This window comes from Salvelinus namaycush, chromosome 9 (genome assembly GCF_016432855.1).
Source record: "Salvelinus namaycush isolate Seneca chromosome 9, SaNama_1.0, whole genome shotgun sequence".
Classification (NCBI taxonomy): Eukaryota; Metazoa; Chordata; class Actinopteri; order Salmoniformes; family Salmonidae; genus Salvelinus; species Salvelinus namaycush.
This window is the reverse complement of record NC_052315.1, coordinates 18254863-18399041: the sequence shown is the minus strand read 5'-3', so window position 1 is coordinate 18399041 and position 144179 is coordinate 18254863. Positions and strand designations below refer to the sequence as shown.

General features: G+C 43.3%; 4 protein-coding genes and 1 pseudogene across 4 annotated transcripts in view; 4 read left to right on the top strand and 1 right to left on the bottom strand.

The window, feature by feature from the left end:
* Positions 1-14739, top strand: part of LOC120053785 (protein strawberry notch homolog 2-like) — a 35745-nt gene extending 21006 nt beyond the window's left edge. The window contains exons 17-27 of the mRNA XM_039001030.1: positions 112-243; positions 1062-1197; positions 4377-4489; positions 5300-5371; positions 5517-5625; positions 5712-5927; positions 6205-6299; positions 9569-9661; positions 10285-10416; positions 10791-11058; positions 11764-14739. Coding sequence (XP_038856958.1) covers positions 112-243; positions 1062-1197; positions 4377-4489; positions 5300-5371; positions 5517-5625; positions 5712-5927; positions 6205-6299; positions 9569-9661; positions 10285-10416; positions 10791-11058; positions 11764-13082 — 2685 coding nt within the window. The 3' untranslated portion in view covers positions 13083-14739. The remainder of the gene's footprint in view (positions 1-111; positions 244-1061; positions 1198-4376; positions 4490-5299; positions 5372-5516; positions 5626-5711; positions 5928-6204; positions 6300-9568; positions 9662-10284; positions 10417-10790; positions 11059-11763) is intronic.
* A 28193-nt stretch (positions 14740-42932) lies between these two features.
* On the top strand, positions 42933-58349 carry LOC120053179 (tight junction protein ZO-3-like). The gene is made up of 28 exons (XM_039000343.1): positions 42933-43172; positions 43477-43601; positions 44383-44485; positions 44664-44943; positions 45090-45193; positions 45393-45582; positions 45796-45877; positions 46644-46741; positions 46834-46915; positions 47003-47115; positions 47270-47467; positions 47577-47643; positions 48280-48365; positions 48565-48667; positions 50967-51055; positions 51700-51772; positions 52004-52071; positions 53623-53682; positions 54203-54360; positions 54623-54731; positions 54914-55133; positions 55360-55562; positions 55684-55859; positions 55992-56202; positions 56323-56423; positions 56565-57086; positions 57224-57273; positions 57471-58349. The coding sequence occupies exons 1-28, from the start codon at positions 43125-43127 to the stop codon at positions 57580-57582; spliced, it is 3831 nt and encodes a 1276-aa protein (XP_038856271.1). The 5' UTR covers positions 42933-43124; the 3' UTR covers positions 57583-58349.
* An 11733-nt stretch (positions 58350-70082) lies between these two features.
* LOC120053178 (rho GTPase-activating protein 45-like) lies at positions 70083-80028 on the top strand. Its single transcript, XM_039000342.1, is given in 20 exon segments — positions 70083-70134; positions 70565-70708; positions 70841-70925; positions 71890-71962; positions 72495-72622; positions 72624-72700; positions 72813-72874; positions 73001-73180; positions 73425-73589; positions 73807-73944; positions 74142-74338; positions 74831-74925; positions 75618-75698; positions 75772-75873; positions 75962-76125; positions 76300-76488; positions 76629-76778; positions 76867-77111; positions 78335-78456; positions 79099-80028. Coding segments are annotated over 20 exon segments (2559 nt in total). The 3' UTR covers positions 79209-80028.
* Positions 80029-80337: 309 nt separating this feature from the next.
* On the bottom strand, positions 80338-82587 carry polr2eb (RNA polymerase II, I and III subunit E, b). Its single transcript, XM_039001029.1, has 8 exons — positions 82294-82587; positions 81666-81840; positions 81416-81531; positions 81229-81309; positions 81061-81119; positions 80810-80888; positions 80645-80720; positions 80338-80494 (listed from the first exon to the last, which is right to left on the bottom strand). The coding sequence occupies exons 1-7, from the start codon at positions 82348-82350 to the stop codon at positions 80655-80657; spliced, it is 633 nt and encodes a 210-aa protein (XP_038856957.1). The 5' UTR covers positions 82351-82587; the 3' UTR covers positions 80338-80494; positions 80645-80654.
* A 96-nt stretch (positions 82588-82683) lies between these two features.
* On the top strand, positions 82684-88359 carry LOC120053782 (annotated as a pseudogene).
* Positions 88360-144179: the final 55820 nt, after the last annotated feature.

The window sequence follows — 144179 nt, the reverse complement described above, 5'->3', positions numbered from 1 at the left end:
AGGGCTCTATCAGACAAATTTGAGATGAGTACCGGTATGTTTCCTGTTTAGATATTTTTGATTGGTTGTTAAATTTTGCTCTGAGGCACTCATTGACGACCTATGTTGTAGATGACGGGTCGTAAGGGTCGCGTGGTGCGGCGTCCTGACGGAAGCGTGCGTTATGAGTCGCGTGCAGAGCAGAGCCATACCATAGACCACATCAACCTCAAGGAGAAGGACCGCTTCATGTGTGGAGAGAAGGTGAGACACTGGACACTAGAACCATTCTACATGTGAGTCGAAGGATCTCACTCAAACTGTGTTCGTTTGTTCTTGCTTAGAAAATCATGATCCTGTGACACTATGTTCTGACCGGATATGATGGCATTATTCTATGTTCTGACCGGATATGATGACATTATTCTATGTTCTGACCGGATATGATGACATTATTCTATGTTCTGACCGGATATGATGGCATTATTCTATGTTCTGACCGGATATGATGACATTATTCTATGTTCTGACCGGATATGATGACATTATTCTATGTTCTGACCGGATATGATGGCATTATTCTATGTTCTGACCGGATATGATGGCATTATTCTATGTTCTGACCGGATATGATGACATTATTCTATGTTCTGACCGGATATGATGACATTATTCTATGTTCTGACCGGATATGATGACATTATTCTATGTTCTGACCGGATATGATGACATTATTCTATGTTCTGGCCGGATATGATGACATTATTCTATGTTCTGACCGGATATGATGACATTATTCTATGTTCTGACCGGATATGATGGCATTATTCTATGTTCTGACCGGATATGATGGCATTATTCTATGTTCTGACCGGATATGATGACATTATTCTATGTTCTGACCGGATATGATGACATTATTCTATGTTATGACCAGATATGATGACATTATTCTATGTTCTGACCGGATATGATGACATTATTCTATGTTCTGACCGGATATGATGACATTATTCTATGTTCTGGTTTGCAGTGTTAGTGATTTGTTTTCTTCCTCTCCTCCATCCCTCTTGCCTTCCCAGATGGTGGCCATCATCTCTGAGGCGGCCAGCTCGGGCATCTCCCTGCAGGCAGACAAGCGGGTGAAGAACCAGCGTCGGAGGGTCCACATAACCCTAGAGCTGCCCTGGAGTGCAGACAGAGCCATCCAGCAGTTTGGTGAGTCTGGAGACTACCAGGGGTTAAAGGTCAGGGGTCTGTTAAGCTTAAGGTGTCTGCATGCTTCCCAGCCAAAACAGTTCGGAAGAGTTTGAGAATATATTATGACAACATTTAGTGATGTTTTGGACTTTTTTCAGCTGTTTGGGCACAAAACACATTTTCTCGAGGCAAGCCGAAGCCGGAAGCCCCTTCGTTGGTGATTGGTCAACAGTAGGGATTCTTCAATTAAGTATTTGTCATTCAATGAGAGACGACTCGTTTTCATGCACATTTTTTTATTGAGAAATACTGCACCAAACATCTTAGTTAGATACATTTTTTATTTAACCTTTATTTAACTAGGCAAGTCAGTTAAGAACAAATTCTTATTTACAATGACTGCCAAACCTGGACAATATTGGGCCAATTGTGCGCCGCCCTATGGGACTCCCAATCACAGCCGGATGTGATGCAACCTGGATGTAATATTGCGCCACTAAGATCTCCTCTGCAAAAACGTCATAATTAATTACAGATTTTTGGAGTTATCTTAGATGAATTATAACTATTTTGAGGAAGTGTATATTGGCAATGGCATCTCAAAATGGACAAACATTACTATTGCTTATTTTTTCTATTTTTTCAAGCGAAGGACTTAAGGGGGTATGCGAGCACACTCGTTCGGTTCGTGGAGTTCGACTAGGCAACAGCCGAACTGAAGCATGCTGACGCCTTTAGGGGTCAGGGTCAGAGTTGGACTCTCCTCAATGCAGGTTACACACCCTCTCACACAGACGTCTCTCTTCACACAATCCACCCTGCTAGAAGTGTTACACGCTAGCCTGATAAAATGTCATGACATTAGTATTGGCTGCCTCTTCAAATTGCCTTGCCTAAAGACCGATTTAATCATTTGATGTATATCAAATTAAAATATATTTTGTATTAGGATGTGATACATTTTAATCATTGGAATGAGTCACTTTTATAATGGTGTTGTGAAACTTTACTTGGAGGTGTTGCAGTTTTGTCTGGCTGCAAGGAGAGAGGTGTGTTGGACTAAATTAGAATAATATAATTATTCTTCATCTCCGCTGCCGTCTGCTAGATATAATTTTGCACCCAATAACAACAGTGGAAAAGCGGGCGTGTGCACGCACACATCGTGGGCCATGAATGAATTGTTTGCAATTAGCTAACTGCCTGTAATTCCTTCCCGTTAGCCGCGCTCCCTTGGGGAGCTGAACTCACTGCATGGGTTGGCATGTGTGGGCCTGATTGACAGACACTGTTTACACTCACAACAGCAAAACACGCGCACACACACACATTTAGGTGGCCTAGGATTTCCACTTTAAGATCCAAGTCAGAACTCGGAACTTGAATGACGGGTTTAGATATGGTACGATTGTTCCAGGAAAAATATGTGGTGAGTGGAAACTTGGACCCGTTCCGAAATTGATTTTTTTTTAAATACAGAGACCCGTTCCACATAGACTTGGTCAGATCCGATCCGGGTGAGGGAAGCAGCAGACCAGAGCTGGTGAAGTGCGAGAGGGAGAGAGGTACTGCTCTAGTAGACGGAGAGTGGCCGTACTGTGAGCGATTGACACAGGGAGGTGGGAGCGAGAGACTGCAACCAAGCCGACTCGCACTATAGTAGACTAATAGCTGCCATAGCTAGGTTATTTATCATTGAATATGATCACATACTACCTATCTTGACTGCATCAACCTGGGAGAAGCTAGTTAAGCTAGCTAACATTAGCTTGCTAGGCTAACTGAGGCTGCAGCTTTCTCATCCTACAGTTACAAATAACTCCATTCAGAATATTAAATAGCAGCCTACCTGTTTGGCTCTTGGTTGTTGTAGCCTATCCTTCTCCTTTAACTTTTAATTCCATCATTTTAATTCCATCTTCCATTGATTAGATATCTCCTCACTTTTGCCGCACATGGAGTGATGCTCTATGACTGTAACCTATTGCCGTTTTGATGACTCATGATTGGCCAACAGCAAGCTACACGCTCCACTCTCGTGAAAAGCAAGAGCAGCAGCATAAATTATGAAAGGTATCTCTCTCTCTCTCTACTGCAGCAGTCACTTTCAGATCTGTACGGGCCCAGCTGGACATGTCTGTTAAAATTACACATACCCGAGACCTGTGACAATATTATCAGATCTGACACAGTCCCGTGACATAATTTACAATTCTGCATCCGACCCGCTTGTGTCCCGGGTACAGGTGGATCCATGAAGACCTCTAGAGGAAACACAATTCAGAGACAGATTACCCAGGAAATCCACATTTGCTGACATCATCCTCTGTTCATTGAAATCAACCTACCCCACAAACCAATATCTTATTTTTCTAGCTTTTCCCTCTTGGACACTACTATACTGAACAAAAATATAAACGCAACATGCAATATTTTCAACGGTATTACTGAGTTACAGTTCATATATGGAAACAGTGAATTGAAATAATAATTAGGCCCTAATCTATGCATTTCACATTACTGGGTACAGCCATGGGTGGGCCAACCCACTGGGGAGCCAGGTCCAGCCAATCAGAATGAGTTTTTCCCCACAAAAGCAGATTATTACAGACATAAATACTCCTCAGTTTCATCAGCTATACGGGTGGCTGGTCACAGACCATCCCGCAAGTGAAGAAGCCGGATGTGGATGTCCTGGGCTGGCGTGATTACAAGTGGTCTGCAGTTGTGAGGCCGGTTGGACGCATGGCCAAATTCTCTGAAATAACTTTTGAGGCGGCTTTTGGTAGAGTAATGAACATTCAATTCTCTGGCAACAGCTCTGGTGGACATTCCTGCAGTCTGCATGCCCCTCAAAACTAGAGACATCTGTGGTGTGTTGTGTGACAAAACTGCGCATTTTAGAGTGGGCTTTTACTGTCCCCAGCACAAGATGCACCTGTGTAATGATCATGCTGTTTAGTCAGCATCTTGATATGCGACACTTGCCAGGTCGATGGGTTATCTTGGCAAAGGAGAAATGCTCACTAACAAGGATGTAAACATATTTGTGCGTATGGAATATTACTGGGATCTTTTATTTCAGCTCATGAAACTTTGGACCAACACTTTACATGTTGCGTTTATATTTGTTGAGTATAGTTCCTCAGTCTGCCTGTTCTGACTGATCTTCCTCCTCTGTGTGTGTGGTCCTCCAGGTCGTACACATCGCTCTAACCAGGTGACGGCTCCAGAGTATATCTTCCTCATCTCTGAGCTGGCCGGGGAAAGACGCTTCGCCTCCATTGTGGCCAAGAGACTGGAGAGCCTGGTACGTGCTGTTGCAGCCTCCTTTACTACAGGCTGATCTATCTACTATGGAATCCCAGAACTACATGTGTAATAAATCCTCATTTTATTTGAGTGAAGATTGAACTGCTGAGCTTATTACTTAGGGGCTGTCTTTCTCCCAGTAGTCCGTTTACTTCCCCACCACTGTCCCATTGACCAGACGCTTTCAAGGTCACAAACACCTTTCACACAACATTTCAAATACAGGAAATTCCTCAGATCCTCATTTGGTCTGAATAATAAGGTTATCAGACATTGGAACGCACCCATGTCTGGGTAGTTATGAGACTGCTATGAGACAGTTTTCCATATTTCATTGTAATCTCTTTACTCCAGTCGTTTATTTTCCTTGTCTCTCCGGAGGGAAGGGGGGGTTCCAGAAAGTGTGTGTTGTCTCTGCCAGGCCTGTGCGGTAATCCAGTCTCAGAATGGGATACGTCATGCCCAGGGCCCAGCTTCTCTTCTTTCCCTCCTTCCCAGCCTCTGACTACCTTTGTTTGGCTCCCTCCAGATCAGCAGTGATCTCATATCTGGCAGAAACATCCCTTTGTTTTTATCTCAGAATGTTCCTTAGTGTGGGCACCAGCTAAAGCAGCTGCTGGCTTCAAGTGGACCTTCAGTCACAATCTGTGCACAACACTCAATGTCTTGGCAGTCATGTCAATTCACTGCATCTATGCTTTACCTGTCTGCTGCAGTTGAGAAAGTTGTGCGTTTGTAGCTGGTGTGTTATCAGTCCGTGACATAAGGCTGTAAAGCTAACAGTGTTTGTTCCTGTTTCTGTGTCCAGGGTGCATTGACCCACGGTGACAGGAGAGCCACAGAGTCCAGAGACCTGAGCAAATACAACTTTGAAAACAAGGTCAGCGCTGGCTACAGCTATTTCATGCTTCCTCTTGTACAGAAGCCCAATTTGGCATTACTTGTGTTTGGTTGTGTTGGAGGTTCTGGGGGGAGGGAGCGCTGACCTGTTAGATGACCTGGTTTCCTGCCGTGTGTGTCTTCAGTACGGTACCAAGGCTCTGGATAAGATCACCAAAGCCATCCTGGGCCACATCGAGAGCAAGGTGTCCCCTCCCAAAGGTTACCCCGGGGGTGATGCTCTGTTCTTCAGAGGTATGTTGAGTGCATGTAGGAAATTGTCCAAAACATTATGCAAGTCCAAAGCTACATTGAAATAATTGTTGTATTACCTGTTTCAGACATGAAGCATGGCATGATGGACGTGGGTATCTTCTGCAAGGAGCCACGGTTTGGTCTCAGCACTGAGAAAGACTGCAGCATCACCAAGTTCCTCAACAGGATCCTGGGCCTGGAGGTCCACAAGCAGAACTCTCTGTTCCAGTACTTCACCGACAACTTTGACTACCTGATCGAGAAGGACAAAAAGGAGGGCAAATACGACATGGGAATCCTAGGTATGGAGTCCAACACTCATGCTTAAAACATGACTGAATAAAATGGTGCCCTTTCCCATAGGTTGTAAAGCTAAATAACTATCCACACTATTAGAACAAAAGGCAGTATATACTCCTCCATATATTAAAATGAATCTACCTGCCTACTGCATTTGGCCTTCCTAGAATGTGTTTCCATGAACAGCAACATGAGGCTGATGGTTTAGGATGGTACCGAGTCTCTGTATAGAGATGCTAGGTATGTCTCCTGACTATAACTAACTGTCCTGTCTGTCAGATCTGGCCCCAGGTAACGATGAAATCTACGAGGAGAAGCAAGAGACCTTCATGACAGTGGGAAACCCCCAGGACGGACAGGTCGTGCTCTACAAGGTACTCCCATGGTACACTGGTACATTATTGTACAATCGAATTATCTCGCTATATTTGACAGGCACCTCATATAGATTTGCATGTTGATCTTTGTTTTGTAACTAAATGAGTGCTGCTGTTTGGGCTGGTTCTCTGGTCTGAAAAATAGATGTAAAGTTTCAATAAGACTAAACCTAGTGATATATATTTTTTTAAACACTACCCACCATTGCCGTGAAAGAACAAGAAAGCAGTGTTTCCTGCATACGTAGCTAGAGAGGTGATATAATGTACTCGACAGATTTATCCTCCACTTTGTTATTCAGTACTCTGACTCCTGGATACAGTTATTAGTGCTGAGCGATTTAACCAACATTTCAGGGGGGTTTCAGTTATTAAACAACTAATTGACCAACGTCGGATCACTTGCGTGAATTACATTTAGTTATTTTTTTTGTGCCCAACGTGCCGTTTCTCTAGAGAGAAATCAAATCATTCACGGAAGAAATCAAGTACTACGTGGGACGCTGGGCTAAAGGGAGTTGTAGTTTTCATTAAGCAAATAACCTAGTTTAGCGCAGAAACATGGTAATGAACTACATTGACCATAATCCATTGCCCGGATCTTTCCTGCTCTGACAGGATTCATTTTTCATTACGTTAGGTTAGATACACACAGACCACATGAGAGAAGAATGTACACAATGACGAGAGAGTTACTTTGAAGAACTAGTCAAATTATTTTGTCAGACAGCTCTGCAGCATACTTGTGCAGGCTAGCCTAGCTAAAAAGGATGACTAAAGACAGTACAGCACAGGTGTCAAACTCATTGCACGGAGGGCCGAGTGTCTGCGGGTTTTTACTCCTTACTTATGCTTGATTGATGAATTAAGGTCACCAATTAGTATGGAACTCCCCATACCTGGTTGTCTAGGGCAACCAAAAACCTGCCCTCCATGGAATGAGTTTTACAGCCCTGCAGTGCCGTATGGGAAGCACAGAGATAACTTTAGATGGGCTGACTGCTACAGGCAGAGATGAGATGATCACTTTAAGGAATTCAAATAAAACTAAGTAAAGTATTTCCTAATGAATTAAAAATATATACAGTATATCGCAAAAGTGAGTACACCCCTCACATTTTTGTAAATATTTGAGTATATCTTTTCATGTGACAGCACTGAAGAAATGACACTTTGCTACAAAGTAGTGAGTGTACAGCTTGTATAACAGTGTAAATTTGCTGTCCCCTCAAAATAACTCAACACACAGCCATTAATGTCTAAACCGCTGGCAACAAAAGCGAGTACGTGAAAATGAAAGTGAGTGAAAATAAGTGAAAATGTCCAAATTGGGCCCAAAGTGTCAATATTTTGTGTGGCCACCATCATTTTCCAGCACCGTCTTAACCCTCTTGGGCATGGAGTTCACCAGAGCTTCACAGGTTGTCACTGGAGTCCTCTTCCACTCCTCCATGACGACATCACGGAGCTGGTGGATGTTAGAGACCTTGCACTCCTCCACCTTCCGTTTGAGGATGCCCCACAGATGCTCAATAGGGTTTAGGTCTGGAGACATGCTTGGCCAGTCCATCACCTTTACCCTCAGCTTCTTTAGCAAGGCAGTGGTCGTCTTGGAGGTGTGTTTAGGGTCATTATCATGTTGGAATACTGCCCTGCGGCCCAGTCGCCGAAGGGAGGGGATCATGCTCTGCTTCAGTATGTCACAGTACATGTTGGCATTCATGGTTCCCTCAATGAACTGTAGCTCCCCAGTGCCGGGCAGCACTCATGCAGCCCCAGACCATGACACTCCCACAACCGTGCTTGACTGTAGGCAAGACACACTTGTCTTTGTACTCCTCATCTGGTTGCCGCCACACACGCTTGACACCATCTGAACCAAATAAGTTTATCTTGGTCTCATCAGACCACAGGACATGGTTCCAGTAATCCATGTCCTTAGTCTGCTTGTCTTCAGCAAACTGTTTGCGGGCTTTCTTGTGCATCATCTTTAGAAGAGGCTTTCTTCTGGGACGACAGCCATGCAGACCAATTTGATGCAGTGTACGACGTATGGTCTGAGCACTGACAGGCTGACCCCCCACCCCTTCAACCTCTGCAGAAATGCTGGCAGCAATCATACGTCTATTTCCCAAAGACAACCTCTGGATATGACGCTGAGCACGTGCACTCAACTTCTTTGGTCGACCATGGCGAGGCCTGTTCTGAGTGGAACCTGTCCAGTTAAACCGCTGTATGGTCTTGGCCACCGTGCTGCAGCTCAGTTTCAGGGTCTTGGCAATCTTCTTATAGCCCAGGCCATCTTTATGTAGAGCAAAAATACTTTTTTTCAGATCCTCAGAGAGTTCTTTGCCATGAGGTGCCATGTTGAACTTCCAGTGACCAGTCAGTATGAGGGAGTGTGAGAGCGATGACACCAAATTTAACACACCTGCTCCCCATTCACACCTGAGACCTTGTAACACTAACGAGTCACATGACACCGGGGAGGGAAAATGGCTAATTGGGCCCAATTTGGACATTTTCACTTAGTGGTGTACTCACTTTTGTTGCCAGCGGTTTAGACATTAATGGCTGTGTGAGTTATTTTGAGGGGACAGCAAATTTACACTGTTATACAAGCTGTACACTCACTACTTTACATTGTAGCAAAGTGTCATTTCTTCAGTGGTGTCACATGAAAAGATATACTCAAATATTTACAAAAATGTGAGGGGTGTACTCACTTTAGTGATATACTGTATATATTGTTGAAATCGAAAACAGCAATTATTTTTTAAGAATTGAACCGACACCAAACCAACCTCAAAAAGCATGAATCGCTCTGCACAAGCAGATATACCGAGATTTAAAATGTTGACATTTCAGCTGCCTGTGGTTGGATGGTGAACATCATATTTAGCCAGATGGAGGGAGAGTAGCAGAACGCTGAAAAATTATCATTACTGGTGTCTCCGGCTCCCTGCCTTGCCTGGCCGTCACTGCAGGATAACCTAGAGTGTACATTTTTAACCAACACAGCCAGGACCGGTAAAGCACATGTAGACTCCCAACTCATGCCAACCCCCCTGGCTGGCCTCTGAGCCCCTGATACAAAGAGGATACAAAGAGCTGTGTATGTGTGTGTGCCTGCACAGATTTCCGTGTATGTGTTGGGAATGTTGAATCGTGCCCACAGTGGGTATTCGCTGCATAGTGTTCTCCCATAGGGCAGCTTTTCTGACCTCTAACCTTTAACCCTTGTCCTCTGCATGTCACCCCTATAGATCAGCGTGGACAGAGGTATGCCCTGGGAGGAGGCCTATGAGAAGGTCCAGAACCTCAACAGTCCTGACGAGGGCTTCTACCTATCCCACAAGGTGAGTCTAGCTGGCTACCGTAGAGCACAGAGAGACACTCTGCATGTCCCAGCACGCACACAGACGTACCAGGAAGCGTATGATACTGTGAGTACCTGTACCTCCCCAGGGCTCAAGCAGAGCTACAACAGCTTCCAGACTGGCTATTTCCCAGGGGTGAATGACAGTTCAGAAGGGTCCAGGTGCCTCTGTTCTGTTCTCTGGAGTGTGAATCTTTCATCGCACATCAAGGGAGTAGGATGAAAGTACACATGTTTTGAACCTAAAGAAGGAGCTTAACTAGGATTTTGTTCAGTATTAATTGTAGTGGCTAGAGTGAACAATATACACAGCCTCTTCCTTCCTGATGTGGAGTTTTCTTAATTATACTGTAGTTAAATTCACTTGGTTCATAATACAATTCAACAATGGAATGACAGTCTTCTATAGTCCCACCAAGCAAACACTTCGACATTGCCAGGTTCCCAGTTGAACTCACTATAAATCTTCCGCCTCTTTTTTGATCTGATTTATTTGTGGTTTAAAACAATTGTACAGATGGAGTTCAATCGTGGCCAGAGGAAAACACATGAAAGTATTTTACAGAACTTTAAAGACATTTCCATCCCCTATGTGTTCCTCAGTTGCGAGGGAACCACCCGTGTGTGCTGCTGGCGGAGCAGGGTCGAGGGAGGAACTTCATAGTGTACAAGCCCAACATCGGCAAGCAGGCCCACCCAGAGAGCCTGGACAATCTGCAGCTACGCTACCGCAAGGTATGACTCAGTCTGACACGTACAGACACACACACGGACACACACACGGACACACGCACGGACACACACACGGACACACACACACAGACACAGACACACACACGAACACGGACAGAAGTCTGTGTGGCGGAAGGAACAGCTATAGGGTCCACTGACATGCACACAATAGAAGGTTTCCACTCGCATGGCAACAAGATTTGTCTTTGTTGTTTGGCAGGAAATGTCTTATGGTTTTTGTGTGGTGTATGCTGCCCTCTGGTGGAATAAACAACAGTGAAACAGGAAGAACAGTCCTGCGTATTGTCTAAGGTCCAATATAAAAACCAGCACTCAACACTTTAACATAAGACTTGTGTGTTGTGTTCCCATCCTAGGTGACTCCAGACCAAGCCAAGGACAGCTGGGAGAGCCAGTTCAACTTCTCCTTTGGGAAATGTAGCCATGCTAACTGGAACGGGAAGTGTAAGAAGATCGAGGAGGGTCAGGAGTGTCTGCAGGGAATGCGTCTGCGCCAGTACCACATGCTGTGTGGTGCGCTACTGCGCGTCTGGAAGTATGTTGCCGACGTGGTCTCTGACATCACCTGCTCCAGCATCCTTCAGATCGTACGCCTCAAAACCAAAAATAGTAACAAGCAAGTCGGTGAGTACTAAACAACTCCATACAACACACACACACACACACACACACCATCACCAAAGTGTTGTTCTGTGAAAGGGAATCAGAGGGAATGTCTTGACAAATGAGTTTTTCGGTTGCCAAAATCAAACGCCACAACAGCATTATGCTCCAACCAACTGAGCCAATTATCGACTTGTATAAACAAATGTAAACATAATAATCTCGTGGCCTCCCGAGTGGTGCAGTGGTCTAAGGCACTGCATCGCAGTGCTAGTTCTGCCACTAGAGATTCTGGGTTTGAGTCCAGGCTCTGTCGCAGCCGGCCGAGACCGGGAGACCCATGGGGCGGCGCACAATTGGCCCAGCGTCGTCCAGGTTAGGGGAGGGTTTGGCCGGCAGGGATGTCCTTGTCCCATCGCGCACTAGCGACTCCTGTGGCGGGCCGGGGTGCAGTGCACGCTGACACGGTCGCCAGGTGTACAGTGTTTCCTCCGACACATTGGTGCGGCTGGCTTCCGGGTTAAGTGGACGTTGTGTCAAGAAGCAGTGCGGCTTGGTTGGGTTGTGTTTCGGAGGATGCACGGCTCCCGACCTTCGCCTCTCCCGAGTCCGTACGGGAGTTGCAGCGATGAGACAGAACTGTAACTACCAATTGGATACCACGAAATTGGGGAGAAAAAGGGGTTAAAAAAAACAACAACATAATACCCTCTCTTTCTCCCCTAGGTATCAAGATCCCAGAGAACTGTGTGGCCCGAGTGCGGCAGGAACTTCTCAAAATGGACGAGGAGGTGAAGAGAAGGCGCAAAGAGAAGGAGCAGCAGCGCGCCCAGGAGCAGCGGCTAGCCGAGGAGCGGCAGCTTCAGAACCAACACCTGCTGGCCAAGCTTTACAGCCAGAGACAGACCCTAAACCACAGCTTCAAGAACCAGAACTTGTCGCAGAGCCTCAGCCAGGGCCTCAAGACCCAGCACCTGAGCCTGGCCCAGGCCAATCCTCTACAGGTCAAGCCTCTACTCCAGCTCAAACCCCAGCTCGGTCCAGTCAACCAGCTCCCCAGCATGGCCAGCCCCACCTCCCACTTCTCCAATTTCCCCCACCCCTTCCCCTCCTCCAAGCCCCCTCGGACCGGGGAGGAGGTCTTAGACCTGACGGTGAGCCCCTCTCCCTCCCCAGACAGCAAAGAGAGAGGCCTGGTCCTCGACTGCCTGACCAGAGACGGCTTTGGCCTGGACTCTCTGATATTGCTGAGCGAGCTCGCCGCCCAGAACACTGCACACAAACTGCAGCAACCTCTACAGCCACTGCCACCACTGGCAAAGCCACAGCAGCTACAGTCGCCACAGCAGATACAGCTACAGTTGCCACAGCAGATACAACCGCAGCTACAGTCGCCACAACAGATACATCCACAGCTACAGTCCACACAGCAGATACAAACACAGCTACAGTCCACACAGCAGATACAAACACAGCTACAGTCACCACAGCAGATACAACCACAGCTACAGTCGCCACAGCAGATACATCCACAGCTACAGTCGCCACAGCAGATACAGCTACAGTCGCCACAGCAGATACAACCACAGCTACAGTCGCCACAGCCGATACAACCACAGCTACAGTCGCCACAGCAGATACAACTACAGTCACCACAGCAGATACAACCACAGCAACGGTTGGACAGTCCGACTCTAATCAACTGCGACCACCAGGACTACTATGACATCCTCAAACTGCTGGAAGATCCAGACCATCTGCCTTACTCTCTGTCTAGCCAGACAACTACTAACCCCTCCACTTCCTCCAACACAGTGGCTCAAGTCTCGTCCGGCCTCCTCTCTTCCCCCTCTACCCCCTCCTCCTCTCTCTTCTCTTCTTCGGCCCTGGCCCCCTCAGAACAGCAGCCGCTCCCTCTGGCCAACGGCCACTGCAGCACGGACGCCCTCATCAATGTGCGCGAAGTGCTGGACAACATGCTACGGACCAGCGCAGACCGGCAGTCGGTTATCCATTACCGGCTGCCTGAATGGGACTCTGTGTAACCACATCATCAGTGTGGCTGTCTGAATGGGACTCTGTGTAACCACATCATCAGTGTGGCTGTCTGAATGGGACTCTGTGGAACCACATCATCAGTGTGGCTGTCTGAATGGGACTCTGTGGAACCACATCATCAGTGTGGCTGTCTGAATGGGACTCTGTGGAACCACATCATCAGTGTGGCTGTCTGAATGGGACTCTGTGGAACCACATCATCAGTGTGGCTGTCTGAATGGGACTCTGTGGAACCACATCATCAGTGTGGCTGTCTGAATGGGACTCTGTGGAACCACATCATCAGTGTGGCTGTCTGAATGGGACTCTGTGGAACCACATCATCAGTGTGGCTGTCTGAATGGGACTCTGTGGAACCACATCATCAGTGTGGCTGTCTGAATGGGACTCTGTGGAACCACATCATCAGTGTGGCTGTCTGTGTCCTCTAGCTCCTGAGTGTGAACGCACACCTCATCCCCTCAGGGCCTCGTCACATCACTGCCTGTCCTGTGCTCTTCTCCTCCTTAACCCTCCCAGACACTGGATCCACAGGCCAGGGTCACTTTCACTGGACCAAATGTGTGGTCCCGTTCAGAGATGGTAAACATACGACCCAGGTGGAACTGGCCGGGTCCCTTCGCTGAGAGAGAGAGAGCAAATGGTTTCTATATGGCGTTTCTACACCAAGGCTTGACTCAATGAAGAAAAACAATTCCAACAGGGTTTGATTATGTTTCTATAACTATCAAAAGCTCATGTGCTTTAAAAAAAAATCCAACCTGGTTGCAATTGTTGTTTTTTTAAATTGAGGAAACCTGAATGTAGAAATATTTTTCTAGAACCACAGCTAGTCGCTACTGGTTTTCACTTGTAACATCGCTGGATTCAAACTGCCTCATGCACATCTGTATGCTTTTCTGCGTTGTCCTGTAATTTGCTTCATCGCCATTGCATCGACTTGGTTTGTTAAAACCAAGGGCTCTACTCAAAAACATAAAACTGGAAAAATCGACAATGTTTCAGTTTTGGCTCCTTCTTCTCCCTCGCTCTCTGCTGTTTCTACCATCACTCTCTCTAGTGTGGCCTGTGTGAAAAAAGAAAACAGTCAGCCGTTGTAACAGTGCCTTTGGAAACCTACTTAAATGCAGTCTTTGAAACCCATATAGGCCTAATGTATAGATTTGTACTGGAAGCATAGGTATGTTAATTTATTATATTTGTATTTAACTTAACCCTCCTCGGCCCTCTATTGGGTCTATGCTGGTGGCAGATGCCAGGGGTCGTCCCCACGGGCCCAGTATGTGTATGTCTGTCTGTGTGTGGACCTTATAGCTGTCCCTTCAGCAGGTCTGTTCTGTGTGGAACCCTGCTTTTCCAGGCCATGTTATAGACAGAGAGCAGGGGTTAGATGGGATGGACACTGCTGATGTGATGCAATTGGGTGGATAGTTTAAAATGGTGTCATATCCTACTTTTAGTCTACTTACCATTCATCCAACGGTGACTCCTGGGTTGCTTTTGATTTGAAGTTCTCAGGAATGTCTCGGGTGCATTTGTTATTTTGTTTAACTTTCAGACCAACATTGATATGAGTATTTGTTTTAGCTTTTATATATATATATATATATATATATATATATATATATGCTAAAACAAATAATAAATATATATAATACATACATACAGTGCCTTTGGAAAGTATACAGACCCCTTGACTTTTTCCACATTTTGTTACGTTACAGCCTTATTCTAAAATGTATTACATTTTTCCCTCATCAATCTACACACACTACCCCATAATGACAAAGCAAAAACAGATTTATAGAAATGTTTGCTAATTTTTTTATTATTTTTTATTAAAAAAAACATTTACGTATGTATTCAGACCCTTTACTCAGTACTTTGTTGAAGCATCTTTGGCAGCAATTACAGCCTCAATTATTCTTGGGTATGACGCTACAAGCTTGACGTACCTGTATTTGGAGAGTTTCTCCCATTCTTCTCTGCAGATCCTCTCAAGCTCTGTCAGGTTGGATGGGAAGTGTTGCTGCACAGCTGATTTCAAGTCTCCAGAGATGTTCAATCGGGTTCAAGTCCAGGCTCTGGCTGGGCCACTCAAGGACATTGAGACTTGTCCCAAAGCCACTCCCAAGGGTCATTGTCCTGTTGGAAGGTGAACCTTCGCCCCCAGTCGGAGCGCTCTGGAGCAGGGTTTCATCAAGGATCTCTCTGTACCTTGCTTAGTTCATCTTTCACTCGATCCTGACTAGTCTCTCAGTCCCTCCCGCTGAAAAACATCCCCACAGCATGATGCTGCAACCACTATGCTTCACCTTAGGGATGGTGCCAGGTTTCCTCCAGAAGTGACGCTTGGCATTCAGGCCAAAGAGTTCAACCTTGGTTTCATCAGACCAGAGAATCTTGTTTCTCATGGTATGAGAGTCTTTAGGTGTTGCAGAGATGGTTGTCCTTCTGAAAGGTTCTCCCATCTCCACAGAGGAACTAGAGCTCTGTCAGAGTGACCATCAGGTTCTTGGTCACCTCCCTGACCAAGGCCCTTCTCCCCCGATTGCTCAGGGTGGCCAGCAATAGGAAGAGTCTTGTGTTCTTGGGGACCTTCAATGCTGCAGACATTTTTTGGTACCCTTCCCCTGTGCCTCGACACAATCCTGTCTCGGGAGCTCTACGTAAAATTCCTTCGATCTCATGGCTTGGTTTTTGCTCTGACATATACTGTCAACTGTGGGACCTCATATAGACAGGTTTTTTCCCTTTACCAAATCATGTCCAATCAATTTAATTTATCACAGGTGAACTCCAATCAAGTTGTAGAAACATGTCAAGGTAGATCAATGGAAACAGGATGCACCTGAGCTCAATTTCGAGTTTCAGCAAAGGGTCTGAGTATTTCTGTAAATAAGTTAAAAAAAATAATAATAATAATTGTCTAAACCTGTTTTCGCTTTGTCATTATGGGTATTGTGTGTAGATATCTTGGGATTTGTTGTCATTTAATCCGTTTTAGAATAACGTAACGTAACAAAATGTGTAAAAAGTCAATGGGTCTGAATACTTAACGAAAGCACTATACATACATACATACATACACGTATATATATATATACATACATACATACATGACCAAAAGTATGTGGACACCTGCTCGTCAAACATCTCATTCCAAAATCATGGGATTTTATACACCGGTCAGCAACGGGTGTGGCCGAATCCACTTTTGTGTGTGTGTATATATATCGCTGTCTAAATCGTGTATGTATGTGTATATATACACTACCGTTCAAAAGTTTGGGGTCCCTTAGAAATGTTCTTGTCTTCCATGAAAACATACATGAAATTAGTTGCAAAATGAATAGGAAATATAGTCAAGACGTTGTCAAGATTATAAATAATGAGTTTTAATTGAAATAATAATTGTGTCCTTCAAACTTTGTTTTTGTCAAAGAATCCTCCATTTGCAGCAATTACAGCCTTGCAGACCTTTGGCATTCTAGTTGTCAATTTGTTGATGTGATCTGAAGAGATTTCACCCCATGATTCCTGAAGAACCTCCCACAAGTTGGATTGGCTTGATGGGCACTTCTTACATACTGTACCATACGGTCAAGCTGCTCCCACAACAGCTCAATAGGGTTGAGATCCAGTGACTGATGGCCACTCCATTATAGACAGAATACCAGCTGACTGCTTCTTCCCTAAATAGTTCTTGCAGTTTGGAGCTGTGTTTTTGGGTCATTTTCCTGTTGTAGGAGGAAATTGGCTCCAATTAAGCGCCGTCCAGGGTATGGCATGGTGTTGCAAAATGGAGTGATAGCCTTCCTTCTTCAGGATCACTTTTACCCTGTACAATTCTCCCACATTACCACCCAAAGCACCCCCAGACCATCACATTGCCTTCACCATGCTTGACAGATGGCACTCCTCCAGCATCTTAATTTTCTCTGCGTCTCACGCATGTTCTTCTTTGTGATCCGAACACCTCAAACTTAGATTTGTCTGTCCAACACTTTCTTCCAATCTTCCTCTGTCCAGTGTCTGTTCTTTTGCCCATCTTAATCTTTTATTTTTATTGGCCAGTCTGAGATATGGCTTTTTCTTTGCAACTCTGCCTTGAAGGCCAGCATCCCGGAGTCGCCTCTTCACTGTTGACGATGAGACAGATTTTTTGCGGGTACTATTTAATGAAGCTGCCAGTTGAGGACTTGGGAGGCGTCTGTTTCTCAAACACTAATGTACTTGTCCTCTTGCTCAGTTGTGCACCAGGACCTCCCACTCCTCTACTCCTCTTTCTATTCTGGTTAGAGCCAGTTTGCGCTGTTCTGCGAAGGGGGTAGTACACAGCGTTGTACGAGATCTTCAGTTTCTTGGCAATTTTTCGCATGGAATAGCCTTTATTTCTCAGAACAAGAATAGACTGACGATTTCAGGAGAACGTTTTTTGTTTCTGGCCATTTTGAGCTTGTAATCAAACCCACAAATGCGGATGCTCCATATACTCTACTTGTCTAAAGAAAGCTAGTTTTATTGCTTCTTTAATCAGCACAGCAGTTTTCAGCTGTGCTAACATAATTGCAAAAGGGTTTTCTAATGACCAATTAACCTTTTAAATTATAAACTTGGATAAGCTAACAACGTGCCATTGGAACACAGGAGTGATGGGTTGCTGATAATGGGCCTGTGCAGATATTCCATAAATAATCTGCTGTTTCCAGCTACAATAGTAATTTACAACATTAACAATGTCTACACTGTATTTCTGATCAATTTAATATTTTAATGGACAAAAAATGTGCTTTTCTTTCAAAAACAAGGACATTTCTAAGTGACCCAAACTTTTGAACAGTAATGTGTGTGTATATATTATGTTTCAGAACCTGTAAGATCTGGCTGTGGTTGTGAAATGAATGCACGGTAATTGGTTCATGAAAAGCCTGGGTAAGTTAAACTAATCAAAAGCAATAAACAAGACATTTTGAATAGCAGATGTTTTAGAAGTCTAAGTACTGTTTACGCCGAAGGTTATAGATTCACCTGTGCATGGTAAGAATTGGATTCCTCTTTATTTCTGTTCTACTTGTAGTCTGTAGTTAAAGACCGCTGAAATTCTTATGAACTTTGTATAAACATTGTGATGGGATGAAAGCAATGTGCTATTGATGTTTTTTGTCATCATTATTATGATGATTGTTGTTATTTATATTTTAGGGATATTTAGTTTTTAGATTGTTATCCTGATGATCCTTTAGTTAAAGTTTGGTCAGGGACATTTCTAGTTTTCAAGATTACTATAAAAACAAAAAATAAGTATATTATAACCTGCCACCAAATAATATTGCACTGTTCTGTACTGCTGTACAGGGGTGATCATTTGTTTCTTTTCAGTTCTTTGATCCGATTCTGCTTGTGACTCGAGTAGAATTGTTCCAACTTTTCCATCTTCTGCCAGGGCTTTAGTTTGCAGAGAGATACCAAAGTATTCCACACCCCGGAAGTTACTGGTTATATCTGACCTATTATATCAATCTCAGGAAGAAACCTTAAAGAGATGTATTGGTGGGGAGTTATGAGAAATGTTATTGTTTTCCCTTACAACAGTGGTGAACCTAACAAAAATGCACATTTAGTGCTATTTTATTTCTTCGTTTTGTGCTGCAACTCTTGCTGGGTTTTAAAAAAATGTTTTTTTAATCTTTGATTTTAAGTGTTTATGCCATCTTAGGGCAAAGATCAAACTCTGTTTCTTTTAAGGAACTTAATTGTTTATATGTCTGGACAGTTTTTTTTTGTCATTTAATACATTTTAATGCTGACAAAGATTTTGAGCAGATTTGCACCTGGATATACTGATATGTGCAATTACTGGTGCAGATCGTTCCCCTTTCCCGACTATCTGACAGATTCACGCTGTTCCCAGACATCCAATAGCTCAGGCCCATTTTCTCCTAAGAGATTCTACTTTATACCCATCTCATAGCCCTCTCTTTTCTGCTTCAGATTGTCCCAAACATATATTTCCTCATCAGGCACATTCCAATAAATCCAAACATTTTCACAATCAAACTGTTTGTCCCATGCTTCACCTATGGCCAATGGACTGTGTGGTATTACACTGACATAGAGGTAATATGCATTATAAACCTGTGGAAACAGACAAACACGATTTGAGAAAATGAATTACAATTTTTAAAGGAACTGTTTGACTTTGTCTTAGCTAGCTAGGTCTTTTTATTTTGTCTAAATTTGCACTAAGAATGGCATAATCAAGTTACTGTTGTCTGTTTGTTATGATTGAGAGTTGCAAGCTTGTTATGTTCCTGACCTTTTGATGGATAGAATTTTTGTATACTGTAACCATCCTCCTCGTTTCTCCACCTTTTGCATATAAAAGTATCACATTCAATAATTTATTGCCAACCAAAACTAAACAAAAAACATGCTACTGATTGTATGTATTTTTTTTAAAATATTATATTTTCTTTCTGTAAAAACTGTTCAGCACTTTTATTCTGGGTTGTGCTTTTGTTTTTCTATATATTTATAATTTAGATCGAAATGTATATATTGTAAAAAAAAATGTGCCTTTCGACTAATTCTTTAAAAGGTTTTCTACTCATAAAAGGAAGGAATATATCAAAATGCAATCTTAGCTTTGTAAACAAACAACAAATAAAAACTTGAAGATTGTGAAAAATGGTGTCTGTCTTTTTCATTGTGAATGAATGCCTTTTGCATTGGGCCTATACTGATGATGCATAATCCATTTGCTGAATTGCTATTGAAAACACACTTCTAAGACAGGTGCTGGTGTTCTCATTACTTCTGTATTACATTGATTGAGACCTTTACTGTGCATTTCAGTTAGTAATAGTTTTATGAAATATTTCAAATGGGCTGTGTGCATTTTAGTAACATTTTGGCATACTCAATGTTTTCCCATATGGAGGCAGAATAGTTTTTTGTACTTTTACCCCTTTTTCTCCCTAATTGTTACTGTAGTTAGTCTTGTCCCATCACTGCAAATCAAATTGTATTTGTCACATGCGCCGAATACAACGGGTTTTCACCTTACAGTGAAAAGCTTACGTACAATCCCTTAACCAACAATGCAGTTTTAAGAAAAATACCTACAAAAAATAAGAAATTAAAGTAACAAATAATTAAATAATAGCGAGGCTATATACAGGGGGTACCGGTACAGAGTCAATGTGCGGGGGCACCGGTTAGTCGAGGTAATTGAGGTAATATGTACAGTTGAAGTCGGAAGTTTACATACACCTTAGCTAAATACATTTAAACTCAGTTTTTCACAATTCCTGACATTTAATCCTAGTAAAAAATTCCCTGTCTTATGTCAGTTAGGATCACCACTTTATTTTAAGTGTGAAATGAATGTGAAATGTCAGAATAATAGTAGAGAGAATTATTTATTTCAGCTTTTATTTATCTCAATACATTTCCAGTGGGTCAGAAGTTTACATACACTCAATTAGTATTTGGTAGCATTGCCTTTAAATTGTTTAACTTGGTCAAAGTTTCGGGTAGCCTTCCACAAGCTTCCCACAATAAGTTAAGTACATTTTGGCCCATTCCTCCTGACAGAGCTGGTGTAACTGAGTCAGGTTTGTAGACCTCCTTGCTCGCACACACTTTTTCAGTTCTGCCCACAAATTTTCTATAGGATTGAGGTCAGGTCTTTGTGATGGCCACTCCAATACCTTGACTTTGTTGTCCTTAAGCCATTGTGCCACAACTTTGGTAGAATGCTTGGGGTCATTGTCCATTTGGAAAACCCATTTGCGACCAAGCTTTAACTTCCTGACTGATGTCGAGATGTTGCTTCAATATATCCACATAATTTTCCTTCCACATACTTTTCCTGCCTCATGATGCCATCCATCTATTTTGTGAAGTGCACCAGTCCCTCCTGCAGCAAAGCACCCCCGCAACATGATGCTGCCACCCCCGTGCTTCACTGTTGAGATGGTGTTCTTCGGCTTGCAAACCTCCCCCTTTTTCCTTCAAACATAACAATGGTCATTATGGCCAAACAGTTCTATTTTTGTTTCATCAGACCAGTGGATATTTCTCCAAAAAGTACGATATTTGTCCCCATGTGCAGTTGCAAACCGTAGTCTGGCTTTTTTATGACGGTTTTGGAGCAGTGGCTTCTTCTTTGCTGAGCGGCCTTTCAGGTTATGTCGATATAGGACTCGTTTAACTGTGGATATAGATACTTTTGTACCCGTTTCCTCCAGCATCTTTACAAGGTCCTTTGCTGTTGTTCTGGGATTGATTTGCACTTTTCGCACCAAAGTACGTTCATCTCTAGGACACAGAACGCATCTCCTTCCTGAGCGGTATGACGGCTGCGTGGTCCCATGATGTTTATACTTGCGTACTATTGTTTGTACAGGTGAACGTGGTACCTTCAGGTGTTTGGAAATTCCTCCCAAGGATGAACCAGACTTGTGGAGGTCTACAATTTGTTTTCTGAGGTCTTGGCTGATTTCTTTTGATTTTCCCATGATGTCAAGCAAAGAGGCACTGAGTTTGAAGGTAGGCCTTGAAATACATCCACAGGTACACCTCCAATTGACTCAAATTATGTCAATAAGCCTATCAGAAGCTTCTAAAGCCATGACATAATTTTCTGGAATTTTCCAAGCTGTTTAAAGGCACAGTCAACTTAGTGTATGTAAACTTCTGACCCAGTGGAATTGTGATACAGTGAATTATAAGTTAAATAATCTGTCTGTAAACAATTGTTGGAAAAATGACTTGTGTCATGCACAAAGGAGATGTCCTAACTAAACTTCCGACTTCAACTGTACAAGATAATAACAGAGTAGCAGCAGCAGTGTAAAAGAGGGAGGGGAGGGCAATGCAAATAGTCTGGGTAGCCATTTGATTAGATGTTCAGGAGTCTTATGGCTTGGGGATAGAAGCTGTTTAGAAGCCTCTTGGACCTAGACTTGGTGCTCCGGTACCGCTTGCCATGCAGTAGCAGAGAGAACAGTCTATGACGGGTGGCTGGAGTCTTTGACAATTTTTAGGGCCTTCCTCTGACACCGCCTGGTATAGAGATCCTGGATGGTCTTAGACTCCGGAGAAGCGAAGGTCGAGGGCCATGCGTCCTCCGAAACACAACCCTGCCAAGCCGCACTACTTCTTGACACACTGCTGGCTTAACCCGGAAGCCAGCCACACCAATGTGTTGGAGGAAACACCGTCCAGCTGGTGACCAAAGACAGCTTGCAGGCGCCCGACACGAGTCGCTAGAGCACGATGGGATATGGAAATCCCAGCTGGCCAAACCCTCCACCAACCCGGACGACGCTTGGCCAATTGTGCGCCGCCTCATTGGACTCCCGGTCACAAACGGCGTTAACACAGCCTGGGATCGAACCCGGGTCTGTAGTGACGCCTCAAGCACTGTGATGCAGTGCCTTAAACCACTGTGACACTCGGGAGGCCGGAGGCAGTATAGTTTTACCTTTCCTACTAGACTACCACTAGCCAAAGAGGTACTCTTAAGGAGCCCACCGTTTGTTACTTTCAGAGGTAAACTGGCTCTGCCAGCCAAAACAGCCAAATACTCAATCTAAACGTGAGTCGATTCTCAATTGCGATACGGTTCTAAAAGCATAAAGGTCCCTCTGTTTCCCATCTGTTTTCTGTAAATGAACGCAGTAACATAGAGATATGGCTGTGTGGAAACACTAACCCTATAAAGGTGTGTATCAATTTAGCCTTTTTTATTATTATTTCTCATTGATATGAAAGATAAGGTCCTTATGCTTCCAAAACCGTACTGTAAGCGATGTGTGTTAATGTTCAGACCAAGCATCAGTGCTCTTGAGTCTTATGTGTAATGGAATGGAACTGAGGGTCATAATCAAGGGCTAGCCTACCTGTCTATTTTGTGTTTGTTTTTTACCTTTATTTAAGTAGGCAAGTCAGTGAAGCTGGGCCAATTGTGTGCCGTCCTATTGGACTCCCAAACATGGCCGGTTGTGATACAGCCTGGAATCGAAGCAGGGTCTCTTATGATACTTCTTGCACTGAGATGCAGTGCCTTAGACTGTTGCGCCACTTAGGAGCCCATCTATGTACATTCTTGATTGTTTTTTATTAATACATCTGATATTTGATAGTACAATTATACTCCTTGTACTATTTGGGCTTTATAATAATGGTTGGATAAAGGTTCGATACGTTGACAATCCATAGATTGAGGAATACCAAGGAGTGTCTCTGGACAGTGTATTGTGAACAGGGCAGGGAAGAATGAAATTGAAAAAAGGACGGGTGTCCTCCTTCCTGTATGTGACGAGCAAGCGTGATGACGTTATGAAACTCACCTGAACGCTGTACCGCCAAATAGGGACATCCCTTCTCTGTGTTCTTCAGGTTGGTTTTTCAAGGATTTTATTTAGTTCATTCAGATCGGCTGATAGCGTCAAGTGTTTGGAGCCAAATTATTATTGTGAGTTGGACGCCTTTACGCGATTTGCTGGGACTTGTCTGAGACGTTTTACAGGTAGGATAGGAATTAACTACCACCTTTCGAACACAATTTCTCAAGCAGATGTTGGGGATCTACAAATTGTTATCTCTAGGCGTGAGTTGAAATCATTTGCTCGAATGTTGTGACACCTGTGTAGGCACATTGACACTGTTTTCATGAACATTGCAATCTCACAGAGGTCGCGAAGCTTACTTGGTTTACAGCTCTGGTTTTACTGTTTTCACTTTCTGTCATGTCATACAGTGCCTAAAGAAAGTGTTCACACTCCTTGACTTTTTACACAATTTGTTACAGCCTGGATTTAAAGTGGATTGAGGTGATTATTTTGTCATTGGCCTACTCGCAATACCCCATAATGTCGAAGTGATATTATATTTTTCAAAATTAATTAAAAACGAGCCTAAATAAATTAAGGAGTAAAAATGTGCTTAGGTGACAAGTTGCATGGACACACTGTGTACAATAAGTGTTTAACATGATTTTTGAATGACTACCTCAAATCTGTACCCCACACATTACATTATTGCTAAGGTCCCTCAGTCGAGTAGTGAATTTCAAACAGATTCAACCACAAAGACCAGGGAGGTTTTCCAATGCCTCGCGAAGAAGGGCACCTATTGGTAGATGGGTAAAAAATTAACAAATCTAACATTGAACATCCCTTTTAAGCATGAAGTTATTGAAGTGAAGTTATTAATTACACTTTGGCTGGTGTATCAAAACACCCAGTCACTACAAAGATACAGGTGTCCTTCCTAACTCAGTTGTCAGAGAGGAAGGAAACCGCTCAGGGATTTCACGAGGCTAAAGGTGACTTTAAAACAGTTACTGAGTTTAATCGCTGTGATAGGATGGATCAACAACATTAACCTAATTGACAGAGTAAAAAGAAGGAAGCCTGTACAGAATACAAATATTCCAAAACAAGCATCATGTTTGCAATAAGGCACTAAAGTAATCCTGCAAAAAATGTCCTGAATAGAAAGTGTTATGGTTTGGGCAAATTCAATACAAAATATTACTGAGTACTGAGGGTGGACCTGCCTCCTCACCCTACTGGTTCTGCCACACATGCAGGTTTTTGCCTGCCAAGGAGTTACGCCACTGCATTACCAAATGGCTGCATCTTCCCTTCCATTGTCTACTTGATGCTTGCTTGATAAATTAAATCTCTAATCCACTAGTTTCATTTAAATTCAAGGTTGCTTTTTTTAACTGACTTGCTCAAGGAAAAGTCTCATTCAAACTATCCAGTCATGGTCATCAGATCAGCGTGAATTCCGTGAAAGATGTTTAGTGATTGTAGTTTGTTGAAATGGTTTTCCACACTGTGTAACCGACACAAATGACACAGGATCCACACACATTAACCGCAATGAGCATAATATTGAGTCAACAATTGTATTGGTAGTGATTAAATTACCTGCTTTGTGTGTGTATATAAACAATCCAAAAAGTTGTCTGTAAGCGTCAGCAGCAGTTCAATGAAGGTTGAAGGCCCATGGTAATTAATCACATTCACTAAGATTACATGCCTCTTGTAGTTTTCAAACGTGTTGTGAAATGGTTGCACAATGTACATACTGTGCAATATTGTAAGTGGTAGGCCTAAGTAATCCCTCAGTTCAACTGAGAAAATTGGCCCGCTGTAATTACACTGTGGGTTCTGGCTCTGCAAACCACCATTTACATTATATACAGGATGTTTACTTTTTTTTCTTCTTCACTTATGAAAATTATCTTGTTAGTTTTGTGTTGCTGTGTTACTCAACTCTTGACCGAACCGCACATCAGATGTATTTTACACGGTAATAACAGTGAGTCTTTGTGGACCACAGGCAGGGCCCAATCAGTGTTTTCTTTTACATTCCAAAATACAGTAGATTAAGATTTCAGGCATGCTTCATTAGCGTTCTGTGAAGAATTCTCGCTATACATTGTGGTGGAACTAGGTTTAATATAGTAAAACATTTAGTCATAGCTCAGCAACACTCACATGCACTGAAAGCATAGTAAGCTTCCCAGTAGTCAAGTAACAGTAGTTACAATATGTAGGTCTGTTGTGTGCATTTTTGAGAAGCACAATATTTGTTCCAGTTAGGAACATGACATATATTTGCCCGTGTGCTAGTGAAGTTGGGGCCTACTGAGCAGTCTCTGAGTGAGTGATTGTTTACCTGCCGTAGGGGCACACCTGTTCTTAAGTGTTTGCTTTTGTTACAGCCTTCTCTATGACATGTACTCAAGTGTTGTTGTTTTTTAACTCTACCTCCTTCCCTCTGGTCTGTTAATAATTCAGGATTTGTGCCCAAGTCTGGTGTAGAGGCCTAAACAATTTTAAAAAACATATACTTAAGGCAATGAAAATAAAAAAGTGAAGAAAAGATTTGTGATTCAAAAAGGGTGTGTTGTGACTGTCCAAAGGCCAGGAGTTCCAGGAAGTGGAGTAAAAACAGTGAGGCTGTTCTGTTCTTACTTCCTTTTTACCACACCCAATTGTCACAATACTCAGACTGGAATGTAGCCTAGAAGGCAACCTTGGTCCTGCAATTGGCCTCTGAAGGCCCTTTAATGACTAATCTCTATTTTACCCCTCCCTCTCCAAGCAAACGGAAGATTAGAAGGAAGGTAGACCAGGTAGATGCAAAGGAGAAAAATCCAGCCAGAAAACACCTGTGCTCTAAGCCATGCATAAATGTTTTTTATGAAGAGATACAATCTAAACTCTCGTTCCTCTCCAATCGCAAAGCACAGTGACAGTGGCCTATATAGAGAGCCCTTTGCCAGGGCCTTTTGTGGAGTAAATACCCTGTCAGTTAACAGCCCAGTGTACTCCATTCCTTCTGGTAACCATAGTGCCAGGCATGACTAAGCCAGCCCCGTAACCTGGGCTTCCATGGGAAAGTAGTACCTAACTGCTCTCCAGTAAGTATGGGAATATCCTTCCTCTCAGTGCACAGGCCTATCTCAGCAACATTGGATATATGATTATGAAATGCCTTTTGTAAACAGGAAGGGGCTATGTGTCATTTGGAGAGTTTCTCTATAGCATCACACTGTTCCCTGTCACCTGGACTATGTGGGGACAGGTTATCAGTGGTGGTGGTGGTGGCTTGCTGAGATAAGGTGTAAAGCTCAGACCAGAGGTGACTCAGCCATATTCTGTCAGCAGGTTGTTGTTGGAACCAAACAGGACGTTGCTGTTTTGTCATGAATCTGACACAGGCGCTGAAACTCGTCACTTATTCAGTGACACCACCGGTAAGAGTACACTCAGTCTATCCCTTTTTTGTAGCTTCTCTTTGAGCTCAATGTTGGCTTGAGTAGGTCAAATCAAGTTTGCGTGAAATTGCAATAAGAGAGGATGAGTGACTTACCTGATAAAATATGTTGGACTGATTTTATTGTTGTGTAGAATTTGAATCGGTATCTATTTTGTGTTGGTTTCAATGATTTACTTTCCTACTGAATGTCACCATCAGTGTCGGGTTGGGAAGTGCTAAAAGGCTAACATGTACAGTTCTGATCAGACCATGTGAGTTTACTGGCTGTAACTCCCCCTTAGTGATATGATTTATCTGCTCTCAAAATATGTATTTTCAAGTTTCACATAACTATTCATCTAATGACTGGATTACAGTGACTCACATTCTGGAGTATCTGTCTTCATATTTTCCATCTAAACCTCCTTAAGGTGTTTTAAATGTGGGGCTATATGGGGTTTTACTGTGGCAAATGTGGTTCTGCCTTATATCCTTGGCAACAAAGGGCAATATAAAGTGCTGTATGAGTGGCAGAGGGGGTGGAGCCTCCCATTTGATCCAGGTGGGGTTTGTTTCTGTAGGGTGATTTTTCTGTGGTCAGTACTCATTAGCTATTGATAACCTGGCTCCCCTTTCAACCAGACGGCCGACTCAGGGTCATTTTGGTGAGGATTTTTTTATTTATTGGATTTGAAGCACTGTCTGGATCTTGAATTTCGTTTCCCCCAACATGGATTATGATATGGAAGAGAGAGCAAGTTGTTTTAGCGTAGAGGAGAGGAGTCCACAGGTGTGTTGCTAAGCTGATCTCCCAAAGGGGAATGGAAGTGAGATTCAGAGAAGTGGTGAGTACAAAGGACACCTCTTTAATGGTCTTTTATGAAAGGCAGAAAAGTACCTAAGGATTTTGTTGCTACATTGAGAAAGTGTGGTTTAAGATTATGTTAATATATATATATTTTTTTTCACCTTTATTTAACCAGGTAGGCCAGTTGAGAACAAGTTCTCATTTGCAACTGCGACCTGGCCAAGATAAAGCAAAGCAGTTCGACACATACAACAACAGAGTTACACATGGAATAAACAGACATACAGTCAATAATACAGTAGAAAAAGTCTATATACAGTATGTGCAAATGAGGTAGGATAAGGGAGGTAAGGCAATAAATAGGCCATAGTGGCGAAGTAATTACAATATAGCAAATAAACACTGTAATGGTAGATGTGCAGAATGTGTGTATATATATATATATCTCTGTGCAAGTAGAGCTACTGGGGTGCAAAGGAGCAAGATAAATAAATATAGTATGGGGATGAGAGAGCCCATCCAACTATGTGCAGTGATCTGTGAGCTGCTCTGACAGCTGGTGCTTAAAGCTAGTGAGGGAGATATGTGTCTCCAGCTTCAGTGATATTTGCAGTTCGTTCCAGTCGTTGGCAGCAGAGAACTGTAAGGAAAGGCGGCCAAAGGAGTAATTGGCTTTGGGGGTGACTAGTGAGATATACCTGCTGGAGCGCGTGCTACGGGTGGGTGCTGCTATGTTGACCAGTGAACTGAGATAAGGAGGGGCTTTACCTAGCAGAGACTTGTAGATGACCTGGAGCCAGTGGGTTTGGCGACGAGTATTAAGCAAGGGCCAGCCAACGAGAGCGTACAGGTCGCAGTGGTGGGTAGTATATGGGGCTTTGGTGACAAAACGGATGGCACTGTGATAGACTGCATCCAATTTGTTGAGTAGAGTGTTGGAGGCTATTTTGTAAATTACATCATCGAGGATCGGTAGGATGGTCAGTTTTACGAGGGTATGATTGACAGCATGAGTGAAGGATGCTTTGTTGCGAAATAGGAAGCCGATTCTAGATTTAATTTTGGATTGGAGATGCTTAATGTGAGTCTGGAAGGAGAGTTTACAGTCTAACCAGACACCTAGGTATTTGTAGTTGTCCACATATTTGTAGTTGTCCACATAAGTCCGAACCGTCCAGAGTAGTGATGCTGGACGGACCGGCAGGTGCGGGCAGCGATCGGTTGAAGAGCATTCATTTAGTTTTACTTGCATTTAAGAGCAGTTGGAGGCCACGGAAGGAGAGTTGTTTGGCATTGACGCTTGTCTAGAGGTTAGTTAACACAGTGTCCAAAGAAGGGCCAGAGGTATACAGAATGGTGTCGTATGCGTAGAGGTGGATGAGAGGATCACCAGCAGCAAGAGCGACATCATTGATGTATATAGAGAAAAGAGTCGGCCAGAGACTTTAACCCTGTGGCACCCCCATAGAGACTGCCAGAGGTCCGGACAACAGGCCCTCCGATTTGACACACTGAACTCTATCAGAGAAGTAGTTGGTGAACCAGGCGAGGCAATCGTTTGAGAAACCAAGGCTGTTGAGTCTGCCGATAAGAATGTGGTGATTGACAGAGTCGAAAGCCTTGGCCAGGTCGATGAATATGGCTGCACAGTAATCTCTCTTATCGATGGCGGTTATGATATCGTTTAGGACCTTGAGCGTGGCTGAGGTGCACCCATGACCAGCTCTGAAACCAGATTGCATAGCGGAGAAGGTACAGTGGGATTCGAAATGGTCGGTAATCTGTTTGTTGACTTGGCTTTCGAAGACCTGAGAAAGGCAGGGTAGGATAGATATAGGTCTGTAGCAGTTTGGGTCTAGAGTGTCTCCCCCTTTTGAAGAGGGGGATGACCACGGCAGCTTTCCAATCTTTGGGAATCTCAGACGATACGAAAGAGGTTGAACAGGCTAGTGATAGGGGTTGCAACAATTTCGGCAGATAATTTTAGAAAGAGAGGGTCCAGATTGTCTCGCCCGGCTGATTTGCAGGGGTCCAGATTTTACAGCTCTTTCAGAACATCAGCTATCTGGATTTGGGTGAAGGAGAAATGGGGAGGCTTGGGCGAGTTGCTGTGGGGAGTGGAGGGCATGGCCACCCATAGAAAAATGCCTCATTCTAAAAGGGATTAAATGTTTTTCCTTATCAATCTACACACAATACCCCATAGTGGCAAATAGAAGACCGATTTTAGTTTTTTTTGCGAATTTATTAAAAATGAACATACCTTATTTACATAAGTATTCAGACCCTTTGCTGTACGACTCAATTGAGCTAAGGTGCATCCTGTTTCCATTGATCCTCCTTGATGTTTCTACAACTTGATTGGAGTCCACCTGTGGTAAATTCAATTGATTGGATATGATTTGGAAAGGCACACACACTTGTCTATGTAAGGTCCCACAGTTGAGCAAAAACCAAGCCAAGAGGTCGAAGGAATTGTCCGTAGAGCTCCGAGACAGGATTGTGTCGAGGCACAGATCTGGGGAAGTGTACCAACAAAAAAAAATGTCTGCAGCATTGAAGGTCCCCAAGAACACAGTGGTCTCCATCATTCTTAAATGGAAGAAGTTTGGAGCCACCAAGACTTTACCTAGAGCTGAGCAATTGGGGGATAAGGGCCTTGGTCAGGGAGGTGACCAAGAACCCGATGGTCACTCTGACAGAGCTCCAGAGTTCCTCTGTTGAGATGGGAGAACCTTCCAGAAGGACAACCATTTCTGCAGCACTCCACCAATCAGGCCTTTATGGTAGAGTGGTCAGACGGAAGCCACTCCTCAGTAAACACATGACAGCCCGCTTGGAGTTTTCCAAAAGGCCGCTAAAGGACTCTGACCATGAGAAACAAAATTCTCTGTTTTGATGAAACCAAGATTGAACTCTTTGGCCTGAATGCCAAGCGTCATGTCTGAAGGAAACCTGGCACCATCCCTACGATGAGGCTTGGTGGTGGTGGTGGCATTGTGCTGTGGGGATGTTTTTCAGCGGCAGGGACTGGGAGACTAGTCAGGATCGAGAAAAAGATTAACGGAGCAAAGTACAGAGATCCTTGATGAAAACCAGCTCCAGAGCACTCAGGACATCAGTCTGGGTCTAAGATTCACCTTCCAACAGGACAATGACCCTAACCACACAGCCAAGACAACGCAGGAGTGGTTTTGGGCAAGTATCTGAATGTCCTTGAGTGGCCCAGCCAGAGCCCGGACTTGAACCTGATCGAACATCTCTAGAGAGACGCTCCCCCATCCAACCTGACAGAGCTTGAGAGGATCTGCAGAGAAGAATGGGGAAAAACTCCCCAAATACAGGTGTGCCAAGCTTGTAGCGTCATACCCAAGGAGAATCTAGGCTGTAATCGCTGCCAAAGGTGCTTCAACAAAGTACTGAGTAAAGGGTCTAAATACTTAACTGTTTTATGACCTTTGACACAAAAGTGCATAATGTTTTCATTACATAATGCTGCATTAGCCTCGTTAAGTGGTGCATATAACTTTGTTGATGGTGGGAATGGCATGTCTCATTATTGAACGTCAATTTTCTTCACGGTTTTAAAATTAAATTAGTTCATTATGATCAATTACACCTCATAGCACAAACTGCTTAATACTATTTTAGAAATATACTTTTCTTTCTTTAAACATACTTTTACACAATGTTGTATGCATCATAAATTGTGAATTCCCAACAATCCTCTAAAAAGAGCCATGTTCATAACTTGCAACACAAACACTTGATTAAAAAATTTACTTATCAAAATGTCTGACTGCTACTTTATTTAAGTGAAGGCATAAAACATAATATAATCAAGTAAGAAACTTGATTTAATAAATATTAGATTGACTTATTAAATAGTCAACTTGTAAAAACTCAACTTTGGATGAGCACAACACAAATACAGTAGTTATATTTACTGAATAACCTAGTTTGTTTAAAGTACTCAAACATTAAGTGATAAGAACATCTGAGTAAAGTACCACTTATGATTGAGTTCTACAAGCAGTTGAAGATGTTTTGAGTAACTACTACTCAATTGTTTTATTGACTTAGGCAATTTTTTTGTGTAGATTTCTTGACTGCATTTAACCTACTCATGTTATTTCTGACAAGTTTCACAAGCCAAGATTGTTGATTGGCAGAATCCTAAGCAAAATGTACATGCTCAATAATGCTTTTATATGTGCTTAGAAATCTCCACTTGTTCACTACCCTTTGACGATGTAGTCATATCCTTTTCATACACAGACCGAAATCCCACAAATGTACTATGGCCGCTTTTTTTTTTTTTTTATCTGAAAGTGATAGGGGTACTAATAAAGCCCACCTAAAGACCTAGTCATGATTCCTGCATTTGACAGTAGCTAGGTTTCCATCCAATTGGTGACAGTTTAATGTGAATAATCAGAAATAAAACAAATGTGCATTTTCTCATCAGAGATGTTCAATCCAATTGACTTGTTGCAGATAAATCTGTGTGTGACGTAGTACACATAAAAATGAGGTTAAATTCCCATGTACTGAAAAAAAAAAATACACATTAAATGGGTTTCCATCGCAAATGGTTTTGTCACTAAAAATGTGTTTATATAGCGAATGTTCCCACTCTGGTATTGGCATGTGTGCTTTAACCAACAGCTCGCAAATACAGTGCGTGTATAGCCTACATATTGAGTTTATTATGGAGAAAAGAGAGATTATTTTAATTGGGCTCTGTGGGTTCACGTTGGGCTTATTGAAGGACCTCAGTGGGCAAATGTGTTATACCCCACGTGGGCCCCAGGTTTTTAGCCCAGGTGGGTTAAAGGGTTAACACTTGGGCCCCCCCATGTTGTGTATCCACATTGGCCCCACATGTGGTTGCCATGTTGGGCTTTATGTGGGTTCATGTTGGGCTTCATAAGTTGTGAAGCCCAACATGGCAACTGCATAACATGGCAACTGCATGGGGCAACATGGATACTGAGGAGAACTTTGTGGGCCCCTTGTGGTTTTACAACATTGGGCCCAAGTGTTAACCCACCTGGGCTAAAACCTGGGGGCCATGTGTGTTATCGTACTTACCTGCATGGGTCCCAGGTTTTTACCCAAATGGGTGTGTAGTGACCTATATTGGCAGTAAGTAGGCAGTAAAATGTGGATTTCAATTGGGCTGCCCACCTGGGACCAAACTGGTTTTGTTCTCAGTCTCCATGCAGGCCCCAGATGTTCCCCGAGCAAAGCGTTCTTAAGAGATGACAAAAGCAGTTCATTATTATAATTATTTTATTATAGTATATGCTCAGATCAAATAAAATGCAGGAATTGTGTTTACAGGTATAGGTCAATTTAATTACAAATGTACACATTGGTTTCCTCACACTGTATACAGTCCCAAAAATGTGCATGTCAGCAGTGAAGTTCTCAAGATTTCTGTACTGAAAGTCCTGTGTTCCCCAATCTTGGTCCCAAAGGGGTGCACGTGTTTGTTTTTGCCATACTACTCACATACCTTATTTAATTCAGGCTTGATGATGTGTTGAATCATGTGCACTGCTCTCGGTCCCCAGGACAAGAACTGTGAAACACTGCAGTACAGAGCAAAAAATGTAATGATGCAAATTATATGCAATGACCATTTTGCTCATTTGCTCTGTACTGAAAGTGCTCGATCTTGAAAACTTGACTGTTAACATGCACCATTTTTGGTATTATATTTACAGTGGACTAATGAACAAAGTACTACAAGAAAGTTTTTTTTGTAAAACATCCCTGTCAGAGCACCTACCACTCTGTGTCGAGTAACTTTTGGTCCATCGCCTTCACATCCTGGACAGTATTCATAGTGTAATCAGCCCCCGCGGGTAGTGTTGCTGTTGCCATGTTACCACTGTCAGGTCCTGACTCTTCTTCATCCATGTCTGAGTCCGTCTGCAGATCAGAAGTCTCCTCTGCCTTTTTTAAGTTTGATCTGGGCCTGTTCATAGGTAGCTGTGAAAATAAAACGTCATTCAGTATTTAGGCTACTGATCTAGTGCAACATTTCAGAATTTATCCAAGGACTCTTAGCTGAAACCTGTTAACCTTTTGGGACAGACATGGACAAACCCATGTGGGCTACAAAATGGGTCTCTATGAGCGTGTTTACACAGGCAGCCCAATTCTGATGCTTTTTTCCCAATCAGATCAGCTTTGGGCTGCAAATGTAGATGTAGCCAAATGGTCACTTAACCATTTGAGGGCTGTAATTGACATACAGTAACCTTCTTATATTAAAAAAAAAAAAAAAATCATTTTGAAAGACTAATCTCAATATTTTTGACCAATCAATTCAAGATCATGTGCATTTGAACTGTTCTGACAAATGGCAGCGGTCATTCTGCTTCATTTTATTTGCCTCCCTCGGTAGCTAACGTTAGCTAAGTACATACTTGGACCAAGTAGGCCAACAGCCGATAAATACAGCGAGGGACGTATAATTAGCTACTGTTGTCTTGACTGGACATGTATCTACAACCAATGTTACCTGTACAATCTTTGGTTAAGCGCCTGAATTTAAAATTCCGTCACTTGCGCCTCAAAATATTGAATGCGCATTTCCCCCCAAAATGTGTGACAGCATGTACTAGCTGGCGACTTTTCAGGCAAAATGTTTTGAAATTTCACAAGCATAATGTTTTTGCAATTTTAAACCCACACAAAAATGAAAATGTTAACTTTATTTTAGCTTCCCCTCATTTCATTAGTTGGTGTTTTTACAGTGCATTAAAGTATTTATTGACCATTTTGGGAACCACACAATCCCTGACCATATTCACACCAGATAGCCCACTTACAACACACAAAGCATTTATTCAGGGCCCGTTTGGGACCCATGTTGTAGCTCACATGGGCTTGCCCATGTGTGATCCAGGTAGTAAGACCGACTGAGTCCCATAGACAGTCCCTGACCATATTCACACCAGGTAGCCCATTTACAACCCATAACAAATTGGCAAAGGGCCCAATTGGGACCCAATGGGTTTTCCCATGTGACCTACTCAGTTGCAGTAGCGGTGGCATCCGGTTTTGTGATAAAACCATCTCTGTCTGGAGAAGTCTACGACGCATACATGACCTACAGCATGGTTAAGCAAGTTGTTTCCCACATTATCGGACCACTAAACACCTATTTATTTAGAACCACTGAGTGACCGCAAGTCACAAAGAAAAACAGGTGCTGCCTCCACTATTCCAACTACAACATTTCAACGTCATCAAATCACCTCTGCTTAGTCTAATATAGTGACAACTAAAAGATGCCAAAAACGATTTAGTCCAATCAACATAAGCTAAATATGATGTGGGTGTGTGTTCGTGCAAGTAGAAAAAACATGTTGACTCACCCTACTTGTAGAGAAATGCCAATGCCATCATCCTGTCTTTCATGTTGAAATGGTCTATCACTTTGTCATACAGTACATGCTTATCTTTTTGGTTGTCCTCGGCTACCTGGCTAAAATGCTTGCTCGCTAGCCTAACTTCCATTCATGGGCAACTTCAGCTAGTTAACATTAGCCTTTTACATCTAGCTACTGTACATATTGAACTTCCATCCTCTCAGGTCGGGGGCACAACAATGTATGAATTTATGGTTGGATCCGAATCACTGTTATAATCATTGGCCAGTACGAAGAATTAAGTAAAACCACAAGTCCAAATCCCTATCGCCATCCATGGCTAATTTAGGAAAAGGACAGTGCTAGCTAGCTAGCCAGCCACCGGAGGATGACAACGAGATGCAACAATTCAAGTTGTTTCTGTCAATGACATATATGCTCAAAGCGATTTGATAGGAGAGACGACAAATCAAAGCTTGCTTCCCTTGTCACTTTTTAAAATTTTTGGCCAGGACCATTCATAGTTGAGCTCGCTTAGTTTAATGTTGATGATTGGCACTTTTTATTTTTTGTGTCAAGGGAGTCCAAACTAGACTGTCCCTGACTATTCACACCAGGGGCCTCCCGAGTGGTGTAGTGGTCGCTGTGCCACTAGAGATTCTGGGTTCGAGTCCAGGCTCTGTCGCAGCCGGCCGCGACCGGGAGACCCATGGGGCGCTCCACAATTGGCCCAGCATCGTCCGGGTTAGGGAGGGTTTGGCCAGCAGGGATGTTTCTGTCCCATTGTGCACGAGCGACTCCTGTGGCGGGCCGGGATCAATGCACGCTGACACGGTCGCCAGGTGTATGGGGTTTTCTCCGACACATTGGTGCGGCTGGCTTCCGGGTTAAGCGGGCGTGGTCAAGAAGCAGTGCGGCTTGGCTGGGTTGTGTTTCGGAGGATGCACGGCTCTCGACCTTTGCCTCTCCCAAGTCCGTACGGGAGTTGCAGCGATGGGACAGGACTGTAACTACCAATTGGATACCACGAAAAGGGGTATTAAAAAAAAGCCCACTTACAACCTATTTTAAAATTGATTCGGGGCCTATTTGATACCCATGCTGTAGCCCACATGAGTTTGCCTGTTTGTGACCCAAATGGTTAACCCGATTGGGTCCCAGTCGTTATTCCTGAACAAATAACACCAGTTTGCCCATAAAATGATTCAGGGACCATTTCCCCCCCCACACTAACTCACATGGGTTTGTCCATGTCTGCCCCAAAAGGTTAACCCATCTGGGTACCAGCTAAGATAACCATTTAGAGACCTTGCCCAGTTGAAACCCATTAAGTCCATATAAAACCCAGGTGGGGTCCACCTGGACATGTTGGCTGGGTATTATATAAATATTTGCACATGAAAGCGTTTCCACTGCCATTTCTCGCTTAATACATTTTACAGACACAAAAAGATCCCACCTTGTATAGCTTATTTTGTTTGATTGACATTTGGAAAGTTTACAGACAAACGTTCTGTTTCCATCAGGCCTGTTAATTTTGTTGTTCCTGACATTTACTTTACTCACATAAAATGGTTGAATGGAAACCTGATTCCTGTAACTAATGGATATTAGTGACTGACTGTTTTCAGGAATAGTGTCTCTGACTAGACGCCGCTAGAAAGATAACATAAATGCTATTTGCATATTGGCAGTCAGCCCCCTCAACCTTTCAAAGCAGATGAAAGGTGGCTGCCAGAGGATGCATGTCAACTATATCCTCTTTATTAATTTGTTTTTATTACAATAATTAACTTGACCGATGATCAAAACTATATTGTGTATTTTATAGATAAACCATACTGGAATTTCATTGATTAGGTCATTAATGACTATCTGAGCAGTCAGTCTCTTTGACCAGGATCTTCTTAAATTGAGTCTTTGTTAGCTGTGAGACTGCTGATATCCAGTCCTTCAGTCTGTTAATTAGACTGATGTTGTAAAAAATTATACCAGGTTAAACCTAACCAAGTCTCTGAGAAACAATGCACCTGGCTGGCAGCTATTCCACCTGCTACCATTGGTAAAGTGGGAGGGGCTATACGGGATCATTGTAATGGCCGAAATTGAGTAAATGGAACGGAGTCCAACGTGGTTTCCATGTGTTTGATAAATTCCATTCCAGCCATTACAATGAGCCTGTCCTCCTATAGCTCCACCCACCAGCCACCACTGGCTAGTGATTTATTGTGGATGCTTATCTACCTCTGTGGGTACCTGACCCTGTCTGTTTCACCCTGTTGGCCTTTCGTCGACCTGTGTGTTGGTCCTGACCCTGTAGGACAACACTAGGGGCTCACACTGACCTACATGCCACAACGCTATGTAGAATAGTAGGAAATTCACTCGTTTTTTTTCTTTCTAGTAAGCCTAGTTATATTATTAACGGAGCCGGACAGATGGTCACACATACACAGAATTGCTGAACTGATTGTAAAAGTCGTCTTCAGTTTACATTTCATATCGAAGTAAACTTGGAGTCACGCAATGATATGGTGTGTGTGTGGTCCTCCCACTACAACTTGGGAAACCATGCAGTTTATTAGGCTACAGATAAAATAAATTGATCAACTTCACAGGGTGGGTGGTGAAAGTGCACGGTGTTTAGTATGAGGTGCCTTTCCAATAAATATCGAGAGTCTTATTCTTGTGACATGATGATTGATGCTTGGCTGCCATTTGACAAATAGTCTCATGTAGACTAGCCAGCTGTTGGCTAGAGAGCACATGCCAAGACCAGAGTAGGAACATCTGCTATTTAAAGCAAAGTTTGACAAAACTATCCGTAGAGTTGAAAATGCGATAAACACATTGAACGTTAGGTTTTGATGTTCCAAATAAAAATCAAAGGGCAAAAGTACATTGTGTGCTTATTTTCTTTGCGGATTTTAGAATATTTGCATGAAAATCTGTCGCCAATTGGATGGAAACCTAGCTAGTGAAGCAAGTAGATGGACTCAAAAAACATCATCCCAGTTGGCATAGCTGGACAAGAAAGCAAAAAAGATGGTGACAGCCAAAGTAAGCCATCATGATGGTATGCATTGCTGTGGTGATTTCAGTAAACAAACAGTGCAAATCAACATCCGGTAGAAAACAACGCAACAGTAGAAATTGAAATATTTTAACTCTGGCGGCAAGTCCGTCTACCATTGCAGCTGACGGCATTTACCATTGTGCTCTCATTGAAAGCAATGACATCCGGTTGCCGTCTACCACGTACCATGTAAACGCAGTTTAGTTGAGTAAATACTGTAATGACCTGGATAGATCATAAAGGAACAACTGTCCAGACAGAATATTGAGTTTACGAATTCACGGTTTATTAACCTAACTCCACACAAGCTACTGTTTGGCCGTAGCCCACACCAAATGCATGAAGGATACACGTATAAAACAACCGTGACCATCTCTTGTGAAGACCAGATGTAAGCGAGAGAACAATGGCTAAACATGGCCTTAAACTTGAGATGCTACACCCCCCCGCCAAACCCCAAAGATATGAAATGAGGGAAACAGTCTGTGGCAGGGGGCTGCCCCTCTGAGACCCAGGGGATGAAGGCAGGGACATGGGGGGACAAGGATGAGGTAATGGGGAATACAGTCCGCGGCTCAGGAGACTGGGTGAGTGGGCTGTCTGTGGCGCCTGGGGGTGGGTGCCTGAGGAATATCATTGCCAGAGGGGAATAGTGGGGGTCCCTGGGGTTTGGGGAGAAGAGGCCCCTCTGTATGGAGCTAACCTGTCGCAGTACCACTTTTTTCTCCCAGTGCACCAGCTCCCCAGCCACAAAGTGCCTTCCCTGTGTGTACACGTCATAGTTCCTCTTCTGCCTTAGACCTGCATTCCCCAGCTGCCCTCTAGTGACGGTGTGGACTGTCTCCAGGAGGTCCTGGAGTCTCCGGGCATATTCCGGCCCCGGGGGAACAGGAGGGCTATCCAGAGTCTGACCAAACGTCATCTCTGCAGGGGTGCGGAGCTCTCTGCCCAGCATGAGGAGGGCAGGCGTGCAGGAAGTGGAGTTTTGGACAGCAGAGCGGCATGCCATGAGGACCATGGGCAGGTGCTTGTCCCAGTCATGATAGTGTTTGGCAGAGACGATGGCCAGCTGCTGTCCAAGTGTTTTGTTGAAGTGCTCCACAAGGCCATCACTGTGAGGAGTAGTGCGGGTCCATCCACAGCCTTGGTCGCTGTGGATGGACTCCGCAGCTCTAAACCTGCTGAACATCCCTTGTGACCCCAAAGTGTCCCGTCCCAACCCCCCCATGAGTGCTCTGGAGCACAGCCTCCCACAGTGCTTTTGGGACCACCACCTCTCCTCTCCCGTAGCTGACTCTTTCCATGCCCGCTGTAGCATACCATGAGCCAGCCGCAGTCTCTCAAACTTTGACCATCACCCTTTGGTCGCGAGTGAGAGAGCTGCCACCTTCCCACGGTGGTCTCAGCTGCGCATCTACCCACTGTAGCACTGGCTGTAGGTCTGTGTCCCGTCCCTGTTTCTGCCCCCATTCAGCTACGTAGACAGTCTGCAGCTCATAGCAGACAGGCCCGCTCGCCCGACACACTGTGGCACAGACCCCTTCCTCCGCACACAGCTCTCTCTCACATCCCTCTCTCCGCTCACAGTGGCGGCACCCGTCTGCAGTACAGGGCCGATGGGACATGGCGTCGACGTTGGAGTGTCGTGCCCCTGCCCTGCACTGAAGTCATATGGCTGAAGCTCCTCCAACCAGTGTGCAACCTGCCCCTCTGGCTCTTTGAAAGACATGAGCCACTGGAGAGCAGAGTGGTCAGTCCTTACAGTAAAGGGCAGGCCACCCAGGTAGTACTTGAAGTGTTTGATGGAAGCCACAACAGCCAGGAGCTCCCGCCGGGTGACACAGTAGCAGCACTCGTGTGTTGACAAAAGTACGCCACCACTCTCCCCCTCTGGCCCCACCCGGGCCAGCACCCCACCCATGCCCACATTGCTTGTGTCTGTGTCCAGGATAAATGGCAAGGTGAGGTCAGGGGGGGCAAGCACAGTGGCCTTGATCAGTGCACGTTTGAGGGTGTTGAAGGCCTCCTCACACTCCACTGTCCAAGTGAAAGCCTTGAAGCCCCGCTGTGCTCCTGTAGTACGAGGCCAGGCCCAGGAAGCTCTTCAGCTGATGCTGATCAGTGGGGGTGGTCCAGTCTTGGACAGCCCCCACTTTGTCATCCATGATGCTGATACCCTCCTTCCCCACTCGGTGGCCCAAGGAGGACAACTCTCCTCATGAAGTGGCACTTCAGGGTGGAGCTTCAGGCCTGCGGTAGCCACCCTCTCCAGCACACGCCATAGCGCCACCAGGGCTGACTGGAAGAAGCTGCCATGGGCCAGGATGTCGTCGAGGTATACCAGACACTCCTGTCGGGGAATGCCATCCAGCACCCTGTCCATCAAAAGCTCAAAAGTAGCTGGAGCTTTGTACAGGCCGACGCACAGGACCTTGAACTGCCAGTTTCCTCTGTTAGTGGAGAACGCAGTTTTGGCTCTGGCCTCTGGGGAGAGGGGCACCTGCCAGTAGCCACTGCGGAGGTCTAGTGAGGAGAACCAGGAGGACCCCCTAACCAGGTCCAGCGACTCATCGATACGTAGTATGGGGTATGAGTCCTTCCTGGTTACCTCATTCAGCCGCCTATAGTCCGCACAGAACCTCAGCTTGCCCCCCTTATGAACCATGACGACTGGTGCCGCCCAGGAGCTGAGGGCTCGATGAAATCTGCCCCTTCTATCTCCAACACAGCCTTGTCTGCCGCCTCCTGGTGTGCCAGCGGGATACGCCAGGGATGCATCTTGATGGGCCGAGCATCACCTGTGTCGATCTCATGCTGCACCAGATGAGTCTGATCCACCTCTTCCTCACTCGGTGCAAAGCTGTCTCTGAATTCAAACAGCAACTGCCACAACCGTTCCTCCCCCATATCTCCCTGACTGCAGACCGTGTCCTCTCATCTGGGGTAGCTGGGCTGGGCTGAGGGGGGGCGCAGCCCGGGCTCACAGAGGGATGTGTCGTGGAGGTAGCTGGGGGAATGTAACACACAGCCATAGGTGATAGAGGGGCTGGGGAAAAGTCACACACAGATGTGGGGGAGGGGGAGCAGCCATGAGTCTCTGCTGCTTTAACTGTTGGAGTAAAGGGTTTGTTGGGTTGTGTGAATGTGACATGGGGGGGGGGGGGGCGTGGTGACTGCCGACCCTCCCTGGAAGCTCCATGTGCCCCCATTTAGGTCTAACTGGCAGCCTGTGCTCCTAAGAAAGTCCAACAGCCGCCACCCACACAGGATGAGGTACAGTCCTGCCCCCTACTGTCAGTCATTATTCCCTTCCCTTTCATGCATACCAGCTCACCTGTGACTGTGCGGAGCTGCACAGTTGTGGGCTCAAACGGAGTCCAACCTGGCACAATATCTAGCCTCACCAGGGTTACTGTGGACCCAGTGTCCACCAGGGCAGAGCAGGGCACCCCTCTACAGTGACATAACAAAAACCCCAACACAGTTGAAGCCCCAGCCCACACTAGCTCCCTCTCCAAAGCCATCTCCAAGGCTATCTGCGATGACTCAGGATGAGCCAGCTGGGTCTGTATGCGCAGCTCCGTAGGAGAGAGCGCCTGTATGAACTGGTCCCGTGCTAGCTCGCTCTGCACGGAGGGGGGCATGTGAGCATATGCCCGCCGAGAGAGGCTCTCAATGTCATTAGCTAGCACCCGTAGAGGCTCTCCAGGCTGCCTGCGTCTATTACTCAGTTCGGAGCGCAGTAGCCCGGGCTGTACACACTGTCCAAAGCGCCGCCTCAGTGCTCCCACTAAAGCCCCATAATCACATCTGTCCTCGGGGCTAATCAATATCAAACTGGACAGAGCATCATCCGTGAGGCACAAAGCCAACTGCAGTGCCACTATCTTCATTCGACCCTCCCCCCCTCCAAAATGAGCTAACAGTTCAAACTGAGCATGAAAAGCTTCCCAATCCGCCTTACCGGAGTACTTCGGGTTCTTAACAGATACGGACGCGATCGGGGACTGGGCGCTGCCATGTTTGTTACCATCCTGAGCCACACATTCCTCGTCCCGCAGCGTCACCCTTTTGGTCCACGCGAAGAACAGTCAACGAAGCACTCATGTCCGCTTCAGCGGCCATCATTCTAGCGGTCACCCTCAAGCGGCCTCTGTGCGCCGATGCCCTGGCCAGATCCTCCGACGTCCATACACACGCACCTCCTTAGCCAAAGTCGTCCCCTACCTCCACCTTCACTTTCGGATTCCCTCGAAGCATTTTCAACCCCCGTTCTCACGTACGTTAGCTAGCCACATTTGTCAGCTAGCTAGCTGGCTAAGTTTTTCCCTCCCCCGAAAGAACACAGCTGTCTGTGCGGGTCGCTACAATACTTTAACACTTATTTTTCTTAACTGCATTGTTGGTTAAGGGCTTGTAAGTAAGCATTTCACTGTATTTGATTTGATTCACTATCGTAGGTTGGTGACTGTCCTCAGATTTGTATCTAAAGGTGTGTTCAATTGGATGAGGCACGTGAAACGTTTCATATAGAAATGCATTGTGTAGAACAGACAGTTTTCTACATGACTAGAAGCAGGGAGCAGAAGGAATATAGTCAGCTATATTACGTTTCTACCTGCAGGTTTCTGTAACGTTGCACAACATTGAACAATGGCCTGGTGTCATATGTCACAGCAAGGCCATAAGTGCAGCCTGCTGAGTCTTTCCCCTGTGGCCCCTCCCCATACCTGCCAGACAAGAATGGAATGGGACAGTTAGGACACGTTTCTGTTAACTCGCTCCTCACTGTCTCTTAAACAACACTGGGCTGTGTAAGGACACGAAACAGCTGCTTCTGATGTTGTTATCGGACTTCTGTTGAAGTTGCTCCTGTTCATTAATGGCCAAGTGGAGAATGCCTGTATTCTGTTGTTGGTTTAGCATGTTGTAATGGGTGTGATATTTGGTTTTTCAGGAACCGGAGATGGAGGAATTAACGATATTCGAGCAGCATACTATAACACTCGGCAAAGTAAGTGTCTCTTGTTTGGTCGGTCAGTGTTTTGATGTTATATTGTCACCTGAAACTAAACAAATTGTACAGTACTTCACTTGCATCAAGGTACACTGAAAGAAATAGCCTACTGAACCACTTTAGTTAGAATGGACTTCAAAACTATCAGTTTCAGTGGCGAACTGCAGGAATTAAGAGTAACAAAGACATGCCCTGCTCCCTGTTACTCTAGGTACAGGTCAGGTGACACACTTCAGTGCTGATGGAATGTGCTCACTCTCTCTCTCCCCCCTTTATCACCCTCCCTCTCTCTTGATGGCAGGATTCCAAGATGGGGTTTGGCTTTGCGATATCAGGAGGCAGAGACCAGCCGAACCCGGACTCAGGGGACACAGCCGTGATAGTTTCAGATGTGGTGCGGAACGGACCCGCTATGGGACGGCTATTGTAAGTCACCTATACACCTTTACCCTTCAGGCTAGCCAGTAGAGCCAACCTGCTTGCTTACAGCTGCACTAGGGTCAGACAGACTTCCTGACACTGCAGAGCCATCTCGAGATATGGCTTGGAAAACCTACCTCAATCCAGGGATGAGAAATGCGTTGTACTCTGAATTGTTCCATTATCCCAAATGTTACACCAAGATTGGGGACGAAAAGGGGAAAAAACTGCCCTTTTTTTCCTCATGCTAGCTAGCAGTAGCCATTATGGAATGGCGCGTTGCGTTGAACAACAAAGGAGCTGATTGGCTGATACTGCCATAACAAAAAACAATACAAGTGACTCCAAAATGTATATAGCATCCTCATTAATGTAGTGTTTAGAAAACGTTATATTCTTATTTACATGAAAAGATACTCCAAAATGACACAATACATTATTTATTGGTCAAATTTGCAGTCACACAAGCTTGATGTAGTCATTGCGTGCTATGAATATGGGACCAAATACCTTTTACAACTTTAATACACACAAGTGAATTTGTCCCAAAATGGGGGGGAGACACTATGTACAAAAAGTGCTGTAATTTCTAAATGGTTCCCCCAATATGGATGGGTGAACCATGCTGAGTACAGAGCCAAAACAACAAAACATTTGTCACTGTCCCAATACTTTTGGAGCTCACTGTATATAAACACACACACACATACAAACACTTAAAATGGCATGTGTTTGATCCTTAGCAGTGCTTGATTACCTTGTTCTACATCTCGTCCCTTTCCAAAAGCGTCAGAGATCAGATCGTCATGGTCAATGGAGTGTCAATGGAGAATGTCTACTCTACCTTCACCATCCAGAACCTCAAGTCATGTGGCAAAACAGCCAACATAGTGAGTACTGGCAAACTTTATCTTCTGTTCTGTTTAGATGAGTTATTCTTGACATCTTCGTAAGATCTGTGAGCAACTCCAACCCCAGGTTATGGATGTGAGATCATGATTTCAGTACACCAGAAAAAAATGTATGTAATACATTTTTCAGCTGTGTTACTGACTCTCCCTCTCTCAGACAGTGAAGCGTCCTCGTAAGATCCAGCTCCCCGCCAGCACCAGACCCTCGCGTGCTGCCTCCTACTCCAACCTGCTGGACCAGGACCTCCCACAGAGGCCCCGACGCTACTCCGATGGTAGTGACCAGGCCCACAAAGCTGACCGCTACCGCTCCGCCCTCGACCGCAACGGGACCGCTCATGCCCTGCCGCTAAGTTCAGGGTACAAACGGCTCCCACAGCAGGCCTTCCCAGACAAGCCAATCAAAGCCACCCTGCTGAAGAAGAAACTCACAGACGGTAAGGAGAAACAGGAGAGAGAATTTGCGGCGTGTTTATTATACCACGCCGTAGCAAAAGGTTTCAAAACGTCATCGCAGATCTGACATAGTGCAAGCCTTGCATTCACCCATCTATATCAATTTCATGTTGCCTTCCTGTTTCAGAGTATGGACTGAAGTTGGGAAGCCAGATCTTCATCAAACACATGACTGAGACGGGTCTGGCTGCCAAGGAGGGCACTCTGCAGGAGGGAGACCTCATTCTCAAGGTAAGCGAAAGCAGGCTGTTATGATATTTCATCACAAAACATTTGGTTTGTACATAGATTTGATTTTTTACTGGGACCATAAACCAAATGCTTTTGGTATTCTAACAGTGTCTTTTTTTCAATATTTGTCGTGTCATTGTATGAAGCCAAGGAGATTTCTGCATTGTGTGACCACATCATTTTTCAACTTCCTGTTCAGATCAATGGGATGACCACAGAGAACCTGTCCCTTCTGGAGACCAAGCACCTGGTGGAAAAGTCCCGGGGAAAGCTGACCATGATGGTCCTGCGAGACGACCGCAAGTTCCTGGTCAGCATCCCAGAAGTGCAGGACAGTGCCCCCAACAGCGAGGAGGACCACCGCGGCAACAGCAGCTCTGAACTGGAGGGTGAGGGAGAGAGGGTGGAAGTAGTGTATTAGGGAGAGAATGTAGCATCAGCACTGCACCTCATGACTGGAGGGAGGGAAGGTGGAAGGAGGGGGAAAACCGAGGCTGGGGGAGGAGAAAAGTGATTGATGTGAAATGTGATGTCAGAAGCAGCTCCTGAACAGCTAGCTGATCCAGTATGTGGTTTTAATGTCTTTCCTTGGTTGTCCTCAGACATTTCAGACCTGGATACAGACATCCCCACTCCCAGAGACAGAGTGTCACGCTCTGCAACTAGAGAACGACGCACACGCAGGTTACCTCACCTGAAACAACATGCTTATTTCACCTATTCTGATCTTCTTATTGAGATGTCTGTACTTAATCCAACATTTTCTTAAAGGAACGGTTCACACATTTTGAATGTTATATTGTTTTTGTGCATCTCCGCGTGATGTTCTATTGATTACCTGGGTCATTTCATGTTTTTATGTGTATCTGAGTTACTGTCGTTCAAGCCGGCAGAAATCCGTCCGGTATGACGTAGCACTGTGATAAAGTCTCTCTCACTACAATGGAAGTTTTACATCGCAAAAACGTCTATCATACATGTCATATTTTAATACTGGCTGATGTCATACCTCGGGAGGAGATCTTCTCTCGAATGAGCCATTGATCATATTTTTGCGATATTCCTACCTCGAGAAGACTACTAAATTGATAGCTGTGAAATCGCCTAAACTAACTGCACTAACTAGTTACTTTACATGCTGATATTGTGTAGCCATGTTAGCTTGCTAGCTACCTAGCTAGGTAGTCAGTTACCTAGCCAGCCAGCCCATAGAGAGAGCATTGCATTGTGGATTTTGTAGTCGACTGCAACAGATTTCCACAACGATTTTCCATGTTGCTACCAACCTTATTATAATGCCAAAAATGACATTTGTTCACCAAAAAAATATTGTTCTCACATATTAGTGTTATTTAACACTGTTAATTAAAGGGTGGATTTTTCCTTTAAGTGACAAGTCTGCTGTTAACCTATGTATGACAAGGCATTCTGTCTCTCTGGCTTGTTGCAGAAGAGCTGAGCCTCCTCTAGTAGCTAAGTCACGTGATCCGTCCCCGGTGCGGTCGACACTGTCCCGGCCTGTTGCTAAAGCCTACCCCTCTCACCGAGGTGAGTCCAGTCATAAACATTGGTCCATCCCACTCATGTGTAATCCGTAACCTGTCATATTGACCTGACCTGACCTGTGTATTTCAATCCAGCCCTCTCAGAGTCTGAGTCTGACCGTAGTGCATCACCCACTCCTGTCAGGAAGGACAGCCCAGACCACGCCAACAAATACAGGTGGGTTCAACCTCAAATTAGACACATTTGGTTTGATATTATCTGTCTTAGTGTGTTTCATTGGAGGGTGTTTCTCTCTTGCTGTAGAACTCTTTCAGGGCTGTCCACCCTCCCCAACTCCAAAGCCTCACCTGCCGTCTTTGACTGGGTCGCCCCACGTTCCTCCCGTCCCTCCTCCTCCACCTTGAGACCTCGCAAAGGTAAACACCACACGGGCTATAGGGAAATCTCATCAAATGACACTGAGTGGATCATGATAATAACATGTTCTCTCCCTCCCTCTCTCTCCTTCACTGTCTATCTCTCCTCTTTCACTGTCTCTTGCTCTCCTTCACTCTCTGTCTGTCTGTGTAGTGGTGTCAGAGTCGGACTCGGACCGCAGTGCCTCCCCACCCCCCAGAAGAGGAGAGAGTTCCCGAGTCACAGAGGACCACTCCAGATACAGAGTGCTCCCTAACCTGCCCCACCCTAGGACACTGAGAGCCTCCCCCATCACCATTCGTCAGGATCCTCCTCGACGGGTCTCCTCTCCTGTCAAAGCCCCACTCCCAGGTCAGTACCTCAAGTTCCACAACAGGAACACCTTGACAGAACGTTAAGTGCATTGAAACGAGGTAGAAACGGCCACATAATTAGAGCATTACCCCTGTTCTCTCACCAGACTCTGAATCTGAGTCAGACAGCAGCTCTGGGCCCGCCCACAGCCAGGACTCCCGGAGCAGATACAGGTACCGATGAGGCCCACCCCTACCATCCTACCCCCCCAAGTCCCAGCAGGAGCCCCCGGACTGGGGCACTGGGCAGCCGATGCATGCCACCCACCTCCTCCTTCCACTCTTGTGCTATTATTAATATACTGTTAAGTTTTCATGAATTATTTTATTTTTGGTCTGTCGGCCTTGATTGACGATTACGTTGTACCCCATAATACATGTTGTTCTTGTGCCTACTGTGAGGTTCTGTTTAACAATAAAATAAAAGCGACTTCCACTGAGCACGTCTCTACTGTACATGTGGTTGAATCTGGTCAAAAAGCAATCAGCAGTATGATCAAAGCAACAGATTGCCTCTTACCTGACTTAATCTTAAAATGCATTTGAAATGATACATGGATTGTTTAGCATTCATGGCATGAATAACAGACTGAGGTACTCTTTTCGAATTTAACACAACAATGATGCTAAATTGTCCATATGCTCATGACGTGATTAGCCATGTGAGACAGCTCCCCCAGAGGCCCTAAGGTGAATATATCACTCTTCTCATCCTTATCATTATCTATTTTAGCCATGGGTCCCCCTTTCCACACGTAACTGAGTTCTGTTGTCTTCCTCCCTCACTCCAACCTCCCTCTTCTCTTCCAGAGCCACTCCCTTGGTAGCCATGTTGCCCCAGGTGGAGCCCCCCAAGTGGAAAGCCCCCAGTGTCACAACGAGCCATCCTGTTAAAGGTGTGTGCGTATTGACTTACCTGTATTTGTAACTTATTATTATTGCTCATGTGTGGTCTGTTTTGTGGTTTGTTTAGCTATGTGTTGTATGTGTGGAACTGCTTTGCTTTATCTTGGCCAGGTCGCAGTTGTAAATGAGAACATGTTCTCAACTAGCCTACCTGGTTAAATACAAAAATGTGTGTGTCCATATCCCCAGGGCGCTCAGGATCAGAGTCGGAGGCAAGCTATGCGTCAGTCCCTCGACTGGAGTCTGTAGACAGTGGAGGCTCCAGCTCCAGGGTATCCAAGAACAGATACAGGTCAGGCTGACAGACACACACCAACTCTTCTATAACATTGGCACACAAACACGTTTAGTCAAAACGGTTTCAATAGTTGACTGCTTCAGTGCACTAGATTCTCTGAAGATAAAGCCAGGATGCTAGACTGGTTAGTCTACTTATACAAGGAACTGGGTGAACACTTGAAACAACACTGACAAATGCCATCAGAAAGTATTCACACCCCTTGACATTTTCCACATTTTGTTGTGTTACAACCTGAATTTGAAATGGATTAAAATAAGATTTTTTTGTCACTGGCCTGACATGTCTTGAGTCTAAGTATTCAACCCCTTTTGTTATGGCAAGCCTAAATAAGTTCAGGCGTTTAAATGTGCTTAACAAGTCACATAAGTTGCATGGACTCACTTTGTTTCCAATAATAGCGTTTAACTAACAGTTTTTGAATGACTGCCTCATCTCTGTACCCCACACATAGACTTATCTGGAAGTCACCTCGGACTAGCAGTGAAATTCAAACACAGATTCAAACACAAAGACCAGGGAAGACCCCAGTATCTCTACTTGCACATTCATCTTCTGCACATCTACCATTCCAGTGTTTAATTGCTATATTGTAATTACTTCGCCACCATGGCCTATTTATTGCCTTCCTTATCCTACCTCATTTGCACACACTGTATATAGACTTTTCCTACTATACTATTGACTGTATGTTTGTATATTCCATGTGTAGCTCTGTTCTATGTGTCAAACTGCTTTGCTTTATCTTGGCCAGATCGCAGTTGTAAATGAGAACTTGTTCTCAACTAGCCTACCTGGTTAAATAAAATAAAGGAAGATTTTTCAATGCCTTGCCAATTAGGGCAACTATTGGCAGATATTGAATATCCCTTTTGAGCATGGTGAAGTTATTAATTACACTTTGGATGCTGTATCAATACACCCAGTGACTACAAAAGATGCAGGCGTCCTTCCTAACTCAGTTGCCGGAGAGGAAGAAAACCGCTCAGGGATTTCACCATGAGGCAATGGTGACTTTAAAACAGTTAGAGTTTAATGGCTGTGATAAGAGAACTGAGGATGGACCAACGACATTGTAGTTAGTCCACAATACTAACCTAATTGACAGAGTGAAAAGAAGGAAGCCTGTACAGAATAAAGATATTCTAAAACATGCATCCTGTTTGCAACAAAGCACTAAAGTAATACTGCAAAAAATATGGCAAAGCAATTCACTATTTGTCCTGAATACAGAGTTGTATTTGATTTGCCCCAAACATAACACACTACTGTTCCACTCTCCACATTTTCAAGCATAGTGGTGGCGGCATCATGTTATGGGTATTCTTGTAATCGTTAAGGACTGGGGAGATTTTCAGGAAAAAAGACACTGGGAGATTTCACCTTTCATCAGGACAATAACCTAAAACACAAGGCCAAAGTCTACGGGCGGAGTTACATTTTTGAATTAAATCTGTGTGAAAATCTATGGCAAGACTTGAAAATGGTTGTCTAGCAATGATCATCCAATTTGACAGAGCTTGAAGAATTTTGAAAAAAATACATGGGTAAATATTGAGAGCTCTAATTAATCAATTTTGAATTCCGGCTGTAATGCAACAAAATGTGGAATAAGTCAAGGAGTATGAATTTTTTCTGAAGGCAGAGGTCAGCAACAGGCCAAAACTGTCAGTGTTTTTTTTGTGCACGTTATTAGTCAAATAAATTGACAAGAATTTGGTTAAATGTGATCATGTCTAAATGTAATTAGAGTATGACATATTTTCAAAAATAAGCTCTTTTTGGTCTTACATAGCTTAATGGTTAGAGCGTTGGACTAGTAACCGAAAGGTTGCAAGATCGAATCCCTGAGCTGACATGGTAAACTGTCGCTCTGCCCCAGAACAAGACAGTTAACCCACTGTTCCTAGGCTGTCATTGAAAATAAGAATTTGTTCTTAACTGACTTTCCTAGTTAAATAAATAAAAAACGTGTTAAATTTGCTGGGTACATTTAAAAAAATAAAATAAAATCCGGCTCCCCGACCATTCGCTTGAACAAAAATCATCCCACGGCTGAATCTAGTTGCCTACCCCTGAATATTTTATTTTTTAAATGTAACCTTTTATTTAACTAGGCAAGTCGGTTAAGAACAAATTCTTATTTACAAGGACGGCCTACCTGGGAACAGTGGGTTAACTGCCTTGTTCAGGTGCAGAACGACAGATTCTTACCTTGTCAGCTCGGGGCCTCAAGTAGTTGACACAGTAAGGGCATTATATTGAGTGTGCTTGCTCTCTCTCTCTCTCCCAGAGCTCTGCCTGAGATGAAGTCTTCTCCAGCTCCAGTAGTGAGACAGGACCCCCCTCGACAAGGCATGACCCCCTCCAGTCCAGTCTCAGGTCAGTGTCCCTCCTGTGAAAGATGAGCACCGTCTAAGAAGATGGAATTTTGGGGTTGGAAATCCTAAGGTCTGAACATGTACAGTGCCTTCAGAAAGAATTCATACCCCTTAACTTATTCCACATTTTGTTGTGTTAAAATCTAAATTCAAAATTGATTAGATTTGTTTTCCTCACACCCATCTCTAACACAGTACCTCATAATGACAAATGTGCTTCGACAAAGTATTAACAGAGGTGTGAATACTTATGTAAATTAGATATCTGTATTTCATGTTCAATAAATGTGAAATTATAAAAACATGTTTTCACTTTGTCATAATGGAGTATTGTGTGTAGAATAAGTCAAGGGGTATGAATACTATCTGAAGGCACGATGTCAAATTTCAATCAAATGTATTTATAAAGCCCTTTCACATCAGTAGATGTCACAATATGTGATACAGAAACTCAGCCTAAAACAGCAAGCAATGCAGATGTAGAAGCATGGTGGTTAGGAAAAGCACCATAGAAAGACAGAAACCTAGAGGAACCAGGCTCTGAGGGGTGGTCAGTCCTCTTCTGGCTCTGCCGGGTGGAGATTATAAGAGTACATGGCCATTAAGGCCAGATATGTATCCTGATCCTCTGTTTGCCCTGTTAAGGTTCCTCTGATTCGGACCGTACACCCTCACCCCCTAGGAGGTCTGGGAGTACAGATGTGGAGAGCAACCACAGGTAAAACTCTAGTTTACAGTATCTTCTAGAAACCACTATAGACAACCAGGTAAAGAACAGTTTTTATTAACCACCATAAAAAAAAGAATGCTCCTCTGTGACAAAAGTCACTGTCACTATTCAAGTCATTCTGATCACAAGTGTGTGCTCACTTCCACCTTCTCTGACCTCTAACTCACTGTAGAAGTGTTATTGTGGAAATGTGAGTGAATGGTAATGCATCTCTTGTAGTATTCCACACAGAGCCAATGGCAATGTCCGCACTGGGATATCAATGAAGAGCAACCCTCCAGTCTACTGTAAGTATCAGCTCTCCAATGTCCTCTTTATAATGTAAACTCAGCAAAAAAAGAAACGTCCCTTTTTCAGGACCCTGTCTTTCAAAGATAATTCATAAAAATTCAAATAACTTCACAGATCTTCATTGTAAAGGGTTTAAACACTGTTTCCCATGCTTGTTCAATGAACCATAAACAATTAATGAACATGCACCTGTGGAACGGTCGTTAAGGCAATTAAGGTCACAGTTATGAAAAACTAGGACACTAAAGAGGCCTTTCTACTGACTCTGAAAAACACCAAAAGAAAGATGCCCAGGGGCCCTGCTCATCTGTGTGAATGTGTCTTAGGCATGCTGCAAGGAGGCATGAAGACTGCAGATGTGGCCAGGGCAATAAATTGCAATGTCCGTACTGTGAGACGCGTAAGAGCGCTACAGGGAGACCGGACGGACAGCTGATCATCCTCGCAGTGGCAGACCACGTGTAACAACACCTGCACAGGATCGGTAAATCCGAACATCACACCTGTGGGACAGGTACAGGATGGCAACAACAACTGCCCGAGTTACACCAGGAACGCACCAGGAACGCACAATCCCTCTATCAGTGCTCAGACTGTCCGCAATAGGCTGAGAGAGGCTGGACTGAGGGCTTGTAGGCCTGTTGTAAGGCAGGTCCTCACCAGACATCACCGGCAACAAACCCACCGTCACTGGACCAGACAGGTCAGGCAATAAATGCTCTTCACTGACGAGTTGCGGTTTTCTGTCTCACCAGGGGTGATGGTCGGAATCGCATTTATCGTCGAAGGAATGAGCGTTACACTGAGGCCTGTACTCTGGAGCGGGTTCGATTTTGGAGGTGGAGGGTCCGTCACGTTCTGGGGCGGTGTGTCACAGCATCATCGGACTGAGCTTGTTGTCATTGCAGGCAATCTCAACGCTGTGCGTTACAGGGAAGACATCCTCCCTCATGTGGTACCCTTCCTGCAGGCTCATCCTGACATGACCCTCCAGCATGACAATGCCACCAGCCATACTGCTCGTTCTGTGCGTGATTTCCTGCAAGACAGGAATGTCAGTGTTCTGCCATGGCCAGCGAATAGCCCGGATCTCAATCCCATTGAGCACGTCTGGGATCTGTTGGATCGGAGGGTGAGGGCTAGGGCCATTCCCCCCCAGAAATGTCCGGGAACTTGCCTTGGTGGAAGAGTGGGGTAACATCTCAGAGCAAGAACTGGCAAATCTGGTGCAGTCCATGAGGAGGAGATGCACTGCAGTGCTTAATGCAGCTGGTGGCCACACCAGATACTGACTGTTACTTTTGATTTTGACCCCCCCGTTGTTCAGGGACACATTATTCCATTTATGTTAGTCACATGTATGTGAAACTTGTTCAGTTTATGTCTCAGTTGTTGAATCTTATGTTCATACAAATATGAATATAATATGAGTATTTATTTTAAGTTTGCTGAAAATTAACGCAGTTGACAGTGAGAGGACATTTCTTTTTTTGCTGAGTTTATTAGTAACTCTGGATGGAAGGTCTTAACTGTTATTTCCATTTCAGCCAAGACAGAGGAACCCCTCTACTCCCTACCCCCAGACTCCATTCCTACACCTAGCTTGGGGTGAGTTGTTTTATTTATACCCATATAGCCTACATTAAAGGCATACTGGCGATGAGGCCCTTTTATCTACTTCCCCAGTCAGATGAACTCGTGGATACCATTTTTGTGTCTGTGTGTCCAGTATAAAGGTATAAAGTGGTAGTTTTTCAAGTCAATGCTAACTAGCATTAACGCAATGACTGGAAGTTTATGGGTATCTACTTGCATGCTAGCCGAAACAGATATAATATTTGACTAAAATAATACTTTTTAACCTTGCTTACATTTGTATTCAATCGCATTTCTTTATGCGTGGGAATACTTTGGAACAGATTTCCAAAATTAAAATTAGTTGGAGCTGATTTGCTGGTGTTTTTAGTCTTTTATGTCCAACAATAACAAACAAACAACTTTGTTTTTGTTTTGCTGCCAGTAGGGATACCCTGCTATAGTCTGTAGCATTTAAGACTGGACAATGCTCCTTCATAAATTCTCATTTTGATGTGACTCCTTTTTTCAAAACTGTGTTTACTCTCGGTTGATACAGCTCAGATCTGAACACAGTGTCGTTTGTGAAGGAGGGGAGCGTTGGCCTGAGACTGGTGGGAGGCAATGATGTGGGCATCTTTGTGGACGGGGTTCAGCACAACAGCCCCGCTCAGGAGCAGGGCATGAAGGAGGGGGACCAGATCATGCAGGTGAAGACCCACTGATCACAGCAGTGGTTACCACCGGGACAGGGTGTGTAGGTTTTTGTTCTAGCCCAGCACGAACACAGCTGATTCAACTAAGATCTTGATTGTTTAATAAAAATGTAATGCTGTGCTAAAGTAAAAGCCTGCACACACTGTAGCTCTCTGGGACAAGTGTTGGTGACCACTGAAGTGCTGATCTACAGTATCTACAGGACAGTATATGCAACACGTCTTTCACCACTTATGGGCTATGGTCTTGTTGTAGGTGAATGGGGTGGACTTTGGTTATTTCAACCGTGAGGAAGCTGCAATGTTCCTGATCAACATCAAGAGAGGGGAGCCGGTCGACATCCGTACTCAGAACAAGATGGACAGTGAGTATTACCTCAGAGACTGAAGCAGGTGCAGGGGTGGAAGAATTGTAGTTGATTTCAGAGGACTTGTCAGTGTGACATTTTCTATATAATTACTTTGGTAATAAATCTACCCCAGTAATAAGGTACATACAAATGATTAAGTTATTCCTAAATGACTGAGTTATTCTTCCTCTCGTCAGTTTACAAGAAGATCCTGAAGTCCAACCTGGGGGACTCGTTCTACGTCCGGACCCACTATGACAACGAGGTGGAGGGCAACATCGGCCTAGCCTTCACCAGGGGAGAGGTGTTCAGGGTAGTAGACACCATGCACAGGGGCAAGCTGGGAAAGTGGCTGGCTATACGCATGGGAAACGACCTGCATGAGCTGGACAAGGGCACCATCCCCAACCAGGTCAGGTGAGTTGAGACTAGAATGATTGGTTGTTTGGTTTATTCCTTCATTGGTTGGTTGGATTTGGATGTATGAAGATACATATGGTTACAGAGCATGACACCTGAGAGCAACGTACTGCACTTATTTCCAATGTGTACACTTAAAGATACTGTCATTGGGGTTGCTTTTATTCCACAATAATTCTATTACAACATATTTTCCATGGTATTTCCTCTCCGTCTCTCTCAGGGCCGAGACTCTGGCCAGAATTGAGCAGGCTCAGAGGGCCAGTGGAGAAGGGGATCGCCAGGTCTCAGGACCCAGGGCAGAGTTCTGGAAACTACGGGGGCTCAGAGGGGCCAAGAAGAACGTCCGCAGGACTCATGATGACCTGCTCCAGCTTACCATCCAGGGCAAATTCCCAGCATACGAGAGAGTTCTGCTCAGAAAAGGTAGGGACAGTTTTATATATTGCATAATAGTTCACATAATAGTCAAACACTTTGAACGTTTGTGTACTTTTTGTATTATGAATCAACACATGTACATCTTTTGACCCATGTGGCTCTCCAGCTAATTTCAAACGGCCAATCGTCATCATGGGTCCTCTGAACGATGTGGCCATGGAGAAGCTGGCCAGAGAGATGCCTGATGAATATGAGGTGGCAGAGATGGCTCCTCATAGTAGTGGCACAGATACTACTTCCACGGTCATCAAGCTGGACACAGTACGAAGGATTGCAGAGAAGGTGATGAAACAAACTGGGACTTGATCTGTTTTGGTGTGAGACAGAGCAGACGTACAACTGCTGTATGCTTGTTTGACTCCAGTACCAGAATTGAAGAAAAATGCCCTGTGTGTTTCTTCACTCTGTTTCCAGAACAAGCACCCTCTGCTGGACATTACTCCTACTGCAGTGGAGCGTCTGAACTACATCCAGTACCACCCCATGGTGCTGTTCCTGGACCCACACAGCAGGAAGGACGTCAAGGTCATGAGGCAGAGGATGTGCCCCAACTCCAACAAGACCTCCAGACGCCTCTACGCACAGGCCCTCAAGATGAGGAAGCACTGCAGCCATCTGTTCACAGGTTAACACACACACCTGTGTTATCAAAACACATACATGTTGTTTTTGCTCTTAAATGGTTTATCTGTAAAAAAAAACATGTCCCAAGTGGTTTTATTAAAAACTGTCCCATTGTTCCCAGCTCGTATTGATCTCCAGCCCAGCTGTAATGTGTGGTATGAGACTCTGAAAGACAAGATCAGACACCAGCAGGCCAAACCTGTCTGGGACTCAGAAGTCATGGTAACACAGACAGATACCAGCTCACAGTAAAACTGGGAATTTGCTCTCACCAAATTACCTGGTGGAATAAAGTAAAAAATAAGTAAGTGTGTGTGTGTGTGTGTGTGTGTGTGTGTGTGTGTGTGTGTGTGTGTGTGTTAGTTGGAGGGAGGCGGAGAGGAGGAGCTGGATGCATTGGACCGGACCCACTCAGACTACCTGAGTGCTGCCAGCGAACTAGAGGACACAGACGGAGAGGTCTACACTGACAATGAGGACCTGGAGGAACCATTTGATCCCAGCAATCAGCCCCAGATGTCAAGGCTCACCGCTCTAGCCCGGTCTTCAGAGCCTGCCTCTGAGTACCCCGGCCCCTCCCCCGAGTCCCTGAGAGAGGTTCCACCCCTGATGCATGTGTCTGAGCCCAGATCGACCCGTCGTCCATCTGACAGCCCTCCTCACGTTGACGTTGCTGATGACACCCGACCCTATCATAGCTTCTCAGATTCGGACTTCAGGGCCATTGACCAGGCTGTCCCAACCACCCCCTCGGACACACCCCCTGACTTCATAGCCCCTGACCCCAGAGTCTCTGTCTCTGTGCCTGAGCCCCCGTCGGCTGAACTGCTGCCAGAGAGCCCCCCAGCTGTCACACTGTCAGTCATAGAGAAGAAACTTCAACAGGTACTGGTGGGGCTGTCAGTCCAGCATAGCACAAACTCTTACAGATCCTCTAACTTGTAGTTTCCTTCCAAAGGCTCAAATACTCTGTTAACTTGGTCTCCAGTGATTTTGACCCATGACCTCTTTCACTCTTTCAGACCCGTATGGCAGAATCTCAGGAGAGGAAAGCATCTCCATCGTTCATTGTGTTAGTGAAGTAGACCAATATCTGATCATATTAATCTGTGTGACAATGTTTGTTTAATTGCATGGTCATCAAAATGCCTATCTATAAACCAACCTTAGCAATTGAGCAACTACTCCAGTCCTAGTCCAAATTATTCTATCCAAGTTGAGTAAGACTGAACTGACAGTTAGTAATGCCCTCTCTCTATCTCCTGATAGGTTGGCTCACCACCAGGCTGTCCAAACGAGACGCACTCGGATCCAAGGCAGTGACAGCTCTGACAATGAAGAGGCTGATGACATCGAGTGGGGTCCAGCTACAGAACTTTAGATTAGAGCACACCATTCCAGAACTATAACTCTAGAGAGCACAGACAACGGCCGTGTTCGAGAGCATCAAATCCGTGATGTGACTTACTGATCTGCAAATCCTAATCAGTCGCTATTTATGATAAAGTTCAGTCATTTGGCAGTCGCCTGCACAAACGAGGCAATAGCCTCTTAAATGGGAGATGTGAAATGCTCTCAACTTCAACCTTCAAGGATCACTTGTTTTTTTTGTCCCTCTGTTGGACCAACATCTTCTTTGGAGAGGTAAGTTGGAGGGCCAATGCTAGGGCTGCCTTCAGACATGGGAATTTAGGCAATGGCTTCCGCAGACCAGAGCTCTCACCTTTCTTTATGCTTAATTCCAAGAGAGGAAGATGTTTAATTTCACTGGAAATTCTAATAAAAAAACTCAGGGTTTTTGTATTTCTACAATTTGCGGTAAGACTGAACTGAATTGTGTGTACCTTTTTTTTTAAATAAATGCAATTTTTTAAATCAAAACTATGGAGTCGTTACCAACAACTTTGCTGTCAAGGATGTCATTTGAACAAAAAACATTTTAAAGCTGGAATCCTAAATTGAAACAATAACAGCGGTCACCCCACCTTTGGGGTCAAAACGAGTGCTATGTATGCAAGGACTGACCATTGATTATCTAAAATTATATATATAGTTAACCATATTGAGGCTTTTCAGTGTTTTAGATTTACTTTGTCTACAAACCATAGAGTATAACAAGCTTATATTTTGGGTTCTGATGGGGTATGTGATATATGGCCAATTGAACACGGCTAAGGGTTGTTCTTATGCGCAATGCGATGTGCCTGGATACAGCCCTTAGCCGTGGTATATTGGTCATATATCACAAACCCCTGAGGTGCCTTCTTGCTATTATAAACTGGTTAACAATGTAATTAGAGCAGTAAAAAATGTTTTGTCATACCCATGGTATACTGTCTGATATACCACAGCTGTGAGCCAATCAGCACTCAGGGCTCGAACCACACAATTTATAATATTGAAGAATCAATGGGTGTACATCGTTCATTTATAAGTCCAAATATGGATGTCGCAACTAAGTATTCTAGCTTTAATGGGAAATGCTCCAAAAACAATTATGGACATTCACAGAACACTGGATATAATGAAGCTCAATTTTCTATCCTGCTTCATTTGTCTGTTAAAATGACTGATTTTGTAAAGATTTTGTTCATTAAAGATTACAGATATGGCAATGAATATCTGCCCTTGTCATTGTTTTTCATTTAATTCTAGAACAGAATAGAAAATCCTCACCTTGTCCACCCATAACTATTTGTAATGTAACATCCCTGTGTTACAAATATCTTGGTTGAATAATCCAACATGTTTCTGTATAATGGATGAATGAAACTCAGTTTAGCTGTGATGCATGATGACAATGGCAGCCTGAGCACATATTATATTCAAGGGATAGTTTAACCAATCTGTCATTTAATCATTTGTCTTTTTAAACCTGTAAGCAGTCTATGGACAAGGTATGACAGCAATCCATGCTTTTGTTTAGTTTCCCTGGCACTGTTTTAACATGCTAGCGTTTTAGTATTCGTGGCACAAATCCTATTCAAGTCATCTCACTGAAATTAGCAATTTTTGCACATGTTCATAATTCCTGTCAAGTATCCATAGATGGTATTAACTGACACCTCCCATTAATGTTAATGTTGTGCATGGCTGTTTTTTTAGCCTACGGCTGTCTACACAGTTGGGCGCAATTCTTATATATTTTTTCCAATAATTAGTCTTTTGACCAATTTCATCAGATTTTTTTCCACATCACATCTTTTTCAGAGCTGATCTGATTGGTCAAAAGACCAATTAGTGAAAAAAGGATCAGAATTGGGCTGCCTATGGTTGCGTTTTAGACCAATGATGTATATAATGCTGCGTTCATAACTAAGTGGGAATTTAGTTTATGGTTTATGCAGCTTGTTGGCCATTAGCCAATATTTGTATTTTAATCCGGATCCCCATTAGCTGCTTCCAAGAAATCAGCTACTCTTCCTGGGGTCCAATCACAGTTACATACAACACAGTATTACACACTACTCTACCATAACATATCTACAAAACAAAATCAATAATACAGCAAAATAATATTAAAATGTGTGTGCGTGTCAGCATGGGTTTGTGAATGCTGTGTGTGTCTCTCTTCACAGTCTGTGCTGTTGAATAAAGTGTAGTTTTATGGGGTTTTTAAAAAATCTGATTTTACTGCTTGACTGAGTTAAAGGGTAAAATCTGATTTTACTGCTTGACTGAGTTAAAGGGTAAAATCTGATTTCTCAAGTTCAAAGCACTTGAATGCATCCAATTGGTATTAACAACGTCACAACTGGTAAATTCCCACCTCCCACTTGGTTACGAATGCAGCATAAACCCTGGATTGCTGATGCTACGTATTGGCCAAACCGGTCGCACACATTGGGAAGCAGACCCCCATAGGAATTAATGGAATTCTACAGTATTTCAATTAAATGAAAGGACAAAATGACATGTATCTAAGTATTTTTTGTTGTAGTGGGGACAGTAACATTAGTACTTTTCAAAAAAAAATATACACATAAATGCATTTCTATAGCTTCCAAAATATTTTGTACAACGGTGGGGGAGTACCAAAATGACTTCAAAACAGCCACCCCGTCAGTCATCTTTGTACGTGTGTGTGTGTATATACATTTTCGCTCCAACCCCAGTTGTAAACTAACCTGGTTCAGTTTATCAACTAGCTAATTACTAGAATCAAGTGTGCTAGATTAGGGTACAGGATGGTAGCTGTCCAGGAACAGGGTTGGAGAGCCCTGGTTTAAACCAATGATGTATATACAGTGGGGCAAAAAAGTATTTAGTCAGCCACCAATTGTGCAGACTTACAGAAAACATTTGACCTCTGTCATTGCCAACAAAGGGTATATAACAAAGTATTGAGAAACTTTTGTTATTGACCAAATACTTATTTTCCACCATAATTTGCAAATAAATTCATTAAAAATCCTACAATGTGATTTTCTGGATTTTGTATTCTCATTTTGCCTGTCATAGTTGAAATGTACCTATGATGAAAATTACAGGCCTCTCTCATCTTTTTAAGTGGGAGAACTTGCACAATTGGTGGCTGACTAAATACTTTTTTGCCCCACTGTAAACCCTGAATTGCTGATGCTAAGTGTTGCCCATTGAGAGGCATTGAAGCCACCGGTCATGAATTAATGAAATTCGATACTATTTCAATTCAAATGTTTCAAGGACAACATTACATTTATATAAATGTTTTTGTTATAATGGGGACAGTTAGTAATCTCTAAAAAGTATACTTTAACGAAAATGTTTTTAGATTATTTACTTTTTTATGCTTAGCTCACATATAATAAAAAAATATGCATATAGAATAAACCTGGCAAAAACAATGTAGACATTCATAAATGCATTTCTATAGTTTTTAAAACATGTTTTACAACGGTGTGGAAGTGCCAAGATGAAGAGACGGATGCTTAGACACAGCGCACCCTATTAGTCATCTAGTGTGTATATATAAATCATTGGTTCAGACAGGCAGCCCAATTCTGATCTTTTTTTTAAATGATTTTTTTCTGGACTGAAAAATATATTGTGTGAAAAGATCTGATGTGATTGGTCAAAAGAGAAATTTGTGGAAAACATATCAGAATTGGGCTGCATTTGTGAACGCAGCCTATGGCCATTGTTAATACATTGTTTTTCTTTGTAAGGTCAAAATAAGCGTGTCTCCAACCCCCATACTACACTCAAACTGTACATTTACAATGCAGTCAGAAAGCATTCAGACCCCTTGACTTTTTTCACATTTTGTTAGGTAACAGCCTTATTCTAAAATGTATTAAATTGTTTTTTCCCTCATCAAACTACACACAATACCCCATAATGACAAAGCAAAAACAGGTTTAGCAAATGTATAAAAAAAATGGAAATATCACATTTATGTAAGTATTCAGACCCTTTACTCAGTACTTTGTTGAAGTACCTTTGGCAACGATTGCGGCCTCAAGTCTTATTGGGAATGATGCGCTTGGCACACCTGTATTTGGGGAGTTTCTCCCATTCTTCTCTGCAGATCCTCTCAAGCTCTGTCAGGTTGGATGGGGAGTGTTGCTGCACAGCTATTTTCAGGTCTCTCCAGAGATGTTCAAGTCCAGGCTCTGGCTGGGCCACTCAAAGACATTCAAAGAGGTGTCTCGAAGTCACTCCTGCGTTGTCTTGGCTGTGTGCTTCGGGTTGTTGTCCCGTTGGAAGGTGAACCTTCACCCCAGTCTGAGGTCCTGAGCGCTCTGAAGCAGGTTTTAATCAAGGATCTCTCTGTACTTTGCTCCGTTCATCTTTGCCTCGATCCTGACTAGTCTCCAAGTCCCTGCCGCTGAAAAACATCCCCACAGCTTGATGCTGCCACCACCATGCTTCACCTTAGGGATGGTGCCAGGTTGCCACCAGATGTGACACTTGGCATTCAGGCCAAAGAGTTCAGTCTTGGTTTCATCAGACCAGAGAATCTTGTTTCTCATGGTATGAGTCTTTAAGTGCCTTTTGGCAAACTCCAAGCGGGCTGTCATGTGCCTTTTACTGAGGAGTGGCTTCCGTCTGGCCACTCTACCATAAAGGCCTGATTGGTGGAGTGCTGCAGAGATGGTTGTCCTTCTGGAAGGTTCACCCATCTCCACAGAGGAACTCTAGAGCTCTGTCAGAGTGACCATCGGGTTCTTCGTCACCTCTCTGACCAAGGCCCTTTTCCCCTGATTGCTCAGTTTGGCCGGACGGCCAGCTCTGGGAATAGTCTAGGTTTTCCCAAACTTCTTCCATTTGAAAATTATGGAGACCACTGTGTTTTTTGGTACATTTTTGGTACCCTTCCCCAGATCTGTGCCTTGACACAATCCTGTCTCGGCGCTCTACAGACAATTCCTTCGACCTCGTTTTTTCTCTGACATGCACTGTCAACTGTGGGACCTTATATGGACAGGTTTGTGCCTTTCCAAATCATGTCCAAATCAAGTTGTAGAAACATCTCAAGGATGATCAATGGAAACAGGATGCACCTGAGCTCAATTTCGAGTCTCATAGCAAAGGGTCTGAATACTTACGTAAATAAGGTATTTCAGTTTTTTTGTTTTTAATAAATGTGAAAAAAATTCAAAAAAACTGTTCGCTTTGTCATTATGGGGTATTATGTGTAGATTGCTGAGAAGATTGTTTTAGTTAATTCATTTTAGAATACGGCTGTAATTTAACAAAATGGGGAAAAAGTCAAGGGGTCTGAATACTTTGTAGGCTACATTGTTTCCACTAATTGGTCTTTTGACCATTCACATCAGCTCTTTTCACATCAGTTCTTTTTCCGAGCTGATCTGATGGGTCAAAAGACCAATTTGTGATTTTTTTATCAGAATTGCGCTGCCTGTGTAAATATAGCATATCAATTGGTGAGAGAGCTGCATACATGAATCACAGCGAAGTTGGTTCCTGTTTCAGACATGCCTTTGGTCATGTTTGCGTGTTTCAAACAAAAACATCCGAATGATTGGTTGACAATAGAGCCTCTCACAATGCAGGCACTGGCTGCAGGATGAAGTTGATGAAGAGCAACTGCAGAAGCTTGCAGTCAACTGCAGCAGATAGGAAGAGGCAAAGCGAGAGGATTCACTCCTGTCAAAATCTGTCCATCCGAGAATACAAAATATCCCCATTTGGGCTGCTTAATAAAACCAAGTGGCCTGCCTTTCAGCGTTTGGGACAATGCCTCCCATTGTTAGGGCAGAGACAAGAGCTTGTCATTATAGACAGTGGCCGTGTTCGAGAGCATCAAAACGACTGCAGGCAACTTCTGACTGACTGATCTACAAATCATCTTGCATCAAAAATAACGTCTCATTACTATTTGCAGATCAGTCAGTCATAATTTACCCATGATACATTGTGGTTTTGATCCTCTCGAGCACGGCCAGAATCTCTGTCGATGGTCGAGGACTTTACAAAATTGATCTGCTCGAACGCGCCCAAGGGTCCATCATTTTTTTATTTTATTTTATTAACAACAAATCACTACAGAAAGTACATGAGGGAACTCAAGTATATATATATATTATATAAAATGGACAATCGAGCTAGGGGGTGCAATATCACATTACAATTACACAAGGACCTTAAGGGACATACATACACTTACAATTCTAACAGCTTTTTTGTTAGTAGAGTATTTAATAGTCTTAAAATACAGTTCAATTTCTTTTTGTAGGGTAAGAAAATGTGTTTTTTTGTTTGTAAATTTACATTTGTGTATACATAAAAATGTTTCCGCTTATTTCTATCGTATGTAAAGAATCCAAGCAGTACATCTCTCCACAATAGTGTAAAATCGTCATAAATGTGTTCAATTATAAATCTACTGATGTCTTGCCACAATTTTCTTACATGAATACAATGCCAAAAAAGATGCAACACTGTTTCTGGGTGGTCATTACAAAAGGAGCAATTTGAGTTGATGTTTTCCTTAAACTTCTTCATATAGTGGTTGGCAGGATAATATTTATGAATAATTTTAAAGGAAACTTCCTTAATTTTGTTAACAAGTAGGTATGTGTGTGGCAACATCCAAACTTTTTCCCAACAGATATTATCAATAAATCCATTCCAATAAGGCATGACATAAGGTATAGATACAACATCCTGCTGAAACAAGGTTCGTATCGCTCTGTTGTTGAATGGGCCAAAAGAGAAACAAAGCTTTCCTACTGATGAGTCAACAGGGTCAATAGAAGGTAGGCTCTGAGGGTCAGGTCTTGACACGTTCCTGAATAACAGAGCAACACCTGAGGGAATGGCATCTCAAACAATTGCAAAATCTTTAGATGTTACAGGGACCTTGTAAAGTGATAAGAATTCCTTATAACTGAGTAAAAGACCCTCTGCATTTACCATTTGGCTCACCAATAGGATATTATTTCGGAACCAATATTCTAAAAACAAAGAAGTATTTTTATACAATATATCCCGATTATTCCATATATAATATCTGTGTGGAGAAAAATTGTTTTTATAAATTAAGGACCATGACAAGAAAACCTGCCGATGAAAAGCAGAAAGTTTCACTGGAATTTTGTCAATATTATAATTGCAAAACAACATGAAGTTAAGGCCACCAAAAGTAGAGAAGACATGATGAGGAATAAAATTCCAGATAGAAGTGGGTCTTCTTAGGAATTGTTTTATCCAATTGATCTTAAACGTATTATTTAAAGTAGTAAAGTCCAGAAAATTTAGTCCACCATTCTCATAAGTGTTCATTACAACAGTTTTCCTAATGTAATGGGTACGGTTTCTCCAAAGAAAGTTGAAAAGCATCTGGTCTATCTCCAGTCTCCTTTGTCTGGTTAAGGTTTAAGTCTGAGAGAGGTAGAGGACTTAAAGGCCATGTTCTGCAATGCTTAAAGCACTTTAGATTGTAAAAAGGGACAGGGAGGTGCATTTTCAATGTACAGTTAACAAACAGCCATGCTCAGTCTGTGGAGTCTTGATTTTTAGTTTGGCTTCTATAAGATAGGCATACAAGCCTGTAGATGGGACAACTTATCTTCAGAGAACTGGAATAAGATATGTTTTGTCATGTAGTGTATGTGGACACCTGCTCGTCGACCATCTCATTCCAAAATCATAGACATGAATATGGAGTTGGTACAATGTTTTGTGTTGCTACCATGCTGTGTTTTCATGTGTTTCTGCCATGCTATGTTGTTGTCTTATGTCTCGCTTAATGTAGTGTTCTCTCTCCTGTTGTGATGTGTGTTTTGTCCTATATTTTTTGGTTTTAATCCTAGCCCCCCGTCCCCGCAGGAAGCCTTTTGCCTTCTGGTAGGCTGTCAGTGTAAATAAGAATTGGTTCTTAACTGACTTGCCTAGTTAAATAAAAATATGTTGGAGCATTGCTGCGGGGACATCCATTCAGCCACAAGAGCATTAGTGAGGTTGGTCACTGATGTTGGGCGATTAGGCCTAGCTCACAGTCGGCGTTCCAATTCATCCCAAAGGTGTTCGCCGGGGTTGAGACCAGGGCTCTGTGCAGGCCAGTCAAGTTCTTCTACACCAATCTAAACAAACAATTTCTGTATGGACCTCACTTTGTGCACAGGGTCATTGTCATGCTGAAACAGGAAAGGGCCTTCCCCAAACTGTTGCTACAATGTTGGAAGCACAGAATGGTCTAGAATGTCATTGTATGCTGTACCAATAACATTTCCCTTCACTGGACCTAGACCGAACCATGAAAAACAGCCCCAGACCATTATTCCTCCTCCACCAAACGTTACAGTTGGCACTATGCTTTGGGGCAGGTAGCGTTCTCCTGGCATCTGCCAAAAACTGATTTGTCTGTCGGACTGCCAGATGGTGAAGCGTGATTAATCACTCCAGAGAACGTCTGCTCGGACATTGAAACCCATTTCATCAAGCTCCTGACGAACAGTTCTTATGCTGACATTGCTTCCAGAGGTAGTTTGGATCGCTATAGCGAGTGTTGCAACCGAGGACAGACGCCTTTTAGGTGCTACGCGTTTTAGCACTCAACGGTTCCGTTCTGTGACCTTGTGTGGCTTAAAACTTCGCTGCTGAACCGTTGTTGCTCCTAGACGTTTCCACTTCACAATAACAGCACTTACAGTTGACCGGAGCAGCTCTAGCAGGACATCAATTTGACGAACTGACTTGTTGGAAAGGTGGCATCCTATGACGGTGCCACGTTGAAAGTCATTGAGCTCCTGGAGATTGCATGGCTGTGTGCTCGATTTTATACAGGTGTGGCTCAAATAGCCAAATCCATTAATTTGAAGGGGTATCTATATACTTTTGTATTTAATAGTGTATTTCAGTGTGCACATTATTGACATGTCTTTGTTATTTGGCGTGCTTAAGACTGCATCGTGAACATTTGCTATTGTTTCTTTATTGTCTCTGTGTGGATGTTTGAAATCGCCACTACTTGTGAAGATGCGCCACACGTTAGCATGCACTCAGAACAATGGTGTTTTTGCTCCCCTCCTGCTCACCACGTGTTGCATGTGGAAGGGGCGAGGGGAATGGCGGGGCTTTGCACAAACGATCCAGAGCTCTCAGTCACTGAACGGCTGAGTCTCCGTAGCGTAGCAGCGACCGCACTCCAGCAGACTCCAGCAGACTCCAGCAGACTCCAGCAGACTCCAGCAGACTCCTGTTTACTGCAGTTTCTGACATGTTGTCTCTCTGTCTGCACTCAAGCGAAATAGCTGGAGCAAAGGTTTTTCCAGCTGCAACAACTTCCGAACGTTGGGCCCAAAACATTTATAGTTACCTTAGAGTATTGTGTTTTCCATTCTCAGGACACAGGCTGATTAATGTGTCAGATTTATTTTATTGATGCAATAAGATAAAAGAAGTGCAACATAAGTGACTGAACAATTTTCATCTTCAACAGCTTGAGAGAGTCAGGCCAACAAAAATGGTCTCACTTTGGAACATGGGTTTTTTGCTCTCAAAGCGAAGGAAGGGTTATGGTGTCTCCACCTTCTTATTGTAAACATACCCAACATGACTGTTGTAGAAATCTAAACAGGAAGCTATGATGGATGGCCTTTGACAGAAAACTCTTTCAGACTTCCTCCTCACAGTCCACTGCTTCAGTCTGACCTGTGACACTGTCAATACTACAATACTGCTTCCAGCCTAGCCTTGTGATGGTCTGAGGTTAATCTCCCGCTGAACCTATCACATGATATCGGAAGTTACAGTTTCCCTTAGGAACCTAACTTATCTCAGAGTTCAATTCTGACAAACCACAGAGACACACCATCAGTATTTCAGTTATTGACTCTTGCGTTTAAGTGTTTAGCAAATATTTAATCTACTAGTGAAATATACAGTGCCTTCAGAAAGTATTCACCCCTTGACTTTTTCCTCATTTTGTTACAGCCTGAATTTTAAAATATATATATTTTTTGTCACTGGCCTATACACAATACCACAATGTCAAAGTGGAATTATGTTTTTAGAAATGTTGACAAATTAATAAAAAATGAAAAGCTGAAATGTCTTGTCAGTAAGTATTCAACCCCTTTGTTATGGTGAGCCTAAAAAAGTTCAGGAGTAAAAATTTGCTTAGCAAATCACGTAATAAGTTGTATGGGATCTGTGTGCAATAATAGTGTTTAAAATGAAAAAAATCATGACTATCCCATCTCTGTACGGCACATATACACTTATCTGTAAGGTTCCTAAATTGAGCAGTGAATTTCAAACACAGATTCAACCACATAGACCAGGGAGGTTAAAAAAAGCAGATATTGAATATCCCTTTGAGCATGGTGCAGTTATTCATTTTATACTTTGGATGTTGTATCAATACACCAGGGTCTCCATTAGAAAAATGTGTCCCCGGACAATGTGACTGGCAAGATTTTAATTTACCAGACATCCATATGCATTGGGTGCATAACTCATTGGGTGTCCACCAACGGTGCTCAAAATCACAATTAGATTATTATAATTAATCTTAACAGAATATAAATAAAGTTGCATTAAAGTAGAACAATGTTCTTATACCAACATGACAGGTTTTTATTGAAAGGAAAACACAATTTGCGAACAACCTGTCCTATAGGATATTTGTACGAACATTTGAATTAAAGATGCATTATGCGGAAATTGCTCTGCCATTTCTTGGTTGCTAAAATTCTAATAGTTAACATAAATAAAAATTATGGAAAAGTGTAGAGAATCAGTCATTCTATCTAAACCACTGTGAAAAATATTTGACAAAACCATTAAAAATAACCCAACATTGCATTTTCAGGTGTTTTGAAGCTGCTGTACAAAACCGAAAGTAAAAGATGCAAAACCAAAAATTTTGACCTGGAAGCATAGAAATAGCGCACATAGAACAGATCTACCACGTCGTAGACTTGCTTTCAATGAGAATGACAGATCTGTAACTCACATTTCTATGTGAATTTGGTCAGGTCGCCCAAAAAGTTACATATTGCAGCTTTAATAAATAACAAAACACAGGTGTTTTCAAATGCAATCTAGGTCACTCTAATTTAATTTACAGTGGAAATAGGTTGCTTTCACTCTAATTTAGCCTAGGCATGAACATTTTAATTAGGCCTACTTGCAATAACAAAACGTGGCTGTCAACGAACACCAGGGCCGGCCCACTCCCCATTCCCGCTGCGATTTAGCACCACAGCAATTGAGAGGCCACTCTAGACGGCCACAAAACAAGGAAATTATGTTGGATAATCACATTTGTTAAGGCTGGTTCACTGAGAGAACTTATTTTGCAATGCTCCTGTGAAACGACAGCCCGTTACATGCATTTTATGAAAGCTCACATTTCCAAAGCTCAAATGATCTCACTCTTTTAACAATTCTACTGGATGATGTTACTGTTATGTTTATTGTAAATTAAACTATCGTGAGGTCGTGACTTGTGTCGTGTGATATAACGGAAACCCTGCAATACACCCAGTCACTACAAAGATACACGCAGTCTTCCTAAATCAGTTGCCGGAGAGGAAGGAAACCGCTTAGGGATTTCACCATGAGGCCAATTTATGATTTTAAAACGGTTAAAATTGAATGTCTGTGTTAACTGTGGATGGATCAACAACATTGTAGTTACTCCACAATACTAATCTAAATGACAGTGTAAAGAAGGATGAATGCAAAGCGTTATGTTTGGGGCAAACACATCTGAGTACCACTCTTCATATTTTCAAGAATGGTGGTGGCTACATCATGTTATGGCTATGCTTGTCATCGGCAAGTACTAGGGTTTGGGGAAGATAAATCTGCTTTCCAACAGACACTGGTCGACAAATTCACCTTTCAGCAGTAAAATAACCTAACACAAAGTAAAATATACACACTGGAGTTGCTTACCAAGATGAATGTTCCTGAGTGGCCTGGTTTAATTTATGACTTCAATCTAATTGAAAATCTATGGCAAGACTTAAATGGCGGCCTAGCAATGATCAACAACCAACTAGACTGAGCTTGATGATTTCTTAAAAAAGAATAATGGGCAAATATTGTACAATCCAGGTGTGCAAAGCTCTTCGAGAATTACCCAGAAAGACCCACAGCTGTAATCACTGCCAAAGGTGATTCTAACATGTATTGACACAGGGGGGGTTGAATTCTTATCTAATCAAGATACTTTGTTATTTTACAGTTCTGATGTCTTCACGATTATTCTACAATGTAGAAAATTGTAAAAATAAAGAAACCCTTGAATGAGTAGGTGTCCAAACTTTTGACTGCTACTGTAAGTCTAGACAGTCACATAATGATACAACAGGATATTAGCTAGTACAGTAAGCGTATTGGCTCCATCCCCATCCTCCATGTGACATACTTTCTATCCCACCCGCTTTGGACTCCTGGCTCCATTCAATAGGCCAGCCACTGATGGACATCGACAGAGACAAAGGGATGGAGGGGAGAAAAGGAAAAGAACGGGGTCTGTACCCGCTAAAGGATCGGTCTGTGAGACAGAGTCGAGAGGAAGTGGGCCGCAGATGTGTCACTGCTGACATCAAAGCGGATCTTACCCATCTGTCAGTCTGTGTTACTATTCATGATGTCCAGACATTGGTCATTAATCACTCCCTCTCAATCTCTGATAACCTCTAATACTGTGACCAACCTTAAAAGAGTCAGTATATAAAGAAAATCCCCATGTTATGTGGATTCCATGTTGTCATGGTGATCCCCGTCAGACCTCAGACAGCCTCATTTCCCGAACATCAACCATATCACTGGGGTTGTAACTGCTGCTCAGTAGACAGGTAGGTTCAACCCTCTCTGTGTGGCTGTAGACAGATTATCTGTGTATTAGGAATGGCATAGGATCCATGTCTCTTGTCTGTCTGACTTTCCCCTGTCTGTAGACAAGCAGGAGAACCGTCACACTCTGGCCCATGAGTGCCTGGGGGAGGTCTTGAGGGTCCTACGACAGGACATCAGCACCTACCCCCTCCTCAACACTGTGGAGACCCTCACTGCTGCAGGCAAACTCATATCTAAGGTCAAAGGTGAGACTTCTGGCTGGACCAATCAGTGGTCTACTACCTAGGTTCAGAAAGTCGACGTTTTTAGGACAAAGAAGTCAATGAGTTTTAAAATTGCCAAGATGGGCTAGAATGAACACATTGTTTTGATTGCAGGATTTCACTATGAAATGTGTAATGACACAGAAAAGAAGGACTTTGAGAAGGCCATTGAGACCATTGCAGTTGCTTGTAGTAGAAAGTAAGTATATGGTACACCCGTTTCTCAGTACTGTATGTATTGCCATGAGCTAGAAACAATATTCATGGGTCTGAAATAAGCCGCAGATGTCTCTGTGTGTCACAATTATTTGACTGTTTACCACTTGAGATGCAACAACACTGTTCTCTGGCACAGAGTAATGGGACATGACCACATGTGGTGTCCTCAGTGGTCAGGTCAGTGGGGGCATGTGTGATGACTGTAGAAGTACAGTCAGTGTGTGAGAGAGAACTGGAGCTTAGAGAGAAACGCAGTGACACATATGCATGGGGCTCAGTAGAAAACAGGAAATGTAGAGGTGGTTTTCTTTTCTTCCGTAACCAAGGACACAAAACCAAATCGCAGCCATTTGACTTCTGTTGTCTCAGCAGATTATTATTTACAGACCAGGAATAGGTGCATCTGTTTTATTTACCTTTATTTAACCAGGTAGGCCAGTTGAGAACAAGTTCTCATTTACAACTGCGACCTGTTCTCTGTGTATGTGTGATAACGGTAGTTTTTATACAAACATATCACTCTCTCAAAATACAATTGGAAAAATGTACCGCTAAAACGTTCTGTGATGTGTACAGTATATTGCACATAGGTGTGTTTTTAAAATTGTGAATAGGAATACACACACATTACCAAAGAGTGCTTGTTCACATCCGGGCCCTTTACACAGTACAACACACAGCAGCAACAGGGCAAGGAAGACACAAAGAGGAAGTTAAATGGTGGCGCGATGGCACAGAGCCTGGAGCCTGGCATGAACTGTTTCCTGATGCTCTCTTCTCCTTGTATCCTTTCCTTGTTTCCTTTCCATGACCATCGGAGGGTGAAATAACCAGAAATGTACCCTCCACATTGCTTTAACCTATTTTGTCCCTCGTATATTAGTACTTTCTGTCTCTGTGATGGTAGTAGTGTCTCTGTGTAATGGTCTCTCTGTCCTCCTCAGTGTGTCAGAGCTGCTGATGGGGGAGGTGGACAGCAGTACCCTACTGTCCCTGCTGCCAACAGAGAAGAGCAGGGTGAGTGGAGGTTAATGTGGCTTTCGTGTGTGTGTGTGTGTGACAGTCTCAGAGTGGATGTTTGTGGGGCACGGGGGCAGCAGGGCCAACTTCCTGGCAGTGAGTCTTTATCTCTGCCTTTTCTTCACTCGCTCCTGTTGTGGCCACACACACACATACACAGGCCAGATAACAGCTCCTTTCACCTCCTCCATCAATACCACTCCTACACTGACACACTGAATTCATCAGGCCTGCACACACACTGGGCTTATTATTGCCCACAGTCTGTGCCTAATGCTATATACTTCCGTTTACAGTGGAACATCCATCATTCAATTGCACATCCTCATCCATGAGATTCCACTTGGCGTCGTTTGTATTGGCTCTGGGAAAGTGTCCTGCCAAATGATTTTGTGTAGTGCCAGAAATGTTTTCTATGTAGTTGGCCATTTGCAATGGTTTGAACTGGTCATTTAGTGTGTAATGTAAATATCTTCCAAAATAAGGTACTATTCATGAGTGGTTAAACTCTCCCGCTCTCTTTGTCCAGTCTATGGAGAACCTGTACAGGGCATCAGGTCAGGGGCTAGAGGGAGCTCAGATGAGGGGTGACCTGCAGGACTTTGGCCGGGCCGAGGAGGTGGACATCATGCTGCAGCGTAGTGAAGGGGGAGTGGACTGCTCTGGCCTACGCCAAGACCATCTCTAAATACATGAAGGACCTGATGAGCTACGTGGAGAAGAGGACCTCACTGGGTGGGCACACAGACACCGCAGTCCACACAGATAATAATAGACATTTAGGTTGATTCTTATACCCTTCAATTAAACATATTAAGTTTATTCGCCCATATCTTCCCCCATCCAGAGGTGGAGTTTGCCAAGGGCTTACAAAGACTGTACCAGTCCAGCAAGCACAGCATCACACACGTAAGCCCTGGTGGTTTTGTCTTTTATAATAAAAGGAAAGGAATCCCTAATTCACTCTCGTCAAAATGATTCCATCCATTTCCAGAGGCTCCTGTGACAATGCTCTTTCCTCTCCCCCTCTCTCAGCACCACATGCCCTTCTACTCCATCTACTCTCTGGCTCTGGAGCAGAGCAGTGGGGTGCAGCAGGCCACCTCCACACTGCACAGCCAGACCTTCCTACAGCCTCTGACGCAGCGTAAACACAAGCATGAGAAGAAACGCAAGGAGATCAAGGAACAGTGGGACTGAGCCAAGAGGAAACTGGTCAGTTCCTTGCTAGTGCTATTTATGCAATATGTTGTCTCTCCTATTTTGATTATTTGTTTCATATTGCCATGATGTTTACAGGAATTTATTTTGTACTATTGAGATGTATCTTTTTAAAACATTATTTGACAAGATGTCCACACAAAGTATTTTGAAGAATACCCTTAGTTTTTTTCAAGAGTTTTCCCAATTTGTGTAACTGAAGACTGATTCTGTGTGTACCTGTGTTTTTGTGATCCAGCTGGAATGTGAGTCTAACCTGCGCAAGACCAAGCATGGCTACATGGCTCGCTGTGAGGAGCACAACAAGGCAGCCACTAGCAGAGCAGCAGAGGAGGAGGGGGGAGGCTCCACCTCCAAGTCTCTGGGCAAGAAGTTACGAGCGGAAGAAGAGGCTCGCAACAAGGTTCCCATCACCACATAAAGTTATTTATCCTCCATTCTCTCTTCTACTCATCTCTCCTCTCCATATCTCACATCTTTTCTCCAGTGAAATCTCCTAATCTCTTTGCAGTCAATCCTGTCTCTGACTGCAAGTCATTGTCAAAGCCTATGGCCATTTTTCAATGAGAATGTATCCCATTAACCTGGCTGAGAATTGACCAGCCTGTGTGTGTGTTCAGGCTGAGGAGGCAGAGGCCACCTACAGGACGTGTATAGCAGACGCCACCACCCAGCAGCAGGAGCTGGAACATGTGAAGGTCAATGTGCTCCGACTTCTGCAGGAGGTCATCAAACAGAGTGACCAGACCCTGCGCTTGGTCAGTATACTACCACACACACACACACACGTATAGACCCAGGAATCAAGTTATTCATCAATAGACCGCTCATACAGTACCCACCACAACACACATACACTCAGATCTATTGTTTGCTCAGAAAGTCTTTGCCTCCACCTCTCTCTCTATCTCTCACACCTACCTGACTTCCGTTCTATTCCTCTCCTTCCCTCTAGGCTACCATCTCGTACTACCAGATAATGCATATGCAGACAGTGGCGTTGCCGGTCCACTACCAGACTCTGTGTGAGAGCAGTAAGCTGTATGACCCAGGACAGCAGTACGCTGCCCACGTCCGAGACCTGCAGCTCACTAAGGAACCAGAGGTCACCTACCAGTTTGAGCCCTACACCGCCACTGCAGCCTCCACACAGTGAGTCACCACTAGCCTCAAAGCATAATAAAAATTATTTTATTTGTTAGGTGCCTATAGATGGGTTAGCTGACAACGTCACAAAAACGATGTGCTTCAATGGAGCAGAAGTCTGTGTGGTGGTGTTATTCTGAATGGTCAGATGGCAACAATCACAAGAAGCTGCCATGTGGGGAATCGTAGGTGGTTTATTTCAGCTTGTTTGATCTTGTTCTTGATACCATGTCTTGTTTTGACTGATGTCACTTCTATGCTAATATGGCCAAAATTCACTAGATAGTTAACCAACAACTGTAACAATGTATTCGAGAGACAACTGCTCATTGTGCAAATGTATTTGTTTTCAATTAACATTGGAGATGACACATAGTTAAAATGTTGTCAACATTCTAAGCCAACCCCGTCTGTTTTGCCCCATAGTTGCACCAAGATTAAAGTGAGTAATAAATAATATTTTTAATTCAAGCAGCCAGCTCGAACCCGTAACGACAGCTTCAACACAGACCAGCAGAGCACCTCTGAGGGTCAACCCAGCACCGGAGAGACCATGACCGACGAGGACCGCAGTGCTGAAAATGCCAGAAAGAGTGTGTAATGTTTTATGATATTTATTTGGTTCTTACTGTCTTGTGCCATCTCACCATGCAAGACCTTAAATCAATGCTCTAGGTTTACAGCGCAAGACAAAATGGTGTAGACCTTCAGTATACACTGAGTGTACAAGACTTTAAGAAATTATTAAGATGCTCTTTCCATGCCATAGACTGAACAGGTGAATCCAGGTGAAAGATATGATCACTTGATGTTACCTGTTAAATCCACTTCAATCAGTGTAGATGAAAGGGAGACCGGTTAAAGGATTTTTAAGCCTTGAGACAATTGAGACATGGATTGTGTATATGTGCCATTCAGAGGGTGAATGGGCAAGACAAAAGATTTAAGTGCCTTTGAATGGGGTATGGTAGTGGGTGCCAGGTGCACAGGTTTGTGTCAAGAACTGCAACCCTGCTGGATTTTTCACGCTCAACAGTTTCCTGTGTGTATCAAGAATGGTCCACCACCCAAAGGACATCCAGCCAACTTGACATAACTGCGGGAAGAATTGAAGTCAACATGGGCCAGCATCCCTGTGGAATGCATTCAACACCTTGTAGAGTCCATGCCCCAACAAATTTAGACTGTTCTGAGGGGGGGAAACGGGTGGGGGGGTACAACTGAATATTACGAAGGTGTCCTTCATGTTTTGTAGTCTGTGATAATCTTGTGTACCTTTCCCCAGGACAAGGCCACAAATCGTGGGGTTCTACAGTGAGTGATGCAGACAGTGTAGATGGCCTGGAATCTCCTACCACCAGTACAGGTAAGCCATGCACTCTATCTGGCCATCTCCTGCAGTACTGTAGCTGTATGTGTTATAATTGTGTATGTTTCAGGTGACATCAGTAAAATGGCGCGCACCTCCTCCACCGGGACCATGTCATCAAATGAGGGTCCAGATGAGAAGGACGGGAACGTGGCCTCCTTCCAAGCACAAAGTGAGACTTGAGATCCACCTCCTCTCTGTTTGCCAACCAGTGAATAATTAATGAATTCATTGATAAATGCATTAATCTTCCTCTGCAGACATAAATGGCATGGAGCCAGAGATGGCGGTTCCAACCGGATCTTTCCGGAACATTGGGCTCTCCAAAGCCGCCCAGACCCACTGGCTGCGTAAACTCCGCACCCCGTCCAAGTGTCGGGAGTGCGACAGCTACGTGTACTTCCAGGGAGCAGAGTGTGAGGAGGTGAGTGAAAATGCCATCTCCTTCGCCACCTTTAAAGCTGCGAAAGCAATCGAATTTGGCTGGTAGATTGGTTGCATACTTCTGTTTTTCTGTGTAAAGGATCTCTTAAGACTTTCATTGGTTATCATCCTGACCGCTAACCCCTTGACCTATGCCCCCTGACCCCTACACTAGTGTTTCCTGGCATGTCATAAGCGGTGTTTGGAGACGTTGGCCATCCAGTGTGGCCATAAGAAGCTGCAGGGTAGACTCCAGCTGTTCGGCCGAGACTTCTCCCAGGTGTCCAGCGACAGCTCCAATGACATCACCTTCATCATCACTAAGTGCATCTCCGAGAAAGAGAGACGAGCCCTGAAGATGAAGGTGAGGGAACGGGGGATGAAGGAAATGATTGCTTGAAATGAGCATAATGGTTGGTTGAATGAATGCATTATTTTCTTTCAACCCTCTCTATCCTTTAACATTTTCTCTCTCTTCCCATTTATCTCCATCACTCTCTGCAGGGTATCTACAGAGTGAATGGGGTGAAGACTCGTGTGGAGAAGCTATGTCAAGCATTTGAGAACGGCAAAGAACTAGTGGAGCTATCGCAGTGTTCCCCCCACGACATCAGCAATGTCCTTAAGCTCTACCTCCCGACAGGTACACACCTTGTCTGTTTCAGCCTCCATATTTAATTGCACTTATCAGTTAGCTTTGGATAAGATGGCTACAAAGATAATCTCCCTCTCTCCTCCACAGCTTCCAGAGCCCATCATGTTGTTTCGTCTGTACAACAGCCTGATGGGGCTAGCCAAGGAGAGCCTGCTGACTGAGGGAGGGGAGGCCGGGACAGGGAAGGGGCCAGAGCTGGTAGAGCTGGTGGACCTGGGGCCAGCCACTGACCCAGCGATCCTGGCTGTGGTGGATAGACTCAGAGAGTTGCTGAGAGAACTGCCCAAGGCTAACATAGCCACGTTGCGCTACATCGTACGCCACCTGCGCAGGTGAGCTAGAACATTGCATTGAACATTGCTTAATATTTTTCCTGACTATCATCAAACATATCTATGGACGGGTTAGCTGACAACGTCACGAAGACAATGCACGCACTTCAATGGGGCAGAACGCTGTGGTTGTGATTCTGAATGGTCAGATAGCTAGCAACAATGACAAGAAGCTGCCATGTGGGAAATAGCTGATGGCTTGATTCAGCTAGTTTTAGCTTGTTCTTGATGTCATGTCTATGCTAATATGGCTCAAATTTGCTAACTAGCTAACCAACAACTGCAACTATGTATTTGAGACAAGTGCTCATTGTTAAAATGTATGTTTGTAATTAACATTGTTGACATTTAAACTATATTGCGTCTCCAATCTAAGCCAACCCTTACCTCTGCGCAACTATGGGGCCATTTTTGTTGCTAAACAACCAACCCCTCACATATCAACTTAAGATTCACCACTGTGACCATGTATTAGGGATGTTACAAATTGAGTTTTTAAAAAAACCTTTAAACAGCTAATTATCATTTTTGTTTAAACTAATAATTCATAAAATTCCACTTGAATTCACAAAGCAGCTGCGGTTTGGGTCTCACCACTGTGCGTCCCTTTCAGATGGTTAAGCATCGCAAAGTGTGCATTTTCTTCTCATTTAACTTGTCAAACTATTGCCATACAGGACTTCGCTGCTGTCGCTGCCATTTTTCCAACTGTTAACTACGATGACGTAGTGGTGGAGAGTAGACTCCAAAATAATTGATACCTCGACTCCCATTTCTTGAGTGTTTAGATTCGACACCTAAAATTCAGTATTTTTGGAAAGGTGAAGACTAGCGAGGGACAGATGTGGAGAGGCGAGGGGCACAGTATAGGTAGGTAGGTAGGTCGTCAAACAGACAGACCTCAACGAATAGGCTAGGATATTGAGATGTGCAAGATGCAACGCTCTCACACAGTATCTCCGCATGTGCACGGGTTCGCTTCACGCTGTTCAGTGTGGTAGATAGGGCACCAAAACAAAGGAAAACTTGAGCCTCGCGCTTCAACGCTCTTAGTTGTTGCGGAAATTGACCCACTATGCTGTTTACATTCTGCATATTTTTTTCAGTTAAGGATTTTAATGTTTAAAAGTCTGCTCCCCTTACATGTTTAACTTTTTATTTTTATTTTTTTACCTCTGCCTGTCATATCATCCATGTTGCCCCCTTCCCTGCTCTGTCCTCAGGATTGCAGAGTTAGAGCAGGACAATAAGATGAGTCCCAGTAACCTGGGCATTGTGTTTGGCCCCTCTCTGATGCGGCCCCGGCCCACTGGGGCCACAGTGTCCCTGTCCTCTCTAATGGACTACCCTGTTGATATCACAAGTTTACTGGAGAACTGAGACGAAGTAGAGACTCTGGACAGGGTGGATATTCGTATAATAAAAAGCAGTTTATTCAGAGGTAAAGATATCTGAAATAGCGTGCACGGACTCATTCATCAAGCTCGAATGGAACTATCAGAAAGAAGCCCCGAAACACTTTGTGCAGACATTATATTGGATAAATAAAGTAGGTTGAGTCTGGTAGATCTGGCCTTCTGGTTGGTCCTGATGAGTTGGGCGAGGTCCACTTCAGGCTAGTATCACTGTCCCATTGGCTCTGAGTAGAGTTCTTTGTCTTCAGAAATGTTCAGCTAAAACAGGAGATTTTGTGTGTGCGTAGATGTTCCTATTTTATCAGTGTTTATGAAAGGTTTACGTCAGCCCTCTGTCCTTGGGTGTGTGTGTGTCTCAGTATCTCGTGTAATGCAGACCCAAGCACCCTTTTGATCAAGGCCTTTCCTGCCTTATCAGTGTTTATGAAAGGTCTGTGCCAGCCCTCTGTCCTTGGGTGTGTGTGGGTCTCAGTATCTGCTTATGAGTTTGTGAGAAACCCTGTTTTGAAAGAAGTTAGTTATAACAACGTAATAGCACTATGCTTGTGTTATTTTAAATGGTATTTATTACAACCCCCACCAGGCCCGCATCATAAAGACTCTCATAGTCTTTTACACAGCCATCTTCCAGTCCTCCAGCCGTCACCCATTCTCCACCCAACAGGCCTGTCTTTGGTTGTAGAGGATGCATGTACATACTTTAGATAAGCAAAATTACATGTTAAAGAATATTTCAAACATACAAAGAATGTGAATGCTTTCAGTTCACCTACCCACAATAGCTCAACTAATACCAGAGTTGTGAATGGTTTGAACTCAAGCTCCCTATTTATCTTAGGTTTTGTGTTCGTCTCCCCCTGCTGGTATAGACTGTCGGTGCAGGTATAGATGACAACAGCAGTGCTGCGGTAGCTGATGTAGAGGAACAGGATGCCAATGAGGAACAGAGCAGAACAGACTCTGACAAGATGGAGGGCTGTGGTAAGAGATGTTTAGATGGACTTGTGAAGAATTACCTTTGCCTTTTTGATTTTAGTACATCTTTATAACTTGTATTTATCCAGGTGAGTCTGACCAGTGTCACTTCATTACATCCCTTCACCTTTTCTCCATGCAGGCAGTTCTCCAGAATCCCTGGGTTACAGTGAGCAAATGGTTTGACTGACAGTTTGTGTAAACACAGCCTGTGCAATGTGTCAACCACACTGAAAGGCTTTACGGTGTTTAAGTGTACTTCCAGTCTGGCGATTTTGTTGGTGGATGTTACCACAAATCTTGGTTTTAACATGTCATGAAATACTACATGACACATTCATCATGGACACTTGGTTATAGCTGTTCTGTCAGCATTAATTCTAGTTATAACAAGCTGTGATTTAATTTTGAAAATAATCTGTGCCTTACAAATTGGCATAGTGATAATCTTTCAAAAAGTATTTACATTGCTCTTATGCTTGAATAGTGAGTTATTTATCTAAGATCATTTTCCCAGGTATTCAAAGTGCTGCTGGTTTTATTTCAGCACTAAAATCCCAAAAATGCATATTTAGATCTTAACAGTTATGTAGGATGTATTTGTCTTTATCTGCTGAATTCACTGTTTTGACATTGTCAGTAATAAAGAGAAAGCTATTAAATGTTGACTATGCCTTGTAAAACAACCATTTCATTGAAACTATAGCCTCATTTATACCTGCTGCTACTCTAGGTGACAGATGCTAATATGTGCCTTTTGTCTTGACCTTGCACACATTTTTAGAACCCTAAAATATGCATTGTCTGGATGGTCAAACCATTTAAAATAATCATTATAACTGGCATCACCATACATATCTTTGGAAAGATATGTCATAGGATTTATTGAAGAAATTAACAAAAGCCAAACTTAATCCAAAGAGATGAGGCCAGCTGTAGAATAATCCATGAGTTTTATTGGCTCACCCGCTGTTCCTTAGTACAGCGACATACCTAAAGGAACAAGAGTAGCATCAGAATTAAACATTCTCAAATGCCCATCTGAATAATTAATTATTTTTCGTATGACAATACATTTAATATAGAGATGCTGGTTAGGAAACAGCCCTAACACTGCAATCAAGATATTCACCAAGCACTCACATTGAAATCCTCACTGGACCAGCCTGTAGGTGATATATCGTCCAGCAGTCTCACTGGGTCTGATTATCTTTACTACCTGTCACAGCAAAGAGGAACGAGAGCCAAGTAAATCACTTATTTCAGACATGTTTTAACTACATTAGGTTGAGGAGATTGATCTTGTACCTGGCCTCTTTTCAATCCAAAGTACCGGGCTACAGGATCTCCTTGTTGGATCCTAGGCAGCTGACTCTCCTTCAGTTTACTGAGACACAAATAAAGAAATCCCAACACAAGTATCTCTATATAACTCAATCTAGTGTTAGATCAATAGATTCTCATTTGGGGTGACTATGCATGTGAATCCAGTCCATAGAACACAGGATTTATACTCTATCCAGGTACGAGTTTGAAATCCATGCTGTGAAAAAGGATACTATCGTAACAGCAATTCAGACAGTTCCTCTTTTGTCATGACTATGTGTTCAGGAACTAGCTGCAACAAAATAATTACATCAGATTAGTTAAGTGTGCCACATAGCAGTTCAAAAGGTCTTATGACTACAAGCTTAATGATATTGCAACATAACTTTCCATCTGCTTACCTCATGCTCAGTGATGTTTATTAGAAGCTCCTGCTGCAGAAACTGTTCCAGGATGTATTTGGGGGCCATATCAACTAGAGACTAAAATTTGATGTGAAGAAAAAAAAAGACCACTGAAATGAAAAACTGAAAACATAGTAGCTTGAAAAAGTAAGCTCTCGTGTCCAAAAACATCCACAAACCTTACCTGCTTAGCGGAAGGTGTCATTCCCATCTGAACTACAATGCAGGCACGTGTGATGTTTTCCTCCTGCATCCGCTGGCAGTACATCTTGATGGTCTTAATACCAACTTTAGGCTCCTCTACATGGGTGAAAATGAAGGGATTCAATATCGTCATAAGTTATAGGACTACAGCAAATGACAGGTGCTGACTTATTACTGTATCAAAAATGACAGTCAACATGGTCACTAGGGCTACGTTGGCAATAACATACCAGGAAAGAAAACAAACATCTGGTCTGTGGGGTCATCATTGTGTGCTACCAGGACAGTGAGATCTGTCCGTCGTGGGCGACCCTCGCTGGGTTTGTCCCCAAACTGACTTTTAAACTCATCCAAGGTCTGGTCCAACTCATCTTGGGTCACCAGGTAGCCTCTGTCATGACACAGCTGACCAACAAGGAGAGAGTTGTACAATGACGCTTTCCATGTAATGTGACAAGACAGGTCATTCATATACTGGATCCATTGAATCATAGCCAAATAGATAGATAGGACTCATCTTTGTATCTCCATATTGAAGTGGTCAATGTTGTTCTTCAAGATTGGCTGATCCCTTCAAGATTTGGATCAGCCAATGAAGTTGAAAGTATCACCCAGTTGACTACATTAAAATGGTGGAAGCCCTCAACGGCGCTGCCCATGTTAGCACGGCCATTAGAGGCCTCTCATTCTTTATGCACTAAAACTATAGCTAATTGGAGTCATTCATACTACATCATTGAACTATAGTTAGTGAATATCAATTGCTCCACCTTTGAGTATAATATTGACTACAGCTACCGATAGTTAGCTACTACTAAAGTTGATACAGCTAGCAAACAGTTCATCTCAGTAACCCACCTGCATGATGGTTTTCCGAATTTTCCATAGCCTATATGTTTCCTCATCGTCATCCATTGCGTTTCGATGAGATGTATTGATTTAATTACCGGTGCAGTATACGATATATCAATACATGTAAGATACTTCTCACTAGCTAACGCTAACTCACGTTGCAGTTACGCGTTATTAGGAGCGCGCGCAATGATGATGTCACCGGATGTTCCAACAATGAATGAAATATTTGACTGATCTTCAAATATAAATGTTATGTCTTAGCACATGTAGGAAAAAAAACGACCGTATGAGTTAGCTCAGTCAGAGAAAAACATGCAAATTATCAAGTACAGTTATGGCACGCCCCCTAGAGGCTCAAACACACCAAAGATTTGAGTACGCAGTACGTTTCACAACAAACCCTGCAGACGGGAGTTTATACAATTCAATGTCGTTGTGGCAAATTAAGCGTGTCTTAGTATTTGGGACATTGGCAAGCTGTGGACTCGTTCTTGTGGTTGGATTATATTTATTCACAATGGTAGGCTATTGTATACAGTACTATAGCCATATGCAGAGTTAATTGTTGTGCTGTTGACTGTTACATAGGATGAAACCATTCTCTCCATAGCCCTTCTGGTGTGTGCTGATAACCTGCTGACGTTGTCTATAGCAAAGTGGCCTAAATTGCAGTACATGTATTTAGGACAATTTACTTATGTTTGTGTGTTTTATTAATTAATTATACTACTCTACATGATGCACTCTTCATTTGATGTCTGTGAAAAAGCTGTCTACATACAGGGTGTTAAAAGGTATTGGGTCTGGATGTCAGAAAAAGTATGGACACATGATCATCATCTGGCTGGTTTTCAGTTTAGTTATTTATTTGGTATCTGGGGTGTACACACAGACTATGTGGTATCACAAGTCAGGACCTCCCTGCTCCCTCATATCTATCTTATCAGGCTTATAATTTACCTTGTTGTGTTTGTCAGATGACATCATTGAGTGGTAAAGTTTAAACCAGGTGAAAGGTTCATATTTTCCTATGGCTGCACCTTATCAAAATGGTGAAATAATATATACTGAATCAATGTAGTTGCCCAACCACTGTCTTGTACCACTGCCCTCAAATTAAAAGATTGATACTCTCAGATCCTCTCTCTTAGAAAATGTAAACATGAGTCTCCATGCACATCTGTTGCATCTATTCTATACCATATGATGCTAAAGATGTTATGACATTTGATGGAATAAAGAACCTCTGAAATAGGAAAGAACTGAGGCTTTTTGAAACCCTTGTTTACGTGCTTTGCAGAATGATTAGGCTCTCTTGTGCGAGTCATTTGTTGAGACTTACAGTATGAATAGCCTACTGTAATTGAACATCTCTATCACACATCACAAACATAAATTGTTTCATTGCATGCCTTTGTCAGGTGAAGGTTCATCTAAGTTGATATGATATCCTGACAAAGGTCACAAATATAAGATCACTGCATATGGGCAATATACATCCAAATAGTTGTTGTTTGGTGAAATAGTGGATTTTTGGACCATATTGATAGTTTTGCTCTATCCTTTTTAAAATGTTATTGTTGATGTGAAATGTTACTGTTCATTTAGTCATAGAGAAGTACTACTGTGTACTGTACTTTTTGACTTATGTAACCTTTTGTGTTTAGCAAGGTCAGTTCCCAAAGAGGAGGTTACCTTTGTCCTGTGCAAGTCACACTTTGTGTCACTTCTAGGAAGAGATAACAGTATCTATTGGTATGTAATGAGGACCACTGATTGTGTAGGTGTTATCATCCTTTGCCTGTCAGTGGTCAGCATAAAAGCGTCCTATCAGAGAAGAATGCCATATCTTCCTAGTTATTGATTGTCAGAGTTTCATAAATTGGGGGGTTAGAGTGTGTACTGTACTGAAAGGCTCAGTCAGTCAAACGTTTGTGGGACAGAAGACTGTGTGGTCAAATCACAGGGATAGTGTCACATGCGCGTTCTGCCTTTTCAGTCGACCTTACTGAAAGGGAGTCATGCGTCTGCTAGGATCTGCTGTCCTTTTCTCTGTCTTGCTGCAGACTTTAGTAAGATCACTGGAAATGTTTTGGCGATATTGGCTATGGCAGGTTTTCTTATGTTTACATCTGCTGTCGAATCTTTATCTGAGAAAGTATGCCAGGTGCATATAGTGTGTTTATTGCTGGAGGGGAAATACACCCTTGTAATCAGTAACTTTTTAACACATCAATTGCTGCTTTTCTGTCATTCAAACACATTTTCGAAATATGTTATTATGTGGATTTCCGTGTAGAATGAATGAGAGCAAAGGCATTTCATTTGAATAATGACGATCACTCTGAAAGAGAGAGAGGTTTGCTGAGTTTTTCCTTTACAGTGAGTGTGAGTGAGCACACGTGTGTGCCAGGTACTTAAGAGCTAGCAGCAAACAGTACACTTTTAATATTTGGACTTACTCTCTTTCTTCTCACCTCTCGCAGTCTGCCCCGACAGAGGACGGGCTGACAGCCACATCTATTTATGACTTCTCTGCCAAGGATATTGATGGAAACGAGGTGTCCCTCGAGAAATACAGGTGAGTGGGTGAAAACAAGTTACTCAGCACTCCAAAATACTAAATAACCACAATCATAACTACAATCATGTTATATATATATCATTCACCATACCCCTTCCAAAAGCCTCTGACCTGTTCTCTCCTGTGTTTTAATGTGTTTGTGTAGGGGAGATGTTGTCATCATTGTCAACGTTGCCTCTAAATGAGGGAAAACCCCAGTAAACTATTCTCAGTTTGCGGAGATGCACGCGAAGTACGCTGAGAAAGGTTTACGCATCCTGGCCTTCCCTTCCAACCAGTTCGGGAGTCAGGTAGCTACACCTCTCTTCATCAAAAAACAATTCTCACCTAAAACATTTCTTCTATGGCCATTTTATTACGTGTCTTATGTGTTCATTTTAGGAACCTGGCACTGAAGCTCAGATCAAGGACTTTGCTAAGTCGTACGATGCTGAGTTCCCAATGTTCAGTAAGATTGATGTGAACGGGGATAACGCCCACCCCCTGTGGAAGTGGCTGAAGGAGCAGCCCAACGGGAAAGGCTTCCTGGGAAAGTAAGTGGAGATGTTTTGGAGAGACGTGTCACAACTAGCGTGATTAGACTCACATATCATTTTTGTTGGCCATGAATATAAAATCTATTTTATTTTTTATTTAACCTTTATTTGACTAGGTAAGTCATTTAAGAACAAATTCTTATTTACAATGACGGCCAAACCCGGACGGCGCTGGGCCAATTGTGCACCGCCCTATGGGACTCCCAATCACGGCCAGATGTGATTCAGCCTGGATTTGAACCAGGGACTGTAGTGTCGCTTCTTGCACTGAGATGCAGTGCCTTAGACCACTGTTAATACTTTAAATACATTATATCAAATTATTTACAAACTGCTTACTAATGCTCCGCAAAGTATTTGATAATGGCTTATATACCGTAATATAAGCAGATATTTCAAATGTAGCATGTATGAGTTTGGTTATTGTCACTGTGTTAATGATTGCTTTATCTTATGATCTTGTTTTCTTCCCAACAGTGGCATCAAGTGGAATTTCACAAAGGTAAATATTTATTATTAGTCATCATCAGATATCCCCATCAGCAGAAAGTTGACACAGCTGAGTAGGAGTTACGCAGAGTTATATGCCAAGCGTTTATCTCTGGTGAAAGCAAAGGTTGCTCATTGCATGCCCATTGAGTTCAATGTTATAGCCTCTGTTAACAAAATAAAATAAAAATGGTAGTCTTATTATTATGGTCTTTCTTGGCCCAGTGTCATACAAATACATACTTAAATGGAAGTATATTTCAGCATTTATGAGTTGGGGAGTTGTGGGGTTAACGAATTGAAAACAAAAACACCTATTGACTATTATCAGATTTTGCAGTTAGATCATGGAAGTTTAAAGTGATTCTCCAGAGCTTTTGTATAATTTCAGACAGTAGTTTTGAAAGTAGTGCTCATGAGCCAAAACGGGTCGCCGAAAATTGTGCACAATTGTGTATTACGTCATCCATTTCGTATGATATGCTAAATTTTATATATATAAAAAATTTAGCATATCATATATATATATTACATTACAATATGTTATGAATTTGTAAGTGTTTTAATCCTGGACTGAATCTTTAATGCAGAATGAGTTTCAATGTCCATTGCTTCTTCTCTCTATTTGTAGTTCCTGATCAACAGAGAGGGCCAGGTTATGAAGAGATATGGACCAATGGATGATCCCAGTGTAAGTCAATGACTGTAATTACAGCACAGGCCTATGATGGGCTCACTGACATGTCCATGTGATGTAGCACTCAGCCATAACCTCAGGGCTGGCCTGGAATAACCCTCTCCATCATTCTGCCTTGTGACTTTGCCACTGAAATGATGCATTATCGACCATTTATAAATGCTTCCTGGAAACCTTTTTATGTGAATACAACCCTGTAAAATTGGAAGTAGTGGGGAGTGGGGCAATCCTCTATCAAGCACAGAGAAAATGTGAATATAGGGCATGCTTTCTTTAACGGCTGCTCAAACATGGTATATCTCTCATAGTGTCTCTCCTGAATGGGAAATCCAATACACCACAAGTGTCTATAGCTGGCTACTGTTATGGCTCTTATCTAACAAATTAAATCCAATTATATTAAATCCATATAAGGAGAGAAACATGAAAATCAACTAAAAGACATGGATGCTGGAATAGTGTCCTCACTATATGATAGGCTGGTGACTCATAATATAAAACATCTACCTGTTATGAAGGTCTGGGAGAAGGACCTGCAAAGTTCAGGGTTTAAATGGGATTGGACCACGATATGGGGCAATATTTTTTGCCTCTTCTAAGAGCCTTGCCCATCAACCTATTCATTTAAAATTTTCTCAAAGATTTTATTTCACCCCAGAGTGAAGGTTCAAAATGAAGCTTGTGGATAGTGATGTGTAATAAATGTACCCAATCTGAGGTGGGCAATGATATGCATATGCTTTGGAGCTGTTTACCGGTAAAGTCTCTTTGGGTTCAAGTGTTTTAAATGGTTTTCTTGGCAGGAGCCTACCTGCTTCCCCATCCCTCCTGCTGGGTTGTAGCTCTAGCATTTCCTTGTCTTATCCCTCAGAGGCAGATTGTTATGGTTGCATTAACAGCAGGCAAAAAAAATATTCTAAGGAGTTGGTTTGAACCGGCTGTTGCCCTTTGCAGATGTTGGTTGTTTATGTACTAGGATATTAAGCAGCTGGAAAGATCCACTGCCAGACTGCGTGGGGCCAAGCCCGAAACTCTTGTCAATTGGTCATATGCTGCTTCCCATTTGCAAGATCTAATTTAACAACAATGTTTGGTCTTGTGGATGGGAGATGGGATTGCCCTGCTCTGTCTACCTTTTAATATTCCTATGTGGCTCTGGGTTGGTAGCCTTTGAGATTGAAATTTGAATAGGCTGATTGAATTTGGAAATACTGAAATCTATTTCTTTTTAGTTTGGTTTTGTCCTTAATTGTATCCTGTTGTTTTTCTTTGTTTTTTCATTTTGTTTTTTCTCCCTATTGAACTGTACATTTTTGCATCTTGAAACTGTAATTGTCTTAGGACATGCAAGAAAAACTAATAAACCATTGTTCAGGAAAAAAAGAGACATGGATGCAATTCATCATACCTATTTCTCCTTCCTTTCAGGTGGTGGAGAAGGATCTTCCTAAGTACCTGTAATTCTTCCATGACTGACTGACTAATGCACCGATACTCCCTCCTCTCCGGTCAGCCAATGGGTGTGAGTGGGTCCATTCCCCAGACCAGTGACGGTCTGTCCGCAAACCCGCCTGACGGACAGGACAGACCTGATGAAAATGGCGTGCAACCCCCTGGGAGGACCCCCTATACCCAGCCAGTACACCGGAGAGGAACCCTGACGTCTACAACTGTTCCCTTTGAATACTTAAAACTGAATGTGCATAATTAAAAATATGATCTTAGTGACATATTCTATAATAAACTGAACTATTTTGTGCTAATTCTGTTGTCAAGTGTGTTTATTGTCAATGGGAATGCGTCTTTCAACATCTTTATGTTTCTTGTTTTGAATTCCCATCACATACTACACAAGTAGAACAGTAATAAAACCATGGTTCCTGTTACTAACCAGTTTTGCGATGCTGATGTTTTGCCAGGAGTTGATGATGTGGACAAGGTTGTTCCATGTGATGCAACAAGAAGTTCAAGTTACTGATTACCTAAAAAGGAAATAGTAATTTAGATTTACCACCTGAGAGCATTCCTTCATATGAGTGGTAGTGCTTGAAATTGAATTTGTGAATCTGTTCTGCTGAAATAAATGTTGTTATACTGCCCTCTACTGGATTTGAGAGCAAAAATGGTGCTACCATAGTCACTCGCCAGTCATCCCTTTGCTCTGTTGTCAGAGACTGTTGGCTACTGAGTTCATACTTAAGCAATAAGGCCCGAGAAGGTGTGGGCTGGATACAGCCCTTAGCTGTGGTATATTGGCCATATACCCCACAAACCCCAGAGGTGCCTTATTGCTATTACAAACTGGATACCAATTAGAATAGTAACAAAAATGTTTTTGTCATACCGTGGTATACGATCTGATATACCACGGATTTCACTCAACCAGCATTCAGGACTCGAACCACCCGGTTTATAATTACGCAATAAGGCACGGGGGGGGGGGGGTGTGGTACAGTATATGGCCAATATACCACAGCTAACGCTTCGAACACACCGACAGCGTCAATGCGCAAAATAGTATGCAGTATCATCTGGATATGTATGAAACTAAATTTCAACATTCACCTTCTGCTACCATTTCTGTCAAGCCGTCTACACATATGTTCTATAAATCCAATGTATGCACCACACTGCAACTGCTTCTGCAATGCAATGCTGCAAGGCAAACGCAGCGTTTCATTGTAAATTAATATAATTCTGGTTTACCAAAATGCATTGGCGCTGTCTGCGTTTTCGAAGCGTAAGGGCCTGGATATAGCCCTTAGCTGTGGTATATTGGCCATATGCCACACACCCCTGAGGTGCCTTATTGCTATTAGAAACTGGTTACCAATGTAATTAGAACAGTAAAAAATATTTTTCTGTCATACCTGTGGTATATAGTCTGATACACCACGGCTTTCAGCCAACCAGCATTCAGGGCTCGAACCACACAGTTTATAATTACAAATTAACACTCATGATGAATCTGCATTTGATTAATAATCTACATTAAGACCAGTCAGATTTAATCAAGTTCTGTAGATGGACTATGGACGGGTCAGGTTAGTTCGAAATGCAGTTCACATTGCCATTCACAACAACAGCTCTTCTTTCAGTTGATTAAGTTAAGAAGAGCACTTTGCCGACCATAATAAACTTGAGGACCTGATAGTTGACAAAATAACAACAAAGCCCAGCCATTCTATAATACCACAAATGCTATTTTCCTTTTAACTCCTACCAAGAAGAGCAGAAGCCTTCACGCCTCTGCAGGTGCCTGTCAGTCATTCTGCAACATGAGGTTTTTCGATGTTGGAAGAGGAGGATATCAGACATCAAAGGCAATCCCTGGCTTTTGTTGATGGCATCAATCAATATGTTAGTCAGAGTATTCCATCTTTGTGCAGAATACATGCGTCAATAGATTTTGTCATCATCCATTTTGAAAGGTCATGGACAGGGGCGAAGGTCGGTAGCTAGCCACCCTTTTTGAGGATAAAACTTGTTTTCCTCGTCAATTAAAAGAGGAAGGATTCAATCAAAGCAGTTAATTTTGTTTATTGTAGCTATATTTCATTTATCCTTGCCTTGCACAGGAGAATGCGTGACGTACAGCCAAGTCAATGTCAGCAGTTCTTCAAATATCAGTCGGAGGGAGACAGAATGCACAGCATCAAGCGCAGTCGAACCGAGAGGACCTGTGCCGCCGACGAGCTGATAACCACTGCACGGATGCCTGGTCCATAACGGATATCACACTGAATTTATTGTTTTAATTTCATCGTATGGTTTAGCTGTAGGACTTTGAATAACAACCGTTATTTTTCGAATCGCGCCTTCGCAGTTGGTCTTTCATTCCGAGGGCTTGCCCTTTCTCCGGGAGTCTGGATGGAAGCAGCACTGCCAGTAGCTGAGGGAGCGGTTGGGCTGTCAGAGGCCAGGGAAGCGAGTCCTTTTTCCGGGGCCACAGCATCCGAGGATGCGGACACTGTCATTGGAGTAAGCTATGGAATGGATAGCGACTTCGGTAACTAAATATTTGTATTGATTGTAGCTATATCTGGCATTGTATTAGCTAGCTGTATTGATGCAGTTCCAGCCGTGGCTGTGGTTCTGTGTTCCATCTTTTTTTAGCCAGGTAACATGGCTAGCTAGCCATGCAAGGGGTGTAAGCAAGCTATACTACTAGCTGCTAGCCATATCGACTCAGCTAGCTAGCAGGTTAGTCTGACTGTCATTGAGATTACAGCTAGCAGCAAGCTAACTCACTGAATGCCACATCAATTTCATTTCATACAGGGTGAAAATAAGTAATTTGTCAAATGTTTAACTTTGACATTAGCAAGCATCCGACAATTCCTTGATGAAGAAGCGTGCCAGTAGTAGTGAGGAGTCGATCCCATTTCTGGGTGTCAAGCTAGCGGAATCGACTCCTAGGATTCAGTATTTTAGCAATTTAGGAAACTATTTGCCGTACACAAACTCTTGCATCTCTCACAGCAAAGAAATAGCAAGCTAGCAAGAGATGGGAGCGGGCACAGCCAGGCATGGGTAGACGTGTCCGCCACAAGGCAGACCGTCAGAACCGTGCATCGGTAATAAGATGTAGACTATCGCAATACTGTATGTCGCCATTTCTTGGCTTGCAATGTCTCGCGCAAGTTCACTGAAGTAGGGGTTATCAATGAGTAGGCTGAGCTATTCTACACGCAACAGACCGAAGACCAAACACACTCTAGCGTTTTTCATAACGAGGAGCAGGCGAGGGAAAGCGAGTCGAGCAGTCAGAACCACATTTTTGTAATCTGTATCTAGAAATGTCTTGTCTAGCCTAGCAATGCCTTGTAAATTAGCCTAATATACACGTTATGTTTTTGGTTATCAATGAGTATGGCTACGCTGTTCTTCGTGGTGCCAGTGAATTGAAGTTGAACATCGGCAAATGCATCAGTTTAATTAACCCTAAATGTGCAATACAAACTATTGTGCCCAGTTTATTTAATGAAACCCTGGCTGTTGATGTCCTAGGTCAGGGCTCCCCAACCCTGTTTCACCCCAACCCCAGTTGTAACTAACCTGATTCAGTTGATCAACCAGCAAATTATTTAATCAGATGCGCCAGATTAGGTTTGGAGTGAAAACCTACAGGATAATAGCTCTACACGAACAGCGTTGGAGAGCTCTGTCCTAGGCAATAGATCGCAAAGCATCATCCCCGCAAAACTTTTTGGAAATGGCAAATTTAAATTTTCTCATCCATTAACACAGTCAATTGCAAATACGACTCAGCAATTCAAATTAGCAGGGTGGGGGGCATTGTTATTAGGAAAAACGTCTACCATGGATTGCTAAAATAATGATTATGATAACAATTCATCAATTTAAATATTATGGGGAGACCTATACATTTGACAGCCAAGCACGAGTTATCCGTGTAGCCTATTATCGTCTAGACATGACGTTGAAATATTTTCACGCCTACAATAAAAAACACAAGCCTTCCGTTATAAGAGTCAATTATTCGATTTTTACAAAAAAATGACAGCAGAAATATCACAGAAATATTCTAGTTTCTACACATCACCTAGGCCATTTGTATACTAAATTGATAAGCAAATGGGCAGCATCATGCTGATGTCAGTCCTCCAGAACGCAAATGTAGACTTCCTAGTAAGAGTGCAATAATGAGTTGGTGTGTGCGCATCCGTTTGTGTATTTTGGGAGTCGAGCAAGAGTCGACTCCTACGACTTGAGGCCAAAAATCCTGGAGCCGTGCACCACTGACTGACAGTGACCCTGCCCTGAAGAGTAGTGTGTAAAATATGGCAGGTATAGTTTAGCTGTCTAGCTAGCTACTATCTTTGAAATAAATCTGAAGAATGCATTCAAGGATTTGAAAAGCAAACTCCTTGTTTTATTCATAGCATTTTTTTCCAGTTTGTCTTATTTTTCTAATAACTGTAAGCAATACTTGCCTGCCTGATCCGAGTTCTACCCAGGCCATGATTCTATAGGTCTACTTTGAGGTATACTTGAAAAGGAAAAGGAGAGCCGCACACTCAAGGAGCTCAGATGCAATAATTTAATAACCTTATAACCAACGTTTCGACAGACAAGCTGTCTTCATCAGGGTATAACTTTGAGGTATAGCCTAGGTTACCTATACTGTAGTCTATTCAGAAAGATAAAAAAAAAAAGGTTATGTATGATGGCTGTGCTACAATGTTTACAATCCTCTGCAATGGCCAGATGAGAACATTTCATATAGCTGAATTTGAATACACAGTGTAGGTTTTCTCTTCTTGCTATTTTTCTTGGCTGTCAACACTGTGGACTGATTCCAAATCCCTTCATCCGACAGTGCCAGAAACCCACTTGATTAAACCTTTTCTGCATGTCTTCTCTTCTGTTGAGGGCTCTGGAAATAATGAGGTTTGTGAAGGTTCGGCTCATCTCTGAAATGTTGGTGATAGTGGATTGGCTCTCTTTAAAATCACTTTTCTTATCACTGAATTTTTGGTAGCAAAACTGATGGTTCAAAAAAGGAATTTGCCTACTAGGCCATTGCAGTTCCTTATTATCTGTATTTTTTGTAAACTCATCCTTCTCATTTAATCTGTTTTAGCCAGGGAATACGATGATAAATAGCTTCATTGCTAGGCCTAACTCTGGCAATTTGACACTGATGTGAGAACTACAAATATTGAGTAATGTGCAGTGTTCCTGTCAACTAAATGAGGTGAAGATATTTCTAAAATTCACCCCAGCCCAGTTTCACTTTTTGGCAAGATTTATTGATACGTTACAGATTTCTGAAAGCACAAGCTCGTATTTCACTTTAAAATATGGGCCTGACTTTATTGACAGTGCAGTCAACATGCATGTCATGTCACATAACATACCTTTATAGCGGTTGCGTAATAGTAGAATGTGCTACGTCGGGAATGTGTGCAATGGATTTCCTCCTAACGTGTGTATGTGTGGAGTTGCTGAGCCAGCTGTGTCAGTCCCGTTATGTTAGCTGGTCCTCTTAAAATCTTCCAGCCTTGACATACAGTTATCATGTCCCTTGTGAGAAAAGCGCTGACTCTGACAAGAGGCAAGGCAATACTTCAGGACAAGACTCCCATGAATCAGTGTAGGGAGGGACATGCAGAAGTGTTGCTGCTTAGCTGTGGGTGAAAATAAAAGTTCAGTTTGAGTGTGCACATTGCACTGAATGTGCAGGAATACATGCATGGAGATCTTCACACACATTGTTTTCTTATGTAGAGAAGTGTAGACTAAATGGAAGCCATGCTATTCTGCCACTGGGATTTGTACTGGTACAGTATATCCTATTGCAGAAATGGGCTAAGATAGAGCTGGGACGATAAACCAAAAATGATCGACACCGACCACTTTTGCCGATATTGTTTGTTACGATAATATACTGAACAAAAATATAAACGCAGCATGTAAAGTGTTGGTCCCATGTTTCATGAGATGAAATAAAAGATCCCAGAAATGTTCCATACACACAAAAAGCTTATTTCTCTCAAATTTTGTGCAAAAATTTGTTTACATCCCTTTTATTGAGCATTTTTCCTTTGCCAAGATTATCCATCCACCTGACAGGTGTGGCATATCAAGAAGCTGATTAAACAGACTGATCATTACACAGGTGCACCTAGTGCCGGGGACAATAAAAGGCTCTCTAAAATGTGCAGTTGTCACACAACGCAATGCCACAGATGTCTTTTTATTTATACAAGTTTTGAGGGAGCGTGCAATTGGCATGCTGACTGCAGGAATGTCCACCAGAGGTGTTGCCAGGGAATTGAATGTTCATTTCTCTACCATAAGTCGCCTCCAATGTTGTTTTAGAGTATTTGGCAGTACTTTCAACTGGCCACACAACTGCAGGCCACGTGTAACGACGCCAGCCCAGGACCTCCACATTCGGCTTCTTCACCTGCGGGATCGTCTGAGACCAGGACGGCTGATGAAACAGAAGTATTTTTCTCTAATAAAGGCCATTTGTGGGGAAAAACTCATTCTGATTGGCTGGGCCTGGCTTCCCAGTGGATGGGCCAATGCTCTCCTATGGCTGCACCCCTGCCTAGTCATGTGGAATCTGTAGATATGGGCCAACTTTATATTTCAATTGTCTGATTTCCTTATGAACTGTAACTCATTAAAAATTGTTGCATTTCTAATTTTGTTCAGTATAGTAGCCTATACTAGAGAAATTTGAAATAAAATAAGCTTGGGCATATGGGTAATTGATGGCTACAACAAACTAGTAACCATTTTTTAAGTATAATTTAATAAAATAGTACACATTGTTCTAAACTTGTTCTATTCATCGTTATCGCATCAACTCCGGCCATTTATCACAATATGGATTGTTGTCCATTAGGCTAATATAGGTATTCTTACCCACTAAGGCCAAAATATAGCGAAATGTTTGCAATTTGACAAATTAAGTTTAATTTAGACCAGCAAGTAAGTGAAAACACCGCTTTCCACAGACATGCAATGAAAGCTTTCCGTGTAGGAATGCCAACTGACGTATGATGTAGAGAGAATTTTCTCACGGAATTCGATCAGCGTCCCTGGGGATGTTTGATACATCTTTAACTACATTCTTTGGAAAGCAAATTAGGCTTGTTTTTCAGGAAACCAACAATGTCACATCACGTGTGACAAATCACATTTTATTTGGCACATGTGCTGAATACAACAGGTGTAGACCTTTGTGAAATGCTTATAAGCCCATAACCAACAATGCAGTAAAAAAAAAAATCCATGTAACAAAGAATTAAAGAGCAGCAGTAAAATAGCAATTGCGAGGCTATAGACAGGGTGTAACGGCAGTCTAAGTCGTCCTCCTCCTCAGACGAGGAGAGGCGAGAAGGATCGGAGGACCAATGTACAGCGTGGTAAGTTTCCATGATTTAATAACAAGAAAACTAGACAAAATACAAAACAACAAACGTACTAACCGTCACAGTCCCGTGTGGCACAAACACTGACACAGGAAACAACCACCCACAAATCCCCAACACAAAACAAGCCACCTATATATGATTCTCAATCAGGGACAACGATTGACAGCTGCCTCTGATTGAGAACCATATTAGGCTGAACACAGAAACAGACAAACTAGACACACAACATAGAATGCCCACCCAGCTCACGTCCTGACGTGACAGTACCCCCCTCCTGAGGTGCGGACTCCGAACGCACCCCTAAAACTCAAGGGGAGGGTCTGGGTGGGCATCTGTCCGCGGTGGCGGCTCCGGCACAGGACGAGGCCACCACTCCACCATTGTCTTTGTCCCCCTCCTTAGCGTCCTTTGAGTGGCGACCCTCGCCCCCGACCTTGGCCTAGGAATCCTCCCCAAGGCCCCCACATGATTTAGGAGACAGCTCAGGACAGAGAGGTAGCTCAGGACAGAAGGGCAGCTCCGGACAGAGAGGCAGCTCCGGACTAGTGGCAGCTCCGGACTGAGGGGCAGCTCCGGGCTGAGGGGCAGCTCATGACTGGAAGGCAGCTCATGACTGGAAGGCAGCTCATGACTGGAGGGCAGCTCATGACTGGAGGGCAGCTCATGACTGGCTGGCGGCTCTGGCAGCTCCTGACTGGCTGGCGGCTCTGGCATTTCCTGACAGGATGGCGGCTCTGGCGGCTCCTGACTGACGGACGGCTCTAGCGGCTCCTGACTGACGGACGGCTCTAGCGGCTCCTGACTGACGGGCGGCTCTGAAGGCTCGGGACAGACGGGCGGCTCTGAAGGCTCGGGACAGACGGGTGGCTCTGAAGGCTCGGGACAGACGGATGGCTCAGATGGCGCTAGGCAGACGGATGGCTCACTAAAACAAGCAAAACACATAATCACTATGGTCAGGACGTGACACAGGGGGTACCGGTACATAGTCAATGTGGGGGACACCGGTTAATCAAGGTAATATGTTACACATGCCTCTTGGAGGAGGTAACGCAACATCCTGCTACACTCAACTCCCTGTGGAGTGAAAGAGCTATGGGATTGCAGGTGCGGTAAGAATGACAGAATTTTACCGTTACTGGGAATTTATTTCCTCCTTCACACGGTAATTTGGGGAAAAGGGGCTGGATGGAACCAAAGCAAAGAGCCCCCTCTCATACCTTACCTGGCACGCTAGCCAAAATACAGGGGATGGTCCTCCCAGGTCTTACCTAGTGTGCATAGACATAAAAAATACTACGGGTACATGTATGCCCGCAGACCTCTTGCCTAAGCACTCCGAAGGTGCCTTCCCCCCTGGGACAAAAACAGAATAATTACTAACGTAAGTAAACAAGTTCAATAAACAAAAACACAGTCCTTTTGACATACACATACATCTGCAGGACCGGCTACAAAATACTTTACAACAATTATACAGCCCAACAACGACATACCAAGAAGCTCTCTCTTTCCTAACAAAGGAACACTGGCTTTTATCCAGCTGGAGAAGGAGTCGGTAATTGAAGACAGCTGTATCTCCTGGCGAGAATGCGGGGTCAGATCTCCAATCATCGATGGGGCCGACCAATCAGCTGCTTAGAATTTCAGGAAGCCATCCTGAAACACACACACACAACCAAACCCACAACACAGAAACTGGGGAACGTAACGCATGTAGGTAGAGTTTTTAAAGTGACTATGCATAGATAATAACAGAGTAGCAGCAGTGTAAAAGAGGGGGGGCAATGCAAATAGTCTGGGTAGCCATTTGATTAGATGTTCAGGAGTCTTATGGCTTGGGGGTAGAAGCTGTTTAGAAGCCTCTTGGACCTAGACTTGGCGCTCCGGTACCGCATGCCATGTGGTAGCAGAGAGTCTTTGACAATTTTTTTAGGGCCTTCTTCTGACACCGCCTGGTATAGAGGTCCTGGTTGGCAGGAAGCTTGGCCCCAGTGATATACTAGGCCGTACGCACTACCCTCTGTAGTGCCTTGCGTTTGGAGGCCCGAGCAGTTGCCATACCAGGTGGTGATGCAACTGGTCAGGATGCTCTCAATGGTGCAGTTGTAGAACCTTTTGAGGATCTGAGGACCCATGACACATTGTTTCAGTCTCCTGAGGGGTAATAGGTTTTGTTGTGCCCTCATCACGACTGTCTTGATGTGCTTGGACCATGTTAGTTTGTTGGTGATGTGGACACCAAGGAACTTGAAGCTCTCAATCTGCTCCACTACAGCCCTGTCGATGAGAATGGGGCCGTGTTAAGGATCAGCGTGGCGTATGTGTTGTTACCTACCATTACCATCTGGGGGCAGCCCGTCAGGAAGTCCAGGACCTAGTTGCAGAGGGAGGTGTTTAGTCCCAGGGTCCTTAGCTTAGTGATGAGCTTTGAGGGTACTATGGTGTTGAACGCTCATCTCTAGTCAATGAATAGCATTCTCACATAGGTGTTCCTTTTGTCCAGGTGGGAAAGGGCAGTGTGGACTGCAATAGAGATTGCATCATCTGTGGATCTGTTAGGGCGGTATGGATGATCATTTAAGCTACTGGTGATATCTCCCCAACCTGACGCTCCTGTCGTGTAAAAATTCCACCTGAGATTATTTGGCTTCCCTGCTGATATTTGTCTGTTTTATTGAAGTTATTTCAGGAAGAATTATTTCTAACATTCCAGGTCCTTTCACTCTGCTATCTTGACTTCACAGTCAAGTCTAAATTTAGCTACTAGTCTTTCACTCATACTTTCACCCGCATACACCCATTAAAGTCGTGTGTGTGTGTGCCACGCCTTATGGTGTAGATCTTCCAATTAGAAGGTTCAGCTGATAAGCCATAATGGACTGATTTGTAGGTGCTCCAGCTCCACAGGCCAACTTCATCTGCTGCTGTCTGCTCAGAATGGCTCTTTCCTTGGCCATTGTTTGGTCAGATAAGAGATCATAAAGGTGCATGCTTAGTTGACAGCCTGACCATTCTAAATAAGTAGAGTAGGCCTAAGCCATCCCACCAATAGGCCAAGGCTATTCATTAAATCATCATAACTTATGGAAAGAGGAACAAACATACATTGAAAAATGTAGGCGCCACGCATTCAAGGAAATTTAGCAGCACAATGAATTAAGTATTTGAGATATTAAAGTTAGAATCTCACATTTTTATAGGTGCATTGGTGCTCCTAAGTTTTCATTCCAGGTAGCACAGCAAAATATTTAGGGGCATATGTAAGTAAAATGGTCGCACTGTAGTGCCCTGTAATCAGAATGTTACTGCTAAATAAGGAGAAGATCTCACTGATCTGTGGTTGATTGTAGAGGTCGACCGATTATGATTTTTCAACGCCGATACCGATTATTGGAGGACCAAAAAAAGCCGATACCGATTAATCGGCCGATTTATAAAAAAAAATATATATAATATTTTATTTTATTTGTAATAATGACAATTACAACAATATTGAATGAACACTTATTTTAACTTAATATCATACATCAATAAAATCAATTTAGCCTCAAATAAATAATGAAACATGTTCAATTTGGTTTAAATAATGCAAAAACAAAGTGTTGGAGAAGAACGTAAAAGTGCAATATGTGCCATGTAAAAAAGCTAACGTTTAAGTTCCTTGCTGAGAACATGTGAAAGCTGGTGGTTCCTTTTAACATGAGTCTTCAATATTCCCAGGTAAGAAGTTTTAGGTTGTATTTATTATAGGACTATTTCTCTCTATACGATTTGTATTTCATATACCTTTGACTATTGGATGTTCTTATAGGCACTTTAGTATTTGCCAGTGTAACAGTATAGCTTCCATCCCTCTCCTCGCCGCTACCTGGGCTCGAACCAGGAACACATCGACAACAGCCACCCTCAAAGCAGCGTTACTCATGCAGAGCAAGGGGAACAACTACTCCAAGTCTCAGAGCGAGTGACGTTTGAAACGCTATTAGCGCGCACCCCGCTAACTAGCTAGCCATTTCACATCGGTTACACCAGCCTAATCTCGGGAGTTGATAGGCTTGAAGTCATAAACAGCGCAATGCTTGAAGCATTGCAAAGAGCTGCTGGCAAAACGCATGAAAGTGCTGTTTGTTTTATTTATTTATTTTATTTTTATTTTTTATCCCCTTTTCTCCCCAATTTTCGTGGTATCCAATCGCTAGTAATTACTATCTTGTCTCATCGCTACAACTCCCGTACGGGCTCGGGAGAGACGAAGGTCGAAAGCCACGCGTCCTCCGAAGCACAACCCAACCAAGCCGCACTGCTTCTTAACACAGCGCGCCTCCAACCCGGAAGCCAGCCGCACCAATGTGTCGGAGGAAACACCGTGCACCTGGCCCCCTTGGTTAGCGCGCACTGCGCCCGGCCCGCCACAGAAGTCGCTGGAGCGCGATGAGACAAGGATATCCCTACCGGCCAAACCCTCCCTAACCCGGACGACGCTAGCCCAATTGTGCGTCGCCCCACGGACCTCCCGGTCGCGGCCGGCTGCGACAGAGCCTGGGCGCGAACCCAGAGACTCTGGTGGCGCAGCTAGCACTGCGATGCAGTGCCCTAGACCACTGCGCCACCCGGGAGGCCATGAAAGTGCTGTTTGAATGAATGCTTACGAGCCTGCTGCTGCCTACCACCGCTCAGTCAGACTGCTCTATCAAATCATAGACTTAATTATAACATAATAACACACAGAAATACGAGCCTTAGGTCATTAATATGGTCGAATCTGGAAACTATCATCTCGAAAACAAAACAGTTATTCTTTCAGTGAAATACGGAACCGTTATGTATTTTATCTAACTGGTGGCATCCATAAGTCTAAATATTCCTGTTACATTGCACAACCTTCAATGTTATGTCATAATTACGTAAAATTCTGGCAAATTAGTTCGCAATGAGCCAGGCGGCCCAAACTGTTGCATATACCCTGACTCTGCGTGCAATGAACGCAAGAGAAGTGACACAATTTCACCTGGTTAATTTTGCCTGCTAACCTGGATTTCTTTTAGCTAAATATGCAGGTTTAAAAATATATACTTCTGTGTATTGATTTTAAGAAAGCCATTGATGTTTATGGTTAGGTACACGTTGGAGCAACGACAGTCCTTTTTCGCGAATGCGCACCTCATCGATTATATGCAACGCAGGACACGCTAGATAAACTAGTAATATCATCAACCATGTGTAGTTAACTAGTGATTATGATTGATTGATTGTTTTTTATAAGATAAGTTTAATGCTAGCTAGCAACTTACCTTGGCTTCTTACTCTTACTTTCGCGTAACAGGCAGGCTCCTCGTGAGGCAGGTGGTTAGAGCATTGGACTAGTTAACCATAAGTTTTGCAAGATTGAATCCCTGAGCTGACAAGATAAAAATCTGTCGTTCTGCCCCTGAACAAGGCAGTTAACCCACCGTTCCTAGGCCGTCATTGAAAATAAGTATGTGTTCTTAACTGACTTGCCTAGTTAAATAAAGGTGTAAAAAAAAAAAAAAAAAGGACTCCATTAGAGCTGGGACATTAAACCAAAAATGATTGACACTGATCACTTATCACAGGCATTTTTCTGATATTGTTCATTGCGATAAGTAGCCTATACTTGACTAATGTGAAGTTTGACACTTTGTGTGCTGTTATGGGTGATTGTTAATTGGACAATTGATGGCTACAACCATTAGTAGTTTTTAAAGGATGATAATAATAAAAACAGTGTTGCACATGAATGTTAAACTTAACGTTCTATTTATCATTATCGCATCAATTCAGGCAATTTATCCCGATATGGATTTTTTTGTCCATATCACCCAGCTCTACTCTCCATATTGTTGAGTGTTAATTCTACATGAGATCATCACGTTACTTAGTGAGAATATGGTGTGGGGGTAACCGTGACTCGTGAAATAACCATCTCACCATTTTGTTCCATTCAGGCCTTCACACTCAAGCAACTGTCATTTTTCTCTTTAGATCAATGAACAGTTCCCCTGTCAGGCTGACATAATTAATCTCACTTAGGCATGCCCTACCTCCTCTCCTTGGTTCTCTCCTGCCCCCAGCCTCATCCTCTCATCTCCTTGGTTCTATCCTGCCCCCAGCCTCGTCCTCTCATCTCCTTGATTCTCTCCTGCCCCCAGCCTCATCCTCTCCTTGGTTCTCTCCTTCCTCCATCCTCAGAGTCCACACTTGTACCACACCTCTCCCCTCCACTTGTGAGTCAGTGAATTCCTTGGCTCAGCCACTCGTTCCTCAGCATCCATCCCTCTCTCCTTCTCTCTCCCTCTCTGTTCTCTTCTGTAGGCTGCTGCTGTCAGAAATGCTGACAGTGACACAATGGTGTGCCCGCTACCATTGATTCATCTGCATCCCTCACGTTATTTCCTCTTTCTCACTCTGGAGCGACGTGCCACTCTCAGGGTTTCCTTAAATCTTGCTGTCCAGGACTTAGACTGGAGTCCTCCTGGATCTTTTTCGGTCAGATTTGCTTAGTCCTTATGACGTAGAAGTTGTGTGCTTGCTTGCATATCCAGACGTAAGCATTGCCTCAAAGTATGTGGGAAAATAGACTAGATGGGAACATCCTTGTTTTTTTGGCTGTTTGTTTGGCTACCCTTGTCCATAGGTTTTCATGTAAGCTCAGTTTTCCATTTTAATTATTTTGAAAAATCATGAAGGCACCATCGTCATTACCTGTACTCTGTGTGTGTCAGTCTGCAGGTCAGGGCTGAGCTCAACTTCAGTTCAGACTTTATTACACTGATGACTTCAGTGTCACGCTGCCCTGTTGTGTAACCTCAGAGGACTTTCAAACCAAAGGTTGCTGTTGATTCTAGTTACAAGGTGGGTGCTGTGCACACTATTAAGTGGAGCTATTATAATTTCATATCCTCTTACTAAAGTCTGAGAGAATCCAGAGCTGTTTGAAGCTAGCTCGGTCCCCGCTAAATCCTCTATCAAAACTTTTCCCGATTATTGTTCCTTTTTGGGGGGGGGGGGTGGATTATCTCCTCCTCTGTCTCCCACTCTAATGCCTCTGTATTTTATCTTTAAAGATGTTAGGACTTCAAAGTCCAGAGTCTGCATGACACAGTGAAGTGTTTAGACTGGGAATGCTCTGTTTCAGTGTTCAAGTGTTTATATTAAGGAGAGTATCTCAGTCTTTATCTCAGTCTTCACTACTTTACCTGTCTCTAAATATGAAGGCAGATTGAGCAGCGGTTTCACCTAAAGTATGGGAGGTATTCAGGGGTGATAGTTCACACGGGTAATGTTTTGAGAGCAGTAGTCATCTGTGCAAAAGCCACTTAATTTTGTCTGCTGAAGGCGCTGTGCCACACCAGATTATTTATGACACTATAATTCAATAACTCATCATTATGGGTCAAACACCAGACATTATCATAGAACTCCTCAGGGGCCAGTAATATCAACTATATTGCTGGACTGCTAGCAGCATTCTGCACAGACCTCTAAGACCCACAAGAACGTAACCTGCTCTAGTAAAGGAGATCTGAATTCTGTCTTAGTCAGATGGCCACACAGGTTAGCATAACTCAATCAATTATTTACTGCACTGAATATTCTACTTTACAAGCTAGGTTTCCATCTAATTGACGACAGATTTTCATGCGAATATTCATAATATCTGCATAAAGAAATTATGCGCATTTTCCCACCAGTGGTGTTTCCACCAAATGGAATTGTTGCAGATAAAAGTCAGTGCATGTTCACATAGTGCACACAAAATGTACTTTTTCACTTAAGTTTTCATGTACTGAATAAAATCAACATTTCAATGTGTTTCCATCGCATTTTCAACTCTACTGTGACAAATGTGCCTATTCTGCCTCCTGAGTGGCGCAGAGTAGGCACATGCTAACATGCTGACCAGACCGGACACGTCGCGTGCGCGAGCGTTGCAAAATAAATGTTATTCAAATATTGCACCCACACTGCTCGCGCGCGCCAACGAGCGTCTGCGTTGCCATGGGCTAAAATAGAAGTCATTCCTATTTCTGACGCAGATCGCGCTGCAAGTCCTGCCTCTCCCATCTCCTCATTGGTTTATAGAAGCAGGTACCCACGTGCCATCTCCTCATTGGTTATACCCACGTGGGTGATTGAAAGACGAACTGTTTTGCCGGTTGTCGTGGTAATACTATGAAAGTATAGATGCCAATCACCATATAAGTTCAAAGATGAAAAAGCCTGGAAGGAGGAGAGATGACTAGAAACGATTCGGTTGACCATTTTATGTGTGGATTAATTGTAAAAAATTGTACAGAAACTTAATCTTTCCATCATAGTTGTCCTGTTTTTTTTAATAAACGGTATGACTTTACACTCATAAAAACTATTTATGGAAACATGGTTACTGTAACTGATGAATGCAGACTTTGAGTCAGGGCATCATTGATGCAATGTTTCACAAAGTAGAGAGATATGCTGGAGGGGTTATGAATCTTTAATGGTAGTGAACAGTGAGGAAATTCATTCATTATACAGCGGAGCTGGCGAACTTACTGAACCTTCTCTCTACTGGTTGCCATTCATTCAAAGCCATCTCTATCATTCATGACTCTTAGGCCATGGAGTTGGCTCTAGTCAGTGATTGATTTCAGTGTTTGGCAGAAGTTGTGTGTAAAACATTACACAATCATTTTTTATCACTTACCCACATGTTACTATATTTTGCTGTTAGGTCTTGTTGCTATGCATAAAACATTTCTGTCTGGATTTATCCTTACTCTCTAGAAGCTGTCATCTTTCTCCATACTTCAGCAGTCAAGATTTACACTCAGTCAGACTGCCCTTCCCAGCCTTTTTGCATTCAGCAGGGTTTAGTACACATTCAATGATTTCTGTCTAAGTGCACAAGCAGGACACCTTTACACATAGGCTAGGCCTAGGAGGAGGTCGCAGGAGAAAATTGCAGCTCAGTAAGGCTCACATCTTTGAAGTATGAGTCAAACCGAGTCAGGCCTCAGGCTGTTGCACAGGGTGGAGATATTGTCTCAACATGCATCTGACTGTTAGCCTGGAGTCCATTGTAATGCAGTATTTGCACAGACATGGGCTGAGCTTTGAGAGAACCGATCAGTTTTTTTTGGGGGGGGGGGGTGAACCAATAGCTGTGCTGGAATGAGAACAACATGGGTGTCAGTTCTGTTGGCACGGAGCGGGTGGATGAGAGTAAAGGACTGGAAAGACATGGGAAGAAGAGAGGTCATGATATAGAAAGCAGTGAAGCGTGCTACCTTGTCCTGGAGCTGCTGTGTTCGACTCGCTCTCTCTACCGCACCTGCTGTCTCTAACTCTGAATGATCGGCTATGAAAAGCCAACTGACATTTACTCCTGAGGTGCTGACCTGTGGCACCTTCTACAACCACTGTGATTATTATTATTTGACCCTGCTGGTCAAAAAGTACAGATCGGATTCCTTAGTTTCAATGTTAGAGAATTTGTCCCATATGAACTGCAGTGTTTTTAATGCCAAAGAATGGGACATGTAGCTGCTCGGTGTAAAGGAAAGAAAAGATGTGTGGGAGAAGTTAGGGATTTATTTGGTTTTGAATTTTATTTTCATGGTAGTAGAGAAATTAGCAGATCATGATTGATAGTACATTCCAACGCAGTAGGTGGCGCCATGCACTTTAAAAAAAATTTTGTGGACCGCCATGATTTCATAGAAGAAGACGACACTTGACTGGCAATTTTTTTTAAAATTATGAACATTTTCCAGGATGTCCTAGATTTAATATAGCTAGCAGCACATATAATAGGGGAGATATGGAGACAGAGAAGATGCTCGCTACAGGTTCACAATTTTGGATGTAGGGCATACGGCCAAGAGCGCTATGGTGGAGTGTTTCAAGAGAGTTCTTTTGGGTCCAAACTGCTGCTGAAGACTCTTGATTTACCACTGCCAGCTGTCCTGCCAGGTACAACAATGCAAAGTCCTTATGTTTTCCTGGGAGATGCAACTTTCCCTCAACATGAGAACCTCTTGCGCCCTTATCCAGGTATGTTTCTAATTTCCCTTGTTACTCCATACATGTATGCACCTCTATATGAGAAATGCCATTTTATCAAGGCTTTTGGAATATGGTTGAAAACATTTGTTTATATATATATATATATCTATATACACTGCTCAAAAAAAATAAAGGGAACACTAAAATAACACATCCTAGATCTGAATGAATGAAATATTCTTATTAAATACTTTTTTCTTTACATAGTTGAATGTGCTGACAACAAAATCACACAAAAATGATCAATGGAAATCAAATTTATCAACCCATGGAGGTCTGGATTTGGAGTCACACTCAAAATTAAAGCGTTGGTGGATGGAGCGAGACATGTCCCAGATGTGCTCAATTGGATTCAGGTCTGGGGAACGGGCGGGCCAGTCCATAGCATCAATGCCTTCCTCTTGCAGGAACTGCTGACACACTCCAGCTACATGAGGTCTTGCATTAGGAGGAACCCAGGGCCAACCTTACCAGCATATGGTCTCACAAGGGGTCTGAGGATCTCATCTCGGTACCTAATGGCAGTCAGGCTACCTCTGGCGAGCCCATGTAGGGCTGTGCGGCCCCCCAAAGAAATGCCACCCCACACCATGACTGACCCACCGCCAAACCAGTCATGCTGGAGGATGTTGCAGGCAGCAGAACGTTCTCCACGGCGTCTCCAGACTGTCACGTCTGTCACATGTGCTCAGTGTGAACCTGCTTTCATCTGTGAAGAGCACAGGGCGCCAGTGGCAAATTTGCCAATCTTGGTGTTCTCTGGCAAATGTCAAACTTCCTGCACGGTGTTGCACTGTAAGCACAACCCCCACCTGTGGACGTCGGGCCCTCATACCACCCTCATGGAGTCTGTTTCTGACCGTTTGAGCAGACACATGCACATTTGTGGCCTGCTGGAGGTCATTTTGCAGGGCTCTGGCAGTGCTCCTCCTTGCACAAAGGCGGAGGTAGCGGTCCTGCTGCTGGGTTGTTGCCCTCCTACGGCCTCCTCCACGTCTCCTGATGTACTGGCCTGTCTCCTGGTAGCGCCTCCATGCTCTGGACACTACGCTGACAGACACAGCAAACCTTCTTGCCACAGCTCGCATTGATGTGCCATCCTGGATGAGCTGCACTACCTGAGCCACTTGTGTGGGTTGTAGACTCCGTCTCATGCTACCACTAGAGTGAAAGCACCGCCAGCATTCAAAAGTGACTAAAACATCAGCCAGGAAGCATAGGAACTGAGAAGTGGTCTATGGTCACCACCTGCAGAACCACTCCTTTATTGGGGGTGTCTTGCTAATTGCCTATAATTTCTATCTGTTGTCTATTCCATTTGCACAACAGCATGTGAAATTTATTGTCAATCAGTGTTGCTTCCTAAGTGGACAGTTTGATTTCACAGAAGTGTGATTGACTTGGATTTACATTGTGTTGGTTAAGTGTTCCCTTTATTTTTTTGAGCAGTGTATATATACTGAACAAAATATAAATACATGTAAAGTGTTGGTCCCATGTTTCTTGAGCTGAAATAAAAGATCCCAGAAAAAAGATCCATATGTACAAAAATATTATTACTCTAAAATTTTGTGGAAAAATGTGTTTACATCCCTGTTAGTGAAAATTTCTCCTTTGCCAAGATAATCCATCCACCTGACAGGTGTGGCATATTAAGAAGCTGAATGAACAGTGTCGTGTCTTTGGCATCATTAAATTGAAGACTTAGTTTTTATCAAAGATTCTCTGTAATTAGTATTACGCGATTAAACTGATTAATCATGTAACTGTAATTAACTAGGAAGTCGGGGCACCAAGGAAAATATTCAGATTACAAAGTTATAATTTCCTAATATAACCTTTCAGATATTTTCATATCTGATCAATTCGTCTTCTTAATTAATTAATTATTTACTTTAGCTCACGTTAGTCTCATTCCAAACGTCGTAAATTGTTGGTTATCTGCATGAACCCAGTCTTCAATATGAGTCATCCATACATCAATTGTCTTAAATCATTTATTTATTACTAACTAAGTAATTCACAGAAATGCATAAACAAAACAAACCAAGTAAATATGGTTACAAGAAATGATAGGAGAATGTGCCCTAGTGGGCTAAACCGGTATCGCAGCTTGGTGGACAAAAGGGGAAGTGGGGGTCAACTGAGATGAGACACTACAAAGTTGATAATTATAACAATTGAAATACTAATCCTTTGCACATGAACGCTCACTCATTCGGGAACAATTGCAATCAATCTATATATTTACACACGCTCAATGTGTCGTCTTGATCGCTATTGAAAAGTTAGTTTCTGTTGGAGAGTTTCCGTCCTCTCTCTCTCTCTCTCTCTCTCTCTCTCTGTCGTGGTTAGAGTGGATAGTTCAGAGTGACATTAATTTGTGTTGTTGTAGAATGAATGTTTCGGCGGTTGTCGTTCTTCGCGTTCAATGATACCGAATTCCTAGCTGCAGACTAGTAATTCATATCAAAGACTTGTTCTTATTCTGTCGGTATCCATAGTCTAAGAGTTTAACCACGTGGTATGGTTAAAAGATTCAGCAGTCTGGTCTCAAACCTTGGCCCTCTCGTTATCGAGGTAAGCTGGTCTACTGAGAATTTCTCAAAGTTGGGTTTTATTCGGAATTGCAGAAAAGGGGCTGTCCCAGGATGCCTGACCCTAACTGGGCTCATGGGCGGTCCTCTGATTTAGTTAAACTCAAAAGGGAATTGGAGTTTCCTTCATTAAACAGTCCAAAATCACATTACACAATTTTACAAACAGTATCATACTCACTCATTCATCTTATACAACAATTAGATGTAAACCTCATATCTGAGGCTATTATATAAACAGCGTTATGGTAATGTGGCCGCACCGTCTCCCATGAGCTTCCCCAAGTTGTAACAAACGGACCAGTTCGTAGCTGGATTTTTCACCGATCTTTTATACCTTCTCTGGAACGTAAATGTTGTTCGGACCTCAAGTTCTGTGAGGTGGAAGAAATTCCTTTGTTCTCTATGAAAGCTCACTCTATCTCTATACTGTGTGGCCATAAGGCAGGGTCTTCCCTAGGAATTTACGACCTCACTGACCACAGCAGCCTAGTTGTAGGGGGCAGGGAGAGGCAGGGAGAGGGGGATGGGGCTTGCTGTACCCAAACAGGGCAACGTCATGACAACAGCATTATCAAAATACAGGTGCACCTTGTGTTAGGGACAATAAAAGGCCACTCTAAAATGTGCAGTTTTGTCACACAACATGCTCAGATTTATAAAGTTTTGAAGGAGCATGCAATTGGCACGCTGCCGGTGGAAAGGCTACTCTATTTTTCTTTGCCTTGAAGAACTTGTTGAGAACCCTAGCCCACTTTTTTGAAAAGGTGGTTGTGTCGGACCCCAGCATCTCCGCAGTCTCCTCTCCATGAATTGCCATTTAGATGCTGGTCTTTATATATGCATGGCTAGAACCGTAGTGGTGAAGGTACTTTACCTCCTCGGTCAGTCGATGATCTAAGTTGTCGTTCGCAATGTTGAATCCACACTGAGTTTTGGGCTGAATTGCCAAGAAGAAGAAACTCATCACCCCTACAGTTGACCAATCACAGATGAAGGAGCGTAGACTTTGGCTGGCCTTGAGAAAAAATGTTGTGTGCACGAACAGCCGACAAAACCCCAGGGAACACCAAAACAAACAAATGTCATCATAATATATGCACAAACTGTTCCGAACTGTTTCGGATGGGAAGCATGCGGTCGTCTTTACCCTATGCCAAAACTGAACTTGGATCCACGTTAAGTCATCCGCATGCTTCCCAGCCAAAACAGTTCGTAAGAGTTCATGCATATGATGACATTTTGTGCCGTTTTTGTTCATTTTGGACTTTTTATGCTGTTCGGGCACACAAACAATTTTCTGGAGGCAAGCCAAAGTCGGTAGCCGAAGTCTCCGACTTTTTGTCGGTGATTGGTCAACAGTACGGATTTTTCAATAAAGCCTTAATCATTCAATGAGAGACGACAAGTTTTCATGCACATTTTTTCATTGAGAAATACTGCACCAAATGATGTAAAATTGAGTGACTATGTCAATTTATGACCAGATTTCTTGCGTTATCTTAAATTAATTCAGACTATTTTGAGGAAGTGTATAATGGCGACGGTGTCTCAAAATGGACAAACAGTACTATTGTAGCCTTTTTCTTGTTTTTCAAGATAATGTCTTTTCAGGGAGTATGCGGGCATGCTTGTTCGGTTCTCCTAGTCGAGTTCGGCTAGGTGCCAGCCGAACTGAAGCATGCTGACGCCTTTAGGTAGCAATAATATCCTTTGCCACCATTGTCTTACGACACGACATATGGCCCGAACCAGCCATGAATATTCAATATATTATTTTAACGTTTCTTTCCAGAAAATGTATCACTTACATGATTGTATAACTAGCAAATGAGTTTTGAAGTTGAGGGTGCAGTATTTATGTTTGACAATGAGGACCAAAATTAGCATAGTTTAGCCAGGGACAACTGGCGAAAACAAGCTTGGGACAGGATATGGCTGGGTGCACATGCGCACTAGGCTAATTCCAGGGGAGTTCAGAAATCTGCATTTTCAAAACGCAGACCATCAAAAAAATCTGCGTTTTTTAAAAACCATTTCATCTGTGTTTTTATATTGAAAGTCAAGTTTTTTGTTAGCTTTAGTAGAGTGATCAGGGCTGAGCAACTATAGCTTTTTCTTCACACAAAATACATTCGTGCAACAACAAAAAAATAGGCATAACATAAACTCGGCAAAAAAAGAAATGTCCTCTCACTGTCAACTGCGTTTATTTTCAGCAAACTTACCATGTTTAAATATTTATATGAACATAACAAGATTCAACAACTGAAACATAAACTGAACAAGTTCCACAGACATGTGACTAACAGAAATGGAGTAATGTGTCCCTGAACAAAGGGGATGTCAAAAGTAAGTCAGTATCTGGTGTGGCCACCAGCTGCATTAAGTACTGCAGTGCATCTCCTCCTCATGGACTGCACCAGATTTACCAGTTCTTGCTGTGAGATGTTACCCCACTCTTCCACCAAGGCACCTGCAAGTTCCCGGACATTTCTGGGGGGAATGGCCCTAGCCCTCACCCTCCGATCCAACAGGTCCCAGACGTGCTCAATGGGATTGAGATCCGGGCGCTTTGCTGGCCATGGCAGAACACTGACATTCCTGTCTTGCAGGAAATCACGCACAGAATGAGCAGTATGGCTGGTGGCATTGTCATGCTGGAGGGTCAGGTCAGGATGAGCCTGCAGGAAGGGTACCACATGAGGGAGGAGGATGTCTTCCCTGTAACACACAGCGTTGAGATTGCCTGCAATGACAACGTCATTAGCCTTTCCCCGACTCAAAATAGCCTTTCCCCGACTCTGAATGCAGGAGGACTTGGAGTTAGGTGTCAGCCAGACTATCTGACAGTACCTAGCCACACATTTCACAAGTTTGTCTCTGACATGGAAGGGCATGTTTTTAGCTCCTTATTCAACCGTAGTCCCTCCATATAAAGCTGTGGTTGAGCGATCTATGGTCAGCCTCTTGCTGAGCCCAGATGACGTCCTTTGTAGCTCAGTTGGTGGAGCATGGTGCTTGTAACGTCAGGGTAATGGGTTTGATTCCCGGGACCGCCCATACGTAAAATGTATGCACGCATGACTGTAAGTTTCTTTGTAGAAAAGTGTCCTCCAAATGGCATATTTTATATATTGTTGTTTTGACCAGCCTAACCCAGGAATCTGGGAAGGTGTGCATTGCTACTGTCGTGCCCATACACCGTTTACGCTATGGCTCCTGTGTCAGACAGACTCTAGTCAAGATAAACAAGAGCATTAGCTCTTAATCACCAGAGGAAAATGTGCTGCTCTCATCCATCACCACCCTGATTATTCATGGTGTAAACTGAATGAAACCCAGTGGCGTGCCGTGGGCCTGGGGCCTGGGCCTTCAGTGAGGTACTACACAGTCCCACCCGAATTAATCCACCTCTTATTACCATCATTATGATGCCATGGCTCTAGACACTATACATTTAGACAGAAACGCAGTATAACCAGGCGTTGCGTCACCTTGAAATTGACATTTTTGGGTAAACAGTGTTTACCCAAAAACATGACACAATCAATGAGTCTTTTCAATATTTCCCTTCACCTTTTCATTGTGCAGCTCCGTTGCCCTGCGCGCTTGTTCTTTGAGCTGTAGATCCACTCCGGTGTCCCCAAAAGTTTTCAAAAGCACCATTGCTTGTAAGTGCCCAGCCGTACTTTGGTGTCTCGTTGCTGCCTTGGTTAGACAACTCAAGTTTGCAAAGCCAGTGTGGCTCCAAACACCAAATCGATCACTTGCAAATAATAGGCATTCCCAGCAGTACAGTTTGCAGTGCTTCTCGGAGCCTGTGCGCCATTGACAGCGCTCGTAGTTGAAACTTTGAAAGTGGCGAGCGAACGACTCCCTTTCCCGCCTGTGACAGGCTTTGTTGCGTCGGGCGACCTCTCCTTACAATGTCTAACTTTTCTTGAAAAGTTCGTCTTGAGAATGGCGTTATAATTATATCCTCGACCAAATCGATATCTTCTCCTCCTTCCGCCATTGTGGGTTGAAAAAACAGCTTAGTAGTACGCAAATTAATTTGTTTATCAAATTCAGTTTCCTAGATCTGCATAGACCTGCCCATAGGACCTGCCTCTCAATATTGGTAATCCAATCAAAAGACGTGCACGCACTACGCCTGCTAGCTGGCTCCTGTGTAACACTGGAGCCAGCCAGCAGGCGTACAATAGCCAACTCTAAAGCTGATTGGTTGACACTAAATTTTCATTTCCATTCACTATAAGCTACAAGCGCCCGCACTGTTGATTCTGAAGGCCTGAGGGCAGATTTTAGACCCCTGGCAACATATGATGGCTGAATATGATTGGATAAAAGATCTAACATAAAGACCAGCCCTCCAAATCTCAACCTGGGGCTGGAAGCAGTGCAACCAAGAGGAAAGCTATGAAATGAAGAGTATAACTCTTACTCTGGGGAATAATTTAATACATATTTGTGGGAAAATATATTTTAAAAAAAATTATATTCTGATGATGTTTAGGCCAGCAGAGAAGGCCTTGCAGGCCCTGATGGCCCACCACTGATGAAACCTAACCTAGCTACTACACATGCTCTTTAACTGCCATGCTCCCCTAAGTTCACCCTAAAAGGACTTTCATGCTGCTCACAACAACTCTCTGCAGTTTTTGGGATCAGCGAGGGATAACCACTCAGTTCCGATCCAAGGACCCAGTAAGTGATGAAAACAGAAATTGCATAAGAGTGTGTGTGTGTGATCCCATCTCCTCTCTGCCTGGAGGTCTGAGCTGTTTTTAACTCCGCCTAAGGAGCAGGACGCAGCTCTGCTCCCGGTGGCCCTACAGAAGCACACATCTCCCTAAGGGAGGATATGCTGACACACACAGCCAAAGAATTGGTGCTCATAGGACTAGTTAAACTATCCTCTACTTGACAGTGTGGGAAAGTAACCCAAAGCCCCTAAAATAAAGGTTTATTTTTACGACATGATCTAGATTTGTGCTCAGTTCACCTGTCCTCCTGACAGATTCACATATTTAGTCGTTCCAATATTGACACGTTGTTCTCTGCAGATGTTCATATCCTGTCTACTGTAGGTTTCGGAACAGATGAGTCCTATTCATTTAGAATGCCACAATGTCACAACATTAGGTTTGATAAACTGGCTATGATGAAGCCCAACAAACCAATCGATGTGTGTTGATATCTCTGTGTGCTGGAGCATGATGTTCAACAAACCACAGTCTGTCTGTCCCAGCCGAGTAGAGTTTCTGGGTGAATGACAGAGTAATGCTGGATCCATCTCCATCATTCCAATTGAGACCGATGGGAGAGAGCATTAAGTCAGAGGGGAGCCAGAGACGGAAACAGCAGGGCTCCACTCAGGCAGGCAGTGTTATAGCCCTAAGGAGGTTATGTTAGAGCCATGTAGAAGGAAGAGAAGCAGAGCATTATGGACTCCGATAGACTGACTGGCTTTTACTGCTGCATTTCATGAGTGTCAAGTCCTTACTTGTTTTGAGTGTTGGGAGTTCAGGTGGCGCTTCACACTTCATCAAACAAAGGAAAGGAGGGGTGCTCAACAACAATGAAAAATCATGAGAAGGGCTTACCAAGAAAAACTGAAGTTGGAGCACTAAACAAGAAAAAGCAGAGATTGATTTATTTTAGCTCACTTTAATCCATTGTATTGGATGCGAAGAGGTGACTGACGTTTTGATGTCAAGCTGACATCTTCTTGCTTTTTCGGTTGAGTGCTCCAAGTCCTTTCTAACTCGAATTAGTCATTTGGACGTTTTTCAAGCCCTTCTCCTTACTTGTTTATAATTTTTTGTCTTCCACATCAGTGCATGATTTATGAGAAAGTTAAAATTGCCCATGTATATCTTACAGTAGATTAGAATGAAGATGTGACTGTAAATGACTCTGCATTCCAGGTCATGCCAGGACACACAAAGGTCCGTGGAGGTTTTGAGTCTATCAGTCTGCTGTCAATCAGACCCCAGCAGTCAGCAAAGTGGACATGGCTTTAATAAAGATACCATTTAATGCTTTGCTTTTTCCTGAGGTGAATAGCTGAGTTCAGTTAGGGTTGTGGTTTTGATATGAAATGTATTAAACACTTTTGCCATCTGGTCTCAATGGATCAGTCTTTAAAAAATTTGAGAAGTTAGAGAAGCAGTAATGAGCATGCAGCCATTGCCTTTCATGGATAGGAAAGATCACAAAAGTTTGGTGTTTGCAATGGTAGTCGGTGCCAATACACCAGGTTCCAACCTCAGTTTCAGTATATTGTTATTTTTCTGCTTTTGAAGTCAACAACACTCACCAGTCCTGACAAGACTACTATGTCCTGGCACAGTTAGGCTAGATTGGGGATTACAGTATTAACAAATATTTTTATAATTTAACCAAGATACAGTGTATTCAGACCCCTTCCCTTTTTCCACATTTGGTTACGTTACAGCCTTATTCTAAAATTGATTAAATTAATGTTTTCCCTCATCGTCAACACACCATAAAGTGACAAAGCGAAACAGGTTTTTAGAAATGTTTGCAAATGTCTAAAAAATAAATAACTGAAGTATGTTATTTACATAAGTATTCAGACCCTTTGCTTTGAGACTCGAAATTGAGCTACGGTGAATTGTTTCCATTGATCATCCTTGAGATGTTTCTGCAATTTATTATTATTATTATTGTTGTTTTTTTACAAAAAAATTCTCACCGATTTCGATTTTGCCTCATCGCTGGTCGAGTCATGCGTCCTCCGAAATATGACCCGCCAACCGTTCTTCTTAATACCTGCCCGCTTAACCCGGAAGCCAGCTGCACCAATGTGTCTGAGGAAACACCGTTCAACTGAAGACCGAGCCACTCCTCAGTAAAAGGCACATGACACCCCGCTTGGAGTTTGCCAAAAGGCACTTAAAGGACTCTCAGACCATGAGAAACAAGATTCTCTGTTCTGATGAAACCAAGATTGAACTCTTTGGCCTGGATGCCAAGTGTCCCGTCTGGAGGAAACCTGGCACCATCTCTATGGTGAAGCATGGTGGTGGCAGCATCATGCTGTGGGGATGTTTTTCAGTGGAATGGACTGGGAGACTAGTCAGGATCGAGGGAAAGATGAACGGAGCAAAGTACAGAGAGATCCTTGATAAACCTGCTCCAGAGCACTCAGGACTTCAGACTGGGGCGAAGGTTCACCTTCAAACAGGACAACAACCCTAAGCACACAGCCAAGACAACGTAGGAGTGGCTTCGGGACAAGTCACTGAATGTCCTTGAGTGGCCCAGCCAGAGTCCGGACTTGAACCCGAACAAACATTTCTGGAGTGACCTAAAAATAGCTGTGCAGCAACGCTCCCCTTCCAACCTGACAGAGTTTGAGAGGATCTGCTGAGAAGAATGGGACAAACTCCCCAAATACAGGTGTGCCAATTTTGTAGCGTCATACCCAAGAAGAGTCGAGACTGTAAATGCTGCCAAAGGTGCTTCAACAAAATACTAAGTAAAGGGTCTGAATACTTACAGTGGGGAGAACAAGTATTTGATACACTGCCGATTTTGCAGGTTTTCCTACTTACAAAGCATGTAGAGGTCTGTAATTTTTATCATAGGTACACTTCAACTGTGTACCAAAAATCCAGAAAATCACATTGTATGATTTTTTAAAAGTAATTAATTAGCATTTTATTGCATGACATAAGTATTTGATACATCAGAAAAGCATAACTTAATATTTGGTACAGAAACGTTTGTTTGCAATTACAGAGATCATACGTTTCCTGTAGTTCTTGACCAGGTTTGCACACACTGCAGCAGGGATTTTGGCCCACTCCTCCATACAGACCTTCTCCAGATCCTTCAGGTTTCGGGGCTGTCGCTGGGCAATACGGACTTTCAGCTCCCTCCAAAGATTTTCTATTGGGTTCAGGTCTGGAGACTGGCTAGGCCACTCCAGGACCTTGAGATGCTTCTTACGGAGCCACTCCTTAGTTGCCCTGGCTGTGTGTTTCGGGTCGTTGTCATGCTGGAAGACCCAGCCACGACCCATCTTCAATGCTCTTACTGAGGGAAGGAGGATGTTGGCCAAGATCTCGCGATACATGGCCCCATCCATCCTCCCCTCAATACGGTGCAGTCATCCTGTCCCATTTGCAGAAAATAATCCCCAAAGAATGATGTTTCCACCTCCATGCTTCACGGTTGGGATGGTGTCCTTGGGGTTGTACTCATCCTTCTTCTTCCTCCAAACACGACGAGTGGAGTTTATACCAAAAAGCTCTATTTTTGTCTCATCAGACCACATGACCTTCTCCCATTCCTCCTCTGGATCATCCAGATGGTCATTGGCAAACTTCAGACGGGCCTGGACATGCGCTGGCTTGAGCAGGGGGACCTTGTGTGCGCTGCAGGATTTTAATCCATGACGGCGTAGTGTGTAACTAATGGTTTTCTTTGAGACTGTGGTCCCAGCTCTCTTCAGGTCATTGACCAGGTCCTGCCGTGTAGTTTTGGGCTGATCCCTCACCTTCCTCATGATCATTGATGCCCCACGAGGTGAGATCTTGCATGGAGCCCCAGACCGAGGGTGATTGACCGTCATCTTGAACTTCTTCCATTTTCTAATAATTGTGCCAACAGTTGTTGCCTTCTCACCAAGCTGCTTGCCTATTGTCCTGTAGCCCATCCCAGCCTTGTGCAGGTCTACAATTTTATCCCTGATGTCCTTACACAGCTCTCTGGTCTTGGCCATTGTGGAGAGGTTGGAGTCTGTTTGATTGAGTGTGTGGACATGTGTCTTTTATACAGGTAACGAGTTCAAACAGGTGCAGTTAATACAGGTAATGAGTGGAGAACAGGAGGGCTTCTTAAAGAAAAACTAACAGGTCTGTGAGAGCCGGAATTCTTACTGGTTGGTAGGTGATCAAATACTTATGTCATGCAATAAAATGCAAATTAATTACTTTAAAAATCATACAATGTGATTTTCTGGATTTTTGTTTTAGATTCCGTCTCTCACAGTTGAAGTGTACCTATGATAAAAAATTACAGACCTCTACATGCTTTGTAAGTAGGAAAACCTGCAAAATCGGCAGTGTATCAAATACTTGTTCTCCCCACTGTATGTAAACATGATATTTCTGTTTTTTCATTTTTAATACATTTGCAAAAATTTCTATAAACCAGTTTTTGCTTTGTCATTATGAGATATTGTGTGTACTTTGATGAGGGGGAAAAAAACAATTTAATTAATTTTAGAATAAGGCTGTAACGTAACAACGTGGAAAAAGTCAAGGGGTCTGAACACATTCAGAATGTACTGTAGACCACAGCCTTTTGTTTCCAATGGGAACAAATGAGTCATAGTGGGCAGAACAAGCAAGGAGGTGGGCAGAGCCCAGCACGAGCTAGCGAGATCCTGTTGGCGCGTTCTCGCATGTATCTGCATATTTCCGTTAGGTAACGCCTTCTCTGTGAAGTGTGCGTTTGGAATAACTATATTCGCTTTTGCACTCCTAAACAATGCTGTTTTTAAAAAACTTTTGCAAAAGGTAAAGTCTACTAAACTTAGTCCACTCTGTTCAAAACATATTCTCGTTTTGGGAACAGAAAACTATTGAGATCAAATGTTTTATCAATGAGACAATTTGCAGAATGTCGGCCAAACTCCATCTCGTTCCAGAGGGCTTCCTCTCACTACCATATTTGGTAGTGAGTTGAAAATCCAAACTGATGCGTCACATTTATGCATAGAGTGAAATATCTGTCAAATCAAATTTATTTATATAGCCCTTCGTACATCAGCTGATATCTCAAAGTGCTGTACAGAAACCCAGCCTAAAACCCCAAACAGCAAGCAATGCAGGTATAGAAGCACAGTGGCTAGGAAAAACTCCCTAGAAAGGCCAAAACCTAGGAAGAAACCTAGAGAGGAACCAGGCTATGAGGGGTGGCCAGTTCTCTTCTGGCTGTGCCGGGTGGAGATTATAACAGAACATGGCCAAGATGTTCAAATGTTCATAAATGACCACTATGGTCAAATAATAATAATAATCACAGTAGTGGTCGAGGGTGCAGCACCTCAGGAGTAAACCTCAGGAGTAAATTGTTCTTCTATCTGTGGAATTACTCATTGAGAGGGACTGTGACTGGGTCACCATGTTGCCTAGACTAGTGTCTGTCTATTCTGAAGCTTCATTATGGAATGAAGACACCATCAGCCAATATGCTTCTTAAAAAAAGTAGTATAAGGGTGAGAAGGATGAATCATTCAGGTCACTTTAGCAGTTTCACCCCTGGGCCGGTAACTTGCCGGTAACTACACCATTGCTACATTCTAACTCAGCAAAAAAAGAAATGTCCCTTTTTCAGAACCCTGTCTTTCAAAGATAATACGCAAAAATCCAAATAACTTCACAGATCTTCATTGTAAAGGGTTTAAACACTGTTTCCCATGCTTGTTCAATGAACCATAAACAATTAAATAAACATGCACCTGTGGAACGGTCGTTAAGACACTAACAGCTTACAGATGTTAGGCAATTAAGGTCACAGTTATGAAAACGTAGGACACTAAAGAGGCCTTTCTACTGACTCTGAAAAACACCAAAAGAAAGATGTCCAGGGTCCCTGCTCATCTGCGTGAACGTGCCTTAGGCATGCTGCAAGGAGGCATGAGGACTGCAGATGTGGCCAGGGCAATAAATTGCAATGTCTGTACTGTGAGATGCCTAAGACGGCGCTACAGGGAGACAGGACAGACAGCTGATCGTCCTCGCAGTGGCAGACCACATGTAACAACACCTGCCCAGGAACAGAACAAACCCACCGTCGCTGTACCAGACAGGACTGGCAAAAAGTGCTCTTTACTGTCTTTCAAAGATAATACGTAACATACAATGTTTCTCACCAAAGGTTTTGTCTCACCAGAGGTGATGGTCGGAGTTGCGTTTATTGTCGAAGGAATGAGCGTTACACCGAGGCCTGTACTCTGGAGCGGGATCGATTTGGAGGTGGAGGGTCCATCATGGCCTGGGGCGGTGTGTCACAGAATCATCGGTTTGAGCTTGTTGTCATTGCAGGCAATCTCAACGCTGTGCGTTACAGGGAAGACATCCTCCTCCCTCATGTGGTACCCTTCCTGCAGGCTCATCCTGACCTGACCCTCTAGCATGACAATGCCACCAGCCATACTGCTCGTTCTGTGCGTGATTTCCTGCAAGACAGGAATGTCAGTGTTCAGCCATGGCCAGTGAAGCGCCCGGATCTCAACTTGCAGGTGCCTTGGTGGAAGAGTGGGGTAACATCTCACAGCAAGACTGGCAAATCTGGTGCAGTCCATGAGGAGGAGATGCACTGCAGTACTAATGCAGCTGGTGGCCACACCAGCTACTGACTGTTACTTTTGATTTTGACCCCCCCTTGTTCAGGGACACACTATTCCATTTCAGTTAGTCACATGTCTGTGGAACTTGTTCAGTTTGTCTCATATGTTGAATCTTGTTATGTTCATATAAATATTTACACATGTTAAGTTTGCTAAAAATAAACACAGTTGACAGTGAGAGGACGTTTCTTTTTTTGCAGAGTTTACTTATTGACATTTTTTTTTTTTTTTAATCGGTCAATCCAGGAAATGATTTGAAATTAAATTCATATTAGCTCTTTATTTCACTCCCTGAATTAACAGAATTTAAAAGGAATTGAACTCAACTCTTTCCACATTGTTTGTTTGGTGGCAGTTCAAATAAATGCTATTGCTTTCAAAAGGTTGGGCTCCATTAAGATGACTGTTCTGGCAGACTTCATTGAGCAGCAGCTCAGCACACGTCTCAATGGGATGTTCTAGCCAGCTGAATTGAATGACTGATACTTTTTATTAACTCAGACCCGCTATTGATCAAAATGGAGTTGGCTTCATGAAAAGCATTTCTCCCCCCAGGCACACGCTGTATCCACTGACTGTCAGCTATACACTGCATGTTTTCTTTCACTGTGGTTATGTTGACTAGACTACCATTTCAATGCTAGAATGAATCGCGTTTGGCGGTTTTAAGCTGTGGTATGGTTTGCCAATTTGAGATGTTTTAATGCTCTGTCTGTGGGTTACTTATATGCCTTCTGTTGGTGTGTGGGTAATACAGGGTAATACCCTGCCAGGTCCTGTAATGGCCATGAATGTGTTAAGCCTTTAAAAGGCTTAGCATTAGTACATTTGAGGGTGCCTTAATCATGAGTGTGGTCACTCAATAGTCCTGGTTGGGGAGGAATGGGTGAAATCTGACAACTTGGTCACACTGGAGCAGACAGAGTCAATTACCTCACTGCAGCAACTTTCCAACCCGACTTGGGCCGAAGCCAAAAACAAAGGAGGGAAGGAGTGGGCGACTTATAATTTAGAGAGACAAATTAGGCGTTTGCGCTGGCCCATTGCCTTCCGTAGATTCAATACTCAACAACATACAGGCATAGTTCTTCTCCAAACTTAATTCTGTTGCACTGCTATTGTTTTGGCCTAACCGAAAGGCACATATTAATGAGAAAAATATAGTCCTACTTACACTGAAAACACAAGCAGAAAATCTACATTTTGTGTGTGACATTTCTCTGCTGCCTTAAAGGCACATGGTTTTCGTTTAGCTTACTCATTAAACAATCAGTGGCACTCACGTCGGTAGCCATGAAGTGCTTTGAAAGGCTGGTCATGGCTCACATCAACAGCATCCTCCCGGACACCCTATACCCACTCCAATTCGCATACCGCCACAACAGATCCACAGATGACGCAATCTCAATCGCACTCCACACCGCCCTTTCTCACCTGGACAAAAGGAACACATATGTGAGAATGCTGTTCATCGACTACAGCTCAGTGTTCAACACCATAGTGGCCACGAAGCTCATCACTAAGCTAAGGACCCTGGGACTAATCACCTCCCTCTGCAACTGGATCCTGGACTTCCTGACGGGCCGCCCCCAGGTGGTAAGAGTAGGCAACAATACGTCTGCCACCCTGATCCTTAACACTGGGGCCCCTCAGGGGTGTGTACTTAGTCCCCCCTGTATTCCCTGTTCACCCTCGACTGCGTGGCCAAATACGACTCTTACACCATCATTAAGTTTGCTGACGACACAACAGTGGTAGGCCTGATCACCAACAACGAGACGGCCTATAGGGAGGTCAGAGAACTGGCAGTGTGGTGCCAGGACAACTTTTCCCTCAATGTGAGCAAGACAAAGGAGCTGATCGTGGACTACAGGAAAAGGCGGACCGAACAGGCCCCCATTAACATCGACGGGGCTGTAGTGGAGCGGGTTGAGAGTTTCAAGTTCCTTGGTGTCCACATCACCAACGAACTATCATGGTCCAAACATACCAAGACAGTTGTGAAGAGGGCACGACAAAACCTTTTCCACCTCAGGAGACTGAAAAGTTTTGGCATGGGCACCCAGATCCTCAAAAGGTTCTACAGCTGCACCATCGAGAGCATCCTGACCGGTTGCATCACCGTTTGGTATGGCAACTGCTCGGCATCTGACCGTAAGGCGCTACAGAAGGTAGTGCGAACGGCCCACTACATCACTGGGGCCAAGCTTCCTGCCATCCAGGACCTATATAATAGGCGGTGTCAGAGGAAAGCCCATAAAATTGTAAGAGACTCCAGTCACCCAAGTTATAGACTGTTTTCTCTGCTGCCGGAGCGCCAAGTCTAGGACCAAAAGGCTCCTCAACTGCTTCTACCCCCAAGCCATTAGACTGCTGAACAATTCATACAAATCACCACTGGACAATTTACATTGACCGACCCCCCCCCCCCCCGTCTACACTTGGTGTATACGGCGCATGTGGCTAATAAAGTTTTATTTGATCAGTGGTATATTTTGAGTCTATGCAGTTTTAGTTAGTTTTCCACAATTGTTTACACACGTTTGCTGAATCTTTGGCCCATTTTCCCAAAATTGCACTGCATTCAAAACTGTTTTCTCTTTCCAATATTTGTTTTGCATCAAATGACACACGTCATATGAATAGATCTGTCTACCAACCAACACACTGATGTGCTCAACACAAAACACTACTATGAATATCCCATCAGTAGGTGTATGCCTTTTGCATTTTCAGTGTTACACTGTAGCTGGTTGTAAAATATTGTTACAGTAATGTATACCTACTCAAATATACATAAATAAACACGCACAAATGCAATACAGTAACAAAAACATTTATTTATTTCCAAAATGCAGTATTTTTGAACACTTGTTCCTGTACGCATGTCCATACCCAACAGGAGAAAACCATTCAGTCAGATAAAGGGTTTTCTGTACAAAAATTAAAAATTAAAGTGGCTCATTCTTTCAAAACTCTAAACACAAAAACACATGCAAAATGTAAGAAAAAAGACATTAGGCTGCGTCCTGCCTCCTATTTTGGTCTGGCCACAGCACCTCATCTACATCACAAGCGATGTTCTCCCTGGCTAAACAGCGGGAAAAGAATCTTCTGGAGTGACGGATCCAGACTCCGAAAGCACCCACATCAACTTCACCACATACACCTTCCATCGCCATGCCGAATAAAAACTCTTCAATTGGGTTTAGGAATGGGGAATATGATGGGAGGTGTAGAACAATAAATTGTGGGTGGTTGATGAACCATTTGCAGACCAGAGCAGCCTGGTGGAAACTCACATTGTCTCAGATGACAACATACCTGGGCTGCTCTGGTCCACCCCTCTGCTCGGCTGGAATGATGATGTCGTGTGTCCAGGAATGTGATGAGAATAGCGGTGTTGTAAACATGTTGTAAACCAAGGTTGGCATGGTGATGGAGGACGCCTTGCTGGCTAACGGCTGCACACATGGTGATATTCCCTCCACGCTGTCCAGGGACATTCACTATGTGGCCAATAATGTTCCGTCCCCATCTTTTGGCTAGGTTGAAGCCAGCCTCATCAATGTAAATATAAACTTGCTGAATTACAGCGGCATCCAGCTCCAAGACTCTGAATCGACAATATGTGACGTAGACCTAGAGCAGTCAATATGGTGAGGCACAATACACTGGATTACAGTACTGTAATGTGTCTATACAGTGCTGATATGATAGTAGATTCACAGTATAGTACTTGCACATATTCATAGCGCTGTTCTTTAACTCTCTCTGAGTTTCGCTCAAATGGCACCCTGTAGACCGGTTTCATCCGGGTTCGGTTGCGCTGTAAGACACAGTCCAATGAAGACAAGCCTACCTGGTGAATGTTATTGAATATTGTGTTGTCTGCAATTATGTGGTTCTAGATTTCTCGTAATCTAATGGTATTGTTTGCCACCACCATGTTCACAATAGCGTTCTCCTGTTCTGGCGTGAACAGCCGGTGTCTTCCACCATGGCCTGACCGTTTCTCAGTTCTGCAGAAGATCCACAAATATGATATGATTGGTTAAAGTAAGCTATGATAATCTATTTTCTTTCAATATGAAATGACATTACTGTAACATTGGCCAACAATCACTGAGTAACATAGGCCTACTGATATGTTGGACTGCAGCATACTACAGTATACATACATACAGAGCATAGTGTAGATGGCAGGTAACTTACCAGTTCTCATTTCTGAATGTACGGATGATAGATGTAACTGTGTAGCGGCTCAGGTTGGGCTGAACTCTCTGCCCAGCCTCCCTCATACTCAATCCATGGTTGAGTACATGGTCAACTAATGTGGCCCTGATCTCATCTGAGACAACTGTCCTTCCTCGTCCTCCTCTTCCTCTCACTCTTTCACCTCTAGCTCTTGCTTCACCATTGACTTCCATTTTCCTCCAGAACAGGAGAGCTCATCTGTGGCCTTTTATAGTGCTAAAGCTCTGATTTTCTAAGTGAACAATTCAGCAACTAGTGTTTACACCTGTGAGGAGTGGGTGTTGCCAATTGGTGTATAGAGCTTGGCATTGTGATTGGCGTTGCTTTCCAAAGGGACTTAAGAGATTTTATTTTTGAATGTTGTGCCTAATATAGAGAACTGTGTGTAGTGTTTTGCAAAAAATGTGATATAGAATTGAAAACTGTGGGAGTGGAGAAGGGGAGCGTGTGCAGTCGCGTCTGGGATGATTTGTTTGTGAGGATGATTGCATGAGAAAGCCAACAGCCGGCACTAAAGTACAATACAGCCATCTTCCATTGACGTCTGAGAGAGAATGGCCAGGTGTTCTAGAGGAATAATTGTCACTAACACATTAGATGTGAATGAGATGTTAAGTGTTTACAATTTGCCATATAAATTCTCCATACTGCAAACCCATAGCAAGAATAGGTGTATATAAACATTTATCAGTTGAAGTGTGTGATAGGGAGAGGTACGCTTTAAGAAGAAGCTGAACTATCACACACAGTAAGCTTGTTCATTTTCCCCTGGTCTGTTCATTTTTGACACTTGGGTGTGGAAATGCGGCGGAAGGGAGAGGAATGAGAGAGAACTAATTTAGTTGATGGCCATGGGGCCCTGAGGGAGTCACCCTGAGGCAGGTGACTGACGCACATGGAAATGAGAGAGAGAGGGGGGGGGGGGGGGGGAGAGGGTACAGGACAACTTCAAAATGCCTTTGTCCCATGAATCCCTCCGTCCCTCCCTGTCATCCACTACTAATGAACTTGCTGCTAGAGGCTTTGTGTGGTAAACAAGTGAGCAGATTACCTGGTCTGCTTAGTACTTCCCAGGAGTGGTTGGTATTTATTGTCATGAGTATTCTATATTTGCTCATTCTCCCTGTACAGGTTTGGTGGCTGTACTACAGTGCATTCGAAAAGTATTCAGACCCCTTGACTTTTTCCACATTTTGTTACATTACAGCCTGGTTCTAAAATGGATTAAATTGTTTTTTATTCTTATAAATCTTCACACAATACCCCATAATGACAAAGCAAAAACGGGTACTAGAAATGTAAAAAAAAATAGAATAATATTTATCACATTTACATATGTAGTCAGACCCTTTACTCAGTACTTTGTTGAAGCACCTTTGGCAGCGATTACAGCCTTGACTCTTCTTGGGTATGATGCTACAAGCTTGGCACACCTGTGTTTGGGGAGTTTCTCCCATTTCTTCTCTGCAGATCCTCTCAAGCTCGTGTCAGTTTAGATGAGGAGCGTCGCTGCAGCTAATTTCAGGTCTCTCCAAAGATTTTGTTCAGGTTCAAGTCCGGGCTCTGTCTGGTCCACTCAAGGACATTCAGAGTAGAGGTCGACCGATTTATGATTTTTCAACGCCGATACCGACACCGATTATTGGAGGACCCAAAAAAAGCCGATACCGATTAATCAGCCGATTTTTATTTAAATTTAATTTTTTTATTTGTAATAATGACAATTACAACAATACTGAATGAACACTTATTTTAACTTAATATCATACATCAATAAAATCAATTTAGCCTCAAATAAATAATGAAACATGTTCAATTTGGTTTAAATAATGCAAAAACAAAGTGTTGGAGAAGAAAGTAAAAGTGCAATATGTGCCATGTAAGAAAGCTAACGTTTAAGTTCCTTGCTCAGAACATGAGAACATATGAAAGCTGGTGGTTCCTTTTAACATGAGTCTTCAATATTCCCAGGTAAGAAGTTTTAGGTTGTAGTTATTATAGGAATTATAGGACTATTTCTCTCTATACGATTTGTATTTCATATACCTTTGACTATTGGATGTTCTTATAGGCACTTTAGTATTGCCAGTGTAACAGTATAGCTTCCGTCCCTCTCCTCTGTCCTACCTGGGCTCGAACCAGGAACACATCGACAACAGCCACCCTCAAAGCAGCGTTACTCATGCAGAGCAAAGGGAACAACTACTCCAAGTATCAGAGCGAGTGACGTTTGAAATGCTATTAGCGCGCACCCCGCTAACTAGCTAGCCATTTCACATCGGTTACACCAGCCTAATCTCGGGAGTTGATAGGCTTGAAGTCATAAACAGCACAATAGCTGCTGGGAAACGCACAAAAGTGCTGTTTGAATGAATGCTTACGAGCCTGCTGCTGCCTACCATCGCTCAGTCAGACTGCTCTATCAAATCATAGACTTAATTATAACATAATAACACACAGAAATACGAGCCTTTGGTCATTAAAATGGTCAAATCCGGAAACTATAATTTCGAAAACAAAACGTTTATTCTTTCAGTGAAATATTGAACCGTTACGTATTTTATCTAACCGATGGCATCCCGAAGTCTAAATATTGCTGTTACATTGCACAACCTTCAATGTTATGTCATAATTATGTACAATTCTGGCAAATTAATTACGGCCTTTGTTAGAAATAAATGGACTTCACACAGTTCGCAATGAGCCAGGCGGCCCAAACTGCTGCATATACCCGGACTGCTTGCACGGAACGCAAGAGAAGTGACACAATTTCCCTAATTATAAGAAATTCATGTTAGCAGGCAATATTAGCTAAATATGCAGGTTTAAAAATATATACTTGTGTATTGATTTTAAAGAAAGGCGTTGATGTTTATGGTTAGGTACATTGGTGCAACGACAGTGCTTTTTTTACAAATGCGCTTGTTAAATCATCACCGTTTGTCGAAGTAGGCGCATCGATTATATGCAACGCAGGACACGCTAGATAAACTAGTAATATCATCAACCATGTGTAGTTAACTAGTGATTATGTTAAGATTGAATGTTTTTTATAAGATAAGTTTAATGCTAGCTAGCAACTTACTGTGGAAAAACTGTGGAAAAAGGGAAAGGGTCTGAATACTTTCCGAATGCACTGTATATGGTGATGGTCCTAATTGGTTCTGCCATGTTATCTACACGGTTTACTGACAAGACCAGTGGTGTTCATACTTTTTCAGCGGAGATACCATTTTGTTTCGCCCGAATTTATGGGAAACCAATTTTTTCCACCATAAATTCTGCAGACCCTGAATTCATTAAGTTTTTCTCTCTTAAAATGAAGAGAACCAAGAAATACATTTACTCAATAAAATTGTATTTTTCAAATAATTTTTCTCAAAAACATTTGTGTATTGTCCCATAAATTAATCTGTACTCCAATCAAAACTGGATTGTCTTCAGAGATAGATGGGAGGGGTTGAGGGTAGCTGAAGGATGGGACTAAAAACAAACAAACTGTGTCTGTAAAATGTATATAGTATCTATAAGCTGGAAGTAGAAGCCTAAGTGTTGTCCATTAGTTTACTCCAATTAGGGGAGGGGTGGTAGGGTTAGGGGGAAACAATATAGGAACATTTTAAAGGAATTTAAAAAAAACAGTACCAATCAAAAGTTTGGACACACCTACTCATTCAAGGGTTTTTCTTTATTTTGACTCTTTTCTACTTTGTAGAATAATAGTGAAGACATCAGAACTATGAAATAACACATATGGAATCATGTAGTAAGCAAGAAAGTGTTAAACAAATCAAAATATATTTGAGATTCTTCAAATAGCCACCCTTTGCCTTGATATCAGCTTTACACACTCTTGGCATTTTCTCAACCAGCTTCACCTGGAATGCTTTTCCAACAGTCTTGAAGGAGTTCCCACATATGCTGAGCACTTGTTGGCTACTTTTTCTTCACTCTGCGGCCCAACTCATCCAAAACCACCTCATTTGGGTTGAGGTTGGGTGATTGTGGAGGCCAGGTCATCTGATGCAGCACTCCATCACTCTCCTTCTTGGTCAAATAGCCTTTACACAGCCTGGAGCTGTGTTGTCTCATTGTTTTGTTGAAAAACAAATGGTAGTCCCACTAAGCGCAAACCAGATTGGATGGCGTATCGCTGCAGAATGCTGTGGTAACCATGCTGGTTAAGTGTGCCTTGAATTCTAAATAAATCACAGACAGTGTCACCAGCAAAGCACCCCCACACTATCACACCTCCTCAAATCAAATAACATTTTATTGTTCACATACACATGGTTAGCAGATGTTAATGCGAGTGTAATGAAATGCTTGTGCTTCTAGTTCCGACAGTGCAGTAATATCCAACAAGTAATCTAACAATTACACAACCACTACCTAATACACACAAATCTAAAGGGATGGAATAAGAATATGTACATATACATATATGAAAGAGCGATGACCGAGCGGCATAGGCAAGATGCATATAAAATGGTATAAAATACAGTATCTACATATGAGATGAGTAATGTAAGATATGTAAACATGATTAAAGTGGCATTAGTTAAAGTGACTAGTGATCCCTTTATTAAAGTGGCAATGATTTGAGTCTGTATGTAGGCAGCAGCCACTCTGTGTTAGTGATGGCTGTTTAACAGTCTGATGGCCTTGACATAGACTGAAAAACAGCTTCTATCGGTCCCAGCTTTGATGCACCTGTACTGACCTCGCCTTCTGGATGATAGCAGGGTGAACAGGCAGTGGCTTGGGGGGTTGTTGTCCTTGATCTTTATGGCCTTCCTGTGACATCGGGTGCTGTAGGTGTTCTATGAGGGCAGGTAGTTTGCCCCCAGTGATGCGTTGTGCAGACCTCACTACCCTCTGGAAAGCCTTGCAGTTGAGTGCGTGCAGTTGCCACACCAGGCGGTGATACAGCCTGACAGGATGCTCTCAATTGTGCATCTGTAAAGGTTTGAGGGTTTTAGGTGACGAGACAAATTTCTTCAGCCTCCTGAGGTTGAAGAGGCACTGTTGCGTCTTCTTCATCACACTGTCTGTGTGGGTGGACCATTTCAGTTTGTCTGTGATGTGTACGCCGAGGAACTTAACTTTCCACCTTCTTCGCTGCTGTTCCGTCAATGTGGATAGGGGGGTGCTTCCTCTGCTGTTTCCTGAAGTCCACAATCATCTCCATTGTTTTGTTGACGTTGAGTGAGGTTGTTTTCCTGACACCTCACTCCAAGTGCCCTCACCACCTCCCTGTAGGCTGTCTCACGTTGTTGGTAATCAAGCCCACTACTGTTGTGTCATCTGCAAAATTAATGATTGAGTTGGAGGCGTGCATGGCCACGCAGTCATGCTGAGCATGCACCCTTGTGGGGCACCAGTGTTGAGGATCAGCGAAGTGGAGATGTTGTTTCCTACTACCTTCACCACCTGGGAGCAGCCCGTCAAAGTCCAGGACCCAATTGCACAGGGCGGGTTTGAGGCTCTGGTCCTCAAGTTAATGATGAGCTTGGAGGGTACTGTGGTGTTGAATGCTGAGCTGTAGTCAATAAACAGCATTCTTACATAGGTATTCCTCTTGTCCAGATGGGATAGGGCAGTGTGCAGTGTGATGACGATTGCATCGTCTGTGGACCTGTTGGGGCGGTATGCAAACTGAATTGGGTCTAGGGTGTCAGGTAAGGTGGAGGTGAAAAGAATCCTCTCAAAGCACTTCATGATGACAGAAGTGAGTGCTACGGGGCGAAAGTCATTTAGTTCAGTTATCTTTGCCTTCTTGGCCACCATTGTTCCTGTACCCATCTTGAAGCATGTGGGGACAGCAGACTAGGATAGGGAGAGATTGAATATGTACGTAAACACACCAGCCAGCTGGTCTGCGCATGCTCTGAGGATGCGGCTAGCAATGCCGTCTGGGCCAGTAGCCTTGCGAAGGTTAACACGTTTAAATGTCTTACTCACGTCGGCCACGGAGAAGGAGAGGGGGGCCCGCAGTCCTTGGTAGCGGGCCACTTCGGTGGCACTGTATTATCCTCAAAGTGGGCAAAGAAGGTGTTTAGTTTGTCTGGAAGCAAGACATCGGTGTCCTTGACATGGCTGGTTTTCTTTTTGTAGTCTGTAATTGCCTGTAGACCCTGCCACATCTGTCTCGTGTCTGAGCCGTTGAACTGCGACTCCACTTTGTCTCTATACTGACATTTCGCTTGTTTGAATTCCTTGCGGCGGAATACCTACACTGTTTATATTCGGCTATATTCCCAGTCATCTTTCCATGGTTAAATTCAGTGGTTCGTGCTTTCAGTTTTCTGCGAATGCTGCCATCTATCCACGGTTTCTGGTTAGGGTAGGTTTTAATAGTCACAGTGGGTACAACATCTCTAATGCACTTCCTTTATAAACTCCCTCACCGAATCAGCGTATAAATCGATGTTATTCTCTGAGGTTGCCCAGAACATTTCCCAGTCCGCGTGATCAAAACAATCTTGAAGCGTGTATTCCGATTGGTCAGACCAGCGTTGAATGGTTCTTGTCACGGGTACTTCCTATTTGAGTTTCTGCCTATAGGAAGTAAGGAGCAAAATGGAGTCGTGGTCGGATTTGCCGATGGGAGGTCGGGGGAGGGCCTTGTGTATTGCGGAGGTTAGAGTAGCAGTGATCCAGTGTATTTCCCGCGTGGGTGCTACAATCAATATTCTGATAGAATTTAGGTAGCCTTGTTCTCAAATTTGCAGCCTCAGGATATATGGTTTCCAGTTTACATAGAGTCCAGTGAAGTTCCTTGAGGGCTGTCGGGGTATCTGCTTGAGGGCTAATATATACGGCTGTGATGATAACCGACGAGAATTCTCTTGGGAGATAATATGGTCGGCATTTGATTGTAAGGAATTCTAGGTCAGGTGAACTAAAGAACTTGAGTTCCTGTATGTTGTTATGATTACACCATGCTTCACGGTGGGAACCACACATGCGGAGATCATCCGTTCACCTACTCTGCATCTCACAAAGACACGGCGGTTGGCACCAAAAATCTAAAATTTGGACTCATCAGACCAAAGGACAGATTTCCACTGGTCTAATGTCCATTGCTCGTGTTTCTCGGCCCAAGCAAGTCTCTTCTTCTTATTGGTGTCCTTTAGTAGTGGTTTCTTAGCAGCAATTTGACCATGAAGGCCTTATTCATGCAGTCTCCTCTGAACAGTTGATGTTGAGATGTATCTGTTACTTGAACTCTGAAACATTTATTTGGGTTGCAATTTCAGGCTGGTAACTCTAATGAACTTATCCTCTGCAGCAGAGGTAATGTTGTGTCTTCCTTTCCTTTGGCGTTCTTCATGAGACCCAGTTTCATCATAGCACTTGATGGTTTTTGCGACTGCACTTGAAGAAACTTTCAAAGTTCTTGAAATTTTCCACATTGATTTACCTTCATGTCTTAAAGTAATGATGGACTGTTGTTTGTCTTTGCTTATTTGAGCTATTATTTTCATAATGTGGACTTGGTCTTTTACCAAATAGGGCTATCTTCTGTATACCATCTCTGCCTTGTCACAACTCAACTGATTGGCTCAAACGCATAAAGAAGGTTAAGAAATTCCACAAATGAACTTTTAACAAGGCACACCTGTTAATTTAAATGCATTCCAGGTGATTACCTCCATGAAGCTGGTAGAGAGAATACCAAGAGTGTGCAAAGCTGTCGTCAAGGCAAAGGGTGGCTACTTTGAAGAATCTCAAATATAACATATATTTTGATTTGTTTAACACTTTTTTGGTTACTAACATGTTATTTCATAGTTTTGATGTCTTCACTATTATTGTACAATGTAGAAAATAGTAAAAAATTAAGAAAAAACATTGAATGAGTAGGTGGTTCCAAACTTTTGACTGGCACTGTATGTGTACGTATGTGTATATACACTACCGTTCAAAAGTTTGGGGTCACTTATAAATATCCTTGTTTTTGAAAGAAAAGCAAAAAAAACAATTCAAATAACATCAAATTGATCAGAAATACAGTGTAGATATTGTTGATGTTGTAAATGACTATTGTAGTTGGAAACGGCAGATTTATTTTAATGGAATACCTACATAGGCGTACAGAGCCCCATTATCAGCAACCATTACTCCTGTGTTCCAATGGCACGTTGTGTTAGCTAATCCAAGTTTATCATTTTAAAAGACGAATTGATCATTAGAAAAACATTTTGCAATTATGTTAGCACAGCTGAAAACTGTTGTTCTGATTGAAGAAGCAATAAAACTGGCCTTCTTTAGACTAGTTGAGTATCTGGAGCATCAGCATTTGTGGGTTTGATTACAGGCTCAAAATGGCCAGAAACAAAGAACTTTCTTCTGAAACTTTTCAGTCTATTCTTGTTCTGAGAAATGAAGGCTATTCCATGCAAGAAATTGCCAAGAAACTGAAGATCTCGTACAACGCTGTGTACTACTCCCTTCACAGAACAGCGCAAACTAGCTCTAACCAGAATAGAAAGCGGGTAAATGGGCAAGACAAAATAATTTACTGAGCAAGAGGACAAGTACATTAGAGTGTCTAGTTTGAGAAACAGATGCCTCACAAGTCCTCAACTGTCAGGTTCATTAAATAGCACCCGCAAAACACCAGTCTCAACTTCAGCAGTAAAGAGGCTGAGGATGATGCTGGCCTACATACATACATACATACATACATACATACATACATACATACATACATACATACATACATACATACATACATACATACATACAGTCGTGGCCCAAAGTTTTGGGAATGACACGAATTTTCACAAAGTTTGTTGCTTCAGTGTCTTTAGATATTTTTGTCAGATTTTACTATGGAATACTGAAGTATAATTACAAGCATTTCATAAGTGTCAAAGGCTTTTATTGACAATTACATGAAGTTGATGCAAAGAGTTAATATTTGCAGTGTTGACCCTTCTTTTTCAAGGTACTGCCCAATCCGCCCTGGAATGCTGTCAATTAACTTCTGGGCCACATCCTGACTGATGGCAGCCCATTCTTGCATAATCAATGCTTGGAGTTTGCCAGAATTTGTGTTGTTTTTTTTGTCCACCCGCCTCTTGAGGATTGACCACAAGTTCTCAATGGGATTAAGGTCTGGGGAGTTTCCTGGCAATGGACCAAAAATATTGATGATTTGTTCCCCAAGCCACTTAGTTATCACTTTTGCCTTATGGCAATGTGCTCCATCATGCTGGAAAAGGCATTGTTCGTCACCAAACTGTTCCTGGATGGTTGGGAGAAGATGCTCTCGGAGGATGTGTTGGTACCATTCTTTATTCATGGCTGTGTTCTTAGGCAAAATTGTGAGTGAGCCCACTCCTTTGGCTGAGAAGCAACCCCACACATGAATGGTCTCAGGATGCTTTACTGTTGGCATGACACAGGACTGATGGTAGCGTTCACGTTGTCTTCTCCAGACAAGCTTTTTTCCAGATGCTCCAAACAATCGGAAAGGGGATTCATCAGAGAAAATGACTTTACCACAGTCCTCAGCAGTCCAATCCCTGTACCTTTTGCAGAATATGAGTCTGTCCCTGATGTTTTTCCTGGAGAGAAGTGGCTTTTGCTGCCCTTCTTGACACCAGGCCATCCTCAAAGTCTTCGCCTCACTGTGCATGCAGATGCACTCACACCTGCCTGCTGCCATTCCTGAGCAAGCTCTGTACTGGTGGTGCCCCGATCCCACAGCTGAATCAACTTTAGGTTAAGTTCTTGATGATCCGATAAATGGTTGATTTAGGTGCAATCTTACTGGCAGTAATATTCTTGCCTGTGAAGCCCTTTTTGTGCAAAGCAATAATGACGGCACGTGTTTCCTTGCAGGTAACCATGGTTGACAGAGGAAGAACAATGATTGCAAGCACCACCCTCCTTTTGAAGCTTCCAGTCTGTTATTCAAACTCAATCAGCATGACAGTGATCTCCACCCTTGTCCTCGTCAACACTCACACCTGTGTCAACGAGAGAATCACTGACATGTCAGCTGGTCCTTTTGTGGCAGGGCTGAAATGCAGTGGAAATGTTTTGGGGGGAATTCAGTACATTTGCATGGCAAAGAGGGACATTGCAATTAATATCAATTAATCTGTTCACTCTTCATAACATTCTGGAGTATATGCAAATTGCCATCATATAAACTGAGGCAGCACACTTTGTGAAAATTAATATTTGTGTCATTCTCAAAACTTTTGGCCACGACTGTACATATACATATACAAACACACACATATATGTATGTGTATGTATATATGTATGTATGTATGTTGTTAACAAACTATAGGTTTGGCAAGTCGGTTAGGACATCTACTTTGTGGATGACACAAGTAATTTTTCTAACAATTGTTTACAGACAGATTATTTCACTTATAATTCACTGTTTCACAATTCCAGTGGGTCAGAAGTTTACATACACTAAGTTGACTGTGCCTTTAAACAGCTTGGATAATTACAGACAATTATGTCATGGCTTTAGGCTGGGTTTCTGTACAGCACTTTGAGATATCAGCTGATGTACGAAGGGCTATATAAATAAATTTGCTTTGATTTAGGAGCTTCTGATAGGCTAATAGACATCATTTGAGTCAATTGGAGGGGTACCTGTGGATGTATTTCAAGGCCTACCTTCAAACTCAGTGCCTCTTTGCTTGACATCATGGGACAATCAAAGGAAATCAGCCAAGACCGCAGGAAAAAAAAATTGTAGACCTCCACAAGTCTGGTTCATCCTTGGGAGCAATTTCCAAAGGCCTGAAGGTACCACGTTCATCTATACAAACAATAGTACGCAAGTATAAACACCATGGGACCACGCAGCCGTCATACCGCTGAGGAAGGAGACGCGTTCTGTCTCCTAGAGATGAACGTACTTTGGTGCGAAAAGTGCAAATCAATCCCAGAACAAAAGCAAAGGACCTTGTGAAGATGCTGGAGGAAACGGGTACAAAAGTATCTATATCCACAGTAAAACGAGTCCTATATCGACATAACCTGAAAGGCCTCTCACTAAGGCAGAAGCCACTGCTCCAAAACCGCCATAAAAAAAGCCAGACTACGGTTTGCAAATGCACATGGGGACAAAGATCGTACTTTTTGGAGAAATGTCCTCTGGTCTGATGAAACAAAAATAGAACTGTTTGGTCATAATGACCATCGTTATGTTTGGAGGAAAAAGGGGGAGGCTTGCAAGCAAAAGAACACCCTCCCAACCGTGAAGCACGGGCGTGGCAGCATCATTTTGTGGGGGTGCTTTGCTGCAGGAGGGACTGGTGCACTTCACAAAATAGATGGCATCACGAGGCAGGAAAATTGTGGATATATTGAAACAACATCTCCAGACATCAGTCAGGAAGTTAAAGTGTGGTCGCAAATGGGTCTTCCAAATGGACAATGACCCCAAGCATACTTACAAAGTTGTGGCAAAATGGCTTAAGGACAACAAAGTCAAGGTATTGGAGTGGCCATCAGAACTGAAAAAGCGTGTGCAAGCAAGGAGGCCTTCAAATCTGACTCAGTTACACCAGGTCTGTCAGGAGGAATGGGCCAAAATTCACCCAACTTATTGTGGGAAGCTTGTGGAAGGCTACCTGAAACGTTTGACCCAAGTTAATCAATTTAAAGGCAATGCTACCAAATACTAATTGAGTGTATGTAAACTTCTGACCCACTGGGAATGTGCTGAAAGAAATAAAAGCTGAAATAAATTATTCTCTCTACTATTATTCTGACATTTCACATTCTTAAAATAAAGTGGTGATACTAACTGACCTAAGACAGGGGATTTGTACTTGGATTAAATGTCAGGAATTGTGAAAAATGTAGTTAAAAATGTATTTGGCTAAGGTGTATGTAAACTTCCGACTTCAAGTGTGTGTGTGTATAAACTCAGCAAAAAAAGAAAGGTCCCTTTTTCAGGACTCTGTCTTTCAAAGATAATTTGTAAAAATCAAAATAACGTCACAGATCTTCATTGTAAAGTGTTTAAACACTGTTTCCCATGCTTGTTCAATGAACCATAAACAATTAATGAACATGCACCTGTGGAACGGTCGTTAAGACACTAACAGCTTACAAACGGTAGGCAATTAAGGTCACAGTTCCGAAAACTTAGGATACTAAAGAGGCCTTTCTACTGACTCTGAAAAACACCAAAAGAAAGATGTCCAGGGTCCCTGTTCATCTGCGTGAACGTGCCTTAGGCATGCTGCAAGGAGGCATGAGGACTGCAGATGTGGCCAGGGCAATAAATTGCAATGTTTGTACTGTGAGACGCCTAAGACAGCGCTACAGGACGGACAGCTGATCGTCCTTGCAGTGGCAGACCACGTGTAACACCAGCACAGGTTTGATACATCCGAACATCACACCTGCGGTACAGGTACAGGATGGCAACAACAACTGCCCGAGTTACACCAGGAACGCACAATCTCTCCATCAGTGCTCAGACTGTCCGCAATAGGCGGAGAGAGGCTGGACTGAGGGCTTGTAGGCTTGTTGTTCGGCAGGTCCTCACCAGACATCACCGGCAACAACATTGCCTATGGCCACAACATTGCCTATGGCCACAAACCCACCATCGCTGGACCAGACAGGACTGGCAAAAAGTGCTCTTCACTGACGAGTCGCGGTTTTGTCTCACCAGGGGTGATGGTCGGATTTGCGTTTATCGTCGAGGGAATGAGCGTTACACTGAGGCCTGTACTCTGGAGCGGGATCGATTTGGAGGTGGAGGGTCCGTCATGGTCTGGGGCGGTGTGTCACAGCATCATCAGACTGAGCTTGTTGTCATTGCAGACAATCTCAAAGCTGTGCGTTACAGGGAAGACATCCTCCTCCCTCATGTGGTACCCTTCCTGCAGGCTCATCCTGACATGACCCTCCAGCATGACAATGCCACCAGCCATACTGCTCGTTCTGTGCGTGATTTAGTGCAAGACAGGAATGTCAGTGTTCTGCCATGGCCAGCGAATAGCCTGGATCTCAATCCCCTTGAGCACGTCACGGACCTGTTGGATTCGAGGGTGAGGGCTAGGGCCATTCCCCCCCAGAAATGTCCGGGAACTTGCAGGTGCCTTGGTGGAAGAGTGGGGTAACATCTCACAGCAAGAACTGGCAAATCTGGTGCAGTCCACGAGGAGGAGATGCACTGCAGTACTTAATGCAGCTGGTGGCCACACCAGATACTGACTGTTACTTTTGATTTTGACCCCCCCCCCCCTTTGTTCAGTGACACATTCTTATTTCTGTTAGTCACATGTCTGTGGAACTTGTTCAGTTTATGTCTCAGTTGTTGAATCTTGTTATGTTAATACAAATATTTACACATGTTAAGTTTGCTGAAAATATACGCAGTTAACAGTGAGAGGACGTTTCTTTTTTTGCTGAGTTTGTGTGTGTTTTTGTCTGTGTGTTTGTTTGTATATATGTGTGTCAGGAGCACCTTGGGAGTGGGTGACAGATCCCATTGGAAACTTCTCCAGCTCCATATCTGACTTGAAGGTTTCAAGGTCTTCACACAATGATGCAATCATACTCTCAAAGAACTGGAAAATGGACCAAAGTTCTCCTTTCACCACCATTTGAAGGCAATAAAACAGAAAGGAGCCAGAGAAGCATGTAGCAATGATCAGAGGGAGGGTTCACAGAGAAATGCCTGAGAACCTGTAGCGTAATAACAGCTGCAGTGACGATTTTAGCATGTCAATCTTGGTGGGGCAAACTCCACATTTCTTTTTGTTGATGCATGCCAGCAAAGCCACTACACAACACTAAACAATAAATGAATTGCACTATAACAGTGACAAATGGTGCCCACAAACTGTTAGGGCCTACATAAAGCTGTCCCAACAGCAGATATTTCCTTTCAGCACCATGGAGTGAATCCTTACCACCACTATACCTGGCTACCAGTGGAGCCTTGTCTGGCAGCGAAACAGTTCATTTAGCCTCATTTACTGCCTTTAAAAAAACATGGCTGACTTTCTTAAGCAAATGTGGTTTCTACTGACAATTGACAATCTACTACATTATTCTCCCTTGTACATCAAGTCAGAACCATAGAATAAATAAAGGGGGCATATAAGCAGACAATGAAAGCTCTTACAATATTTGATGATGACATTTCTCTAAAACAGGCTATAGGCTACATGTGCACCATGAAGTCAGAACAGTTGTCACGTCCTGACCATAGAAAGCCTGTATTTTCTATGGTAGAGTAGGTCAGGGCGTGACTAGGGGTGTTTAGTCTAGTTTATTATTTCTATGTGGGGTTCTAGGTTTATTTTTCTATGTTGGTGTTTGTGTATGATTCCCAATTAGAGGCAGCTGGTAATCGTTGTCTCTAATTGGGGATCATACTTAAGTTGCATTTTTTCCACCTGTGGGTTATGGGATATTGTTTATGTTTAGTTGCCTGTTCGCACTACATTGTCATCACGGTTCGTTTATTCTTTATTTTGTTTTGTATTAGCTTAAGTTTCACTTTCATTAAAATATGTGGAACTCGAAGTACGCTGCGCCTTGGTCCGACCATCATTATTACGAACAACGTGACAACAGTAGGCTTAGTTATGAGGTGGAAAGGGACCAAATTATTAGGGTAAGGCACATGGGCTACTAACAGCTTACTACACAACATACACTTTCTATTACTTTCTTAGCTACAGTATACATATCTCCCTGGCATATTACATCATTTATGCAGCATCATACAATACAGTTTTGGACTCACCTTGCTGTGCTCACTTGAACAGGCCAGTGGCGCAGCGGTCCTTCTTGTGGTCAAATTTTGTCATCAAACTTGGTCATCAAAGTCTGGGTTTTCTCTGGATTTATGGTGCTTTCAATACAAGTGGGAACTCTGGCGGGGGGAATCAAGGTCGACTCATGACGTCAGTCTTCAGGTCGGAGATTCATAAAGAGGCCCGAGTTCCCAAATTGGAATTCCGAGTTAGATGACCGTTCAAAACATATTTTCCTAGTTGGAGCTCATTTTTTCCAAGTTGTCTTGAACTCACTGAAGTCTGAGATTTCCCAGTTCTGAGTTTCCAGTTGTTTTGAACACGGAAGAAGTCATGCTAAATTGACAGCATGGCCAATGTATTCAACATTTTCTGGCCCATGGTGTTGACATGATCAAAGCTATGGTAGATATAATGTGATTTGACATCATTTTATCTGTGGCCAATGACCTTGAGCCTTCTAGGGTGGGCACTTCTAATGTAATGTTCGAGCTCTAACTGTAGATTTTTCAGTGGTGTGGTGTCCCCATGAGTGACAGAACACTGAGCTAATCACGATGCATCTGGAGAACATTACCAACCCCTACGCTCCGTATTTTCTGCTGGCTGCCCCACCACCACAGAAAGCACTGAGTTAGGCTGAAACACCTGCATTTTCTTACTTAAGAAAGCAGAAAAGAGATGGCTTTATTTATTTATTCTTAATTTTTTACATTGTTTGCAAACTGATATGTGACCCGTATTAATGCCAAAATAACATGCAAAACAGGCTAAACAATTAGGGCTCAAAACAGATGGGTCTCTGCCCTGAATGACAGGTTCCAGCAGAACACCTGTAGCGTAATAAGAACACCTGTAGCGTAATAAGAACACCTGTAGCGTAATAAGAACACCTGTAGCGTAATAAGAACGGGTGTAGCGTAATAAGAACACCCGTAGCGTAATAAGAACACCCGTAGCGTAATAAGAACGGGTGTAGCGTAATAAGAACACCTGTAGCGTAATAGGAACACCTGTAGAGTAATAAGAACACCTGTAGCGTAATAAGAACGGGTGTAGAGGAATAAGAACACCTGTGGCGTAATAAGAACACCTGTGGCGTAATAAGAACACCTGTAGCGTAATAAGAACACCTGTAGCGTAATAAGAACAGCTGTAGAGTAATAAGAACACCCGTAGCGTAATAAGAACACCCGTAGCGTAATAAGAACACCCGTAGCGTAATAAGAACGGGTGTAGAGTAATAAGAACACCTGTAGCATAATAAGAACGGGTGTAGCGTAATAAGAACACCTGTAGCGTAATAAGAACACCTGTAGCGTAATAAGAACACCTGTAGCGTAATAAGAACGGGTGTAAAGTAATAAGAACAGGTGTAGAGTAATAAGAACGGGTGTAGCGTAATAAGAACGGGTGTAGCGTAATAAGAACACCCGTAGCGTAATAAGAACGGGTGTAGCGTAATAAGAACACCCGTAGCGTAATAAGAACGGGTGTAGAGTAATAAGAACACCTGTAGCGTAATAAGAACGGGTGTAGCGTAATAAGAACGGGTGTAGAGTAATAAGAACACATGTAGCGTAATAAGAACGGGTGTAGAGTAATAAGAACACCTGTAGGGTAATAAGAACGGGTGTAGAGTAATAAGAACACCTGTAGCGTAATAAGAACGGGTGTAGAGTAATAAGAACACCTGTAGCGTAATAAGAACGGGTGTAGGCATGCAGAAGCAAAATGGCTCTAGTCTAGTAAGAAGATACACAGGGAAACAACCCCACTGTTCACAGGGCAAAATGACAGGGGGGCTGTTTATAAAGGTTACAGGAACAGAAGAAAACCTTGGTCTGCCCGCGGTAACAAGGAGGACTTGCTCCTCTCTCCTCGTTCTAATCGTCTGCATTGTCAACATTCTCAGTGTCAACGTGGTTGGATGTCATGTATTTTCTTTATGCAGTGTTCCAGCCTGTTCGCAGAAGGATTGCACTGGCGTGTGGTTAAGGTTTAAAATCAGATTCTATGACTTTGGTCACTAGCTGGAACAGCCACAATCTGCGGAGATGCCTCCAGTGCAAGATTCATGACAATAAACGCCAACCTGCATCCACTGGTGGTAGGCATGCTTCAGCAATGCATCTTGAAGGAATAAAACATAAAAAGTGGTTGTTCCACTGGATATCATAAGGTGAATGCACCAATTTGTAAGTCGCTCTGGATAAGAGCGTCTGCTAAATGACTTAAATGTAAATGTAAATGTAAAACACATTCAGAGAACATGCAGCTTCTCCCCTTCACAACCTCCCCTTCACAACCTCCTGTCATCACACACTTTGCACGACTGGTGAATAACACATTCTCATTCAAAATGTATTTTTATAGGTCATTCCAATTGCATGTTTACTGTCTGTGTTAATCATTTTAAATAGACAAGCCTAAAATAACAGTGTTGGTCAGTTTTAAACTCCTCAGTCAGTCAGTGTCTTGACTCTTGATGTAATCAGCCTCCTGGCAACTGATGTTCAATCATCCCAGTAGCAGTGTGTTGCGCTATCTAAGCTCCCCTCTTAGTCTACTCCTTCATTATGCTAAGTGAATTGAGAAATTAGCTACAATTATGGATCTATTTGAGGCTGGCTGAAGAGAACAGGACAGCAGAGCTCACTGATCAATTCCTTTGTTTACGTTGCTCTGCTTTCACATCACATGGCTTTATGAAATGCTAGGCTGGGGATAGATGGTACTGACTAGACTACCAGGAAGAATATGGATGGTATATTGATTTGGTAACCGTTCCTTCCACTACCTGCCCCACATTGTTATTTGACACTGTTATTCCATCATGTGTACCCTATGGGATTCCTCTTTGTTCCTTCGAACACTGATTATGTAAACTAATGGAATCCCTCATAGGTCTAATGCTCTCTCTCTCTTTCTGTCTCTCTCTCGGTCTCGCTCTCTTTCAGATTTTTCTGCTAGAAAAGCACACATCACTGAGGTAATGTACTCACCTTTACCTTTATTTAGCCCATATGACTGTGAAATACAACTGACTGACATGCCCTCTATTTAAACCCCCCTCCTACTGTCTGTGTTCTGCTACACACACCATCTCCTGCTACTTTGATCCCCCTGCCTGTACTTCAATCCTTATGCTGTGTGATCTCTCTACTACTACACTCCATATAGAGGCTTCAGTATGCTCGCGGGCAGTGTGGGAATCTTCATAGGTACTGACCCGGTCATATGCTGTGTTATAAGCCCCTTCCATTTTACACTCTGCCCTGTGATGAGAAGTGCCCACTGTCAGTTTGTCTGTGTAATCGGGGAGGGGTTAAAGTTTAGAAAAATGGGCATAAAGGGGAGACTCAGTTCACTCACAAGGCTTTTTAGTGCCAGATTTACTAAGCGGAAGCACCTGTGTTGAGTTTGCACCTGTAATTATCACGGGAATAGAAGACAAATGAAACAAAGCTAAAAAAACATGAAACTGACCTTGTTGTCCTCGTTCTTCTATTGATACTCAGTTTACCTTTTATTCCTCCTTTTTATGTGTTATTCCCTATTGGAAAGAACAGGTGCAAACTTCACACAGGCGCAGCAAACGCTTGATAAACCTGGCCCATAGCTAGGCATCAGGTGGTGTTAGTGTTTTCAGCCCATAGAAGTGAGTAAAAATCTAAATCTGTGTCTTAATCCCTCCATCCTCTGGCCAACAGCTGCCTGGTGTCTCAGGCCTACCAGGCCAGGGGAAGAGGATGGGCCACAGGGGAGTGGATGCGTCCGGAGAGACCACCTACAAGAAGGTAGGCAGCATCTCCCCTGATTCAGTTAGTCAATCAATTACATAGTAATAACATATAGTACCTGCGCCTTGAAATGCCTTACAGCACAGCAGTCAACCTCCCACAAGAGCAAGCAAGCCAAGACACTGGCACAAGAAAACTCACCTGGTAATGGTCCTGTATGCATCATTTGGCTACAGCTGTGAGCAAGCAAAGCAGAGAACCGTGAAAGCCTGCATGCTGTATGTTTACATTTACGTCATTTAACAGACACTCTTATCCAGAGTGTGACTTAGAGAACAATTAGGGTTCAGTGCCTTGCTCAAGGGCACATGTGTCACCTAGTCGATTCAGGGATTTGAACCAGCAACCTTTTGGTGTTGAGTGTTTGGTTTCTGACCAAACACTCTTAACCACTAGGCTACCTGCCGCCTGTTCCACTTATACTAATGTGAGAGGAGATAAAGACACAGCAGAGCAGACACAGTGTGTCTCACTGAAAACCAACCTGATGGAGATCTACTGAGACCTGATTGAGCAACCCTGTCTGTCTGTCTTTAGCACATTAGATGATGTGTATTCTGGTGTGCATGGTTGAGCGAGTCAATGTTTTGGCTCTTCATTGTGGAGTACAGTCCCCTCTGAGAGGTGAACTAATGGAGCTAGTAAATCAGAAGATTTCTCAATTCATATAAATGAACTGCAGTCCACCAAGCTCAGAGTAGTTTTATCTCCACTAACCCCTACTGTCTGTCTCCTCTCCCCCAGACCACGTCCTCTGCCCTGAAAGGTGCCATCCAGCTGGGCATCGGCTACACGGTGGGCAACCTGAGCTCCAAGCCTGAGAGAGACGTCCTCATGCAGGACTTCTATGTGGTGGAGAGCGTCTTCTTTCCCAGGTAACTAAATCAGATCAGATCAGTTTATTGGTCCCGTACACAGTTCTGCAGATGTTATCGCCAGTGCGGTGAAATGCTTATGTTTCTAGCTCCAATAGTGCAGTAATATTTAGCAATACAAATAACAATACACACATAATCCAAAAGTAAAAAACATAACAAGAAATTAAGACATAATATGAACGAGCAATGTCAGAGTCCGGAATATAAATATATATGTATGTGAATGGTGTGTATTGAATGTATGGACAGGATATTCATAGAAAAGGTATGTACTGCAGTAGTTAACTGCTAACCACACCATCAGGGCAGCACATAACTTTGTGAAATCATTAGAACGAGACAGTCATGTCATCCAGGCCTCGGACCGATCACATCCCTGATCCTGGATATGTTATTTTGATTGAAAGCAATATATATTAATATATTTACACTAGAATAGTTCCTTAGTTCATACATAGTTGTCCCGTATCTAAAAGCTTTTCTCCCCTTCTCCCCCTTCCAGTGAAGGTAGCAACCTGACTCCAGCCCACCACTTCCCAGACTTCCGCTTTAAGACATACGCTCCTGTGGCCTTCCGCTATTTCAGGGAGCTCTTTGGGATCAGGCCCGATGACTACCTGGTAAGAATATGGAAATCTACCATTTTTCAACCATGACAACAGACATGAACACATTGCATGACGTTAACATATTAGATGATCAGAATGAACAGACAAGCAGTCATTTGATAGGCCAATGTTGTGGAATAGATAGGAATGGTTTAAGGATGGCTAGTGCACCAATTCCTGGTCCCACTGAAGCAGCTCTCTGTACAAAAGCTGTTCAGAGGCTCCCTGTATCGAGAGACAGAGGCAGAAGGCTTGGTTTCCAGTGTCCTGTTCTTGGGCCTTGGCCCACACTCC

Coding starts and splice junctions, on each gene's coding strand:
- LOC120053179 (XM_039000343.1), top strand. CDS start 43,125: ATGGAGGAATTAACGATATTCGAGCAGCATACTATAACACTCGGCAAA. Junction 44,944..45,089: donor GAAGAAGAAACTCACAGACG/GTAAGGAGAAAC, acceptor TTCCTGTTTCAG/AGTATGGACTGAAGTTGGGA. Junction 46,742..46,833: donor AGCCTACCCCTCTCACCGAG/GTGAGTCCAGTC, acceptor ATTTCAATCCAG/CCCTCTCAGAGTCTGAGTCT.
- polr2eb (XM_039001029.1), bottom strand. CDS start 82,350: ATGGATGACGATGAGGAAACATATAGGCTATGGAAAATTCGGAAAACC. Junction 81,532..81,665: donor GATGTTTGTTTTCTTTCCTG/GTATGTTATTGC, acceptor TCACCCATGTAG/AGGAGCCTAAAGTTGGTATT. Junction 81,310..81,415: donor TGACACCTTCCGCTAAGCAG/GTAAGGTTTGTG, acceptor ATCAAATTTTAG/TCTCTAGTTGATATGGCCCC.